Genomic DNA, 121,896 nt, shown 5'->3' on the forward strand with positions numbered 1-121,896 from the left:
ACTAAAAGGGTGAAAAAGACCCCATAAAAATGTGAGTTAACCAAATCAGAGGAGACCCCAAATCATGGGGGGGGGAAGAAAGGGGGTAAAAAGAAGTTCAAAAAAATTAAAAAAAAAAAGAAAATATAGATATTAGACTAGTGAATAGAACAGAGACACCCACTTAATTTTGGGAGTACTTTGGTCTCTTAGAAGAAACTACCTTTCAAAGTTTTAAAGAAAGAAAAACATATATACACATATATATACAAAAATGAGGGTTAACATGATGAAGGGATGGAATATGACTGTAAAAGTGAAATTTTTTTAAAAAATCTTAAAAAGGAGTTGATATGATAAGTTGGTTGGGAAAAGAAAGAAAAAGAAAGTGGAGAAAATTTGCTCAGTCTGGAGACTAGAACAAAGCTCTGTGCTAGATTTAGGGTATATTTTGAAATACTAGAAGTTGTATCCCAAAATTTTTTAGAAGAAAACCCCTATCTGTATACAAAAAATAAAGTTAGATACAATGAGGGATAAAATATGACTATAATGAAGGTTCAAAAAGATTTTTTTAATGAAAGGTGTTGTTAAGATAAACTAGTTAAAAACGTCAAAAGAGGAAAGAGTAAAAGTTAAAAAAATTAGAATAAGAAAAAAGTAAAATTTAAAAAAATAATTACTTTGCGAGACTAAAGAATCATGGAGAGAAAGCCATGAATTCCATGCTTTGTTTTCTCCTCCTCCAGAATTCCACTGTTCTCCTTGATAAGTGAGCTTGGTCTGGGCACAATTTCTTGCTGGTCTTCTGGGAGAGGCACCTGTTGTAGTGATTCTCAAATGTCTTTGCATGAGATGGAATTGCATTGCCCTTGCCAGGGCCTGGGCTAAGTAATCTGCTCAAGTTTGCTCTTGGGAGCTTTTGTTCCCTGATTGCTTTCCATAGAGTTCTGGAGGATGGGAATGAAAATGGCAACCTCCCAATCTCCAGCCGGGAGGAGCAGACCCTTGGAGAAAAGCGCCCAATCACTCCTGTCTCCCTGGCCTCCGGCTGCACGCCAAGCTCACCTAGCCTGTGACCGAGTGTCTCTGTCACTGGCACACAGCCCTGCCTGGAGTTCCCAAACCCAGCAGATCACTGCTGCTCTTCCAGGGAGCTCTCCCTGGATCTGCCACTTGTGGGGTCTATGCTCAAAGAGCAGTGGTCTGACTGTGCCCCTAATCACAGTTTAAGGTAACCGCAAGCTGAGAGCTCACTTCTTGGCTCCGTCTCTGTAGCCGGTTTCCCTGATGTAATACCTGTGAGCTCTGCAATACTCAGACACCCCTGATCCTTCAGTGATCCCACGGACCTGAGACCATGCTGTCCCAGAGAGGTCTCCAACCCTGCTTATCCTCTGGAGCAATGTTCCTCAGTGGAGCAGACTTTTAAAAGTTCAGATTTGGTGCTCCATTGCTCCACTGCTTGCTGGGAGCTGGCCCCTGCCCCTGAGGTCTATCTTCCCATTGCTTTGGATTCAACTTTCTGCAGGTTCTACCTTTCAGAAAGTGGTTTATTTTCTGTTTCTAGAATTGCTGCTCTTCTTCTCTTCAATCTCCTGTTGGATTTGTAGGTGTTCAGAATGGTTTGATAAGCTATCTAGCTGATCTCCTGCTACCTGATGTCATCTCAGCCATCTTGACACCTTCCCTAGCAATTCTTTTTTAAAAACCTTTTTTAATTTTCATTTTTAAACTCATATTCTACCTCTTCATTGTATTTGACCTTATTTTTTTGTGTATATATATATATTTTTCTCTCTTTCTTTTAAATTTTGGGATACAGTTTCCCTAACAGACCAAAATATACCCTAAATCTAGTGTATGGATTTGTTCTAGTCTCCTGCCTGATCACATTCTTTCTTTTTTTCTATAATTTTTTTTCTTCCTTTTTTCAACCAACTTCTTATCAATTCATTTTTTAAAATCTTTTTAAATTTTCATCTTCACAGTCATATCCCATCCCTTCATTGTATTTACCCTTATTTTTGTATACATATAAGGGGGGGATTTTCTTTAAAACTTTGAGAGGACGTTTCTCCTAACAGACCAAAACACACCCAAAATCTAGTGTGTGGCTCTGTTCTACTCACCAACATAATCATTTTCTTTTTTTTCTTTTGTTTTCCTTTCTTTTCCCCCCAGTTTCTGGTCTTTCCTGATTTGTTTAGTGTATATTTTTCTGGGGTCATTTTTACCCTTTTAACATTTTGTCCTCTCATTCATCTATTCTTCCCTGGACAAAATGATAAAATGGAAAAACACCTCAAAAAAAAAAAAAAAGAAGACGCTGTATCAACTCTTCTTATCAATATGAACATTAGTAAGATGTCAGAACTAGAGTACAGAATGACGATTATAAAGATACTAGCTGGGCTTGAATAAAAGCAGAGGATAATAGAGAATCCCTTTCTGGAGAAATATAAGAACTAAAATCTAACCAAGTTGAAATAAAAAAAGGCTATTAATGAGATGCAATGAAAAATGGAGGCTTTCACTGCTAGAATAAATGAGCCAGAAGATAGAATTAGTGATACAGAAGACCAAATGGTGAGGAATAAAGAAGCTGAGAAAAAGAGAGATAAACAACTTCTGAATCGCAGGGGGAGAATGTGAGACATAAGTGATACCATAGGATGAAATAATATTAGGGTAATTGGGATCCCAGAAGAAGATTAAAGAGAGGGACAGAAGGTATACTGGAGCAAATTATAGCAGAGAACTTCCCTAATCTGGGGGAAAAAAGGCACCAAAATCCAGGAGGCACAGAGAGTCCCCCTCAAAATCAGTAAAATAGCTCAACACCCTGACAGCTAATAGTAAAACTTAACAAGGCTCAGAGACAAAGAGAAAATCCTGAAACCATCTTGGGAATAAGAGGTTGGTAACCCACAATGGTAGAAATATTAGATTGGTGGTAGACTTATCCACAGAGCTCTGGCAGGACAGAAAGAACTGGTATGATATATTCAGAGCACTAAATGAGAAAAATATGCAGCCAAGAATACTAGATCCAGCTAGCTTGTCATTGAAAAGAGAAGGAGAGATAAAAAGCTTCCAGGACAAACAAAAATTACAAGAATTTCCAAACACCAAACCAGCCCTCCAGGAAATATTGAAAGGGGTCCTCTAAGCAAAAAAAAAAGTAGTAGACCAGAAAGGAACAGACACAATAAACAGTAACAGTCACCTTACAAGCAATACAATGGCACTAAATTCATTTCTCTCAATAGTTACCCTGATTGTAAATGTGCTCAATACCTCAACCAAAATACACAGGGTATCAGAATGGATAAAAAAAACAAAACCCATCAATATGCTGTCTACAAGAAACTCATTTTAGACCCAAAGACACTTCCAGATTTAAAGTGAGGGGATGGAAAAAAATTTACAATGCTAATGGACATCAAAAGAAAGCTGGGGTGGCAATTCTTATATCAGATAAATCAGATTTTAAGCCAAAGACTATAATAAGAGATGAGGAAGGACACTATATCATACTCAAAGGGTCTGTCCAACAAGAAGACCTAACAATCTTAAATATCTATGCCCCTAACATGGGAGCAGCCAACTATATAAACGAATTAATAACAAAATCAAAGGAACACATTGACAATAATACTAGGGGACTTTAACAATCCCCCTCACTGAAATGGACAGATCATCCAAGCAAAAGATCAACAAGGAAATAAAGGCTTTAAATGACACACTGGACCAGGTGGACATCACAGATATATTCAGAGCATTCCATCACAAAGCAACAGAATATACATTCTTCTCTATGTGCACATGGAACATTCTCCAGAACAGATCACATCCCAGGTCACAAATCAGGTCTCAACCGGTACCAAAAGATTGGGATCATTCCCTGCATATTTTCAGACCAGATGCTTTGAAACTCGATCTCAATCACAAGAGGAAACTTGGAAAGAGCTCAAATACGTGGAGGCTAAACAGCATCCTACTAAAGAATGAATGGGTCAACCAGGAAATTAAAGAAGAATTTTTAAAAATTCATGGAAACAAATGAAAAGGAAAACACAACTGTTCAAAATCTTTGGAATGCAGCAAAGGTGGTCCTAAAAGGGATGCATATAGCAATACAAGCCTTTCTCAAGAAACAAGAAAGGTCTCAAATATACAACTTAACCCTACACCTTCAGCTCCTTCAGGAGCTGGAGAAAGGACAGCAAATAAAGCCCAAACCCAGGAGAAGAGAAATAATAAAAATCAGATTATTTCTCAAAAGAGATATAAGAAAGTTAATAAAGATAATAAAGAAATCAATGAAATAGAAACCAAAAGAACAATAGAACAGATCAATGAAACTGGGAGCTTGTTCTTTGAAAGTTAATAAGATTGATAATACCCTGGCCAGACTTAACAAAAGGAAAAGAGAAAGGACCCAAGTTAATAAAATCATGAGTGAAAGAGGAGAGATCACAACCAACACCAAAGAAATACAAACAATTATAAAAAATATATATTTTGGGTAAACTATATGCCAGCAAATTAGACAATATGGAGGAAATGGATACATTCCTAGAGATGTATAAACTACTAGAGATGTATAAACCAGGAAGAAATAGATAACCTGAACAGACTCATAACCAATAAGGAAACTGAAATAGTCATCAAAAAATCTCCCAACAAACAAGAGCCCAGGGACAGATGTCTTCCAGAGGAATTCTACCAAACATTTAAAGAAGAATTAATACCTATTCTCCTGAAACTGTTCCAAAAAATAGAAATGGAAGGAAAACTTCCAAACTCATTTTATGAGGCCAACATTACCTTGATCCCAAAACCAGACAAAGATCTCATTAAAAAAGAGAATTACAGACCAATATCCCTGATGAACACGGATGCAAAAATTTTCACCAAAATACTAGCCAATAGGATCCAATGGTACCTTAAAAGGATTATTCTCCACGACCAAGTGGGACTTATTCCTGGACTGCAATAATAGTTCAATATCTGCAAATCAATCAATGTAAAACACTACATTAATTAGAGAAAGGATAATAACTACATGATACTCTCAACAGATGCAGAAAAAGCATTTAAAAATGTACAGCATCCTTTCTTGATTAAAACTCTTCACAGTGTAGGGGTAGAGAGTACATAACTCAATATCATAAAAGCTGTCTATAAAAAACCCACAGCAAATATCATTCTCAATGGGGAAAAACTGAGAACTTTTTTCTAAGGTCAGGAATACTGCAGGGATGTTCACTATCATCACTGTTCTTCAACATAGTACTAGAAGTACTAGCTTCACCAACCAGACAACAAAAACACATAGAAGGAATCCAAATCAGCAAAGAAAAAGTCAAACTATCACTCTCTGCAGATGATATGATACTTTATGTGGAAAACCCAAAAGACCCCACCACGTAACTGCTAGAACTCATACAGAAATTCTGTAAAGTGTCAGGATATAAAATCAATGCATAGAAATCAGTCGCATTTCTATACAACAACAACAAGACAGAAAAAAGAGATATTAAGGAGTTGATCCCATTTATGATTGCAGCCAAAAGCAAATGATACCTAGGAATAAATCAAACCAAAGAGACAAAGAATCTGTACTCAGAAAACTATAGAATACTCATGAAAGAAATTGAGGAAGACACAAAGAAATGGAAAAACATTCCATATTCATGGATTGGAAGAATAGATATTGTTAAAATGTCTATGCTACTTAGAGAAATCTACACATTCAATGCAATCTCTGTCAAAATACCACCAACTTTTTTTTGAAGAAATGGAACAAATAGTCCTAAATTTTTTATGGAAACAGAAAAGATGCTGAATAGTCAAAGGAATGTTGAAAAAGAAAACCAAAGCTGGTGGCATCACAATTCCTGACTTCAAGCTCTACTATAAAGTTGTAATCATCAAGAAAGTATGGTACTAGCACAAAAACAGACACATAGATCAATGGAGCAAAATAGAAAGCCCAGAAATGGACCCTCATCTCTATGGTCAACTAATCTTTGACAAAGCAGTAAAGAATGTCCAATGGAAAAAAGACAATCTCTTCAACAAATGGTGTTGGGAGTATTGGACAGCCACATGCACAGAAAAATGAAACTGGACCATTTCCTTATACCACACACAAAAATAGACTCAAATGCATGAAAGACCTCAATATGAGGCAGGAATTCATCAAAATCCTTGAGAACACAGGCAGCAACCTCTTCGACCTCAGCTTCAGCAACTTCTTCTTAGAAACATCACCAAAGCCAAGGGAAGCAAGAGCAAAAATGAACTATTGGGACTTCATCAAGATGAAAAGCTTTTACACAACAAGGGAAACAGTCAACAAAACCAAAAGACAACTGATAGAATAGGAGAAGAAATTTGTAAATGACATATCAGATAAAGGGCTAGTATCCAAAATCTATAAAGAACTTAACAACTCAATACCCAAAGAACAAATAATCCAATCAAGAAGTAAGCAGAAGACTTGAACAGACATTTCTTCAAAGAAGACATCCAAATGGCCAACAGACACATGAAAAAGTGCTCAACATCACTCAGCATCAGGGAAATCCAAATCAAAACCAGAGTGAGATACCATCTCACACCCTTGCTGCCCACTCCAACTCCAGCCCTCAAGCCAGAAACAGCAAATCTATAGAAACACAAAGTAGATTAGTGGTTGCCTGGAGATAAGGGTAGATGCAGGTCTTTTTAAGATGGTGAATATTGGCTAAAGTTGGATTGTGGTTTACAACTCTGTAAATCAAAATTTACTCAAAATGATGAATTTCAAGGTATGTAATTTATACTCAATAAAGCTAATTTTTATTTTTTTAATATTTTATTTATTTGACAGAGACCAGCGAGAGAGGGAACACAAGCAGGGGAAGTGGGAGAAGGAGAAACAGGCTTCCCACCAAGCAGGGAGCCTGATGTGGGGCTCCATCTCTGGATGCTAAGACCATGACCTGAGCCGAAGGCAGACCCTTAATGACTGAGCCACCCAGGTGCCCAATAAAGCTAATTTATAATAATTAGCCCAATAAGCTAATTTAAAAAAAGATTTTTAAATTAATTAAACATACATCATACACTTCACTCCTAGGTATTTACTCAAAAGAAATAAAATCATATCTCCGTACAAAGACATGAATGCTCATATCTGTTTTGTTTACAATAGTCAAAAACTGGAACCGATATATCCATCCAGTGAAAGGATAAACAAACTACAGTATATCTATACAATAAAATTAGTCCTCATCAATAAAATGGAACAAACTGGTGAATGGATAAACAAACTACAGTGTGTATATATATATATATATATATAATAAAATTAGTCCTCACCCATAAAATGGAACAAACTACTGAGATTCCCTGCAACATGGATAACTCTCAAAATAATTAAGTTGAGCGAAACAGCTGGATTAAAAAGAAAAGAGTGCATAGTAAATGATTCTATTTATAAAAACTTTAGAATATGCAAGCTAATCTATAGTAATAGCACTTTCGTGGTTGTTTGAGGATGGGCATGCATGTGAGTGGAAAAGGAAGGAATAATAACAATAAGGTAAAAAGAAACTTCTGGACATGATTGATACTCTCATTACCTTGACTGTACTGTGATGGTTTCTCAGGAACACTCATATTTCAAAACTTATCAAATTGTCCATCTTAAATTATGTTAATAGGCTATTAAGCACCACTAAAATTGTCAGAATGTTTAAAGATATTTAAGAGTCCTATAGTATGAGTAATTAGTAACTGTGGTTTTGAAATATTTTCTCTTATTCAGTTTCTTATTGCATTGTCCTTTTATTTACCACTAACTACTTAAAATATATGATTAACTGAAGTAATAAAAATTGTAATAAAGAAGTAACCCACCAAATGATGTTGCATGCTGAAATGAAAAACAAAACAAAACAGTTTTTCAGTTGCCAGACCCAGGTTGGAAAATCATGGCCTTAGATTCACTAGTAAGTTACTTTTTAAATTTAAATTCAATTAGTTAACATATAATATATTATTGGTTTCTGAGGTAGAGGTCAATGATTCATCAGTCTTATATAATACCCAGTGCTCATTACATCACATAATGTACCCTTCTTAATATCTATCATACACTTACCCCATCCCTCCACCTCCCTTCCCTCTAGCAACCTTCAGTTTGTTTCTAATTATTAAGAGTTTCTTACAGTTTGTCTTGCTCTCTGATCTTATTTTATTACTTTCAAATCATTCAGCCTCTGTTTCAGTCCATGAAGTGGAATGACAATAAGACCTTCCTCATAGACCTGTTTTGAATATTAAAAAGGTAATACAACGAAGGTGTCTTAAAACCATGCCTGGTGTCTCAAAGAAGCTCAATAAATAGCTATTCCTTTTTTCAGTTCAAAAACATAAGCCGGATGGGAGAAGCATTTGACTAAATAAAACCATTTCTAAGCAATTATCTGAAGATTGTGCAAACAGAAGGTAAGGAAGGGGAAAATGTGGGTGATTTTCAAGAGTTGGACAGTATTTATCCAGAACCCTGACAAACAAAAACTTCTGTCCCTACATAGATATATTCAATAATGCAGGTATTGCAAGGCTGGCTGAAATAGCCCTTCAAACTATTGCCCTACTCCAAGAGCTAATAGTTGTTATCATTGGGTGGATGGAGTTATGGACCATTTTCATTTTTATCTTGGTAGCAATTTGTATTACCTGAATGCATTATAACAAGCAACGATAATGAGAAAAAATATTTCCATCTTGAAAATAAAATTGTTTGAAAAGAAAGTTAGTTTAAAAAAAACACTTTACACCTACCAAGGGGAAAAAGTTTTAAAAAAGGAAAATAAAAACTATTGGCAAGGATGTGAAAAAATTGAGACCTTCATACAACATTTGTGAAAATGTGCAATGGTACAACCAATATGGAAAACAACTCGTTGGTTCCTCAAAAAGTTATTATTTGACCCAAATTCTACTCCTAGGTGTACGCCAAAGAGAAATGAAAAAATTCACAAAAAAACTTCTACACAAATGTTCATAACATCATTGTTTATAATAGCCTGAAAGTAGAAGTAAACTAAATGTTTATCAACTGATAATAACCATACAATGGAATATTATTGAGTTTCAAAAAGGAATAAAGTACTGATAGTGTTACAACATAGATAAACATTGAAAGCATTATGCAAAGTTAAGTAAGTCAGACACAAAAGGTCACATATTTTGCGGTTTCATTTATATGAGATATAGAAAATAAACCACTAAAGGCAAATACATGGAGAGAAAGTAGATTATTGGCTTGCAGTGTTGGGGGGAGGAGGGCAAAGAGAATGAGAAGTGGTTGCTAACAGATATGAGGCTTCTTTCCCAGGTGAAAAAAATGATCTGGAGTGAGATAGTGATGGACACACAATCTTGTGAATATGATAAAAATATCTAAATCGTATAGTCTAAAATGGTGAATTTTATGGTGTATGAATTACCTCAGTTTTTAAAAACTGTCCTGCTTAGTATTTGTCTTTCTCTGACTGATTTATTGCACTTAGCTTAATAATTTTTAGCTCCATCCATGACATTGCAAATGGCAAGATTTCATTCTTTTCTTGTAGCTGAGTAATATTCCATTGTGTGTATGTGTATATAAATTTTTTTTCTGCATCTTCTTTACCCATTCACCAGTGAATGGATACTTAGGCTGTTTACATAATATCACTATTGTAGATAATGTTAAAAACATCAGAGTGCATGTATCATATTTTTGTATTCTTTAGGTAAGTACCTATTCTGTAATTGCTAGATCATAGTAATGTTTTACTTTCTCTCCACATCCACTTCAGCTCCTGTTGTTTCTTGTGTTGTTGACTTTAGCCATTCTGACAGGTGTAAGGTGATATCTCATTGTAGTTTTGATTTGCATTTTCCTGATGATAAGTGATGTTGAGCATCTTCTCATGTGTTTGTTTGCCATCTGGTTGTCTTCTTTGGAAACATGTCTATTCATGTCTTCTGCCCATTTTTAAATTGGATTATATTTATTTTGGGGGTGTTGAATTTGATAAGTTCTTTATATATTTTGGATACTAAACATTTATCAAATAGGGCATTTGCAAATATCTTTCCCCCATTCTGTTGGTTGCCTTTTAGTTTTGTTGATTGCTCCCTGCTACTCACTAGGATAAAGTTCCATTTCCATTTCCAGATTTATTTCTAGCCATCCTGTTCCCAAATACCTTAAACCATACACCATTCCCAACTGTGTTATATATTTTCATGCTCCTGTGACATTGAATATTTAGTCCTTCCCCTTGTCATATAATAATGAATCTTAACCATTCATTCATTCAACCAACAATTACCAAGAGCCTAGAATGTGACAAAAGTTGTGGTAAGCATTGAGGATGCAATGGTGAAGAAAATAGAATTAGTCCCAGCATTTGTCACAGCTTCAGAGAAGATTTTGTTATGGCAGAGGAATAGGAGAAAAAATAGCACTATTCTAATTGTCTTTACATTTGCTTTGAGTTTTTATTTGTAAACTGGGTTAACCATGCTGAAGTCCCCTCTCTTATCTTCACTTCTTATTTTAGTCAGGGTTGTCCAAAGAAAACAAGAGAAGCATAAATGTATTTATGTGTGTGCATGTATGTGTATACACACATATATGTATGTATGCATCAACATATATATACAATAAGGATGAACATGTATATATATACACACATATTCACAATGCACATATACATAGATGTGTATGTATGTATTCAGAGGGAAAGAAAGAGAAAGAGGGAAATTTATTTGAAGGAACTGTACATGACTGTGAAGGCTTGGTAAGTCCAAAATATGTTGGGTAGGCCAGTATGCTAGAGACTCAGGGAAGAGTTACAGATTGAGTTTAAAGACAGCCTACTGACAAAATTCCGTCTTACTTGGGGAAGGGTTGGGAAGAGAGGTCAGTCTTTGTTCTGTTAAAGCTTTCAACTAATTAGATGATGTATGCCTAGTCATATTATAGAGGACAATCTGCTTTACTCAAAATCTACTACTTTTGCATCAACATCAACATGGATGGGACTGGAGGAGATTATGCTGAGGGAAATAAATCAAGCAGAGAAATTCAATTATCATATGGTTTCACTTACCTGTGGAACATAAGGAATAGCATGGAGAACATTAGAAGAAGGAAGGGAAAAATGAAGGGGGGGGGGATCTGAGAGGGAGATGAACCATGAGAGACTGTGGACTCCCAGAAACAAACTCCCAAAAACAAACTTTTAGAGGGGTGCAGGGTGGGGAGATGGGTTGGCCCAGTGATGGATATTAAGGAGGACATGTATTGCATGAAGCACTGATTGTTATATATAAACATGATGTACTGTATGGTGACTAACATAACATAGTAAAAAATAATAATAAAGAATCTACCAATTTAAATGTTAATCTCATTCAGGATTTATAAATGTTAATCTCAAAAAAATCCAGAATAAGGTTTGACCAAATATCTGTGCACCATGACCCAACCAAATTGACATAGAAAATCAACTTCACATTTCTTATCTTTTCTTTTCTTTCTTACACCCTTGAATTCATTTATTTAAAGAGAACTGAGTAGGAGGAGGAAAAGCGGGATAAAAGAAATAAGTATCCACAGGCAGAGTTAAGATAGCAGAGTAGTAGGATGACTCTGAGCTTGTCTTGTCCCTTGAACACAGCTAGATCAACATCCAACTATTTTTGAACACCTAGGAAATTGATCTGAGGATTAAGAGAACAATCTGCACAATCAGAGAGAGAGAATATGGCAGATGCAAGGTTCAGAGCAATGAGCTGGGGGAGGGGACTGCGGGGCCATGAAGCAGGTGGGGGGGACCCTTTTTGCAGGGCAAAGTCAAGGAGAGGGAGAGAGTGGGAGATAGCACAGTGGATAGGGATCACACAATAACTGGCATTTGGGAGATCCCTGGGTTACAATGAGAGAGATTGTTCACCTTCCCAGAGTACATTAGGAAGAGTGTATTTTGCCTCCCAAAGGACAAAAGGTCAACTGGGAGCCATTGAGCTAATGCTCAACAGCAGGGACAGCTGTGTGAGCCGTAATAGGCTTAAACCTCTGTGTTTGCCCTGAGTGGCTGCTTTTCTGGGAAGAAACAGGCCCAAAAAACAGAGATTCAGACAGACTGAAGAGAATCTGAACACTGCTTGTTTTGCTGTCTGCCACAATAGATTTAAGCCTCCGAACAACTGCTTTTCTGGGACAGAACAGAATAGGGGACTGAGTCATACATAGACAGCCAATAAATTGGTTCCAGCTTTTTGCTGAGCCTTACAATAAACTACAGCCTCCGAGAAAAACTATGCAACTGCTTCTCTGAGACAGTATGGTGCTGAGTGTGTTGCAAGGCTCTCCTCCAGGGGAGGGGAGTGGGTCTTTACTTTGCCAGGCCCTTTAAAACTTGAAGTTTTGAATCCGGCCACCAGCCAGAGATAAATTACAGATCTGTGCAAAAAAAAAAAAAAATTACAGATCTGTGGCACCGGGTGCGTGGATGGCCCAGGAACAGACAGGTTAAGGGCAGGAAACTGAAGAAAGCCTGGGGACACAAGAAATTGTTTACTTTTCTGGGAGGACCTCCTGAGTATCTGTGGCCAAGTGTTCCCCTCCCAGAGACAAGAGGGCAGAGTGATGTCAAATTCTTCCTCCTCCATCATCTGTCCTTTCCCCACCCTCCCCCACAGCCCACCAGCATGGTTGGACTTCAGATAGAAAGGCAGTGTGTCCAGTGGAGGCTGCAGTCCCATACACTAAACCCCACTCCCTGCACCTGGCAGGGGCATCCATGAAAGGGGAAGTCAAGTTGTGAGGCAGCCCAGTAAGCTTTCCCTCAGAAGTCCAACACAGTCCCCCAACATGTATCAAGTCTACTGATCAAAAAATGCTCCAAAACATCAGCTTCTGTTGGATATTGGACCAGGCTTCCTTCTTTTTTTTTTTCCTTTGTTAATTTTTTTAACTTTTTCACTTTTATTTTTCTATTTCTTATTTTTAGTTTTTGTCATTTATATATTTTTTTCTTTCTTTTCTTGTTATCAGGCTTGTAATTTTTTGTTCATTTGTTGGTTTATTTCCTGTTATTTTTCAGGTTAGGCTCCCTCCTTTTTTCTCTTTTCTTCCTTCCTTACTCTTTTCCCCTTCCTTTTCCTTATTCTTTGAAAGGACACTTAAAGTTATTTGTTTGTCTTTTGGTGTTTTTATTCATTTTCCTTTTCTCTTGTCTTGGATCAGGCTTTTTTTTTAAATTTTATTTTTCTTTTCCAAGCTTATCTGAACAAACAAATCAAAGGACACCTAGTTAAAGTTCCAAACACCACCTACTACAAACAAGAAGGAACTCTGTAGAGGACGAACCAGTGAGAAAAGCAGCCAAAAAACAATAGCAGAGTGTATAAAGCATACAAGAGAAACGTTTCCTGAAGTTTTTGTTGGTGGTAGTGATGGTGGTGGTGGTGGGTTTTCCTTTTTCTTTATTCCTTACTTCTTTGGTCAAAATGTCTTGATGGAGAAATTCACCACAAAATAAAGAACAGGAGGTAGTACCCACTGCCAGGGACTTCATCAATATATATATAAGTAAGATAAGTAAGATGTCTGAGCCAGAATTAAAACAACGATAACAAAGATGCTAGCTGGGCTTTTAAAAAGCATAAAAGACATTAAAGAATCCCTTACTGTAGAAATAAAAGAACTAAAATCTAGTCAGGCCAAAATTTAAAATGGTATTACTGAGACGCACTCCCAAGTAGAAGCCACTAAAATGAAAATGAATGAAGCAGAAGAGCAAATAAGTAATGTAGAAGTATTATAAGGAAGCTGAAAGAAGAGGAAAAGAAAACTTTTTTATCACAAAGAGAGACTTAGAGAACTCAGATTCCATAAAGTAAAATAATATCCATATAATAGGAGTCCCAGAAGATGAGGAGCAGGAAACAAGGCAGAAAGCTTAACTGAACAAACTATACCTGAGAACTTCCCTAATCTGGGGAAGGAAACAGACATTCAAGTCCAGGAGGCACTGAGAACTCCTCCTCAAAATAAACAAAAATAGATCAACACCTCAACATATTATAGTGAAGCTTGTAATTTACAAAGATAATGAGAAAATCCTGAAAACAGCTCGGGACAAGAGGCCCTTAACCCAAAAGGGTAGACACATAAGGCTAGCAGCAGATCTGTCCAAAGAGATTGGAAGGCCAGAGAGGGCTGACATGATATATTCAACTTGCTGAGTGGAAAAAATATGCATCCAAGAATACTTTATCCATCAAGGCTGTCATTCAGAATGAAGGGAAAGATAGTTTCCAGGACAAACAAATACTAAAGGAATTTGTGGGCACTATACCAAAACCTGCAAGAAATATTAAAGGGATCTTTTGAGCAAAGAAAGAGCCCAAAAGTAACAAAGAACAGAAAGGAACAAAGACAATCTACACTGCCAGTGACTTTACAGGTAATACAATGCACTAAACTCATATCTTTCAATAATTACTCTGAATGTAAGTGCACTAAATGCTCCAATCAAAAGACATAGGGTATCAGAATGGATTAAAAAAACAAGACCCATCTATACGGTGCTTACAGGAGACTCATTTTAGACTCAAAGACATCTTTAGATTGAGAGTGTGGGCACCTGGGTGGCTCAGCAGGTTTAGCATCTGCCTTCAGCTCAGCTCATGATCCTGGAGTCCCAGGATCAAGTCTGGAATAGGGATCCCTTCTCAGCGGGGAGTCTGCTTCTCTCTCTCCCTCTGCTCCTCCCCCACTCATGCTCTCTCTCTCTGTCTCAAATGAATAAATAAAATCTTTAAATAAAAGAAAATGAGGGCATGGAAAACTGCTTATTATTCTAATGGACATCAAAAGAAAGCTGGAGAAGTCATCCTTATATCAGACTAATTAGATTTAAACCAAAGGCTATAATAAGAGATGAAGAAGGACACTATATCACAATGAAAGGGTCTATCCAATAAGATCTAACAATTGTAAATGTATGTATGCCCCTAATTTGGGAGGAGCTAAATATATAAACCAATTAATAAAAATTAAATAAATTCATTAATAGTAATACAATAATGGTAAAGGACGTTAACACCCCACTCACAGCAAAGAACAGGTCATTTAAGCAGAAGATCAACAAGGAAACAGGTCTTTGAATGGACCTGATGAACTGGACCAGATGAACTTCACAGATATATGCAGAACATTTCATCCTAAAGTAGCAGAATACATATTCTTTTTGAGTGCACATAGAACATTCTCCAAAATAGATCACATCCTGCTTGGGTCACAAATCAGGTCTCAACCAATACAAAAAGATTGAGATCATACATACATATTTTCAGACCACAATGCTATGAAGTTTGAAGTCAATCCCAAGAAGATATTTGGAAGGACCACAAAACATAGAGGTTAGGGAAATTAAAGATGAATTTAAAAAAATACATGGAAACAAATGAAAATTAAAACATGACAATTCAAAACCTTTAGGATACAGCAAACATGGTCCTAAGAGGGATGTATATAGCAATACAGGCCTTCCTCAAATATACAACCTAAACTAATATCTCAAGGAGCTGGAGAAAGAACAGCTTATAAAACCAAAATCCAGCAGGAGAAGAGAAATAATAAAGATTAGAGCAGAAAACATAAAATGTAAATTAATGATATAGAAATTAAAAAAAATTAGAACAGAGCAACAACACTAGGAGCTGGTTCTTTGAAAAAATTAGTAAGATTGATAAAACCCTAGCTAAATTTATCAGAAAGAAAATAGAAAGACCCAAATTAATATAATCATCAGTGAAAGAAGAGAGATCACAACTAAGATCAATGAAATACAAACAATTATAAGAACATATTATGAGCAACTGTATGCCAAAAAATTAAGCAATCTGGAGGAAATGGGAGCATTCCTAGAAACATATAAACTACCAAAACTGAAACAGGAAGAAACAGAAAACCTGAACAGACTCATACCCAGCAAGGAAATGGAAGGAATAATAAAAAAAAAATCCCCCAGCAAACAAGAGTCCAGGGCCAGATGGTCTTCAACAGAATTCTACTACACATTTAAAGAATTAATACCTATTTGGGAAGGGAGGCAAGATAGAAGATTCATCTGGTCCCTTGAATTTAGCTAGATAACTCAAATCATTCTGAACCCCAATCTGAAATATAAGAAAAGAATTGCTGGAATTCTACAAATAGTAAAGTGAACACTTTTTGCAATGTAGGAGATGCAGAGAAGGGGAAATATCAGGAAATAAATCATGGGAGGGAGGGAATTTCTGTAAGCTAGCTACTGGAAAGGGATATAGCTCCAGAGTACAAAATTGGAATTTTTAGAAGTCTGTTCCAATGAAAGACATTGCTGCCTGAAAGGTGCTCAGATGGTGAAGCAGGGCAGAATCCTCAGTGTGAAAGTGTGACCTCAGTATCCCTGGGGTCATAAAAATAATGAGGGTGCCTGAGCTACAGAGTTACCAAGGATTGGAGCAGAAAAACTGGCTACAGTCAGGGAGCTCACGTTGGAATTCTTAGCTCAATTTGCCATAAACAGCGAACCTTGGCACAATTGGATGACTGCTCTCCATGCAGAGCCCTGCAAAGGGCAAACTGTGGTGACCTCCTGCTTTCCCCCAGGAGAATTGGTGTGGGCACATATGGCAGGGGTCTGCAGATTTTCACCACACAAAAGTGAATACTGCTTTTACCTGAGAGTTTTTTTGAAAAGACAGGGCTGTGATCTTTCACCTCTGGGGCTGGAGATCAGAACATGGCCATTTTTATTTTCACTCTCTAAAGCAGCTTGGAAAAGCTTCAGGGAATAAAAGCCACATAGAGCAACCAGAAGGAGATTACACTGAACCCAGCCCCCTGGCAACAGATGGTACAATTCTACCCAGGCAAAGACACCTGGCCCTATGTGCACCAGGCCCTATGCCCAGAAGACCAGTTGGAACAGCAGGCAAATACCAAGTTTATGGAGCAAACAGAAATGCAAAACTCCAGGACTACAGGAAAATTGTAAATAGAATTCAAGGGTTTTTTCTCATGATTCTTTTATATATCAGTTTAAAATTGTTCTTTCCTTTTATTATTTTATTTTAACTTAATTTAATTTAATTTTTCCATTGTTTATGTACCACACCCAGTGCTCCATGCAATATGTGCCCTCCTTAATACCCAACACCAAGCTCACCCAATCTCCCATCCCCCTCCCTTCCAGGACCCTCAGTTTGTTTCTGGGAGTCCACAATCTGATGGTTTGTCTCCCCCTCCAATTTCCCCCAATTCACTTTTCCTTTCCTTCTTCTAATGTCCCCCATGATATTCCTTATGTTCCACAGGTAACTGAAACCATATGATAATTTACTTTCTCTGCTTGACTTATTTCACTCAGCATAATCTCCTCCAGTCCCGTTCACGCTGATAAAAACGTTAGGTATTCATCCTTTCTGATGGAGGCATAATACTCCATTGTATACATGGACCTTATCTTCTTTATTCATTCGTCTTTTGAAGGGCATCTTGCCTCTTTCCACGGTTTGGTGATTGTGGCCATTGCTGCTATAAACATTGGGGGTACATATGGGCCCTTCTTTTCACTGCATCTGTATCTTTGGGGTAAATACCCAGTAGTGCAATTGCAGGGTCATAGGGTAGCTCTGTTTTTAATTTCTTAAGGAATCTCCACAGTTTTCCAAAGTGGCTGCACCAACTTGCATTCCCACCAACAGTGGAAGAGGGTTCCCCTTTCTCCACATCCTCTCCAAAATTTGTTCTTTTTTGTTATGTTAATTTTGGCCATTCTAACTAGTGTAAGGTGGTATCTCAATGTGGTTTTGATTTGAATCTCCCTGATGGCTAGTGATGATGAACATTTTTTCATATGTCTGTTAGCCATTTGTACGTCTTCATTGAAGTAGTGTCTGTTCATGTCTTCTGCCCATTTTTTGACATGATTATCTGTTTAGTGTGGGTTGAGTTTGAGGAGTTCTTTATAGATCTTGAATATCAGCCCTTTGTCTGTATTGTCATTTGTGAATATCTTCTCCCATTTCGTGGGTTGCCTCTGTGTTTTGTTGACTGCTTCCTTTGCTGTGCAGAAGCTTTTGATCTTGATGAAGTCCCAAAAGTTCATTTTTGCTTTTGTTTCCTTTGCCTTTGGAGACATATCTTGAAAGAAGTTGTATGGCCGATGTCAAAGAGGTTACTGCCTATGTTCTCTTTGAGGATTTTGATAGATTCCACCTTCATGTTGAGGCCTTTTATCCATTTCGAGTTTATCTTTATGTATGGTGTAAGAGAATGGTCAAGTTTCATTCTTCTATATATAGCCGTTCAATTTTCCTAGCACCATTTATTGAAGGGACTGTATTTTTTCCACTGTATATTTTTTCCTGCTTTGTTGAAGATCATTTGACCATAGAGTTGTGGGTCCATGTCTGGACTCTCTACTCTGTTTCACTGGTGTATGTGTCTGTTTTTGTGCCAGTACCATGCTGTCGTGGTGATCAGAGCTTTGTAGTAAAGCTTGAAATTAGGCAATGTGATGCCACTAGCTTTGTTTTGTTTTTCAACTTTTCCTTAACAATTCAGGGTTGTTTTTTTTTCTGGTTCCATACCAATTTTAGGATTGTTTGTTCCAGCTCTTTGAAAAATGCCCATGGAATTTTAATCAGGATGACATTGAAACTGTAGATTGCTCTGAGCAGTATAGACATTTTAACTATGTTTATTCTTCTGATCCATGAGCATGGAATGCTTTTCCATCTTTTTGTGTCTTCTTCAGTTTCTTTCATGAGTGTTCTGTAGTTCCCTGAGTATACATCCTTTATCTCTTTGGTTAGGTTTATTCCAAGGTATCTTATGGGTTTTGGTGCTACTGTAAATGGAATTGATTCCTTATTTCTCTTTCTACAGTTATATTGTTAGTGTATAGAAAAGTAACTGATTTCTGAGGATTGATTTTGTATCCTGCCACATTACTGAATTGCTGTATGAGTTCTAGTAATTTGGGGTTGGAGTCTGTTGGGTTTTCCACATGAAGTGTCATCTTATCTTTGAAGAGAGAGAGTTTGACTTCTTCTTTACCAATTTGAATACTTTTTATTTCTTTTTTTTGTCTTATTTCTGAGGCTAGGAGTTCTAGTACTATGTTGAATAATAGTGAGAATGGGCATCCTTGTTGTGTTCCTGATCTAAGGGAAAGCCTGTCAGATTTTGCCCATCGAGAATGTTATTTGCTGTGGGCTTTTTATAGATGGTTTTTATGAAACTGAGGAATGTTCCCACTATCCCTAGTCTCTGAAGAGTTTTAATCAGGAAAGGATGCTGTATTTAGGTGTAAGGTTAGCTTGTGGTTTTGGGATTTTTCTACTTTTTTGGTAAGGATTGGATAGATATGTATTTCCCCCTTAGGACCACCTGTGTTTTTGTGCTCATTGGTTTCCATGAATTGTTTAAGTTTTTCTTTGATTACCTGGTTGACCCCAACATTCTTTAGCAGGGTCGTCTATAACTTCTATGTATTTGAATTCCTTCCAAATATTTTCTTGTGGTTGAGTGGCAGTTTCAAAGCATTGTGGACTGAAAATACACAGGGAATAATCTCAGTCTTTTGGCATCAGTTGGGACCTGATTTGTGACCCCGTATGTGGTCTATTCTGGAGAAAGTTCTGTGAGTGTTCAAGAAAAATGAGTATCGTTTTGGGTGGAATGTTCTATATATATCTATGAAGTCCATCTCGTCCAATGTGTCATTCAAAGCTCTTGTTTCTTTGTTGATCTTCTGCTTAGACGATCTGTCTATTCCTGAGAGTGTTGAGATCTCCTACTATTAAAGTATTATTATCAGTACGTACGTTTTGGTTAAAAGTTGCCTTATGTAGTTGACTGCTCCCATTTGGGGAGCATAGATATTTACAATTGTTATATCTTGTTGGATAGAACCTTTATGAATGATACAGTGTTCCTCTGTATCTCTAACTATAGTCTTTAGGTTAAAATCTAATTTGTCTGATATGAAAACTGCCACCCTAGGTTTCTTTTGAGGTCTGTTGGCATGACATGGCTCTCCATCTCCTCAATTTCAGTCCGGATGTATCTTTAGGTTAAAAATTAGTCTCTTGCAGACAGTATATTGGTGGGGCATGTCTTTTTATCCAATCTGCAACCCTGTGCCTTTTCATGGGAATATTTAGGCCATTCACACTGAGAGTTAGCATTGAAAGATATGATTGGGGGGGCAAGATGGCAGAGAAGTAGGAGATGCTGTTTCAACCAGTCCCCTAACTTGAGCTGATTATCTACCAGAACACTCTGAACACACATGAAATCAGCCAGAGATGTAGGATTATACACTTCTGGATCTCTATGGGGGCAGAAGACACCAGTGGACAAGTAAAGTGGAGTGGGAATGTCAGACTGATATGGGAAGATAAACATAAGGGGGAGGGAGCCACCGGAAGCAACCCTTTGGAAAGTAATACCCCAATATGAAAGTGCCCTGTGATTGGGAACCAGCATTAACTTGGAGTCTGGTTAAAAGCACTCACAGAGAGCAAAAGATCATAAGGGGCAACTGGTTGAATCAGGCAGTCAGGGGAACAGGTTTAAGCCCATGGACCCAGAATGGCCAACACCGGTGACAACCCCTGCAAGAGAGTGCAGCAAATCCTCCAGGCTGTGGTCCCTAAGCCACTGGTGTGCCCGTGACAGAGTCTGGGTGGATGCCTGCTGGTGCTCTCTAGAACCACAGCCTTTTGCACTCTACACATGCACTGCACTACCAGGGCCCAAGCTGCGCTCCACGCCCTCCCTTGAGAGAGGTTCATGTGGGTGCTAGCCACTGGTCTCTAAGACCAGCCGAGGGTCTGAACACTCCCAGCCTGTGTGGGGGTGAAAATCTCAGCGTGCTGTCCCAGGTTGGGATCTCTCCAGTGGTCTGGACCTGCCCAGACAGCTGCGGCAAAGGCAGCCAATGAAAGCGGGCTCTCTGGACTAATATTGCTCATGGCTTTAGTAGCACTGGGGTACAGAGACAAGAAGGAGCTCCTGCAACCCCTGAGGCTGTGGCTGGGGACATGCTCTGCCAGTAGGAGTAGACTCCAGGAGGAGTCTATGTGCTCTGGACCACCCAGAGGGGGAACAGACTGAGGCTTCTCTCTGAGACCAAGGTCTGGGTGAAGTATGCTTTCCTCTAAACCTCTGAAGAACCGCCAAAAGCCACCAAGGGAAAAAAACAAAAAACAAAAAACCTCCAGAAAACAAAAGCCTGAAAAACAGATTTTCTTAGAGCCCAGCCTCTTGATAGGGGGCAGAAGGACTCAATTCTAGCAGGACTGCCTGAAAAACCAAGCAGCAGACCCTTCGCCCAGAAAACCAGCCAAAAAAAAACAAGAGGACAACCACCACATGTCCCCATAAAACTGTAAAACTCCAATATGAGGGGTAAAGAAGATATTAAGCTCCCAGTATTGCCCTATAACCTGTTTACTTCATAGATACAACTTTAATTTTTAATTCTTTCCCACTATTCTCATTCTTTTTAATTTTTTATAATTTTTAACCTATTTACCATCATAACGAAAGGTTCAGTACAACAAATTCCATAATAACATTTTAACTTGAACTTTTTGGATACATATACCTGTGTTTTTCTTTTGTTCTTCTATTTTTTTTAAATATTCATATAGAGATAAGCTTCAAGGTAATCCTCTTTCCCCAATCAATACTGCCCCTATATATAAACCGGTTTTAATCCCCCTTTATCTCAGGAAAGTTGAGTCCTTTAACAAAGATATCAAGATACACCCAGGAAGAATGAAAATAACCTTCCTCGCCCACACTGATGATTTATGACCACCCTCCCGTCTTTTTCTTCTGCCAGTGTTTCTGTGTATTTGTTTTTATTCTGGTAGAATATAAATCTTATAGTTGGGGTTCATTTTGGCTGGGTTCTTTTTTTTCTTCTTGCTTACTTTTTGGTTTATTCATTTTTGTCTGTATACTTTATAAATCTTACCTTTGGGGCCCATTCTGGCTGGGTCTTCTCTCTTTTTCTTTTTTTTCTGTGTTTTTTTTTCCTGTCTCTCTCTTTCTCTCCTTTTTTCTTTTCTCTTTCTTTTTGGTGGGGATTCCCTATTGCTCAGAAGCATTCCAGGGTGCACCTCGCTTGGGTCATAGTTGATACATTCAGCTAAACATCCCCTCAGCCATCTCTCACCAAAATGACTAGGAGGAGGTGTCCACAACAGAGGAAACATTCAGAGACTGTGCCTTCACCGTCAGAGCTATTGGATATGGACATAAAAAGTATGTCAGAAAGGGAACTCCGGCTAATAATTATCCAGGCAATGGCTAGGTTGGAGAAAACCATTAATGACAACATGGAATTGATTAGGGCAGAAGTGAAAGCCACCAGGGAAGAAGTTTAAAATGCTATCAATGAGTTGCAATCTAATATAAATTCCCTAATAGCTAGGGTAACTGAGGCAGAAGATAAAATCAGTGATCTAGAGGACAAACTGATAGAGAAATAGGATCAGGAGTAGGACTGGAACAAAAAGCTTAGAAGCCATGAAAACAGAATTAGGGAAATAAATGATGCCATGAAATGTTCCAACATCAGAATTATTGGAATCCCTGGGGGCAAGAGAAAGAAAGAAGACTACAGGATATAGTAGAATAAATTCTCCATGAAAATTTTCCCAATCTGGGGAATGGAACCAGCATTTGTGTCCTAGAGGCAGAAAGGTCTCCCCCGCAAGATCACAGAATCTAGAAAGACCTCAAGACACCTGGTTGTGAAACTGATGAATCATAATTTTAGGCAGAAGCTCTTGATAGCAGCTAGGGGGAAGAGATTCCTTATGTACAGAGGAAGGCCCATCAGAATAACATCAGACCTGTCCACAGAAACCTAGCAAGCCAGAAAGGCCTGGCAAGATGTATTCAGGGCACTAAATGAAAATAACATGCAGCCAAGAATACTTTATCCAGCAAGACTGACATTCAAAATGGATGGAGAGATAAAGATCTTCCAAGACCGGCAAGGTTTAAAACAGTATGTGACCACCAAGTCAGCACTACAAGAAATATTAAGGGGGTTCTATAAAAGAAGAAAGAACCCAAGAATGTCACAGAACATGGGGTGCCTGGATGGCTCAGTGGGTTAAAGCCTCTGCCTTCAGTTCTGGTCATGATCCCAGGGTCCTGGGATTGAGCCCCACATTGGTCTCTCTGCTCAGCAGGGAGCCTGCTTCCTCCTCTCTCTCTCTGCCTGCCTCTCTGCCTACTTGTGATTTCTGTCTGTCAAATAAATAAATAAAATCTTTTAAAAAAAGAATGTCACAGAACAGAAATTTATGGAGACAATCTATAGAAACAAGGACTTCACAGGCAACAAGATGTCAAAAAAAAATGAATCTCACAACGTGAACTGCCTGAATGCTCCCATAAAAAGGATAGAATGACAGGAGCCATCCATATGTTGTCTATAAGAGACCCATTTTGAACCTAAGGATACATCCAGACTGAAAGTGAAGGGATGGAGAAGCATCTTTCATGCCAATGAGCTTCCAAAAAAAGGCTGGGTTTGTGATTCTCATAACAGATAAATTAGATTTTAAACTAAAGGCTGTAGTCAGAGATAAGAAAGACACTACATCATTCTTAAAGTGTCTATCCACCAAGAAGATCTAACAATCATAAACATTTACACCCCCAATACAGGAGCAGCCAACTACATAAGACAACTGTTAATCAAAATAAAGAGTCATATTGATAAGAATACATTGATTGTAGGGGATCTTAACATGCCACTCTCAGTAATAGACAGATCACCCAAGCAGAAAATCAATAAAGAAACAAGAGCATTGAATGACACATTGGACCAGAGGGCCTCAAGATATATACAGAATATTCCACCTTAAAACAACAGAATACTCGTTCATCTTGAGTGCACATGGAACTTTCACCAAATAGACCACATACTGGGTCACAAATCAGGACTCAACCAATACCAAAAGATTGAGATTATTCCCTGAGTATTTTGAGACAGCCATGCTTTGAAACTGGAACTGAACCACAAGAAAAAGTTTGGAAGGAATTCAAACACCTGGAAGCTAAAGACCACCTTGCTTAAGAATGCTTGGATCAACCAGGAAATCAAAGAAGAACTTAAACAATTCATGGAAACCAATGAGAATGGAGACACTTCGGTCCAAAACCTATGCGATACAGCAAAGGTGGTCCTAAGGGGGAAATACATAGCCATCCAAGCCTCACTCAAAAAAACTGAAAAATCCAGAATACATCAGCTATCTTTACACCTTAAAAAACTGGGGAATCAACAACAAATTAAGCCAACTTCACACACAGGAAGGGAAATGGTCAAGATTAGAGCAGAGATCAATGAGATAGAAACTAGAGATACAGTAGAATGCATCATTGAAACTAGAAGCGGGTTTTTTGAAAGAATCAATAAGATCAATAAACCATTGGCCAAAGTAATCCAAAAGAAAAGAGAAAGGACCCAAATTAATAAAATAATGAATGAAAAGGGAGCGATCACGACTAACACCAAGGAAATAGAAACAATCTTCAGAAATTATTATCAACAGTTATATGCCAATAAACTAAGCAACCTAGATGAAATGGACGTATTCCTGGAAACCTATAAACTTCCAAACCTGAATCCGGGACCTGATGGATTCCCTGGGGAATTCTACTACACTTTCAAAGAAGAAATAACACCTGTTCTCCTGAAGCTGTTTCAAAAAATTGAAGCAGAAGGAAAATTCCAGACTCTTTTTATGAAGCCAGCATTACCATCTTCCCCAAACCAGGCAAAGACCCCACCAAAAAGGAGAATTTCAGACCAATATCCCTGATGAATATGGATGCTAAGATTCTCAACAAGATTCCAATAGGATGCAACAGTACATTAAAAAGATTATCCACCATGACCAGGTGGGATTTATCCATGGGATGGAAGTGTGGTTCAACACTCACAAATCAATCAATGTGATAGAACAAATCAATAAGAGAAGAAAGAAGAACCACATGGTCCTCTCAATTGATGCAGAAAAAGCATTTGACAAGATACAGCATCCGTTCCTGATTAAAAGCTTCAAACTATAGGGATAGAGGGAACATTCCTCAACTTCATAAAATCTATCTATAAAAAACCCATAGCAAACATCATCCTAAATGGGGAAAAGCTTACAGCCTTCCCGTTGAGATCAAGAACACGACAAGGATGCCCACTCTCGCCATTCTTGTTCAACATAGTATTAGAAGTCCTAGCAAAAGCAATCAGTCAACAAAGAGAAATAAAAGTATCCAAATTGGCAACGAAGAAGTCAAACTCTCTCTCTTCGCTGATGACATGATACTTTATACGGAAAACCCAAAGGACTCAACCCCCAAACTACTAGAACTCATTCAGCAATTCAGCAATGTGGCAGGATACAAAATCAATGTACAGAAATCAGTTGTTTTCTTATACACTAAGAATGAAAATACAGAAAGGCAAATTAGAGAATCGATTCCATTTGCTATAGCACCAAGAACCATAAGATACCTGGGAATAAAGCTAACCAAAGAGGTAAAGGATCTGTACTCAAGGAACTACAGAACACTCATGAAAGAAATTGAAGAAGACACAAAAAGATGGAAGACCATTCCATGCTCATGGATCAGAAGAATAAACATTGTTAAAATGTCTATACTGCCTAGAGCAATCTATGCTTTCAATGCCATTCTGATCAAAATTCCACCAGCATTTTTCAAAGATCTGGAGCAAACAATCCTAAAATTTGTATGGAATCAGAAGAGACCCCAAATTGCTAAGGAAATGTTGAAAAAGAAAAACAAAACTGGGGGCATCACATTGCCTGATTTCAAGCTTTACTACAAAGCTGTGATCACCAAGACAGCATGGTACTGGCACAAAAACAGACACATAGACCAGTGGAACAGAGTAGAGAGCCCAGATATGGACCCTCAACTGTATGGTCAAATAATCTTCAACAAAGCAGGAAAAATATACAGTGGAAAAAAGACTGTCTCTTCAATTAATGGTGCTGGGAAAATTGGACAGCTATGTATAGAATGAAACTCGACCATTCTCTTACACCATACACAAAGATAAACTTGAAATGGGTAAAAGACCTCAAAATGAGGCAGGAATCCATCAGAATCCTAGAGGAGAACATAGGCAGTAACCTCTTCAACATCAGCCATAACAACTTCTTTCAAGATACGTCTCCAAAGGCAAAGGAAACAAAAGCAAAAATGAATTTTTGGGACTCCATCATGATCAAAAGCTTCTGCACAGCAAAGGAAGCAGTCAGCCAAACAAAGAGGCAACCCACGGAATGGGAGAAGATATTTGCAAATGACACTACAGACAAAGTCCTGATATCCAGGATCTATAAAGAACTCCTCAAACTCAACACACACTAAACAGATAATCATGTCAAGAAATGGGCAGAAGACATGAACAGACACTTCTTCAATGAAGACATACAAATGGCTAACAGACACATGAAAAAATGTTCACCATCACTAGCCATCAGGGAGATTCAAATCAAAACCACATTGAGATACCACCTTACACCAGTTAGAATGGCCAAAATTAACAAGACAGTAAACAATATGTGTTGGGGAGGATGTGGAAAAATGGAACCCTCTTCCACTGTTGGTGGGAATGCAAGTTGGTGCAGCCACTTTGGAAAACAGTGTGGAGATTCCTTAAGAAATTAAATGTAGAGCTACCTTATGACCATGCAATACACTACTGGGAATTTACCCCAAAAATATAGATGTAGTGTAAACAAGGGCGCTCTGTACCTCAGTGTTCAGCAATGGCCACAGTCGCCAAACTCTGGAAAGAACCAAGATGCCCTTCAATGGATGAATGGATAAAGAAGATATGGTCCATATATACTATGGAGTATTATGCCTCCATCAGAAGGTCTGAATACCCAAGTTTTGTATCAACATGGACAGGACTAGAAGAGATTATGCTGAGTGAAATAAGTCAAGCAGGGAGAGTCAATTATCATATGGTTTCACTTATTTGTGGAGCATAAGGAATAACATGGAGGACATGGGGCAATAGAAGGCAGTTGGGGGAAATTGGAGGAGGAGATGAACCATGAGAGTCTGTGGACTCTGAAAAACAAACTGAGGGTTTTGGAGGGGAGGGGAGTGGGAGGTTGTGTGAGCCTGGTGGTGTGTATTATGGAGGGCAAGTATTATATGGAGCACTCAGTGTGGTGCATAAACAATGAATTTTGGAACACTGAAATGAAATTTAAAAAAAAATAAAAATTAAAAAAAAGAAATTTGCCCAATGTTAAAATAAAATAAAATAAAATAAAATAAAATGGAAAAAAAGATATGATTTTAATGGCATCATGTTGACTGTAAAGTCCTTATTTCTATAGATTGTCTCTGCAATTTTTTAGTCTATACTACTCTTGGGTTCTTTCTTTTATAGAAACCCCTCTTAATATTTCTTGCAGGGCCGACTTGTTGGTCCCATATTCTTTTAGTTTCTGCCAGTCCTGGAAGCTCCTTGTCTCTCTATCCATTCTGAATGACAACCTTGCTGGATAAAGTATCTTTGGGTGCATGTTCTTCTCATTTAGTACCCTGAATATGTCTTGCCAGACCTTTCTGCCTTGCCAGGTCTCTGTGAACAGGTCTATTATTCTGAAGTTCCTCCCTCTGTAGGTAAGAAATCTCTTCTCACTAGCTGCTCAGGATTGTTTCCTTGGATCTCAGATTTGCTAGCTTTATTATTATATGTTGAGGCATTGATCTTTTCTCCTTGATCTAGGGAGAGGTCCTCTCTGCCGTGACGTGAATGTTTTCTTCCTTCCCAGATTAAGGAAGTTCTCAACTATGATTTGCCCAAATATATCTTCTAGACCTATCTCTCTCTCTCTCTCAACTCCCTCAGGGATGCCAATAAATCTGACACTGGCATGTCTCATGGTACCATTAATCTCTCTCAGTCTGATCTCTTGGGCTTTAAGCTGTTATTTCCCAGGCCTCCTCAGTTTCCTTCTTTTCTACCATCTTATCTTCTAGCTCACTAATCTATTCTTCTGCCTCATTGACCCTGGCAGTCAGAGTAACCAGTTTAGACTACATTTCATTCACACTATTTTTAAGTTTGGCCTAATTAGATCTCATTTCTGCCCTTAGAGATTCTATATTTCCACTAATATTTTTCTCAAGCATAGATATCAACTTCATAATTGTTACTCTGAAGTTAATCTCTGACATCTTGCTTATATCCATACTCATTAGGTCTGTGGCAGAGGCCATAGTCTCTGATTCTTTTCTTTGTTGGGGGTTCCCCCTCTTAGTCATTCTGTTAGGGGGTGGTTGAGGGAATGTACAGCGTCCAAAGTATTAACCACGACCCAAGCAAGATGGACCTGCTTTATAGGGACCCTAGGGTTGTCATCCTCTTGTTCTTCCAGCCTGGCTCTCGAGGAGGAGCCTGCAGAGCTGTTACTCAGGGCCCCTGTCAGGGGGCGGGGGGTAGGCTCAGTGAAACCTCGTTGTTTTGAGCTTTTGTTCTCTGGTGGCTTTCCACATCTCTTCTGAGAGTCATAGCAGAAGTGACCACAGAAAAACCTCTCTCCCAGAACAAAGACATTGCAATCTGCTCTTCTCTGAGCTCTCCAGCACTGCAGCCTCCCCAGTTGTGCACCCCACAGCAACTCTCCCAGAGGTTGATCACAAGGTTGGGCCCATCTCTGCCCTTTGTGCTTCTAGAACAGCAAGCCAAAATAATAAAAATAAAAATAAAAATAAAACAGCAAGCCACCTCCAGTTCAAACATGCACATGCCCCTCCTGAATCATGTCTGGGGGCTGGACTAAAATCCTTTCCTCACCGTTACCAGTCCACAAGTCTGTGCCTGGTCCCCAGTGTGGGATGCTTTGGTGCTCTGGTGTTAATATCACCTTCCTGGTGCCAGTTCATGGGGGCTCTCTCCCCCTTCTGTTTACCTTCCAATATCTGTCTGCAGAATCACCACTCCACTCTTCATACCTCACGACTACCAGAGACTTTCTGCTTATAGAGATCCAGATATATATACTTTACATCTCAGACTGATTTCATGGGTGTTCAGAATGTTTTGGTAGATATCCACCTAAATTCAGGGGACTGGTTGAAATAGGGGTCCCTACTCCTCCACCACCTTCCCTCCTCTCACTGCCCTTCTTTTTCTTTTCTTTTTTGGTTTCTGACCTCTTCATATTGTCTAGTATGTATTTTGCTTTGTTCATGGTTGATATTTTTAATTTTGTTCTCTTTTCCATCCATTTTTATCTGGGCAAAATGCCTGAAAGGAGGAATTCACAACAAAAGAAAGAACCAGAAATAATACTTTCTCCCACAAATCTAATTAATATGGATATAAGTAAAATGTCAGAGGTTGATTTTAGTTAAAGTTATTACTTGGGCTCAGAACAGGCAAAAAGACACTATAGAATTTTTAGTGCAGAAATAAAATTTATTCAGGATGAAATTTAAAATTCTTTAACTGAGATGCAGTCTAAAATAGATACTCTAACATTTAGACTAAATGAGACAGAAGAGTCAGTGACAAAGATGACAATATGGTGGAAAGGAAGGAACCTGAGGAAAAGAGAGAAAAACAAATAATGCACCATGAGGCTTCAAGAAATCAGTGATACCATAAAGCAAATCAATATTTTGAATTATTTATTTTGAATTATTATATTTAGAATTATTGAGGTCCCAGAGGAGGAAGAAAGAGAGAGAGGGATAGATGATATATTTGAAAAGATCCTAGATGAGAACTTCCTTAATCTGGTGGTGGAAACAGGCATTCAAGTCCAGGAGACATAGAGAACCCACCTCAAAATCAATAAGAATATATCAACAGCCCAACATATAATAGTGAAGCTTACAAAGTCCTGAAAGCAGGTCAAGACAAAAGGTTCTTAAATGTACAGCGGTAGGAACATTAGACTGGCAGCAAACCGATCCACAGAAACCTGGCAGGTCAGAAAGACCTGGCATAATATATTCAAGCTACTAAATGAGAAAAACATGCAGCCAAGAATACTTTTTATCTAGTAAGGCTGTCATTCAGAATGGAAGGAGAGAGAAAAGGCTTCCAGGACAAACAGAATTTGTGATAAATTCTGTTTATCACAAATAATTCTGATCACAAATAAAGGAATTTGTGATCATTAAGCCAGCCCTGCAAGAAATATTAAAGGGGATCCTGTACGTGAAAAGAGAGCCCAAAGGTGACACAGAACAGAAAGAAACAGACAATATACAGAAATAGGGACTTTACAGGAAACAAATTTGAACTAAATTCATAACTTTCAATAGTTACTCTGAATGTAAATGGGCTAAATGCTCCAATCAAAAAACACAGGATATCAAATTAAATAAAAAAGTAAGACCTATCTATACACTGTCTACAAGAGACCCATTTTAGACCTAAAGACACATTCCGATTGAAAGCAAGGGGGTGAGGGACACCGGCGTGATTCAGTCAGTTAAGCACCTGTCTTTATCTCAGGTCATGTTTCCCAGGGTCCTAAGATCAAGTCCCAGCGTCCCTGCTCAGCAGGGAGTCTGCTTCTCCCTCCACCTGCTGCTCCCCCTGCTTGTGCTCTGTATTTCTTTCTCTCTCTCTCTCTGACAAATAAATCTTTAAAAAAAGAAAAGAAAGAAAGAAAGAAGGAAGGAAAAAGAAATTTAGGGGATCCATGCTAATGGATATCAAAAGAAATATGGGGTAGGAATTCTCATATCAGACAAATTAGATTTTAAGCCAATGACTCTAGTAAGGAGTGAAGTGGGACACTATATCATACATAAAAGGGCCTATTCAAAGGGCGTATCCACATAAGATCTAACAACTATAAGTATTTATGCTCCTAACTTGGGAGCAGCCAATTATATAAACCAATTAATAGCAAAATTAAAAAAAAAAACACAATGATACTAATACAATAATAGTAAAAGACTTTAACACCCCACTCACAGCAATGGACAGATCATTTAAACAGAAGCTCGACGAGGACACAGGGACTTTGAATGACACACTGGATCAGATGGACTTCACAAATATGTTCAGAACATTCCAACCTAAAGCAACAGAATACACATTCTTCTTGAGTGCACATGGAACATTCTCCAGAAGAGATCACATACTGGGTCACAAATCACATCTCAACTAGTACCAAAAGACTTGGATCATTCCCTGACTATTTTAGACCACAGTGCTTTGAAAATTGAATTCAATCACAAGGCAAAAGTTGGAAGGAACTCAAACACTTAGAGCTTAAAGAGCATCCCACTAAAGAATGGATGGGTCAACCAGGAAATTAAAAAAGAATTTGAAAAATTCATGGAAACAATTGGAAATGAAAACACAACTGTTCAAAACTTCAGGATATATCAAAGGAGGTCCCAAGAGGAAGTACAAAGCCTTTTTCAAGAAACGAGAAAAGTCTCAAATACACAAGCTACCCTTACACTTCAAGGAGCTGGAGAAAGAACAGCAAATAAAGCCTAAGCCAAGCAGAAGAAGAGAAATAATAAAGATTAGAGTAGAGATAAATGAAATAGAAACCAAAAGGGCAGTAGAACAGATCAATGAAACTAGAAGCTGGTTCTATGAAAGAATAAATAAGATCAATAAACCCTAACCAGACTTATCAAAAGAAAAGAGAAAGGACCCAGATTAATAAAATCATGAATGAAAGAAGAGAGATCACAACCAGCATTAAGGAAATATAAACAATTTAAAGAACATATTATCAGCAACTATAATGCCAAAATATTAGGCAATCTGAAAGAAATGGATGCATTCCTGGAAATTAATAAACTACCAAGACTGTTGGCTAACTGAATTTAAATAAAAATGTCCATTTTGCAACCTTAAAAAAAATAACTACCAAAACTGAAACAGGAAGAAATAGAAAACCTGAATAGGCCCAAAAGAGACAGGAAATTGAAGCACTAATGAAAAATCTCCCAACAAACAAGAGTCAAGGGCTGGATAGCTTCCTAGTAGAATTCCACTAAACATTTAAGAAGAACTAATAACTGAGAGACAAGATGGCAGGGAAGTAGGAGGAGGCGCCTTTTCAACCTGTACCCTAAAGTGAGCTGATTACCTACCAAAGAACTCCGATCACCCATGAAATCAGCCTGAGATCAGAATTATACACGTCTGGATCTCTACAGGGGGCAGAAGACACCAGTGGGCAGGTAAAGTGGAGTGGGAACATCGGACTGATATCGGAAGATAAACAAAAGGGGGAGGGAGCCACCAGAGGCGACTGACTGGAAAATAATACCCCAATACGAGAGTGCCCTGCATCTGGGGACCAGCATTAACTTGGAGTCTGGTTGAAAGCACTCAGAAGAGCAAAGGATCGCGGGGGGAAATTGTGGGAATCGGGGCGGCTAGGGACAGGGGCTTAAGTCCCCAGACCCAGGACAGCCTCCCCTGGTGCTGAGCCAGAGAGAGTGCAGGCAGAGAAACCTGGTCTTTGTCCCTGAGCCACCAGCGCGCCCGAGAACGAGTGGAGTCCAGCTCCTGTGAGGGGCTGGGAGCCACACCAGATGGCAGAACACGCACCTTGCTGGAGATGCGTGCGTGCCTCACCCTCCCCTGAGAGAGGTGCACGAACGCCCAGCCTGGTGTTCTGGGACCCACGCCGTGATAGAGCCGATAGAGCCGATAGAGCCAGAGACGCCCGCGCCCCAAACCCTCCCCTGGGAGAGGTGTGCGCAAGCCCGGCGCTCTTAGCCCCGGCCAGCGGGAAAATCTCAGTGTGCGATCACTGCTTGGAAACTCTCTGGCGGTCTGGAGCTGCCTTGGTTTTGCGTACAAGCAGGAGATCCTGCGTCCCCAGGGACCGCGACTCAGAACCTGCTCTGCCAGCAGCCCAGCGGCTGCAGCACCCCCAGGGGAGCAGACTGAGGCTTCTCTCTGAGAGGGAGGTCGGGGTGCAGTTTTATTTCCTCTAAACCTCCAAAAACCATCAAAAGCTGTCAAGGCGAGAAAAAAGAAGTGGACAAACATAAAAACCTCCAGAGAACAAAAGCCTGAAAAAACTGTTTTTCTCAGAGCCCACCCCCTTGAGGGGGGCGGGAGGACTTAACTCAGGGAACATCATTGACTGAAAACCCACGTGGCAGCCCCCTCCCCCAGAAAACAAATCAGGAAAGAAAAAAAAAAAAAGACTACAAGAGAACAACCACCACTACTTCATAGATACACTATTCTTGTTCATTTTTTTTCTTTTTTTATATAGATAATTTTTTAACCTATTTACCATCACAGTGAGATGTCCAGTACATCAAATTCCATAATAAACATCTAACCTGAATTTTTTGATACATACACATGTGTTTTTCTTTTGCTTTTCTATTTTTTTAATTTTTTAAAAAATTTTAGTTTAGTTTAGTCCAGTTTATTCCTTTTTCATTTTTATTTTCTAATATTCATATAGAGTTAAACTTCAAGGTAACCCCCCTTCTCCAATCAATGCTACCCCTATAGGTAAGCCAATTTTTAATCCCCCTTTTCCTTAGGAAAGTTGAGTCCTTTAACAAAAGATATCAAGATACATCCAGGAAGAATCAAAATAAACTTCCTTGCCCACACTGAGAATCTATAACCATGCTCCCATCTTTTTCTTCTGCCAGTGTCTCTGTGTATTTATGTTTGTCCTGATAATATATAAATCTTATACTTGGGGTTCTTCTTGACAAGGCTCCTCCTTTTTTTACATATATATATATATTTTTTTCTCTCGTCATATACTTTTGTCAGTCTTTTTGTTTGTCTGTTTTTGTTTGTGTACGTCATAAATCTTACCCTGGGGCCCATTTGGGCTGAACCTTCTCTTTTATCTTCCCTTTTTTTCCTGTCTCTCTCTCTCTTTTTTCTTTTTCTTTTCTTTTTTCTCTCATTTGGGTGGGGAGTGCTCAGAAGCGTTCCAGGGTGCACCTTGACGGCACCATGGTCGATACATCCAGCTACATCTGTCCAGTCATCTCTCACCAAAATGACTAGGAGGAGGAATCCCCAACAGAAGAAAAATACAGAGGATGGGCCTTTTGCAACAGAGCTAACGGCTATCAACATAGACAATATGTCAGAAAGAGAATTCAGGCTAACAATTATCCAGGCAATAGCTAGGTTGGAGAAAGCCATGGATGGCCAAACGGAATTGATTAGGGCAGAATTGAAAGCGACCAGGGATGATGTTCATAATGTTAGGGCAGAGCTGAAGGCCACCAGGGATGAGGTTCACAACGCTCTCAATGAGTTCCAATCTAATCTAAATTCTCTAAAAGCTAGGGTAACTGAGAAGATAGAATTAGTGATCTGGAGGAGAAACAGATAGAGAGAAAGGATCAGGAGGAAGCCTGGAACAAACAGCTTAGAAGCCACAAAAACAGAATCAGGGAAATAAATGATGCCATGAAACGTTCCAACGTCAGAATTATTGGAATCCCTGAAGGGGAGGAGAAAGAAAGAAGTCTAGAAGATATAGTGGAACAAGTTCTTCATGAAAATTTTCCCAATCTTGCGAATGGAACAAGTGTTCATGTACTAGAGGCAGAACGGTCTCCCCCCAAGATTATAAATTCCAAAAAAACATCCAGGCACCTCAGAGTAAAATTGAGGAATCATAATTGTAGATACAATCTCTTGAAAGCCACTAGGACAAAGAAGCTCCTTACGGACAGAGGAAAGCCCATCAGAATAACGTCAGACCCGTCCACAGAGACCTGGCAAGCCAGAAAGGGCTGGCAAGATATATTCAGGGCACTAAATGAGAAGAACATGAAGCCAAGAATACTTTATCCCGCAAGACTGACATTCAAAATGGATGGAGAGATAAAGAGTTTCCAAGACCGGCAAGGCTTAAAAGACTATGCAACCACCAAGCCGACACTGCAGGAAATATTAAGGGGGTTCTATAAAAGAGGAAAAATCCTAAGAATAGCATTGAACAGAAATATAGAGACAATCGACAGAAAGAAAGACTTCAAAGATAACACAATGTCAATAAAAACGTATCTCTTAATAATCACTCTCAATGTGAATGGCCTAAATGCGCCCATAAAACGACACAGGGTTGCAGATTGAATAAAACGACAGGACCCATCCATATGTTGTCTACAAGAGACCCATTTTGAACCTAAAGATACACCCAGACTGAAAGTGAAGGGATGGAGAAGCATCTTTCATGCCAATGGGCCTCAAAAGAAGGCCGGGGTAGCGATTCTCATATCAGATAAATTAGATTTTAAACTAAAGACGGTAGTCAGAGATACAGAAGGACACTACATCATTCTTAAAGGGACTCTCCACCAAGATGATCTAACAATTGTAAATATCTATGCCCCCAATATGGGAGCAGCCAATTACATAAGAAAACTATTAATCAAGATAAAGAGTCATATTGATATGAATACATTAATAGTAGGAGATCTTAATACGCCTCTCTCAGAAATAGACAGATCATCGAAGCAGAAAATCCATAAAGAAATAAGAACATTGAATGACACATTGGACCAGATGGACCTCATAGATATATACAGAACATTCCACCCTAAAACAACAGAATACTCATTCTTCTCAAGTGCACATGGAACCTTCTCCAGAATAGACCACATACTGGGTCACAAATCAGGGCTCAACCGATACCAAAAGACTGAGATTATTCCCTGCATATTCTCAGATCACAATGCTTTGAAACTGGAGCTCAATCACAAGGAAAAGTTCAGAAGGCACTCAAACACCTGGAAGCTAAAGACCACCTTGCTTAAGAATGCTTGGATGAACCAGGAGATCAAAGAAGAACTTAAACAATTTATGGAAACCAATGAGAATGAAGACACTTCACTCCAAAACCTATGGAATACAGCAAAGGCGGTCCTAAGGGGGAATACATAGCCATCCAAGCCTCCCTCAAAAAAATTGAAAAATCCAGAATACACCAGCTGTCTCTACACCTTAAAGAACTAGAGAATCAACAACAAGTCAAACCAACTCCACACGTAAGAAGGGAAATAATCAAGATTAGAGCAGAGATCAATGAGGTAGAAACCAGAGATACGTCTCAATGAAACGTATCAATGAAACTAGAAGCTGGTTTTTTGAAAGAATCAATAAGATCGATAAACCATTGGCCACACTAATCCAAAAGAAAAGAGAGAAAGCCCAAATTAATAAAATTATGAATGAAAAGGGAGAGATCACAACTAACACCAAGGAAGTAGAAACAATCATCAGAAGCTATTATCAACAGTTATATGCCAATAAGCTAAGCAACCTAGATGAAATGGATGCATTCCTGGAAAACTATAAACTCCCAAAATTGAACCAGGAAGAAATTGACAACCTGAATAGACCGATATCTAGTAACGAGATTGAAGCAGTGATCAAAAACCTCCCAAAAAACAAGAGCCCAGGACCCAACGGATTCCCTGGGGAATTCTACCAAACTTTCAAAGAAGAAATAATACCTATTCTCCTGAAGCTGTTTCAAAAAATTGAAGCAGAAGGAAAACTTCCAGACTCTTTTTATGAAGCCAGCATTACCCTGATCCCTAAACCAGGCAAAGACCCTACCAAAAAGGAGAATTTCAGACCAATATCACTGATGAATATGGATGCTAAGATTCTCAACAAGATCCTAGCAAACAGGATCCAACAGCACATTAAAAAGATTATCCACCATGACCAGGTGGGATTCATCCCTGGTTTACAAGGATGGTTCAACATTCGCAAATCAATCAATGTGATAGAACAAATCAATAAGAGAAGAGAGAAGAACCACACGATCCTCTCAATTGATGCAGAAAAAGCTTTTGACAAAATCTAGCATCCGTTCCTGATTAAAACGCTTCAAAGTATAGGGATAGAGGGAACATTCCTGAACTTCATCAAATCTATCTATGAAAGACCCACAGCAAATATCATCCTCAATGGGAAAAAGCTTGCAGCCTTCCCGTTGAGATCAGGAACACGACAAGGATGCCCACTCTCACCACTCTTGCTCAACATTGTATTAGAAGTCCTAGCAACAGCAATCAGACAACAAAGAGAAATAAAAGGTATCCAAATTGGCGAGGAAGAAGTCAAACTCTCTCTCTTCACAGATGACATGATTCTTTATATGGAAAACCCGAAAGACTCCACCCCCAAACTACTAGAACTCATACAGCAATTCAGTAATGTAGCAGGATACAAAGTCAATGTCCAGAAATCAGTGGCTTTCTTATACAATAACAATGAAAATACAGAAAGGCAAATTAGAGAATCGATTCCATTTACTATAGCACCAAGAACCAAGATACCTCGGAATAAACCTAACCAAAGAGGTTAAAGATCTGTACTCGAGGAACTACAGAACACTCCTAAAAGAAATTGAAGAAGACACAAAAAGATGGAAGACCATTCCATGCTCTTGGATGGGAAGAATAAACATCGTTAAAATGTCTATACTGCCCAGAGCAATCTATACTTTTAATGCCATTCTGATCAAAATTCCACCAGTATTTTTCAAAGAGCTGGAGCAAATAATACTAAAATTTGTATGGAATCAGAAGAGACCCTGAATTGCTAAGGAAATGTTGAAAAACAAAAATAAAACTGGTGGCATCACGTTACCTGATTTCAAGCTTTACTACAAAGCTGTGATCACCAAGACAGCATGGTACTGGCATAAAAACAGACACATGGACCAGTGGAACAGAGTAGAGAGCCCAGATATGGACCCTTAACTCTATGGTCAAATAATCTTCGACAAAACAGGAAAAAATATCCAGTGGAAAAAAGACAGTCTCTTCAATAAATGGGGCTGGGAAAACCGGACAGCTATATGTAGAAGAATGAAACTTGACCATTCTCTTACACCGTACACAAAGATAAACTCGAAATGGATAAAAGACCTCAACATGAGACAGGAATCCATCAGAATCCTCGAGGAGAACATAAGCAGTAACCTCTTTGATATCAGCCACAGCAACTTCTTTCAAGATATGTCTCCAAAAGCGAAGGAAACAAAGGCAAAGATGACCTTTTGGGACTTCATCAAGATCAAAAGCTTCTGCACAGCAAAAGAAACGGTCAACAAAACAAAGAGGCAACCCACAGAATGGGAGAAGATATTTGCAAATGACAGTACAGACAAAAGGTTGATATCCAGGATCTATAAAGAACTCCTCAAACTCAACACACACTAAACAGATAATCATGTCAAGAAATGGGCAGAAGATATGAACAGACACTTCTCCAATGAAGACATACAAATGGCTATCAGACACATGAAAAAATGTTCATCATCACTAGCTATCAGGGAGATTCAAATCAAAACCACATTGAGATACCACCTTACACCAGTTAGAATGGCCAAAATTAGCAAGACAGGAAACAACGTGTGTTGGAGAGGATGTGGAGAAAGGGGAACCCTCTTCCACTGTTGGTGGGAATGCAAACTGGTGCAGCCACTTTGGAGAACAGTGTGGGGATTCCTCAGGAAATTAAAAATAGAGCTTCCCTATGTTCCCTATGACCCTGCAATTGCACTGCTGGGTATTTACCCCAAAGATACAGATGTAGTGAAAAGAGGGGCCATCTGTACCCCAATGTTTATAGCAGCAATGGTCACGGTCACCAAACTGTGGAAAGAACCAAGATGCCCTTCAACGGATGAATGGATAAGGAAGATGTGGTCCATATACACTATGGAGTATTTATGCCTCCATCAGAAAGGACGAATACCCAACTTTTGTAGCAACATGGACAGGACTGGAAGAGATTATGCTGAGTGAAATAAGTCAAACAGAGAGAGTCAAGTATCATATGGTTTCACTTATTTGTGGAGCATAACAAATAATATAGAGGACAAGGGTAGATGGAGAGGAGAAGGGAGTTGAGGGAAATGGGAAGGGGAGGTGAACCATGAGAGACTACGGACTCTGAAAAACAACCTGAGGGTTTTGAAGGGGCGGGGGGTGGGAGGTTGGGGGAACCAGGTGGTGGGTATTGGGGAGGGCACAGATTGCATGGAGCACTGGGTGTGGTGAAAAAACAATGAATACTGTTATGCTGAAAATAAATAAAAAATTTAATTAAAAAAAAAAAGAACTAGTAACTATTCTTCTGAAACCACTTCAAAAAATAGAAAAGGAAGGAAAACTTCCAAACTCATTTATGAGCCCAGCATTACCTTGATCCCAAAACCAGACCAAGACTCCACCAAAAAGGAGAATTATAGACAAACATCCCTGTTGAATATGAATGCAAAAATTCTCACCAAGATACTAGCCCATAGGATCCAACAGTACCTTAAAATGATAATTCGCCACAACCAAGTGGGATTTATTCCTGGGCTGCAAGCGTGGTTCAACATTTGCAAATCAATCAGTGTGATAGGTGACATTAATAAAAGAAAGGACAAGAACCATATGATCTTCTCAACTAATGCAGAAAAAGCATTTGACAAAGTGTGGCATCCTTTATTGATTAAAACTTGATTAAAACTCTCCACAGTGTAGGGATCGAGGGAACACACCTTAATATCATAAAAGTTATCTTTGAAAAGTCCACAGTGAATATCATTCTCAATGGGTAAAAACTGATAACTTTTCCCCTAAGGTCAGGAACATGACAGGGATGCCCACTCTCAGCACTGTTTTTCAACATATTACTGTAAGTCCTAGCCTCAGAAATCAGGCAACAAGAAGAAATAAAAGGCAGCCAAATTGACAAAGAAGACGTCAAAGTCACACTCTTCCCAGATGACATGATACTCTATGCGGAAAACCCAAAAGGCCCACCCCAAAATTGCTAGAACTGATACAAGAAATCAGCAAAGTGGCAGGATATAAAAATGCACAGAAGTCACTTGCATTTCTTTTTTTTTAATTTTTTTATTTCTTTTTGGTGTTCCAGAATTTATTGTTTGTGCACCCAGTGCTCCATGCAATACATCACTTGCATTTCTATACACAAACAATGAAGCAGAAGAGAAATTAAGGAATCAATCCCATTTACAACTCCACCAAAAACCATAAGATACCTAGGAATAAACCTAACCAAAGAAGCAAAGTATGCATACTCTGGAAACTATAGAACACTCATGAAAGAAACTGAGGAAGACACAATGAAATGGAAAAATGTTCCATGATCATGGACTGGAAGAACAGATATTGTTAAAATGTCTATGCAACAGTTAGAATGCAAGAATTGGCAAGGCAGGAAACAACAAATGTTGGATAGGACGTGGAGAATGGGGAACTCTCTTACACTGTTGGTGGAAATGTAAGTTGGTGCAGCCACTTTAGAAAACAGTGTGGAGATTCCTCAAAAAATTAAAAACAGAGCTACCCTCTGATGAGCAATTGCACTACTGGGTATTTACCCCAAAGATACAGATGTAGTGAAAAGAAGGGCCATATATACCCCAGTGTCCACAGTCGCCAAACTGTGGAAAGAGCCGAGATGCCCTTCAAGATGTGGTCCATATATACAATGGAATATTACTCAGCCATCAGAAAGGATGAATACCCAACTTTTGCATCAACATGGATGGGAGTGGAGGAGATTGTGCTGAGTGAAATAAGTCAAGCAGAGAAAGTAAATTATCATATGGTTTCGCTTACTTGTGGAACATAAGGAGTAACATGAAGGACATTAGGAAAAGGAAAGGAAAAGTGAAGGAGGAGAAATTAGAATAGGAGATGAACCAAAAGAGACTGTGGACTCCCAGAAACAAACTGAGGGTTTTAGAGGGAATGGGGAGGGGGGATGGGTGAGCCTGGTGGGGGGTATTAAGGAGGGCATGTATTGCATGAAGCACTGGATCTTATAAGTAAACAATGTATCTTGGACTACTACATCAAAACCTAATAATGTATTGTATGGTGACTAACATAATACAATAAAAGCTTAAAAAAAGAAAACCTAGAAAAAAATCTAGAACTAACCCAAATGTATGGCATGTATTCACAATGCCTGGCACTTAAACTTGATCGCCTGGTTTCCTTGGAAATAACAGGAAACATGTTTTAAGTTCAAATTTCTTTTTTACTTCCTTCATATGTCAATACCACAAAAATCTAGTCAATAAAAGTGGTTAAATTTTAAAAAAGGCTATGCTACCCAAAGCAATATACACATTCAATGCAATCCCTATCAAAATACCATCAACATTTTTCATTGAGCTAGAACAAATAATCCTAAAATTTATTGGGAACAAGGAAAGACCCCGAATAACCAAAGGAATGTTGAAAATGAAAACCAAAGCTGGAGACATCACAATCCAGAACTTCAAGCTCTATTACAAAGTTGTAATCATCCATGCAGTGTGGTACTGGCACAAAAACAGCCACACAGATCAATGGAACAGAATAAAGAACTCAGAAATGATCCTCAACTTTATGGTCAACTAATCTTTGACAAAGCAGGAAAGAACATCCAATGGGAAAAAAAGACAGGTTCTTCAATAAATGGTGCTGGGAAAATTGGTCAGCCACATGTGAAAGAATGAAACTGGACCATTTTCTTACACCTTACACAAAGACAAACTCAAAATGGATGAAAGACAGAAACGTGAAACAAGAATCCATCAAAATCCTAGATCAGAACACAGGAAGCAACATTTATGACCTTGGCTACAGCAACTTCTTGCAAAGTGTGTCTTGAAAAGCAAAAATGAACTACTGGTACTTCACCAGACACAAAGCTTCTGCACAGCAAAGGAAACAGTCAACAAAATTAAAATGCAACCTGTGGAATGGGAGAACATATTTGTAAATGACATATCGGGTAAAAGGCTAGCATCCAAGATTGATAAAGAACATAACAAGCTCAACACCAAAAAACAAATAATCCAGTCAAGAAATGGGCAGTAGACATGAACAGACATTTCTCCAAAGAAGACATTTAATGGTAAATAGACACATGAAGAAATGCCCTCCCACTCCTCTCCACTCCAGCAACCCTCAGTTTGTTTCTTGAGATTAAGAGTCTCATGGTTTGTCTCCCTCTCTGGTTTCATCTTGTTTCATTTTTCCCTCCCCTCCACTATGATCCTCTGTCATGTTTCTCAAATTCCTCATATCAGTGAGATCATACAGCACATCATTAGTTTTTTATGTAATATTCCATAATTCATTGTTTGCATATAACACCCAGTGCTCCATGCAATCCATGCCCTCCTTAATACCCATCACCAAGCTCACACTGTATGGTGAGTAACATAACATAATAAATACATACATACATAAATACATAAACAAACAAGCAGATTTAAATAAACCAGTGAGGTCATATAATTGTCTTTCTCTGACTGACTTATTTCACTCAACATAATACCCTCCAGTTCTCTCCATGTCATTGCAAATGGCAAGATTTCTCTTTTTGATGGCTGCATATTATATGATATCTTCTTTATACCAGAATGGGTAAAATTAACAAGACAGGAAAAAAACAGATGTTGGTGTGGATGCAGAGAAAGGGGAACCCTCTTACATTCCTGGTGAGAATGCAAGGTGGTGTAGCCACTCTGGAAAACAGAACAGAGATTCCTCAAAAAGTTACAAATAGAGCTACCCCACAACCTAGAACCCACTACTAAGTATTTATCTACAGAATATAAACATAGTATTCCAAGGGGCACGTGTACCCCAATGTTTATAGCATCAATGTTCACCATAGCCAAATTATGGAAAGAGCCCATATGTCCATTGACAGATGAATGAAGAAAGATGTGGTGTATATATGCAAGGGAGTATTACTTGGCCATCAAAAAGAATGAAATCTTGCCACTGGCAATGACGTGCACAGAACTATAGGGAATAAGTCTATGCAAAGTAAGTCAGTCAGAGGAATAAAAATACCAAAGGACTTTAGTTGTATATGGAATTTAAGAAACAAAACAGAGGATCATAGGGGAAGGGAGGGAAAAATAATATAAGACAAAATCAGAGAGGGTGCAAAACCATAAGAGGCTCTTAACTATAAGAAATAAACTGAGGGTTACTGGAGGGTTGGTGGGTAGGGGGAATGGAGTAACTGGGTGATGGGAATTAAGGAGGGCACTTGATGGAATCAGCACTGGGCATTATATGCAATTGATGAATCACTAAATTCTACTGCTGAAACTAATACTGCAGTATATGTTGACTAAATTGAATGTAAATAAAATAAATTAAAATTTAAGGAAAAAAAAAGAAGGAATAAGTGTCAAGGATAGCCATTTCATTCTCTTTTTCTTCTAGTCTTAACCTCTGAGGAAGGTGTAGTTAAGGAAGGGCTCAACTGTATAGTCTGTTTAACCCTGAAACCCCAACACACAGCAATGTCTTTGTGATCTCCTTCCTCAGAGGCTCCTGGTATATGCATAGATCATTCTGCCAACCTTGCTGCAGCCAAGCAAAAAATCTTATAAAGCATGGATCTTGAAGATGGCGGGGAAGTAGGAGGAGGCGCCTTTTCAACCTGCACCCTAAAGTGAGCTGATTACCTAACAAAGAACTCCGATCACCCATGAAATCAGCCTGAGATCAGAATTATACACGTCTGGATCTCTACGGGGGCCAGAAGACGCCAGTGGGCAGGTAAAGTGGAGTGGGAACGTCGGACTGATATCGGAAGATAAACAAAAGGGGGAGGGAGCCACCAGAGGCGACCGACTGGAAAATAATACCCCAATACGAGAGTGCCCGGCATCTGGGGACCAGCATTAACTTGGAGTCTTGTTGAAAGCACTCAAAAGAGCAAAGACTCGAGTGGGGAAATTGTGGGAATCGGGGCGGATAGGGATAGGGGCTTAAGTCCCCAGACCCAGGGCAGCATCCCCTGGCGCTGAGCCGGAGAGTGCGGCGGAGAAACCTGGTCTTTGTCCCGGAGCCGCCAGTGCGCCTGAGAACGGGTGGAGTCCGGCTCCCGTGAGGGGCTGGGAGCCACACCAGACGGCAGAACGCGCACCTTACTGGAGATGCGCGCGTGCCTCAATCTCCCCTGAGAGAGGTGCACGCCCAGCCTGGTGTTCTGGGACCCACGCGGCGATAGACCCACGCGGCGATAGAGCCGATAGAGCTGGAGGCGCCTTGCCCCAAACCATCCCCTGGGAGAGGTGCGCGCAAGCCCTGAGCTCTCAGCCCCAGCCAGCGGGAAAATCTCAGTGCGCGATTGCTGCTTGGAACCTCTCTGGCGGTCTGGAGCTGCCCAGACAGCCACAGCTGCCTTGGTTTTGCGTACAAGCAGGAGATCCTGCGTCCCCAGGGACCGTGACTCAGAACCTGCTCTGCCAGCGGCCCAGCGGCTGCAGCACCTGCAGGGGAGCAGACTGAGGCTTCTCTCTGAGAGGGAGGTTGGGGTGCAGTTTTCTTTCCTCTAAACCTCCAAAAACCATCAAAAGCTGTCAAGGCGAGAGAAAAGAAGTGAACAAGCATAAAAACCTCCAGAGAACAAAAACCTGAAAAAAAAACGTTTTTCTCAGAGCCCACCCCCTTGAGGGGGTCGGGAGGACTTAACTCAGGGAACATCATTGACTGAAAACCCACGTGGCAGCCCCCTCCCCCAGAAAACAAATCAGGAAAAAAAAAAAAAAAAAAAAAGACTACAAGAGAACAACCACCACTACTTCATAGATACAACTTTTATTTTTAATTCTTTCCCACTATTCTGGTTCATTTTTTTTCTTTTTTTATATAGATAATTTTTTAACCTATTTACCATCACAGTGAGATGTCCAGTACATCAAATTCCATGATAAACTTCTAACCTGAATTTTTTGATACATACACATGTGTTTTTCTTTTGCTTTTCTATTTTCTTAATTTTTAAAAAAATTTTTAATTTAGTTTAGTCCAGTTTATTCCTTTTTTATTTTTATTTTCTAATATTCATATAGAGTTAAACTTCAAGGTAATCCCCTTTCTCCAAGCAATGCTACCCCTATAGGTGAACCAATTTTTAATCCCCCTTTTTCTTAGGAAAGTTGAGTCCTTTAACAAAGATATCAAGATACATCCAGGAAGAACCAAAATAACCTTCCTCGCCCACACCGAGAATCTATAACCATGCTCCCATCTTTTTCTTCTGCCAGTGTCTCTGTGTATTTATGTTTGTCCGGATAGTATATAAATCTTATACTTGGGGTTCTTCTTGACGAGGCTCCTCCTTTTTTTTTGCTAATATATATATATATTTTCTCTCGTCATATACTTTCATCAGTCTTTTTGTTTGTCTGTTTTTGTTTGTATACGTCATAAACCTTACCCTGGGGCCCATTTGGGCTGAACCTTCACTTTTATCTTCCCTTTTTTTCCTGTCTCTCTCTCTCCCTCTTTTTTCTTTTTCTTTTCTTTTTTCTCTCATTTGGGTGGGGAATCCTGAGTGCTCAGAAGCGTTCCAGGGTGCACCTTGACTGCACCACGGTCGATACATCCAGCTACATCTGTCCAGTCATCTCTCACCAAAATGACTAGGAGGAGGAATCCCCAACAGAAGAAAAATACAGAGGATGGGCCTTCTGCAACAGAGCTAACGGCTATCAACATAGACAATATGTCAGAAAGAGAATTCAGGCTAACAATTATCCAGGAAATAGCTAGGCTGGAGAAAGCCATGGATGACCAAACAGAATTGATTAGGGCAGAATTGAAAGCGACCAGAGAGGAGGTTCATAATGTTAGGGCAGAGCTGAAGGCCACCAGGGATGAGGTTCACAACGCTCTCAATGAGTTCCAATCTAATCTAAATTCTCTAAAAGCTAGGGTAACTGAGACAGAAGATAGAATTAGTGATCTGGAGGACAAACAAATAGAGAGAAAGGATCAGGAGGAAGCCTGGAACAAACAGCTTAGAAGCCACGAAAACAGAATCAGGGAAATAAATGATGCCATGAAACGTTCCAACGTCAGAATTATTGGAATCTCTGAAGGGGAGGAGAAAGAAAGAAGTCTAGAAGATATAGTGGATCAAGTTTTTCATGAAAATTTTCCCAATCTTGCGAATGGAACAAGTGTTCATGTACTAGAAGTAGAAAGGTCCCCCCCCCAAGATTATAAATTCAAAAAAAACATCCAGGCACCTCATAGTAAAATTGAGGAATCATAATTGTAGATACAATCTCTTGAAAGCCGCTAGGCCAAAGAAGCTCCTTACATACAGAGGAAAGCCCATCAGAATAACGTCAGACCTGTCCACAGAGACCTGGCAAGCCAGAAAGGGCTGGCAAGATATATTCAGGGCACTAAATGAGAAGAACATGCAGCCAAGAATACTTTATCCAGCAAGACTGACATTCAAAATGGATGGAGAGATAAAGAGTTTCCAAGACCGGCAAGGCTTGAAAGACTATGCAACCACCAAGCCGACACTGCAGGAAATATTAAGGGGGGTTCTATAAAAGAGGAAAAATCCTAAGAATAGCATTGAACAGAAATATAGAGACAATCGACAGAAAGAAAGACTTCAAAGATTACACAATGTCAATAAAAACGTATCTCTCAATAATCACTCTCAATGTGAATGGCCTAAATGCACCCATAAAACGACACAGGGTTGCAGATTGGATAAAACGACAGGACCCATCCATATGTTGTCTACAAGAGACCCATTTTGAACCTAAAGATACACCCAGACTGAAAGTGAAGGGATGGAGAAGCATCTTTCACGCCAATGGGCCTCAAAAGAAGGCCGGGGTAGCGATTCTCATATCAGATAAATTAGATTTTAAACTAAAGACGGTAGTCAGAGATACAGAAGGACACTACATCATTCTTAAAGGGACTCTCCACCAAGATGATCTAACAATTGTAAATATCTATGCCCCCAATATGGGAGCAGCCAATTACATAAGAAAACTATTAATCAAGATAAAGAGTCATGTTGATATGAATACATTAATAGTAGGAGACCTTAACACGCCTCTCTCAGAAATAGACAGATCATTGAAGCAGAAAATCAATAAAGAAATAAGAGCATTGAATGACACATTGGACCAGATGGACCTCATAGATATATACAGAACATTCCACCCTAAAACAACAGAATACTCATTCTTCTCAAGTGCACATGGAACCTTCTCCAGAATAGACCACATACTGGGTCACAAATCAGGGCTCAACCGATACCAAAAGACTGAGATTATCCCCTGCATATTCTCAGATCACAATGCTTTGAAACTGGAGCTCAATCACAAGGAAAAGTTCAGAAGGAACTCAAATACCTGGAAGCTAAAGACCACCTTGCTTAAGAATGCTTGGATCAACCAGGAGATCAAAGAAGAACTTAAACAATTTATGGAAACCAATGAGAACGAAGACACTTCACTCCAAAACCTATGGGATACAGCAAAGGCGGTCCTAAGGGGGAAATTCATAGCCATCCAAGCCTCCCTCAAAAAAATTGAAAAATCCAGAATACACCAGCTGTCTCTACACCTTAAAGAACTGGAGAATCAACAACAAATCAAACCAACTCCACACGTAAGAAGGGAAATAATCAAGATTAGAGCAGAGATCAACGAGGTAGAAACCAGAGATACAGTAGAACGTATCAACGAAACTAGAAGCTGGTTTTTTGAAAGAATCAATAAGATCGATAAACCATTGGCCACACTAATCCAAAAGAAAAGAGAGAAAGCCCAAATTAATAAAATTAAGAATGAAAAGGGAGAGATCACAACTAACACCAAGGAAGTAGAAACAATCATCAGAAGCTATTATCAACAGTTATATGCCAATAAGCTAAGCAACCTAGATGAAATGGATGCATTCCTGGAAAACTATAAACTCCCAAAATTGAACCAGGAAGAAATTGACAACCTGAATAGACCGATATCTAGTAACGAGATTGAAGCAGTGATCAAAAACCTCCCAAAAAACAAGAGCCCAGGACCTGACGGATTCCCTGGGGAATTCTATCAAACTTTCAAAGAAGAAATAATACCTATTCTCCTGAAGCTGTTTCAAAAAATTGAAGCAGAAGGAAAACTTCCAGACTCTTTTTATGAAGCCAGCATTACCCTGATCCCCAAACCAGGCAAAGACCCTACCAAAAAGGAGAATTTCAGACCGATATCACTGATGAATATGGATGCTAAGATTCTCAACAAGATCCTAGCAAACAGGATCCAACAGCACATTAAAAAGATTATCCACCATGACCAGGTAGGATTCATCCCTGGGTTACAAGGATGGTTCAACATTCGCAAATCAATCAATGTGATAGAACAAATCAATAAGAGAAGAGAGAAGAACCACATGATCCTCTCCATTGATGCAGAAAAAGCTTTTGACAAAATCCAGCATCCGTTCCTGATTAAAACGCTTCAAAGTATAGGGATAGAGGGAACATTCCTGAACTTCATCAAATCTATCTATGAAAAACCCACAGCAAATATCATCCTCAATGGGAAAAAGCTTGCAGCCTTCCCGTTGAGATCAGGAACACGACAAGGATGCCCACTCTCACCACTCTTGTTCAACATAGTATTAGAAGTCCTAGCAACAGCAATCAGACAACAAAGAGAAATAAAAGGTATCCAGATTGGCAAGGAAGAAGTCAAACTCTCTCTCTTCGCAGATGACATGATTCTTTATATGGAAAACCCGAAAGACTCCACCTCCAAACTACTAGAACTCATACAGCAATTCAGTAATGTAGCAGGATACAAAGTCAATGTCCAGAAATCAGTGGCTTTCTTATACAATAACAATGAAAATACAGAAAGGCAAATTAGAGAATCGATTCCATTTACTATAGCACCAAAAACCATAAGATACCTCGGAATAAACCTAACCAAAGAGGTTAAAGATCTGTACTCGAGGAACTACAGAACACTCCTAAAAGAAATTGAAGAAGACACAAAAAGATGGAAGACCATTCCATGCTCTTGGATGGGAAGAATAAACATCGTTAAAATGTCTATACTGCCCAGAGCAATCTATACTTTTAATGCCATTCCAATCAAAATTCCACCAGTATTTTTCAAAGAGCTGGAGCAAATAATACTAAAATTTGTATGGAATCAGAAGAGACCCCGAATTGCTAAGGAAATGTTGAAAAACAAAAATAAAACTGGTGGCATCACGTTACCTGATTTCAAGCTTTACTACAAAGCTGTGATCACCAAGACAGCATGGTACTGGCATAAAAACAGACACATGGACCAGTGGAACAGAGTAGAGAGCCCAGATATGGACCCTCAACTCTATGGTCAAATAATCTTTGACAAAACAGGAAAAAATATCCAGTGGAAAAAAGACAGTCTCTTCAATAAATGGTGCTGGGAAAACTGGACAGTTATATGTAGAAGAATGAAACTTGACCATTCTCTTACACCGTACACAAAGACAAACTCGAAATGGATAAAAGACCTCAACGTGAGACAGGAATCCATCAGAATCCTCGAGGAGAACATAGGGAGTAACCTCTTTGATATCAGCCACAGCAACTTCTTTCAAGATATGTCTCCAAAGGCGAAGGAAACAAAGGCAAAGATGAACTTCTGGGACTTCATCAAGATCAAAAGCTTCTGCACAGCAAAAGAAACAGTCATCAAAACAAAGAGGCAACCCACGGAATGGGAGAAGATATTTGCAAATGACAGTACAGATAAAAGGTTGATATCCAGGATCTATAAAGAACTCCTCAAACTCAACACACACAAAACAGATAATCATATTAAAAAATGGGCAGAAGATATGAACAGACACTTCTCCAATGAAGACATACAAATGGCTACCAGACACATGAAAAAATGTTCATCATCACTAGCCATCAGGGAGATTCAAATCAAAACCACATTGAGATACCACCTTACACCAGTTAGAATGGCCAAAATTAGCAAGACAGGAAACAACGTGTGTTGGAGAGGATGTGGAGAAAGGGGAACCCTCTTCCACTGTTGGTGGGAATGCAAACTGGTGCAGCCACTTTGGAGAACAGTGTGGGGATTCCTCAGGAAATTAAAAATAGATCTTCCCTATGACCCTGCAATTGCACTGCTGGGTATTTACCCCAAAGATACAGATGTAGTGAAAAGAAGGGCCATCTGTACCCCAATGTTTATAGCAGCAATGGCCACGGTCGCCAAACTGTGGAAAGAACCAAGATGCCCTTCAACGGATGAATGGATAAGGAAGATGTGGTCCATATACACTATGGAGTATTATGCCTCCATCAGAAAGGACGAATACCCAACTTTTGTAGCAACATGGACAGGACTGGAAGAGATTATGCTGAGTGAAATAAGTCAAACAGAGAAAGTCAAGTATCATATGGTTTCACTTATTGGTGGAGCATATCAAATAATATAGAGGACAAGGGTAGATGGAGAGGAGAAGGGAGTTGAGGGAAATTGGAAGGGGAGGTGAACCATGAGAGACTAAGGACTCTGAAAAACAACCTGAGGGTTTTGAAGGGGCGGGGTGGGAGGGTGGGGGAACCAGGTGGTGGGTATTAGGGAGGGCACAGATTGCATGGAGCACTGGGTGTGGTGAAAAAACAATGAATACTGTTATGCTGAAAATAAATAAAAAATTTAAAAAAAAATCTTATAAAGCAGAATATTAATTTTCTTAATTAAGAGATAATAAATATAAAATTGTTGGGAGTTTTTATTCTTTTATGGTAGACCCAAAAGGGTTTGATTTCCCACATTAAAAGAAATTAAGTCTTGGGGTGCCTGGGTGGCTCAGGGGGTTAAGCTTCTCCCTTCAGCTCAGGTCATGGTCTCAGGGTCCTGGGATTGAGCCCTACATCAGGCTCTCTGCTCAGCAGGGAGCTTACTTGCCCCACTCTTTCTGCCTGCCTCTGTGCCTACTTGTAATCTCTCCCTCTCTCTGTCAAATAAATAAAATCTTTAAAAGAAATTAAGTCTCAACCTGGAATATCAGAAATAACAGAAAATAATTACTTAAAGTCCTATAAAGTAAGAGCATGGAGCAGATAAAATATATTAAGTACAAAACAAGAGGGCCTTTGGGGAAGTACATATGTGTTTGTTTTTCTAAATCTCTCTTCCACACAAAAAAGAAAGAAAGAAGAAAGAGACCAAGAAACAAAATTGTAATCCACTTGTGAAGTCATAAAATAGTTTCTTCAGGATGGGCATAAAGCTCAGCTTATCCACGAATACCAACCTATAAAGTATTTTAAAATAAGGATGCAGGGAGCCTGGGTGGCTCAGTTGGTTAAGCCTCTACCTTTGGCTCAGGTCACAATCTCAGGGTCCTGGGATTGAGGCCTGCATCGGGCTCTCTGCTCAGCAGGGAACCTGCTTCTTCTCTCTCTCTCTCTCTCTCTGCCTACTTGTGATCTCTCTCTCTCTCTCTGTCAAATAAATAAATAAAATCTTAAAAAATGAAATAAGGATGCAAATATACAAATCTGAATTCACCTTAGTTCAATTGAATAGTCCACCATCAGAAGAGTTTATACCACCATCTAGTGGTTCCTTCAGGAAAAAGGCGTTTGTACCCCTCAAAATGTTTCAACTAGATAAGCAATCTAATAGATAAAAATAGATCTTTTTTCCTGAGAGAAAATAGGCTAAAAGCAATAAAATAAACATTGAAATATACAGTAGGCCATGACAGACATGTTATTTAGTTAACAGTCTGAGACCTATTATGCTGAGCAAAATAATTCAACCAGAGAAAGACAATTATCATATGGTTTCACTCATACATGGAATATAAGAAACAGGGCAGAGGACCATAGGGGAGGGGAGGGAAAACAGAATGGGAAGTCAACAGAGAGGGAGAAAAACCATGAGAAACTATTAACTCTAGGAAACCAATTGAGGGTTGCTGGAGGGGACGTGGGTTGGGGAGGGAATAATTGGGTGATGGGCATTAAGAAAGGTATGTAATGTAATGAGCACTGGGTGTTACACAAAACCGGTAAATTATTGAACACTGCATCTGAAACTAATGATATACAACATGTTGGCTAATTGAATTTAAATTTTTAAAAATCCTGAGAACTGAGTTCTAGCTCTGAGCTCTACTATTCACAGCTGTGTGATTTTGGACAAGTTTTACAACTCCAAGCTTCTTTCTCATCCATAAAATAAAGTTATCACACTAAATTGGTATTTCTCGAATGACATGGTGATCTTACAATCAATTTAGTGACTCATGACCTTGATTATTTTATTTAAATGTAACACTCCCCCAAAAAATAAACAAACAAACAAAAACTATGAGAGTACACCACAGATCATAAGAGTATTGCTTGATGAAGTGAATAAATGTACACATTATATGTTGTGTCAGTGTGTCTGTGCATGTGTATCTTTCCTGGAACACAATATAAAGTGTATCTGTTACTATGGGTCACAAACAAAAAAGGTGGAAAGCCTCTAAGATTCCTAAGAGATATAAATTCCATGTTCCTATGAATTGTGACCAAGAGTCCTCATCAGAGTACTGACACAGAGTTTGAGCCTGTATAATTTACAGTTAGATGTCTGACAGACCTGTCTGCTGACAGTGGGATGTCTTTTTTTCTCTCCTACAGTAACTCAAAAAGACTCCAACTAAGATAGAAATACTTTCCTGGTTTTGTTTAGGTGTTTTGCTTTATTTTATTTTCCTAAAGACTACTATGCATCTTTCTAACACAATGATTTTCAAAATAATTGTCCAGGGACAAACTGCCTTGAATTTATGTCAGGTGCTTATTTAAAATACACTTTTTGCCTCCCCTGTCCCACTCACTGCCAGACCTAGTGCAACAGAACCTCAGGGCATAGAACTCAGTAATCTGCACTACCTTCAAATACCCCAAGTGATTCTTATATGTCTTGAAGTTTGAGAAATATTAGTTTAATTTTCAATGACATTTTCAAGGAGAGCTCTTAGCAAGTAATTTTGTTGTTACTTGTCTATCCTAGCATCCTCTGTGCTGTCTCTGTCATTCCTTCCATTTATCCCTCCCAAAAGGAGGTAATCCTTTCTCATTCCTATCTCAAGAGGACAGATCTCTAATATCTACAGAGAATTAGGCCAATGGAAGCACTGATAATTTCCAGGTATAAGATCTATAGTATCTAACATACTACCTGAGACCAAATATGATTTAATATATACTAGACATATATTATATATAATATTATATATAATCTGTACTGAACACATATTAGACAGCAATTGTTTGCATGTACTCATGTTTGATACTTTTTAAGAAAAACCCTAATCCTTTCTTTCCCACTTTTCCAAATAAATACTTCTGAGTATGTGTGGTTACATATATTCTTACCATTCAAAGTGTTGTCCCTATTCCAGCAATATCAGCACTGCCTGAGAGATTGTTAGAAATAGATAAGCTCTACCCCAGAATCTGAATTATCTGCATTTTGACAAGATTCCCCAATATTAACTGAAGTTTAACAAGTGCATAAATAGTGGTCATGAAATAGTCAATCAGTACATGCACAAGTAACTACAGCCAGAATTTCTGATGACACTCATAGGAAGAAAAAAAAGTAATGGCTTCTATGTATTGTTATGGACTGAATGTTTGTGTCTGCCCCAAATTCATACATTAAAGACTTAAGCCCCCAGTATGATGGTATTTGGAGGTGGGGGTCTTTGGGAAGTAATTAGGTTTGAATGAGGTCATGCATGTGGGTTTCTTTAATAGGATTAGCATCCTTAAGAAGAGACACCAGAGTTTCTGTCCATCATGTGAGGATACAATGAGAAAGCAGTTATCTGCATAGCAGGAAGACAGGTTTCACCAAGAATCAAATCTCCTGGAACTTTGATCTGGACTTCTCACTCTCCAGAACTGCAGCTTTAAGCCACCTAGTCTAAAGTATTTTGTTATAGTGGCCTGAGCTGTCTAAGACTATGCACTAAACTTTTTTTTTTTAAGATTTTATCCATTTATTTGCCGGAGAGAGAGTACACACAAGCAGGCAGAGAGGCAGGCAGAGGCAGCGAGAGAAGCAGGCTCCCCGCTGAGCAAGGAGCCCGATGTGGGACTCGATCCCAGGACCCTGGGATCACGACCCGAGCCGAAGGCAGCGGCTCAACCAACTGAGCCACCCAGGCATCCCTAAACTTTCTTTTTAAACCTGAAATCTGTTCTTTTTTTCAGAAAGTAAGGACCCAAACACCCTCCTGTCTGTGTAGGAAAGCTCAGATTAAAGCATAAGATAGAGACAGAGACTGAGAATTTTTTAGAGAGAACCACAAATATCCATGTAACTATTGAAGGTTCTGCACTAAATGAAGTGGTTGCAGATGGAGAGATGGAGAAATAGCTAATATCAATATGAAATCCTTGATATAAGGATATGAGCAAATCAATCCAGGAAAAATAGACACAGAAAAAGATCAAGGCCAACATAAACCAGTAAGATGCCATAACAAGACTATAGTAATATTGCTTTAATTGCCAATTGCAGTCGAGATTCCATTTAAAGTTGAGTCTGTTTGGGGGAACTATCTAGACAGAACAGACACAATTTTAAGACTTAAGGTTTAAGGGCTCAATGTTTTTGGTCCAAACGGATAGTGATAATAAAACCATAAGGATAATATCCTTGATATCAAAGGCCATTTGTTCTTAAGAAGTGAGGTAGAGATGGAGTGGAGAAGGGAGTTGAGGGAAATTGGAAGGGGAGGTGAACCATGAGAGACTATGGACTCTGAAAAACAACCTGAGGGTTTTGAAGGGGGCAGGGGGTGGGAGGTTGGGGGAACCAGGTGGTGGGTATTAGGGAGGGCACAGATTGCATGGAGCACTGGGTGTGGTGCAAAAACAATGAATACTGTTACGCTGAAAAGAAATAAAAAATTTAAAAAAAATTAAAAAAAAAAAGAAGTGAGGTAGAAAGGACCTGTATAGGAATCAAATATCAATAAATACCCCTTCTACCCTGCTCAAACTATCTTTCAAGTCTGAATCCAATTTTTACTTTCTTTCTGGTTTTATTTTCTTTCCCTAGTTTGAATTAACCTCCAATTCTTTACCACTAGCATGAATCAGGACTTGAAACATTCATAAGTATCAGGTAATCTATCATTTACATCTTATTAAGTCTTTTCTAGAGCCATTTGAAATGCTCCATTCTGGGTTTGTTGCCTTCAACGCCTTGGTGCATAACTCTCATCCTGGGATATTTCTTCATCATCAATCTCAGGAATTCCCTTGACCTCATCTGTATCACCTATTTCATGTGCCCTATGTCTTCCTTCTCTTTGTTTTGGTGGTGCATATCTTCCAGCAACTTCTGGGGAAGGATGCATTGTAGATTAAATATATTAAAGTGTTTTTATTCTACTTTCACAGTTGATTAAGTTTGACTGGGACAGAACTCTACACTAAATCTTGAAGGCATTGCTCCATTTCCTTCTAGATTCCCCTATTGCTTTTGAAAAACCTGATGCCTTTCTGATGGAGGCAAAATACTCCATACTGTATATGGACCACATCTTCCTTATCCATTCATCCGTTGAAGGGCATTTTGGTTCTTTCCACAGTTTGGCCACTGTGGCCATTGCTGCTATGAACATCAGGGTACAGGTGCCCTTCTTTTCACTACATCTGTATCTTTGGGGTAAATACCCAGTAGTGCAATTGCAGGGTCATAGGTAAACTCTACTTTTAATTTCTTAAGGAATCTCCACACTGTTTTCCAAAGTGGCTGCACCAGCTTGCATTCCCACCAACAGTGGAAGAGGGTTCCCTTTCTCCACATCCTCTCCAGTACTTGTTGTCTACTGTCTTTTTAATTTTGGCCATTCTAACTGGTGTAAGGTGGTATCTCAATGCGGTTTTGATTTGAATCTCCCTGATGGCTAGCGATGATGAACATTTTTTCATGTGTCTGTTAGCCATTTGTATGTCTTCATTGGAGAAATGTCTGTTCATGTCTTCTGCCCATTTTTTGACATGATTCTGTTTAGTGTGTGTTGAGTTTGAGGAGTTCTTTATAGATCCTGGATATCAGGACTTTGTCCGTAGTGTCATTTGCAAATATCTTTTCCCATTCCGTGGGTTGCCTCTTTGTTTGGCTGACTGCTTCCTTTGCTGTGCAGAAGCTTTTGATCATGATGGAGTCCCAAAAATTCATTTTTGCTTTTGTTTCCTTTGCCTTTGGAGACGTATCTTGAAAGAAGTTGTTATGGCTGATGTTGAAGAGGTTACTGCCTATGTTCTCCTCTAGGATTCTGATGGATTCCTGCCTCATTTTGAGGTCTTTTACCCATTTCAAGTTTATCTTTGTGTATGGTGTAAGAGAATGGTCGAGTTTCATTCTATACATAGCTGTCCAATTTTCCCAGCACCATTAATTGAAGAGACAGTCTTTTTTCCACTGTATATTTTTCCTGCTTTGTTGAAGATTATTTGACCATACAGTTGAGGGTCCATATCTGGGCTCTCTACTCTGTTCCACTGGTCTATGTGTCTGTTTTTGTGCCAGTACCATGCTGTCTTGGTGATCACAGCTTTAATGAATACCCAACTTTTGTATCAACATGGACTGGACTGGAAAAGATTGTGCTGAGTAAAATAAGTCAAGCAGAGAGAGTCAATTATCATATGGTTTCACTTACTTGTGGAGCATAAGAAATAACATGGAGGACATGGGGAGATGGAGAGGAGAAGTGAGTTGGGGAAATTGGAGGGGAAGATGAACCATGAGAGACTATGGACTCTGAAAAACAATCTGAGGGTTTGGAGGGGTGAGGAGTGGGAGGTTGGGTGAGCTTGGTGGTGGGTATTATAGAGGACATGTATTGCATGGAGCACTGGGTGTGGTACATAAACAATGAATTCTGGAACACTGAAAAGAAATTTTAAAAATAAATAAAAATAAGGGGCGCCTGGGTGGCTCAGTGGGTTAAAGCCTCTGCCTTTGGCCCACTCAGGTCATGATCCCAGGATCCTGGGATCGAGCCCCGCATTGGGCTTTCTGCTCTGCAGAGAGCCTGCTTCCTCCTCTCTCTCTGCCTGCCTCTCTGCCTACTTGTGATCTCTATCTGTCAAATGAATAAATAAAATCTTAAAAAATAAATAAATAAAATAACAGTAGAGTGAAGTATATACTTTTAAGACATAATCTATAAGGACAAAAAGATCAGGAGATGAGATAACCACCACAAAAATTAGGAAGATGGTGTTGGGTCCCCCAATGTTGGGTCCATGGTCAAAGGAGCGAAACTGATACAAAGTGAAGGCCAAGCAAAGCTTTATTTCATGCCAAGCATTGAGAATCAAACCGACCATCAAACCAACTGGTTGGTGTCGCACCTTGCAGAGAGGGCGACCCCTCCCTGCCTCACAGACTAACTTTTATAGAGCAAAGGCCATGTGGTTGAGCCTGGCCACACACAGGTAGCCAATGAGATTGCAACACACAGAGAAAGCTGCACAGTCATGCTAGGTCACACACGGGTGGCCAATTGAACTACAATTCACCCCATAGTAGCTATTTGAACTAGCCTATCACCTTGGTCACAATTGGTGCCCAAAAGGCGGGGCCCACACTCCTTGGTAGCTAGGGAGACAATATGCATACTCCACTGATTGGATGTCTCCACGTGACTGGACTCATCCCTGCTTTCGGGCTGTTATCTCCACCTGAACTGACCCACCCTTGTATTTGGGCTTTGTTACCTGGGACTGGTTTCCCGGACTTGCTTTTAAGTAAGTTCCTGGGGGTTGGGGGGGGGGCAGCCAGGGTCAGTTTAAGTTTTACTGCATAAACAACAAAATGGCTATTCAACCGAGGTGGGGCCGCTCTGGCTAAATAGACCCTTACAACAGGCAACACAAGGGAGAACAGTAACTTACTAGGAAGACCTGAGAAATTTGAATCTTAAGCTGGCAGTGAAGAAAGTCAAAAAACAAAGCAAATTGCATTGCATAACCACCAAAAAGCTTGGGAAATGGAAGAACCAGGTATCTCTGGAGGTAGGAAGAGGAGGGTGGTGGTGTGAAATGGGGTGAAAAACATTAAGATTGGTTGAAAATTCAGTTGAGGAGTTAAATATCTTTATAGCTCTCCCAAAAATCTAGTCAAGCAACTGTGGCAAAGATCATCACAAAATATCAAAAGTTTACTCTCTGGCAAGGGTAAAATGGAGAATCTATGGATTGAAGGACACTAGGTACAAATGAAACCATAGAATTTAACAAAACAAAACATCATGGCCACAGATGTTGAATGAATATCTTTTTTAAGTTCAACTAGTAATCAAGAAATATAAATCAAAATAGTAAGATGTAATTTTTTTCTGTTAAATTGACAGAGACTAATGATAATACCTCACGTTAATGAGAATGCAGGGAAACAACCTCTCTCATATTCTCCTGGTGGAGGGTAAATTAAAATTTTTATGAAGGGGTTCCAGTCCAAGATGTCAATGTAGGAAGATTCTGAACTCATGTCCTCCAAGGACACACCAAATCTCCCCTATTTACAAGAGAAATTCCTCCTGAAGAACCGAGGGCTGTCTGAATACCTTCTGCACAACAAAAGAAAACATCAAGAAAGAGACAGGGTAACAAAAGGAACCTCCACCTCTGATCCTGCAAACTGCAGTGGATAGGAATAGTACTGAGAGATAGGACAGCAGATTCCTATGCCCTGAGGCACAGGGAAAGAAAAAAAACACCTTGGTTTAAGAGAAAAACTAGAATATAAAGGAACTAGAGTGCTGAACTAGATAGAGCCCTAGAGTCCTGCCAAACAGTGAAGGAACTACTGAAATGCTCTCCAAGTCAGAAAGGCTGGCAATTGTCACAGTTTATGTTCCCCTTCTCCCCTTGACAGCATGAATGAGAGCAAGGTCTGGGGACCCTCACTGACCTACTGCCTCAGTGAACCCTGGGCCCCTATCCCACACCAGTCCAAGCCATCCTAAGGCAGTTGCACGGCAGTGCACACTGGAACACCCCAGTCAGCACTCACTACTTCTCCAGCCATCCCCTCAAGATAATACAGGCATAAAGCACCTTGGATACTCCAGCCCCCACTTCAGCTTCAGATATCCAGGTTCCTAGGATACCCCTGAAGAAGAGCACTCTGGGGCCTTCCAGCTGACACCTGCTTCAGTTCCAGCTGCCCCACATCAGGACACCCCAGCTTGCATCCACTTCAGCTATTGTTGTCTTGCCAAGGCACCCTCTACACATCCACTTTAGCTATAGCTGTCCTGCAAGGCACTCCTCATGCAGAGCACCCTGAGACCCCCTGGCCTGTGCCCTATTTTAACTCTAGCTACCCCACTAGGGCACTCTCTATGCACAGAGTCATGGAACGCCCAGCTTAAACACACCTCAGCTTCAGCTATCTTCCCTTCTGTACATAATGCCTTAGGATATCCCAGCTTGTACCTACTTCAGCTTAAGCTGTCTTGCCCTCTGCAACAGAGAGCCTCCAAACTGCCCCTGGTCCATAACCACTTCATCTCTGGCCATCCCACCAGGGCAGACCCATCACAAAGTGCCTTGCAACATGCATTGCATACCAGCAACAATTCCAGCCATGAAAGTCAACAGGCAAACACAGTCTACACAGGGGGTGACCATACACAAGACCATTCCTTCATGTTTAGGAGACATAGATGTTCCACCTAATTCATAGAAACAACACAGAAAATCAAGCTAAATGGGAACAGAAAAATATGCTCCAAATGAAAGAACAAGACAAGATTTCAGAAAGACAACTAAATGAAATGGAGATAAGTAATATACCTGATAGAATTTAAAGCATGCGTCATAAAGATGCTCACCAGATTAGAGAGAAGAGTAGTAGAACTCAGGGAGAACTTCAATAAAAAGATAGAAAATATAAAGAAAACTAATCAGAGTTGAAGAATACAATAACTGGAATTATAAAATACACTAGAAGGAATCAGCAGTAGGTTAGCAGATGCAGAAGAACAGATCAGTGATCAGGAAGACAGGGTAGTAAAAAACACCCAAGCTGCACAACGAAAAGAAAAAAGAATTTTTTAAAAATAAAGATAAGTTAAAGAATCTCTTGGGTAGCATTAAGCAAACAAACATTCATATTACTGGGATTGTAGTAGGAAAAGAGAGAAAAAGTGGCAGAAATTTTTTTAGGATTTATATATTTACTTTATAGAGGGCATGAGTAGAATGAGGGGCAGAGGGAAAAGGGAGAGAATCTCAAGCTGCCTCCCCACTGAGCATGAAGTCTAATGCAGGGCTTGATCCCACAACCCTGAGATCATGACCTGAGCCAAAATCAAGAGTCAGATGCTTAACTGAATGAGCCACCCTGGTGCCCCCAGAACTTATTTGAAGAAATAATACCTGAAAACTTCTCTAACCTAGGGAAAGAAATAGTCATCCAGGTTCAGGAAGTACAGAGAGTTCCAAACCTGATGAACCCAAGAAGGTCCACAACATGATACAAAATAATTAAAATATCAACATTTAAAGATAAAGAAAGAATTTTAAAAGTAGCAAGAGAGAAGCAAAAAGTTATGTACAAGGGAAACCCCATAAAGCTATCAGCTGATTTTTTAGCAGAAACTTATTCAAAGGAAAAAAAAAAATAAAAACAAACAAACAAACAAACAAAAAACTTATGAACAAGAATACTGTATTCAATAAGACTACCATTCAAAATTGAAGGAGAGACAAAGGGTTTTCCAGACAAACAAAAGCTTTACAAGAAATATTAAAGGGACTTCTTTAAGTGGAAAAAAGGCCAAAATTAGACATAAAAAATGAATAAAATATGTAAAATGTGAAACGTATACATAAAATGTGGAGAGGAAAAGTAAAAAGTTTTTTTTTTTAGAATTTGTTCAAACTTAAATGACCATCAACCTAATATGGACTGGTATACAGTTAGGATGTTATATATGAACTTCATGGTAACCACAAATCAAAACCTATAATAAAAACACAAAATAAAGAGTAAGAAAGGAAAACACAACACTACAGAAGGTCATCAATCACTAAGAAAGAGAGCAAGAAAAGAAATAGAGTGTGAGAAGAGTTAAGAGGGTGGAGGAATAAAAACCCCTGGAATTCAACTAGATAGTTATCAAATCATTCTGAACACCTATGAAATTAATTGGACATCTGAGAAAAGAATTGCTGCAATTCTACATAGAAAAGTGACCACTTTTTGCAAGGTAGGAATTGCAGATATGTGAATCAGAGGTAATACATCAGAAGATAAACCAAGGAGGGAAGGATCTTCCATAAGTCAGGTACTGGAAAGTGTTTAAGCAGTGGAGCACAAAATCAGAACTTTTAGAAGTCTGCCTGAAAGGTGCTCAAGTGATGAAACAACATAATCCGAAGTGGGACATCGTGGTCTCCGGATGCCCAGGATCACAAAAAGAATGGGGAGGGGGAGGCGTAGGAGGAGTGCCTGAGTGCAGCAGAGTTTGTAAGCATTGGAGTGGAGAAAACAGTGAGTCCAGGTGGCATCTTTGTCCTCAGTGTTGTCGTAAACCACAAACTACTGCACAGCTAGGCAACGGCTCTCTGAGCAGGGGTCCAGCAGGAGGCAGAAATGCAATGAGACTTCCCCTCTTCCCCTGGGAGAAATGGTACAGATGCTCACTGCAGGAGTCTATAAAGTTTAGAGGAGGAGGGGCAAGATGATGGAGAAGTAGAAGTAGGACCTGTTTCAACTGGTCCCCTAAAGTGAGCTAAATATTTAGAGAACACTCTGAACAGCCATTAAATCAGCCTGAGATGTAGGATTATATACTTCTGGATCTCTAAGGGGGCAGAAGACACCAGTGGAGAGGTAAAGTGGAGTGGGAATGCTTGGACTGATATCAGAGGATAAGCAGAAGGGCGAAGGAGCCACCAGAAGTGACCCATTGGAAAGTAATACCCCAATATGAAAGTGCCCTGTGGTTGGGGACAGCATTAACTAGGAGTCTGGTTAAAAACACTCAAAAAGAACAAAAGATCTTAAGGAGCAACTGGTGGAATCAGGAGCTCATGGGCATGGGCCTAAGCCCAGAGACCCAGAACAGCCACTGCCAGCAACACCCCATGCCAGAGGGAGTGAGGTGGGGCCTCCAGTTCCTGGTCCCTGAGCCCACAGCTGTGCGCTGCTTGCACCACCGCTGGGTTGGGTGCACTCCTGCCCACATGTGAGAGTCTGGTGGGTGCTCTCTAAAACCATACCCTTTTGTGCTCTGCGTGCACTGTGCAACTGGGGTCGGACCACGCTCCCCGACCATGCCTGAGAGAGCTTGGTGTGGGCACTAGCCAGTGGTCTCTAGGACTGACTGAAGGTCTGGATGGTCCCAGTCTGCTCCTGAAGGAACTCAGCATGATCTCTAGTCAGGATCCCTCAGTGGCGGCAGCCTTCTGTGACCTGGGTGACTGAGCACACCCACTGGCATGGGCCTGGTCCCCAGACAGCAGTTCCGGCAAAGGCAGCCATGGGAAGCAGGCTCCCTGAACCAATTTCACTCCCAGTTTTAGTGACATGGGGATGCAGAATAAAGTGGGTGCTTTGGGTGACCCCTGAGACAGTGCCTGGGGGCACGCACCACCTGTGGGAGGTTGTGCTGTTCCGTGGATTTTGCAGAGGGGGAGTCTGTGTGTTCTGGACCACCCAGAGGGGAGCAGACTAAGGTTTCTCTCTGAGGCTGAGGTCTGGGTGCAGTTTGCTTTCCACTGAACCTCCAAAGAGCTGCAAAAGGCCTCCAAAAAGACAAAAACCTCCAGAGAACAAAATCCTGAAAAACTGGTTTCCACAGACCCCAGCCCCTTGATAGGGGGCAGGACTACTCAACCCAAGCAAGACAGACTAAAAAACAACATGGCAGGCTCCTCCCCCAGAAGGCAAGCCAAAAGAAGGAGAGGATAACCAACACAGGGTCCCCATAAAACTGTAAAGCCCCAACATCGGGGAAAACAATAAACTGAGCTCCTGGTATTGCCATAAACCTGTATATTTCATAGATACAACTTTTTAAAAAATTCATATCATGATTCTTGTTCTTTTATTTTTTTAACATGCTTACCATTACAACTAGAGGTTTAACACAACATATCCCATAACTTTTTAACTTCAACTTTTTGCATACATATACCTGTGTTTTTCTTTTTCTTTCCTTTTTCTTCTTTTTTAATACATTTAAATTTAAGCTTCAAGATAATCCTTTTTCCCTATTCAATACTACCCCTATATATAAACCAGTTTTAATCTCCCCTTATCTCTGGAAAGTTGATTCTTTTAACAAAGATATAAAGATACACCCAGAAAGAATGAAAATAACCTTCCTCACTCACATTGAGGGTTTATAACTACCCTCCCATCTTTTTTTTCTGTCAGTGTTTCTGTGTATTTGTTTTTGTTCTAAGTATTATATAAATCTTATTCTTGGGGTTCATATTGGCTGGGTTCTTTTATTTTTTTCTTGTCATTTACTTATTGGTCTTTTTGTTTGTCTGATTTCATTTATATACCTTATAAATCTTACTTTGGGGGCTCATTATGGCTGAGTTTTCTCTTTTTTTTCCTTCCTCTCTCTCTCTCTCTTTCTTTTTTTTTCTTTCTTTTTTCTTTCTTTTTTTGTGATGAATTTTGATTGCTTGAAAGCATTCCAGGGAGCACCATGCCAGGATTGTGGTTGATATATTCAGCAATACATCCCCTCAACCAACTCTCACCAAAATGACTAAGAGAAGGAACACCCAACACAGGAAAAATTCGGAGACTGTGACTTCCCCATCAGAACTATTAGATATGGACATAAACAGTATGTCAGGAAGGGAATTCAGGATAACAATTATCCAGGCAATATAGAAGATCATCAGTGCCAACATAGAATCTCTAAGGGCAAAAGTGAGAGCTGACCTGACAGAACTTAAAAATGCTCTCAATGAGTTCCAATCTAATCTAAATAGTCTAACAGCTAGGGAGGCAGAAGATAGAATTAGTGATCTAGAGGACAAACTGATAGAGAAAAAGGATCAGGAGGAGGCATGGAACAAACAGCTTAGAAGCCATGAAAACAAAATTAGGGAAATAAATGATGCCATAAAACATTCCAACGTCTGAATTATTGGGATCTCTGAGGGGGTGGAGAAAGAAAGAAGACTGGAAAACATAGTTGCACAAATTCTGGATGAAAATTTTCCCAGTCTGGGGAATGTGTCCTAGAGGCAGAAAGAACACCCCCCAAGATTAACAAATCTAGAAAGACCTCAGACACTTGATAGTGAAACTGACAAATCATAATTTTAGACAAGAGCCTCTGACAGGAACTGGGGGAAGAGATCCCCTGTGTACAGAGGAAGGTCCATCAGAATAACACCAGACCTGTCCACAGACACCTGGCAAGCCAGAAAGGGCTGGCAAAACATATTCAGGGCACTAAATGAGAAGAATATGCAGCCAAAAATATTTTATCCAGCAAGGTTGACATTCAAAATGGTCAGAGAGAAGAGCTTCCAAGACCAGCAAGGTTTAAAAGAGTACGTGACCACCAAGCCAGCACTACAAGAAATACTAAGGGGAGTTATGTAAAAGAAGAAAGAACCTAAGAGTGGCAGAGACCAGAAATTTACAGAGACAATCTATAGAAACGAGTGACATAAACCAGAAATTTACAGAGACAATCTATAGAAACGAGTGACATAAACCAGAAATTTACAGAGACAATCTATAGAAACAAATGTTTGCAGGCAACATGACATCAATAAAAATGTATCTTTCAATAACCACTCTCAACATAAATGGCCTAAATACTCCTATAAGATGACACAAGGTTGCAGATTGAATAAAACGACAGGACCCATCTATATGCTGTCTACAAGAGACCCATTTGGAACCTAAAGATACATCCAAACTGAAAGTGAAAGGATGGAGAAGAATCTCTCATGACAGCCTCAAAAGAAATCTGGGGTAGTGATTCTCATATCAGATAAATTAGATTTTAAAAAGACCATAGTCAGAGATACAGAAGGACACTACATCATTCTTAAAGGGCCTATCCACCAAGAAGATCTAACAACTATAAATATTTATGTCCCCAATATGGGCACAACCAACTACATAAGCCAACTGTTAATCAAAATAAAGAGTTGTGTTGATAAGAATACATTAATTGTAGGGGATCTTAATACGCCACTCTCAGCAATAGATCATTCAAGCAGAAAATCAACAAAGAAACAAGAGCTTTGAATGACACACTGGACCAGAGGGACCTCAAGATATATACAGTACATTCCACCCTAAAACAACAGAATACTCATTCTTCTCAAGCATACATGGAACTTTCTCCAAAATAGACCACATACTGGGTCACAAATCAGGGATCAAATGATACCAAAAGATTGAGATTATTCCCTGCATATTCTCAGACAATGATGATTTGAAACTGGAATCTCAAACACAAGAAAAAGTTTGGAAGGAATTCAAACACTTGGAAGGTAAAGCCACTCTGCTTAAGAACATTTGAATCAACTAGGAAATCAAAGAAGAACATGGAGGACATTGGGAGATGGAGAGGAGAAGTGAGTTGGGGAAAATCGGAGGGGGAGATTGGAGGGGGAGACTGTGGACTCTGAGAAACAAACTGAGGGTTTTGGAGAAGGGGGTGGGAGGTTGGGTGAGCCTGGTCGTGGGTATTTTGGAAGGCACATATTGCATGGAGCACTGGATGTGGTACATAAACAATGAATTCTGGAACACTGAAAAGAAATGTTAAAAACAAATAAACATTTTTTTTAAAAAGGACTTAAACAATTCATGGAAACCAATGAGAATGAAGACACATTGGTCCAAAACCTATGGGATACGGCAAAGGCAGTCTTAAGGGGAAAATACATAGCCATCCAAGCCTCCCTCAAATAAATTGAAAAATCCAGAATACACCAGCTCTCTTTATACCTTAAAGAAATGGAAAATCAACAACAAATTAAGCCAACCCCATGCATAAGGAGGGAAATAATCAAGATTAGAGCAGAGATCAATGAGATAGAAACTAGAGATAAAGTAGAACACATCAACAAAACTAGAAGCTGGTTATTGGAAAGAATCAATAAGATCAATAAATCACTGGCCAAACTAACCCAAAAGAAAAGAAAGAGGATACAAATTAATAAAATTATGAATGAAAAGGGAGAGATCATGACTAACACCAAGGAAATAGAAACAACCTTCAGAAATTATTATGAACAGTTATATGCCAATAAATTAAGCAACCTAGGAGAAATGGATGCATTCCTGGATACATATAAACTTCCAAGCCTGAATCAGGAAGAAATTGACAACATGGATAAACCAACATCTAGTAATGAGATTGAAGCAGTGATCAAAAACCTCCCAAAAAACAAGAGACCAGGACCTGATAGAATCCCTGGGGAATTCTACCAAACATTCAAAGAAGAAATAATACCTATTCTTCTGAAGCTGTTTGAAAAAACATAAACAGAAGGAAAACTCTCAGATTCTTTCTATGAAGCCAGCATTACACTGACCCTTAAATCAGGCAAAGAACCCCATCAAAAAGATTTTCAGACAAATATCCCTGATGATATGGATGCCAACATTCTCAACAATCTACTAGATAACAGGATACAACAGTGCATTAAAAGGATTATCCACCTCGACCAGATGGGATTTATCCCTGGGATGTAAGTGTGGTTCAATGTTTGCAAATCAACCAATGTGATAAAACACATAAATAAGAGAAGAAGCAAGAAACACATGGTTCTGTCAGTTGATGCAGAAAAGGCACTTGACAAAATACAGCATCCTTTCCTGATTAATATTCTTCAGAGAATAGGGATAGAGGGGATATTCCTCAATTTCATAAAAACCATCAATGAAAACCCCACAGCAAATGTCATTCTCAATGGGGAAAGGCTGAGAGCCTTTTCCTTGATATCAGGAACATGACAAGGATGCCCAGTTTCACCACTGTTCTTCAACATAGTACTAGAAGTCCTAGAAACAGCAATCAGACAGTAAAAAGAAATAAAAGGTATTCAAACTGGCAAAGAAGAAGTCAAACTCTCTCTTTGCAGATGACATGATACTTTATATGGAAAACCCAAAAGACTCCACCCCCAAACTACTAGATATCATACAGCAATTCAATAATGTGGCAGCATACAAAATCAGTGCTCAGAAATCAGTTGCTTTCTTATACACTAACAATGAAAATATAGAAAGGGAAATCAGAGCATTGATTCCATTTACAATAGCACCAAGAACCGTAAGATACCTGGGAATAAACCTAACCAAAGAGGTGAAGGATCTGTACTCAAGGAACTGCAGAACATTCATGAAAGAAACTGAAAAAGACACAAAAAGATGGAAAAGCATTCCATTCTCATGGATTGGAAGAAAAAACATTCTTAAAATGTCTATATTGCCTGGAGCAATCTATACTTTCAATGCCATCCTGATCAAAATTTCACGGGCCTTTCTCAAACAGATGGAACAAACAATCCTAAAGTTTGTATGGAACCAGAAGAGACCTCAAATTGCTAAGGAAATGTTAAAAAAGAAAAACAAAACTGGGAACATCATGTTGCCTGATTTCAAGCTTTACTACAAAGCTGTGATCACCAAGAAAGCATGGTACTGGCACAAAAACAGACACATAGACTAGTGGAATAGAGTAGAGAGTCCAGACATGGACCCAAAACTCTATGGCCAAATAATCTTCGACAAAGCAGGAAAAAATATACAGTCAAAAAAAGACAGTCTCTTCAATAAATGGTGCTGGGACAATTGGACAGCTATGTGTACAAGAATGAAACACGACCATTCTCTTACACCATACACAAAGATAAACTTGAAATGGATAAAAGACCTCAACGTGAGGCAAGAATCCATCAGAATCCAGAGGATTCATCAGGATTCAGCTATTTTCTTACTTTAGCCATTCTTTTCTCAGTCATTTTAAATTTTCATTTATGTATTACATGGACATAAACAACTACTGGATCACAAGGGGAGGATTTGAGAGATCAGTGATACCAGAAAGTGAAACGATATTCGAACAATTGGGGGTCCCAGAGGAAGAAGAAGGGAGGTGAAGGTTTATCTGAATAAATTATAGCTGATAACTTCCCTGATCTGGGGAAGGAAACAGGTATTCAACTCCAGGAGGCACAGAGAACCCCTCAAAATCAATAAAAATAGGTCAACACCTTCAAAGATAAAGAGAAAATCCTGAAAGCAGCTCAGGACAAGAGATCCTTCGCCTGTAAGGGAAGAAACATAATACTGGCAGCAGACCTGTCCAGAGAGACCTTGTAGGCCAGAAAGGACTGCCATGATATAGTCAAGGTGATAAATGATAAAAATAAGGAGTCAAGAATACTTTACCCAACAAAGCTGTCTTTCATAATAGAAGGAGAGATAGAGCTTCCAGGACAAACAGAAACTAAAAAAATTTGGGATTACTTAAACAGCACTGCAAGAAATATTGAAGGGGATCCTTTGAGCCAAAAAGAGCCCAAAAGTAGCAAAGAACAGAAAGAAACAGTGACAATCCACAGAAACAGTGACTCTACAGGTAATAAATTCATATCTTTCAATAATTACTCTGAAGGAAAATGAACTAAATGCCCTAATCAAAAGACACAGGGTATCAGATTAGATTAAAAAAAAAAAGACCCATTGATATACTCTTTACGAGAAACTTCTTTTTTTTAATTATTTTAATTTTTTAAATTTCTTTTCAGTGTAACAGAATTCATTGTTTATGTACCACACCCAGTGCTCCATGCAATACATGCCCTCCATAAAACCCACCACCTGGCTCCCCTAACCTCCCACCCCCTGCCCCTTCAAAGCCCTCAGATTGTTTTTCAGAGTCCATAGTCTCTCATGGTTCATCTCCCCTTCCAATTTCCCTTAACTCCCTTCTCCTCTCCATCTCCCCTTGTCCTCCATGTTATTTGTTATGCTCCACAAATAAGTGAAACCAAATGATAATTGACTCTCTCTGCTTGACTTCTTTCACTCAGCATAATCTCTTCCAGTCCCATCCATGTTGATACAAAAGTTAGGTATTCATCCTTTCTTATGGAGGCATAATACTCCATAGTATATATGGACCACATCCTCCTTATCCATTCGTCCATTGAGGGGCATCTTGGTTCCTTCCAGTTTGGCGACCGTGGCCATTGCTGCTATAAACACTGGAGTACAGATGGCCCTTCTTTTCACCACATCTGTATCTTTGGGGTAAATACCCAGTAGTGCAATTACTAAGAGAGACTTCTTTTAGACCTAAAGTCACATTCAGATAGAAAGTGAGGGGTGGAGAACCACTTATCATGCTAATGAACATCAAAAGAAAACTGAGGTAGCAATCCTTATATCAGATAAACTAAGTTTTAAGACTCTAATAAGAGATGAAGAGGGACATTATATCTTTTTTTATAACATCTTAATTTAATTTTATTTTTTTTAGTGTTCCAAGATTCATTGTTTATGCACCACACCCAGTGCTCCATACAACATGGAGACAATATATCTTAATTAAAGAATCTATCCAACAATGGTAAAAATTTATTCTCTTAAATTGGGAGAGGCCAGTTATGTAAACCAATTAAAAACAAAATTAAAGAAACACATTGATAATAACACAATCATAGTAGGGGACTTCAACACCCCATTCACAGCAATGGACAGATCATCTAAGCAGAAAATCAACAATGACTTTGAATGACACACTGGACCAGATGGACTTCACAGATACATACAGAGCATTTCATCCTAGAAAAACAGAATACATATTCTTTTCAAGTGCAGATGGAACATTCTCCAGAATAGATCACATACTGCATTACAAATCAGGTCTTAACTGGTACCAAAAGATTAGGGTCATTCTCTGCATATTTTCAGACCATAATGCTTTAAAACTTGAACTCAATTACAAGAAGAAATTTATTTATTTATTTATTTTTATTTTTTAATATTTTATTTATTTATTGGACAGAGAGAGAGACAGCAAGAGAGGGAACACAAGCAGGGGGAGTGGGAGAGTGCTCAGCAGGAAGCCTGATGTGTGGCTTGATCCCAGGACCCCGGGTTCATGACCTGAGCTGAAGGCAGATGCCTAATGACTGAGCCACCCAGGCACCCCTATTTGTTTTTTTTTTTAAGATTTTATTTATTCATTTCTTAGGGAGAGCATGCACAAGCAGAGAATGTCAGGCAGAGGGAAAAGCAGGTTCCCTGCTGAGCAAGGAGCCTGATGAGGGACTCGATCCCAGGACCCTGGGATCAAAACCTGAGCCAAAGGCAGCCACTTAATGGACTGAGCCACCGAGGTGTCCCACAAGAAGAAATTTAGAAGCAACACAAATGTGTGGAGGTTAAAGAATATCCTACTACAAAATGAATGGGTCAAGTAGGAAATTAAAGAAAAAAATTTTTAAAGTACATGTAAACAAATGAAAATGAAAACACAACCGTTCAAAGTCTCTGGGATGCAACAAAGATGGTCCTAAGAAAAAAGCATATATCAATACAAACCTCCCTCAAGAAACAAAAATAGTTTCAAATACACAAGCTAACCTTACACCTCAAGGAGCTGGAGAAGGATCAGCAAATAAAGCCAAATCCAGCAGGAGAAGAGAAATAATAAAGAGTAGACCAGAAATCAATGAAACAGAAACCAAAAATGAAACTAGGAACTAGTTTTTTGAAAGAATTAGTATGATTGATAACCCTCTTGCCAAACTTATCAAAAAGAAAGGAGGATGAATAAAATAAATAAAATCATTAATGAAAGAGGAGGGATCACAACCAACACCAAAGAAATGCAGACAATTATAACATATTATGAGCAATTATAATGCCAAAATATTAGGCAATCTGTAAGAAATGGATGCATTCCTAGAAACACATAAGCTACAAAAACTGAAACAGGAAGAAACAGAAAACCTGAGCAGACCCATAACCAGCAAAGAAACTGAAGGAGTAACCAAAAATCCCCCACAGGATACAGGGTAGCCCAGTAATGGGTACTAACTAGGGCACGTGCTGTAATGAGCACTGGGTGTTATATGCAAATAATGAATCACTGAACACCATATCAAAACCTAATGAGGTACAGTACTAACATAACACCATAAAAAATGAATATAAAAAACAAATAAATAAAATAAAATAGTAAATCCCCCAACAAACAAGAGTCCAGGACCAGATGGCCTCCCAGTGGGATTTTACCAGTTATTTAAAGAACAATACCAATTCTTCTGAAGCTGTTCAAAAAATAGGAATGGAAGGAAAACTTCCAAACCCACTCAGTGAGGCCAACTTTACCTTGATCTCAAAACCAAAGACCCCACCAAAAAGGAGAATTATAGACAAATATCTTTGATGATCCAGATGCAAAAATTCTCACCAAGATACTAGTCAATAAGATCCAACAGTACATTAGAGGATTACTTACCAGGACCAAATAGGATTTATTCCTGAGCTGCAAGGGTGGTTCAACATCTGCAAATCAACCAGATAGATCACATTAATAAAAGGAAGGACAAGAGTCATATGATTCTCTCAATAGATGCAGAAAAAGCATTTGACAGAACAGCATCATTTTGGGGGGGAGGAGTGACTTCCCTGTCTTCAATTCTTTTTCTTATTTTAATTCAATTAGCCAACATATAGTACATCATTAGTTTCAGATATAGAGTTCAGTAATTCCTCAGTTGCAAATAACACTCTGTGCACATCACATCACATTGCTCTCCTTAATCCCCATCACCCAATTACTCCCTTCCCTCCATCCTCCCCTACAGCAACCCTCACTTTTTTCCTATAATTAAGATTCTCTCATGGTTTTTCTCCCTCTCTGATGACTTCCCATTCAGTTTTCCCTCTTCCCCTATGATCTTCTGTGCTGTTTTTTGTATTCCACGTATGAGTAAAACCACATAATTGTCTTTCTCTGATTGACTTATTTTGCTCAGCATAATATCCTTCAGTTCCATACACATCAATGTAAATGGTAAGTATTCATCCTATCTGATGACTGAGTAATATTCCATTGTATACATGCTACATATTCTTTATCCATTCATCTGTCAATGGACATCTCTGCTCTTTCCACAGTTTGGCTTTGTGGACATTTAGAGCATCCTTTCTTGATTAAAATTCTCTACAGTGTAGGAATAGAGGGAACATACCTCAAGTTCATAAAAGCCATCTTTGAAAAGTTCACAGCAAATATCATTTTCAATGAGGAAAAATTGATAACTTTTCCCCTAAGGTCAGGAACATGACAGGGATGCCCACTTTCACGGTTGTTCAACATAGTACTATAAGTCCTAGCCTCAGCAATCAGGCAACAAGAAGAAATAAAAGACATCCAAATCAACAAAGAAGACGTCAAAGTCACACTCTTCCCAGATGACATGATACTCTATGAGAAAACACAAAAGACCCCACCCCCAAATTGCGAGAACTAATACAGGAAATCAGCAAAGTGGCAGAATATAAAATCAATGCACAGAAGTCACTTGCATTTCTATATACAAACAACAAGCAGAAGAAAGAGAAATTAGGGAATCAATCCCATTTACGATTCCACCAAAAACCATAAGATACCTAGGAATAAATCTAACAAAGAGGCAAAGTGTGTGTACTCTGAAAATTGCTGAACATTCAAGAAAGAAACTGAGGAAGACCCAACAAAATGGAAAAATGTTCCATGCTCATTGATTGGAAGAATGGATATTGTTAAAATGGCTATGCTACCCAAAGCAATCTACACATTCAATGCAATCCCTATCAAAATACCATCAACATTTTTCATTAAGCTAGAACAAATAATCCTAAAATTTATTGGGAACCGGGAAAGACGTTGAATAACCAAAGGAATGTTGAAAATGAAAACCAAAGCTGGAGACATCACAATCCAGGACTTCAAGCTCTATTACAAAGTTGTAATCATCCATGCAGTGTGGTACTGGCACAAAAACAGACACACAGATCAATGGAACAGAATAGAGAACTCAGAAATGATCCTCAACTTTATGGTCAACTAATCTTTGACAAAGCAGGAAAGAACATCCAATGGGAAAAAAAAGACAGGTTCTTTAATAAATGGTGCTGGGAAAATTGGTCAGCCACATGTAAAAGAATGAAACTGGACCATTTTCTTACACCTTACACAAAGACAAACTCAAAATGGATGAAAGACAGAAACGTGAAACAGGAATCCATCAAAATCCTAGATCAGAACACAGGAAGCAACATTTATGACCTTGGCTACAGCAACTTCTTGCAAAGTGTGTCTTGAAAAGCAAAAATGAACTACTGGTACTTCACCAGACACAAAGCTTCTGCACAGCAAAGGAAACAGTCAACAAAATTAAAATGCAACCTATGGAATGGGAGAACATATTTGTAAATGACATATCAGGTAAAAGGTTAGCATCCAAGATCGGTAAAGAACATAACAAACTCAACACCAAAAAACAAATAATCCAGTCAAGAAATGGGCAGTAGACATGAACAGACATTTCTCCAAAGAAGACATACAAATGGCCCATAGACACATGAAGAAATGCTCCACATCATTTGTCATCAGGGAAATACAAATCAAAACTACAATGAGATACCACCTTACACCATTCAGAATGAGTAAAATTTACAATACAGGAAAAAAACAGATGTTCGCAAGGATGCAGAGAAAGGGGAACCCTCTTACACTCCTGGTGAGAATGCAAGCTGGTGTATGGAAAACAGTATGGAGATTCCTCAAAAAGTTACAAATAGAGCTACCCTACAACCCAGAGCCCACTACTAGTATTTATCTACAGGATACAAACATAGTATTCAAAGGGGCACATGCACCCCAATGTTTATAGCAGCAATGTCCACAATAGCCAAAATATGGAAAGAGCCCAGATGTCCATTGACAGATAAATGGACGAAGATGTGGTGTGTGTGTGTATAGTAATGGAATTACTCAGCCACCAGAAAAATGAAATCTTGCCATTTTCCATGAGGTAGATGGATCTAGTGGGTATTATGCTAAGCAAAATAAGGCAATCAGAGAAGGACAATTATCATATAATCTCACTCATATGTGGAATTTAAGAAACAAAACAGAGGATTATAGGGGAAGGGAGGGAAAAAATAATATAAGACAAAATCAGAGAGGGAGACAAACCTAGAGACACTCTTAACTATAGGAAATAAACTGAGGGTTACTGGAGGGGAGGTAGGTAGGGAAATGCAGTAACAGGGTGATGGTCATTAAGGAGGGCACTTGATGTAATGAGCATTGGGATGTTATATGCAACGGATAGTCACTAAACTCTATGTATGAAACTAAAAAAGGAAAGAGAAAGAGAAAAAGAAAGGAAGAAAGAAAGAGAAAGAGAGAGAGAGAAAGGGAGGAGGAAAGAGGGAGGGAGGGAGGGAAGGAGGAAGGAAAAAGAAAGAAAGAGAGAGAGGAAGGAAGGAAAAAAAGAAAGAAAGAAGAAAGAAAGAGAAAGAGAGAAGAAAGAAAGAAAGAAAGAAAGAAAGAAAGAAAGAAAGAAAGAAAGAAAGAAAGAAAAGGAAGGAAGAGAAGAAACAGACTCATAAATACTGAGAACAAACTGATGATTGAGCAGGGGTGAGGAGGAATGTGATGAGCAAAATGAGTAAAGGGGAGTGGGAGATTCAGGCTTCCTATTATGGAATGAGTAAGTCACAGGAATGAAAGGTACAGATAGAAAACATAGTTAATGGTTTTGTAATAGTGTTATATAGTAACAGATGGTAGCTATATTTGTGGTGAACATTCTTTATAAACTTGTCAAATCATTATATTACATTTGAAACTAATGTGACATTGTGTGTCAACTATACCTCAAAAGAAGTTTAAATTTTATTTCTGAAGGTTATATATATCAAAAATCTTAAAAGTGGGGCCTAGTCACTCTACTTCTAAGAATTTATCTTAAGAAAATAAGAATAGGCATGCAGAGATTTAAATAAAATAATGTTTATAATAAACAAAATCTGAAAGCAACCTAAATATGACAGATGATAGATTTTAAAATTGTGTATTCATAGAATAAAGTATCATTGAGTTAGATACTTCGTTTGTCTCTGTAGCTCATATCTCCATCCTTCTCCACTTTCTCTACTCTTTTCCTTCCTACTCTATGCTCTGGAAAGTTAACCTTTGGAGACTGCATTGAACAGGTTTCCTTTTCCCCTGGATTCAGGTTAGGTTTGTCAGAGGGAAAGCATCAGCAGGAGATGGATGCTCTGATCAAAGGGTAGCAGGAAAGAGGTCAGGGTATTTATTTCTTTTGCTCCCTCCTTGCTGGACAGTTTAGCATGGCTATGTGCCTCTACCAAAGGCCACATCTCTCAAAGGGTTTCTATAATCATTCCCTCCTTCAACCACTCAGGCCTAGGAATAGTAGTGGCTTCCCTATTGCTAGCCCAGGCTGCTGCACTATTTCTCGATCCTTTGTAAACTCTCTTCAATTATTTATTTCAAGCAAATCATCTATTTCCAGATAGGATCATGACTCTGCTACCACTGAAAATAATTTTTCTTTTTCTTTTTTTTTTTAAGATTTTATTTATTTATTTGACAGACAGAGATCACAAGTAGGCAGAGAGGCAGGCAGAGAGAGAGAGAGGAGAAGCAAGCCCCCCACTGAGCAGAGAGCCTGATGTGGGGCTCGATCCCAGGACCCTGAGATCATGACCTGAGGTGAAGGCAGAGGCTTTAACCCACTGAGCCACCCAGGTGCCCCTGAAAATCATTTTTCAATGATATGCTGAAAGACACTGTATGGGTGTGCCAAAATTTGTTCAAAGCAATACTTATTGAGTCGCATTTAAATTGTGGCTAATATTCATGATAAATCTGACTCCTGGCCAAGAACCTATGTGTAATTTCTCAGGACCCAACACAGACAATTACAAAGGCTTTATCTAGCAAATCTCTTGGGAAAAACTGCCCTCCCACCAGATTTGGTGTACAGCCAATGCACTAGAGTCTCAGAAGGAAGTTGGAATCAAAGAATCGGGTTCCCCCAGCCAACCATGCTCTTATACACATCTGCACTCCTAGCTCAGGACCTCCCTTTGAAGGCCTTTTTATCAGGGACCTTTCCCAGACACCTCAACTAAGACAGCCTTATGGTAGGGGGGAGGACTTGAAGACATTTTTCTACACTCTGACTCAGTACTCAGTAAGTATTATCGTTCCCTATCCCTTTCTCCTTTACCTCCTACCAGCACCTGGGTCCATAAAATAGTAGGAGCCTTTTGGTCAGGGTTCTCTTGGCAGTAAGAAGACCCTCACGTCTGCACTGATCCACCTGACCCTCACTGGGTACTGTTCCATTGGGAAGAATGGAATACTTGGGGAACCCACACTTTCTCTCGGTTAGTCTCTTGCTTATATTAACTACAGCAGTAAATAATGAAAGTCTTGACTTTTACTTTCATTTCAACAGCTTAGCTCTTGACACTTTCCTACTATAAATACTATTACAAAAAAAAAACCTTTACATATGTATAATTTCTCACATGTTGGAACATATGATAAATTCCTAGAAGTGTAATTTCAATCAAAGAGGAAATACATGATTTTCTTAGCTGTTGCCTGATTTCTCTTCATAGAGATTGTATCAGTTAATTCTCCCTCAGCATATATAATAGCACCCTGGGTAGGGTATATAAATGCCATGCATCAGTCTCTTCCTCTATAAAATGGGCATAAAAACAGAACCTATTTCATTGGGTTGCTGTGAGGATTAAACGAATTATCACAAGTTAACCATTTAGAATAGTGCTTGACTATTATAATAATAATAATAATAATTATTATTATTATTATAGTGCTTGACTATTATTATTATATTAAAATTGTTTCCTCTTACCCCTGACAACACAGAATGCCATTTTATTTTTGCCAATAAGATAAAAAATGGTTTCTCAATGTAGCTGTAATTTGTATTTCACTTAATATAAATAAAGTAAGCATTTTATCATATGTTAAAAGATGAGAAAGTTCCTGATACTGTTATGGAAATGCTGATATGGAATCATCTCCAAGCAACCTTATTAATAAAGAAAGCAAGGGGCAAAATAGTACAGTATGCTAACATTTGTCCATAAGAAGGGGTGGAAATAACATATATATGTATTTGCATACATGTGCACAAAATAGCTCCAGAAGAATACACTAGGAAGTGCAATACTGGATCCTGGGGCTGGGGGTAGATTAGGGTAAGATAGGAGAGAGGATTTTTGTTGCATACTATTTGTACCTTTTGAATTTTGTGTTTTGTGAATGCTTTACATATACCCTCATCAACACACACACACACACACACACACACAAATTCTAATAAAAATGTTTTTTAAGTATTTTTGAATTATTGTAAAAGAATGTATGTTCAATGACATGGAAAATGTTCATGATAAACTGTTAAGAGAAAATAACAGGTTATAAGACAGAAATGTGTATATAATCCAAATGTAGTAATCATATATACATTGGGGGGGGGAAGCCTGGCAAGGTATAATCAAAAGCTTTAACAATGATTATCTCTGGATAATGGGGTTACCAGTCATTTTTATTTTCCTTCCTGTGCATTTTTCTATTTTCCAAATTCTCTACTTTGAAAATACGTTATTTTTGCAGCTAAGAAGGAAATGTCAGCTTTGAAAGGACATTATACATAGCAAGAAAAAGATGTAGCAAAATAAACATATAACAACATAAATAAACCTCAGATATAATTTTTTAAATTAGTAACCATTTATTATTAATGTAGTAACATTAATACTCAAAATTCAATTTAAAGAGTATCTCATAAAAACATTAAAAAAATTTTTTAGAAAGAGTATCTCATGAGTGTCATAACTCTATTGTGGTTACATAGAAAAATCTTTTTTTAATTAACATATAATGTATTATTTGTTTCAGGGGTACAGGTCTGTGATTCATCAGTCTTACACAATTCACAGTGCTCACCATAGCACATACCCTCCCCAGTGCCCATCACCCAGCCACCTTATCCCTCCCACTCCTCTCTACTCCCACAATCCTCAGTTTGTTTCCTGAGATTAAGAGTCTCTTGTGGTTTGTCTCCCTCTCTAGTTTCATCTTGTTTCATTTTTCCCTCCCTTCTCCTATGATACTTTGTCTTGTTTCTCAAATTCCTCATATCAGTGAGATCATATGATAATTATCTTTCTCTGATTGACTTACTTTGCTTAGCATAATACCCTCTAGTTCCATCCACATCAGACACAATTTTAATTAAAGAAGCCACACACACACAAAAAGTGCCTATTATATGATCTCATTTAGTGTCTGTTTATGAACAGGTAGAATCTGTTTATGAACAGGTAGAACAGCCAGATTAGCTACAACCTGTGGAGGAAATGGCTATGACTGGAAAGGGACATTAGCTAGTCTTCTGGAGTGTTAGAAATACTCCATGTCTTCTTCTGGGGATGGTTAAATATGTGTGTACATACATACAAGTACCCTGAATACTCAAGATCTGGCCACTTTATGTATGTTATATCTCAATTTAAAAAAATTAAGTCTAGAATGATATATTCCTACATACTATGAGAGTTATATATGCCATATCTTGAAAGTAAAATGGTATAATGGGTATGCTCCAGAGAACATGCAATAGTAGAACAAATAAAGAGGATAGATTTTGAAGTCAGAAACAACTAGATTTAAATTCCATCTCTATCACTTGTTAGCTCTGTGAATTTGGGCAATTTATTTAACTTTTCTCTCAGTGTCCTTATCTGTGAAAATGGGAACAAAAATAGTACCAACTTCATAAGATTGTTGTAAGAATCAAATAAAAAGTGCTTTAAAAAGTGTGTGAGTCATGGTTAAGTATTCAGTAAATATTCTTACTGCTGCTAAAGGTAAATGTAGAAGGTCCCTTTGTTGATCCAACACATGAGCATGCCTATGTGTGGGTACCCATTTGCACAAACATGTACACACACAGACATATACACTCAGACTCTCAATGAATGAGTCTATTCTACTTGCCAAAATTACCAAGAAAGAAAACAAGAAAAAAAGAGACTAACAGACAGGGTGATACCACTTCCATGGGGAAAAAAAATCATGAGACAAAAATATTTTAAATATGCATATTTGCATTTGCATAAAACATTTTGCAAAGTCTCAAATAAAAATTTCACAGAAAAACAATATATGTTAATATTAAAAATCAGTATTCAAAACTATCACTTAGAATTACAAACAGAAAATTGAAAATGCATCAGAAAATTAACATACAGATTTGTAAATGCAATTGTCTTTCCTTTCTGGTAGCATTAAGATCAACCATTAACTATGCAGTGAACAATATTAAATCTCATTTGTCATACTAATAAATGTCGAAACACACCCTGAGATTCCTCTACTTGGGCAAAAGTTAAGAAAACAGTAATAACACTTTCTTATAGATTATTAATCAGAATTGGATTTGTGGCCTACAGAACCAGAAATAAATATCAGGGGACCAATGGCTAAAAGACAGCCAGCACTCTGAAGAGAATTTTCAAATTGCAAATGAATGTAGCACAAGCTTAATAACTGAATTATAAAAATAAAATGATCACAAAAATACTAAAAGGAGTCTCCCAAAAAAGATTCTCATTAGCAGACAATGCAAACTTTAAGGGAAACTACAATATCTTAGGGATAATTCAGAACTCCAAAAAACAGTAAGACAAAGCTCTTCCCATGTTCAAAATTTATCATGCAGGTTGTCTGTGATTTTTTTTTTATCACCAAATACCAACTTTTTTCCCACATTTTTTATCACTAAATACCAGCAGTGTAATTTTCCAAGGTAAAGAGAGACAGGAAGACATACATGAAAGAAATACATTTAATAATATTAATAATAGTCAAAGTTATATCCTATTTCCTCTGTGCCAAACATTGCTCTAAGTGCTTTTCATGTCTTTATTAATTCAATGAGGTAGATTCTATCATTATTCTCACTTCACAGATGAGAAAACTAAGGAATAGACAAATTAAGTAACTTTCCAACGTCACACACTAATAAATAAAAGAGCTATGATCATCTGAATTCAATTCGTAGACCCCAACATCTATGCTTTCACCACCCACCCATTTAAACTAAAGATATTAAAATTATGTAAACCTAGTGATAAGCATGTACTCTTGATGTAATGTGATGAGAGCGGCACTTTTTTATGGTGATCCTCTCCCAACCCCAAAACCCATCTAACCATGAGAAAAATATCAGACAACCTGAAATTGACAGACATTCTACAAAATACTTGACCAAAACTATTCAAAACTGTCAAGGTCATCAAAAACAAAGTAGGTTCAAAAAACTATCACAGGGATGAGTTAAGATGATGGATGAGGAGGATAACTCTAAGTTGCCTCATCCCTTGAACACAGCTAGATAAATATCAAATCATTCTGAACATGAAAGAAATTGATCTGAGAACTAAGAGAACAAAATGCATATCTAGAGGTAGAAAAATGGCCACATTGTTTTAAGTAAGAGCTGCGGAGAGTTGATTTAGGTGGAGGAAAGAATTGTAAGACTGAAGATGGGTGGTAGCCCTGATCAGGGAGAGAGGAGCAGGAGAGAAAGAGAGAGAGAGCAAGAGAGTGACAGAGAGAGAGTGCAAGCTGCACACAGGGGATTGCACAAGAAAAACTCTTCCCCAAAACCACTGACTGGGAAAATGAAAAGAGCTGACTACAGCAGGTTTTTATAACCAGTGGAGGCCAAATCTGAAGTTTTAGAAGTCCATACCATTGCCAGAATCATGCTGGCAGACTTAGTGGTGCTCTGGTGAGGAAGGAGGGTGGAGGCCCAGAAGAAGGCAGTGTGGTCTTGAGGATCCCCTGGGTTGCACAGAGAGAAACAGCTCTTCTTGGAGTGCATTTGGGAGTGGTGACATGGCCTCTCCAGGGACAAAAGAGCTGGAGGGTGCCAGTGTGCTACCCTGTTCACTAGAATAGGAAGAGACACACCTATGAGGCAGCAAACCTGGGTGCTGGCTTTTTGCTGCACTTTACCATAAACTCTGAACCACTGCACAATCACAGAACTGCTTTACTAGGACAAACCAGCACCAGCCACAGCATAGTGAGACCCTCCCCTACAGGATCAACATGGGTCCCTAAAGTTTGGAGTTTTGAAACCTAACTTCACACCTGATATTAAACACAGAAATACTGTGCTGTCTGGCAGGCAGACAGCTTAAACACAGACATGGTGAAGGTAAGGATCTGACAGAAGCCAGAGACACAGAAGGGAGAAGGTTCGCTCTTCTGGGAGGTCTTTCTAAAGAGTGACAGGTGTGAACTCCCCACTATGGGGATGAGAGAGAAGATGATCCCATTTTCCCCCTCCCAATCAATACTGACCAACTTCAGTGAGCAACACAGCACCTTACCCTGCATTGGAGTTTGGAGCCACTTACATCAAGCCCTCCACCCTGCAGGTGCATTTCCACTAGGGCAAGTCAGCCCAAGAATCAGTGCAGCAGGCCTCTCCCCCAGGAAGCCAGCACAAATCCTTCACACACACCAAGTCTACTGATCATAGAGTGCTGCAAATCTTCAGCTATAGGAGAAATAGGATCTACCTTTTTTTTAACAAGCAGACCAAAACACACCTAACTAAAACTTGTCAAATAGTGGAAAGGGTCTAAACACCCCCCAACTTTAGGCAAGGAGAAACTCTGCAGAGACTGTCCTGACAGAAGGAGCAGCCAAAACACAAGAGCAGAGTGTGCACTTTGAAACATCTCCTGAAGCACCAGCCCCAAGACAATACAGGACCTCTTCTTAATGTAGCCATTACTCTAAAGAGCAGGAATATAACAGGCTTTTCTAACAATCACACACAAAAACAGTGACCTTAACAAAAAGACAAGACAGAGAAATTCACCCCAAAAGAAAGAACAGGAAGAAGTAACATTAAGGGATTTAATCAAAACAAGCATAAGATGCCTGAACCAGGATTAAAACAACAATCATAAGGATTCTAGCTTGAGAAAAGCATGGAAGACACTAGAGAATACCTTACTTCAGAGATAACTAAAAAACTAGTCAGGCTAAAATAAAAAAAAATATTATAACTGAGATGCAAGACCAAATGGATACAATGACAATGAGGATGGACAAAGCAGATGAATGAATCAATGATTCAGAAGATAATGTTATGGAAAATAATGAAGCTGAAAGGAGGAGGGGAAAGAAAAGTATTAGATTATGAATGTAGACTTAGGGAACTCAGAAACTCCTTAGAGTATAATAACATTCACATTATAGGAGTCCCAGAAGAAGAGAGGGAAAAGGGGGCACAAGGTGTATTTGAGCACATTATAGCCAAAAACTTCCCTAATCTGGGGAAGGAAATACAATCAAAAGGCAAGAGGTACCAAGAACTCCCATCAAATTCAACAAAAGCTGGCCCACACCAAGACATATTTGTAGACAAATTTACAAAGTACACAAACTAGGAAAGAATCATGAAAGCACCAAGGGAAAAAAGTCTTTAACCTATAAAGGAAGACAAATCATGTTCATAGCACATCTGTCCACAGAAACTTGGCAGGCCAGAAAAGAGTGGCACAATGTATTCAATATGTTGAAGGGGAAATATGCAGCCAAGAATGCTCTATCCAGCAAGGCTGTCATTCAGAATAGGAGAGATAGTTTCCCTAACAAAAACTAAAGGAATTTGTGACCATGAAACCAGCCCTGCAAGAAATATTAAAAGGGACTTTTTCAGCAGGAAAGAAAGACCAAAAGCAACACAGACTAAAAAGGAACAGAGAACATCACCAGACACACTAATTTTATAGGTAACACAATGGCACTAAATTCATATCCATCAATAATCACTCTGAATGTAAATGGACCAAATGCTCTAATCAAAAGACAAAGGATATCAGAATGGATTAAAAAAAAAAAAAAAAGACAGGTGCACCTGGGTAGCTCAGTTGGTTAAGTGTCTGCCTTCAGCTCAGGTCACGATCCCAAGGTCATGGGATCAAGTCCAGCATTAGACTCCCTGCTAAGCTGGGAGTCTGTTTCTCCCCTCTCCCTGTTGAGTGCTCTCTTTCTCTCTCTCTGTCCATTAAATAAATAAAATCTTGAAAAAAAAAAAAAAGACAGGGCACTTGGGTGACTCAGTCATTAAGCGGCTGCCTTCGGCTCAGGTCATGATCCCAGGGTCCTAGACTCAAGACCCACATTGAGCTCCCAGCTCAGCGGGAAGTCCACTTCTCCCTGTCCCACTTCCCCTGCTTCCCCTCTCTCTCTGTGTCGCTCTCTGTCAAATAAATAAAATCTTAAAAAAAAAAAAAAGGACATGTCTATGTGCTGTTTACGAGACTCATTTTAACCTTAAAGGCACCTACAGATTGAAGGTGAAGGTGAGGGGATGAAGAACCAACCATCATGGTAATAGATGTCAAAAGAAAGCTAGAGTAGCCATACCTACATCAGGGAAAAAAAAAAACAACACTAGATTTTAATGCAAAACTATCACAAAACATGAAGAAGGGCATTATATCATAATTAAGGGGTCTATACAGGAAGAAGACCAAACAATTGTAAATATTTATGCCCCCAACTTGGAAGCACCCAAATGTTTAAATCAATTAAGAACAGACATAAAGAAACTCGTTGATAATAATACAATAATAAGTAAGGAATTTTAATATCCCTCTCACAACAATGGACTGATCACCTAAGCAGAAAATCAACAAGGAAACAATGACTTTGAATGACACGCTGGACCAGATGGACTTAACAGATATACTCAGAACATTTCATTCTAAAGCAGCAGGACACACATTCTTTCTGAGTGGAGAATGGAACATTCTCCAGAATAGATCACATACTGGGTCACAAATCGCCCTCAACAAGTACAGAAAGACTGAGATCTTACCATGCATATTTTCAGACCACAATATGAGGAAACTTGAAGTCAATCATGAAAAGGAAATTTGGAAAGACCACAAATATATGGAGGTAAAAGAACATCCTGCTAAAGAATGAAGGTTTTAATCAGGAAATTAAGAAATAAAAATACATGTAAACAAAAGAAAATAAAAACAACAGTTCAAAATCTTTTGGATGCAGCAAAGGCAGTCCTAAGCAGGAAGTATATTACAATACAGGCCTCATCGTGATGTGTGCAATTGTTGAATCTCTATATTGTACACCCAAAACTAATATGACACTATATGTTAACGACACTAGAATTTTTTTAAATTAAGATTTATTTTTTATTTATTTTAGAGAGAAAGAGAGCACATGGGGAGGGGGAAGAGAGAGGGAGAAACTTTAGTAGGCTTCTCACTGAGCTCAGAGCCTGATGCAGGACTTGATCTTAGCCTTGAGATCATGACCTTAGCTGAAACCAAGTGTCAGACACCCAAGTGACTGCACCACTCACAGACCCCTGGAATTTAAAAAAAAAAAAAAAAAAAAAAGGTAAAAAAAAAAAAAAAAAGTTAGATAGGAGAGACAACCCTCACCCAAAATAAAAGAGAGTCTACTCTGAATTCCAGTAGAAGAGTCAAGAAGAGCCATTAATGGTTGTATCTTGCTGCATTACTACTATATTTCTTTAATTCTAAGATGCACATTTTGATGTATTTTAATGTTTCTAAAATTGGGATTGCACCCTAAAATCAATGTATGATTTAACATAGTAGGTTTTCCCTCCTAGAAACATACTAAAATAAAAATGTGTCTTACAATTGATTGTATCTCACAATCGAGGAAATAAACTAATTATGCTATTGCCATAGCAGGAGTGACAATTTTAAGACAAGAATAGCTAAGCAACCACGGAGTAGAGTCTAGGCTTTAGGTTTTTCATTTTATAGCAAATCCACCACAATAGTCAGAACCTTTAAAAGATCATGAGTTGCCTATTAATAACCTGATTGTTCTCAGGCCTCTGCACTCTGCAGTCTGTGGATATGTCAGTCAAACTGCTGTGGCCCCCACATTTTGCTGGTTCAAAACCCTCAGTGCCAAGCTTCAGGACCTCAGCACCCCCACCACAAGTCTTCCCAGTTAGTTGTTGGAGTCCTCCATGCTCAGAGCTAGCCTTTCCTTTCTATCCTGTCTGTAGATGTCCACTCTGTGCCCAGTCACATTAGGAAAGATGTTATCTCCTGGTACCCCAAATTTAAATATCATTGAGATAAATTTCCCTGCTTAGTTAAGGGTCAAGTAATCTGTATCCATTGCAGACATTTTAGCAGCAGTCTGCACATGTTGGAATTGCATGTAATTCAGAAAAATGTGTTGGTTGGAGAAGAGGGTGACAGTGAGAAGCAAGTCCCAATCTTGTCATTTTACAATCTCCCACTCCTTTTTAAGGCATCCTCCAAATCCTAGATCATGACTAGAAAAACATGCCAAGCCCTCAGTTTCTTGGCAGAACACAAGCAATCTCTATTTATGAGCCCATTGCTGACAAATTCTTTCTTGCTCACAGGTCACCTTTGTCCACTTTCTTCCCTAGATGACTCCGCACTGTTGCCACAGAACATATCTTCCAACATGCTATCTTCCAACATGCAAAAAGAAAACAAAAGTCAAATTCTGGAAAGGGAGACTCTGTAGCCCCACACTTTCCTCATCCAAATGAAAATAAGGGAATGAGAACACCTTACATTGGTTCCTTCCCATTCTGCCTTTTATTTAGATTAGTTCATAGGCTTCTTTTCTTTTATCTTAAGCCAAGAGAGGAATTTCTGGTTCAAAGTCAGGGGAAAATCCTAGAATATCAGCATTTCTGCAAGCTTCAAAGGAAAAGTCTATTCTCCAAAACTAAATTGTCTTTAAGGAGAGCTTGCTACATTTTGTAGGCCCTTATGTATACACGCTTCATGATTCCAACAAGAAGAATCTTTGGGGTTTTTTGTTTGTTTGTTTGTTTGTTTTGTCTGTCTCTTTTTTATTATTAATTATTTTTATTAATATATAATGTATTATTTGCCACAGGGATACAGGTTTGCAAATTGTCAGGCTTATGCACTTCACAACACTAACCACATCACATACCCTTCCCAATGTCCATAACCGAACCACCCTCTCCACACACACCCACCCCGCAGCAAACCTCACTTTGTATTCAAACGTCCAGTCTGCCATGTACAAGCTGCAGAGACTTGGGCAAGTTTCTTAATCTTCCTGCCTTAATTTTTCTCACTTATGAAATTTCTTCCTTAAGGGTCTTTGGTGAGTATTAAAGAAGATAATAGATGTAAAGTCCTTAGAACAGCATTCAAATAAATGCATAATATGAAGGTTTCCAGGACTGTGCTCAGGCTTATGAAAGCTCCTTAAATATTTGTAGGATATTTTTTACTTTTTTCTTTTTTTAAAAAGATGTGCCAAGATTTTATTTTTTCAAAAGGAATAAATAATATTCTATAATTCAAAACGATTATGTACAATATCAAATTGACTGCCACCAAGAAGAGCATTGCCCCTTCAAGAGGAGGAGGTACTTAAGCCTATTCATTATATTTCTAAGTTCTTTTTTAAAAAATTATTTATTTATTTAATTATTTTTATTAGCATATAATGCATTATTTGTCCCAGGGGTACAGGTCTGTGAATCATCAGGCTTACACATTTCACAGCACTCACCGTAGCACATACCCTCCCCAATGTCCATAACCCAACCACCCTCTCCCTACCCCCGCACCCCCCACCAACCCTCAGTTTGTTTTGTGAGATTAAGAGTGCCTTATGGTTTGTCTCCCTCCCGATCCCATCTTGTTTCATTTTCCTTCCTAGCCCCCAACCCCCCCACCATGCCTCTCAAATTCCTCATATCAGAGATATTATATGATAATTGTCCTTCTCTGATTGACTTATTTTGCTCAGCATCCATGTCATTGCAAATGGCAAGATTTCATTTCTTTTGATGGCTGCATAGTATTCCATTGTGTGTGTGTGTGTGTGTGTGTGTGTGTGTGTGTGTGTGTGCAACATCTTCTTTATCCATTTGTCTGTTGATGGACATGTAGGTTCTTTCCATAGTTTGGCTATTGTGGACATTGCTGCTATAAACATTCAGGTGCACGTGCCCCTTCTGATCACTGCATTTGTATCTTTAGGGTAAATACCCAGTAGTGCGATTGCTGGGTCATAGGGTAGCTCTATTTTCAACTTTCTGAGGAACCTCCGTGCTGTTTTCTGGAGTGGCTGCACCAGTTTGCATTCCCACCTACAGTGTAGGAGGGTTCCCCTTTCTCCACATCCTCGCCGACATCTGTCATTTCCTGACTTGTTAATTTTAGTCATTCTGACTGGTGTGAGGTGGTAACTCATTGTGGTTTTGATTTGTATTTCCCTGATGCCGAGTGATGTGGAGCACTTTTTTGCATATCTGTTGGCCATCTGGATGTCTTCTTTGCAGAAATGTCTGTTCATGTCTTCTGCCCATTTCTTGATTGGATTACTTGTTCTTTGGGTGTTGAGTTTGATAAGTTCTTTATAGATTTTGGATATTAGCCCTTTATCTGATACGTCATTTGCGAATATCTTCTCCCATTCTGTCAGTTGTCTTTTGGTTTTGTTGATTGTTTCCTTTGCTGTGCAAAAGCTTTTGATCTTGATGAAGTCCCAATAGTTCATTTTTTGCCCTTGTTTCCCTTGTCTTTGGCGATGTTGCTGGGAAGCAGTTGTTGTGGCTGAGGTTGAAGAGGTTGCTGCCTGTGTTTTCCTCAAAGATTTTGATGGAGGGGCGCCTGGGTGGCTCAGTGGGTTAAAGCCTCTGCCTTCGGCTCAGGTCATGATCCCAGGGTCCTGGGATCGAGTCCCACATCGGGCTCTCTGCTCAGCGGTGAGCTTGCTTCCCTTCCTCTCTCTCTGCCTGCCTCTCTGCCTACCTGTGATCTCTGTCTGTCAAATTAAATAAAATCTTAAAAAAAAAAAAAAAGATTTTGATGGAGAGGCGCCTGCGTGGCTCAGTGGGTTAAGCCTCTGCTTTTGGCTCAGGTCATGATCTCAGGGTCCTGGGATTGAGCCCCACATGGGGCTCTCTGCTCGGTGGGGAGCCTGCTTCCCCCTCTCTGCCTGCCTCCCTGCCTACTTGTGATTTCTCTCTCTGTCAAATAAATAAATAAAATCTTTTTTTAAAAAATGGATTTTGATGGATTCCTGTCTCACATTGAGGTCTTCCATCCATTTTGAGTCTATTTTTGTGTGTGGTGTAAGGAAATGGTCCAGTTTCATTCTTCTGCATGTGGCTGTCCAGTTTTCCCAACAGCATTTGTTGAAGAGACTGTCTTTTTTCCATTGGACATTCTTTCCTGCTTTGTCAAAGATTAGTTGACCATAGAGTTGAGGCTCTATATCTGGGCTCTCTATTCTGTTTCATTGATCTATGTGTCTGTTTTTGTGCCAGTACCATACTGTCTTGATGATTACAGCTTTGTAATAGAGCTTGAAATCTGGAACTGTGATACCACCAGCTTTGGCTTTCTTTTTCAACATTCCTCTGGCTATTCGGGGTCTTTTCTGGTTCCACATAAGTTTTAGGATTATTTGTTCCATTTCTTTGAAAAAAAATTGATGATATTTTGATAGGGATTGCATTAAATGTGTAGATTGCTTTAGGTAGCATAGACATTTTCACGATATTTGTTCTCCCAATCCATGAGCATGGAACGTCTTCCCATTTCTTTGTGTCTTCCTCCATTTCTTTCATGAGTACTTTATAGTTTTCTGAGTACAGATTCTTTGCCTCTTTGGTTAGGTTTATTCCTAGGATTCTTATGGTTTTGGGTGCAACTGTAAATGGGATTGACTCCTTAATTTCTCTTCCTTCTGTCTTGCTGTTGGTGTATAGAAATGCAACTGATTTCTGTGCATTGATTTTATATCCTGACACCTTACTGAATTCCTGTATGTGTTCTAATGGTTTTGGAGTGGAGTCTTTTGGATTTTCCACATAAAGTATCATATCATCTGCAAAGAGTGAGAGTTTGACTTCTTCTTTGCCAATTCGGATGCCTGTTATTTCTTTTTGTTGTCTGATTGTTGAGGCTAGGACTTCTAGTACTATGTTGAATAACAGTGGTGATAGTGGACATCCCTGCTGTGTTCCTGACCTTAGGGGAAAAGCTCTAAGTTTTTCCCCATTGAGAATGATTTCACTGTGAGTTTTTCATAGATGGCTTTGATGATATTGAGGTATGTGCCCTCCATCCCTACACCTTGAGGAGTTTTGATCATGAAAGGATGCTGTCCTTTGCCAAATGCTTCTTCAGCATCTATTGAGAGTATCATATGATTTTTGTTCTTTCTTTTATTAATGTATTGTATCACATTGATTGATTTGTGGATGATGAACCAGCCTTGCAGCCCAGGAATAAATCCCACTTGGTTGTGGTGAATAATCCTTTTAATGTACTCTTGGATCCTATCGGCTAGTAGTTTGGTGAAAATTTTCGCATCTGTGTTCATCAAGGATATTAGTTGGTCTGTAATTCTCCTTTTTGATGGAGTCTTTGTCTGATTTGGGGATCAAGGTAATGCTGGCCTCATAAAATGAGTTTGGAAGTTTTCCTTCAAATTCTACTTTTAGGAACAGTTTCAGGAGAATAGGTATTAATTCTTCTTTAAATGTTTGGTAGAATTCCCCTGGGAAGCCATCTGGCCCTGGGCTCTTGTTTGTTGGGAGATTTTTTGATGACTACTTCAATCTCCTTACTGGTTATGGTCTGTTCAGGTTTTCTATTTCTTCCTGGTTCAGTTTCAGTAGTTTATATGTCTCTAGGAATGCATCCATTTCTTCCGGACTGTCAACTTTGACGGCACATAGTGGCTCATAATATGTTCTTATAATTGTTTGTATTTCTTTGGTGTTGGTTGTGATCTCTCCTCTTTCATTCATGATTTTATTTATTTGGGTCCTTTCTCTTTTCTTTTTGAGAAGTCTGGCCAAGGGTTTATCAATCTTATTAATTCTTTCAAAGAACCAGCTCCTAGTTTCTTTGATCTGTTCTACTGTTCTTTTGGTTTCTATTTCATTGATTTCTGCTCTGATCTTTATTATTTCTCTTCTCCTGCTAGGTTTAGGCTTTCTTTGCTGTTCTTCCTCCAGCTCCTTTAGGTGTAGGGTTAGGTTGTGTACTTGAGACCTTTCTTGTTTCTTGAGAAAGGCTTGTATCGCTATATACTTTCCTCTCAGGACCACCTTTGCTGTGTCCCAAAGATTTTGAACGGTTGTGTTTTCATTTTCACTTGTTTCCATGAATTTTTTCAATTCTTCTTTAATATCCTGGTTGACCCATTCATTCTTTAGTAGGATGCTCTTTAGCCTCCGTGTATTTGAGTTCTTTCCAACTTTCCTCTTGTGATTGAGTTCTAGCTTCAGAGCATTGTGGTCTGAAAATATGCAGGGAATGATCCCGATCTCTTGGTACCGGTTGAGACCTGATTTGTGACCCAGGATGTGATCTATTCTGGAGAATGTTCCATGTGCACTATAGAAGAATGTGTATTCTGTTGCTTTGGGATGGAATGTTCTGAATATATCTGTCATGTCCATCTGGTCCGTGCATCATTTAAAGCCTTTATTTCCTTGTTGATCTTTTGCTTGGATGATCTGTCCATTTCAGGGAGGGGGGAGTTAAGGTCCCCTAGTATTATTGTATTATTGTTGATCTGTTCCTTTGATTTTGTTATTAATTGGTTTATATAGTTGGTTGATCCCATGTTAGGGGCATAGATATTTAAAACTGCTTGATCTTCTTGTTGGACAGACCCTTAAAGTATGACACAGTGTCCTTCCTCATTTCTTATTATAGTCTTTGGCTTTAAATCCGATTTATCTGATACAAGGATTGCCACCCCCAGCTTTCTTTTGATGTCCATTAGCATGGTAAATTTTTTCCCACCCCCTCACTTTAAATCTGGAGGTATCTTTGGGTCTAAAATGAGTTTCTTGTAGACAGCATATTGATGGGTCTTGTTTCTTTTAATCCATTCTGATACCCTGTGTCTTTTGATTGGGGCATTGAGCCCATTTACATTCAGGGTAACTATTGAGAGAAATGAATTTAGTGCCATTGTATTGCCTGTAAGGTGACTGTTACTGTATATTGTCCCTGTTCCTTTCTGGTCTACTACTTTTAGGCTCTCTCTTTGCTTAGAGAGCCCCTTCCAATATTTCCTGGAGGTCTGGTTTGGTGTTTGCAAATTCTTGTAATTTTTGTCTGTCCTGGAAGCTTTTCAGTCTCTCCTTCTATTTTTAATGACAGGCTAGCTGGATATAGTATTCTTGGCTGTATATTTTTCTCATTTGGTGCTCTGAATATACCATGCCAGTTCTTTCTGGCCTGCCAGGTCTCTGTGGATAAGTCTGCTGCCAGTCTAATATTTCTACCATTGTATGTTACAGACTTCTTGTCCCGGGCTTCTTTCAAGGTTTTCTCTTTGTCACTAAGACTTGTAAGTTTTACAACTTAGAAGGGGTGTGGACCTATTTTTGTTGATTTTGAGGGTGGTTCTCTGTGCCTCTTGGATTTTGATGCTTGTTCCCTTTGCCATATTAGGGAAATTCTCTACTATAACTCACTCCAATATACCTTCTCTCCCTTGCTCTCTTTCTTCTTTTTCTGGGATCCCAATTATTCTAATATTGTTTCTTCTTATGATATCACTTATCTCTGGAATTCTCCCTTCGTGGTCCAGTAGTTGTTTTACTCTCTTTTGCTCAGCTTCTTTTTCTCCATCATTTGGTCTTCTACATCACTCATTCTCTCTTCTGCCTCATTTATCCTAGCAGTAAGAGCCTCCACTTTTGATTGTACCTCCTTAATAGCTTTTTTAAATTTCAACTTGGCTAGATTTTAGTTCTTTTATTTCTCCAGAAATGGTTCCTCTAATATCTTCCATGCCTTTTTCAAGCTCAGCTAGCACCTTGAGAATCATCGTTCTGAACTCTAGTTCTGACATATTACCAATGTCTGTATTGATTAGGTCCCAGCTATTGGTACTGCCTCTTGTTCTTTTTCTGTGGTGAGGTTTTCTGCCTCGTCATTTTATCCAGATAAGAATATATGAATGAGAGAAAAAAATACTAAAAAGGTGGCAAAGACCCCAGAAAAATATACACTAACCAAATCAGAAGAGATCCAAAACCAGGCAGAGAAGATTGGGGGAAAAAATTAAAATAAAAAAAGAAGTGTGTGTGTATATATATATGTATATATATATATACACACATACATATATATAATCAGACTGGTGAATAGAACAGAGCCACCCAGTTGATTTTGGGTGTATTCTGGTCTCTTAGAAGAAACTACCTCCCAAAATTTTAAAGAAAGAAAAACATATATATATACAAAAATGAGGGTAAACACAATGAAGGGATAGAATATGGTTGTAAAGATGAAAATTCAAAAAAATTCTAAAAAAGGAAGTGTTAAGATAAGTTGGTTGGAAAAAGAAAAACAAAAGAGGAGGGAGTGTGCTCAGGCTGGAGACTAGAACAAAGCCGTGTGTTAGATTAGGGTATATTTTGATCTATTAGAAGAAATTGTATCCCGAAACTTTTTAGGGAAAAAAAACCCTATATGTATACAAAAGATAAGTCTAAATACAATGAAGGGATAAATATGACTATAACAATGAAGGTTTAAAAAGATTTTTTTTAAGAAAGGTATCATTAAGCTAAACTAATTCAAAAACATTAAAAGAGGAAAGAGGAAAAGTTTTAAAAATAAAATAAAATAATAAAATTTAAGAAAAAATTAACTTTGCAAGACTAAAGGATCATGGGGGGAAAAGCCATGAATTCTATGCATTGCTTTCCTCTAGATCTGGAGTTCTGCTGTTTTCCTAGATCGGTGAGCTTGGTCTTGGCTTGATGTTCTTGCTGATCTTCTGGGGGAGGGGCCTGTTACAGTGATTCTCAATTGTCTTTGCCCAAGGCAGAATTGCACCACCCTTGCCAGGGACCAGGCTAAGTAATCTGCTCAGGTTCACTCTTGGAGCTTTTGTTCCCTGAACGCTTTCCGTAGAGCTTTGGAGGATGGGAATGAAAATGGCGGCCTCCCAATCTCTGGCCCAGAGGAGCCGAGGGCTCGGGGCCCCACTCCTCAGTGTGCCCTCCTCAGTGACATTCCTCAGTGTCAATCCCTCCCATCTCCCTGGTCCCTGGCCACGCTCTAAGCTCACCCAGCCTGTGACTGAGCATTTCTATCTCTGGCACACATCCCTGTTTGAAGTCTCCAAACCCAGCAGATTCCTGCTGCACTGCTCCTCCTGGAGGAGGAAGATGAGTGTCCCTGGATCTGCCACGTGGGTCCCTGCTCAAAGAGCAGTGGCCCAACCGTGCCTTGCATCATGGTTTAAGGTAACCCTGATCTGAAAGCTCACTCTTCGGCTCTGTCTCTGTAGTCTGCTTTCGCACTCCAATACCTGGCAGCTCTGCCACACTCAGACACCCCTGATCTTTCTGTGATCCGTGGTACCTGAGACCACACTGTCCCTGTGAGGGCTCCACTCCCACTTAGCCTCTGGAGCAATGTCCCTCAGTGGAGCAGACTTCTAAAAGTTCTGATTTTGTGCTCCATTGCTCCACCACTTGCTGGGTGCTGGCCCCTCCCCGCATGGTCTATCTTCCCATTGCTTTGGATACACTTCTCTGCACATCCTACCTTTCATAAAGTGGTCATTTTTCTGTTCCTAGAGTTGATGCTCTTCTTCTCTTCTGTCTCCTGTTGAGTTTGTAGGTATTCAGAATGGTTTGATACCTATCTAGCTGAACTCCTGGGACTAGTGATATTTCAGTTTGCTACTCCTCCACTGTCTTGCTTCCTCTCCTATATACTTAAATTCTTTACAATTCCATCTCTCCACCATTCTATTTGCTTCTTTGCCAACTGGTTAATTATGTAGAGAGTGGGATGTCAATATTAAATAGCACTCTAAGTTAAAAAACATTTCTTCATTGATGCCTGGGTGGCTCAGTTGTTACATGTCTGTCTTTGGCTCAAGTTGTGATCCCAGAGTCCTGGGATCGAGTCCCATTTGGGCTCCCTGCTCCATGGGGAGTCTATTTTTCCCTCTATTATTCCATCTGCTTGTGTTCCCTCTCTCACTATCTTTCTCTCTATATAAAATAAAAAAATAAAATATTTTTAAAAAAGTTTCTTAATGTTCTACCTACTCCAACACCCCAATATAGTAATCAGGTTGTTTTGTTTTGTTTTTTTGTTAGTATAACAACTGTAAAAGAACTGTTTTTCCAAATGATTTGCTCACTGAAGATTAAGTGGATTGTTACTATTTTATCACACAGCAAACAACAATTTTTCATTGTTATTGATTTTATTTATTTCAAGGATTTTTAAAATTTATTCACTTGACAAAGAAAGAGAGCATGCACAAGCAAGGGCAACAGCAAACAAAGGGAGAGGGAGAAGCAGGCTCTCTGCTGAGCAAGGAGCTCAATGTGGGGCTCAATCTCAGGACCTGGGATCATGACCTGAGCCAAAGGCAGAAGCTCAACTGACTGAGACACCAGGTGCCCCACTTTATTATTGATTTTAATGGAAACAATGTTCTTAACATCTGTGCCTACAAACCATGAACTTTAAAAATACACATTTTGCAAATGTTTTTTCTTTCCATATGGGGTGACCGTGTCACTCAGTCATTAAGCATCTGCCTTTGGCTCAGGTGATGATCCCTGAGTCCTGGGATCAAACCCACATTGGGGTCCCTACTGGGTGGGAAGCCTGCTTCACCCTCTCCCACTCCCCCTGCTTGCGTTCCTTCTCTCACTGTGTCTCTGTCAAATAAATAAAGTCTTAAAAAATGTTTTTTCTTTCCATAAGATCATTTCAGAACAACTACAGTTATTACACCACTATAAAAATCTTTTGAATAATTGTGATAATTATGAATGAACTATATACAACAAAATAAACCAACCTTCCAAATTGTAAATGTGCTGTGGTCCTTTTAGGAAGCACATCATCAATTTGGCCTTACTCATCACCACTGTTTCAAACATAATGTTACTTTTGAAAAATATGGATAGCTAGATTTGATAGGCAGATTAGATAGGTCATAGATACAAACAATTATATGTATACGGGTGATCACTTGATAAAATACACAGACATGCAACCTGCTGAAATGTTCATTTTTATGTAAGGTAATAAAAATCTAAGGAACATAAAACTCATTAGGTTACCTTATGTTTATGGATGTAGGGCAGGGATGATTAAATCTAGCTTTTCAGTCTGAAATGCAAGATTGAGATGTCATATCCACTAAATGAACTGATCAGTAATATTTGATTTGCATGCCAACAATCCAGCACAAACACCTTTAAACTCCAGTTAAACATCTTAACTAGGGATAAAGAAAAGATGGTCTCCCCAGATGGAAACTGACACTGTAAGGAATCTATACTGCAATTTAAGAAAAAAAATTTAAACAATTAAAAAAGGGATCTGAATTAAAAATAACACACAAGATTTCATTTGTTTACATCTCTGTAGAAGGAGGCTGTTACAGGCAAGAGAAAGGAGTCAGTGATTCAAAAACTGTAAATTGTGTTCTTTCAAAACAATAAAATTTAATGCTAAAGCAGTTATAATCAATGGCTGTAAAGCATTTGTTGGAAAATATTTTTCCATTAATATTGTTTAGTTCCTGGCACATGTAGCAATAAATAAATTACAAACAATAAATATGGCATCAGTGGATATGCATTCACAAAAAATAAAGTTGTTGTTGTTACAAAAGGCAATTGTATACTAAATGTCACAATCTGTTTAGAGATAACATCACGTCCTCAGCCTGAAAAAATACTGAAGAACAGTTTTGACCCCATTAGATAAAAATACAATTACAAGTGTAATGCTTTCAGGAAAAGTTCAAGACATAACAGGACTTTGGCAAGGTTTAAGACTGTGTGAATTTAAACAATCACCACAAAGGCAGAGAATTTCCATTAGTTTAACATCAGCACCACCAACAAGACATCTAAAACTTTCTCTCAAGAAATAGGACAGGTGTTAAAAATGAACTGAAGGAGTTTAGGAACGGGGTGTGCAGAGAGCAAGAAAAAAAGGGAGGAAAAGCAATGAAGAGATTTTAAAAAAATCCTTCAAATGCCAAAACACATGTTCTAATCCTTACAAAAGGGTATGGCTGCTTTTGGATCTTGCCCCAAAATTTTTCTGGACAATTGCAACTAACAAGATACGTGTGTGTGTGTGTGTGTGTGTGTGTGTGTGTGTGTGTGTGTGTGTTTGCGTGCGTGTGTGTATGTATATATAAAACCTCTTGCCTTAAAACTCCATTTCCATCTGATTGGTCTCAGTTTTCTTTTTAAAATGCATTTGATCCATTCTGTGGTTAACAGGGTTTGTGTTAGTGTTTGTCCTCATGGGTACCATTAAAATTAGCCAGGGTTGTGGCTGTTGCTAATTTGAACTGCTGAAGGAGTTTTAGTGGTATTTTACCATTATTTTACAAGTTATAGCTTGTAGATTCATAGCCTGAACTTCCAGCAGGGGAGGAATCTGACCCTTGAGATTCAGGAAACTTGATGTGCTTTCACAGAGGGCTTGGCTGCATGTAGGACTTGTTGCACAGTTTGCAGACTTATCTGAAGTGTGCAAATGCATGTGCTTCTTGTGGTCACTGCTCTTGACAAATCATCTGTCACAGCCTTCAAATTCACATTTGAAAGATTTCTCACCTATGTGAGAGGTTCTATTGTGGATCTTGAGGTTCTTGGAGTGGGCAAAGATATTCCTGCAGCCTGGGTTAGGGACATAGGAAGTGCTTCTGGCCCATATGAACTCAAATGTTGTTGCCTAGTTTGTACTTTGCCTCGAAGGACTTGTCCTTGGGAGGGCACTCTTCCCAGTAGCAGATATGGTTGCTCTGCTCCAGGACCCCCACATGCTCCATGGTGACATGTCTCATCAGCTCCAGCATGTTGCTGAAGGTCATGTCACAACTCTTCTTGGGTCAGCTCAGCTGAGCCTCCTGGATCCACTTGCATGACACCATAGGACATTTCATATATGTAAAAATGTTACCAAATCATCACATGGAAAAACCTGTTTCATCTCCTGCTATTTTCAAATGATGTTTCCCCCATGCCCCAGCAGGAAAAAAAAAAAAACTTGCAAGCAGGAATATTTCCATGTACTAGAAGTTGATTGCTTTGTTTTGCTAAGGGCCCCCCAAAAGGATAAATATGATTTGGTGGCTAGCTTGATATAAACAATGAGCTATAGCTAATATAGTAATGGCATCTGTTCAGAGCTAGCTAAACTTCCAATTTTACTAAGAAGATTGCATGAGTCATTTCTCCCTGCCCTCCTTCTCTTACATGCACACACACACACACACACACATACACACACACATGCATATATACTCACAATTGTACTAAAGCAACTAAAATAAAATGTAGCTTAGAAACCTGAATTTAGATGAACTTAATTCTCTGAGCTTCAGTGAAGAACTGTGCTTTATTTTTAAATTATTATACATTATTATTAATTATTACTATTATTATTAATATATAATGTATTATTTGTTTCAGGGGTACAGGCTTGTGATTCATCAGTCTTACACAATATACAGTTCTTACACATGCCCTCCCCAATGTCCATCACCTAACTTTGCCATCCCTCCCACTCCCCCTCCATTCCAGCAACCCTCAGTCTGATGAAATTAAGAGTCTTTTATGGTTTGTCTCCCTCTCTGGTTTCTTCTTGTTTCATTTTTTCCTCTCTTCCCCTATGACCCTCTGCCTTGTTTTTCAAACTCCACATATCAGTGAGATCATATGATAATTGTCTTTCTCTGACTTATTTCACTTAGCATAATACTCTCTAGTTCCATGCACCTTGCAAATGGCAAGATTCCATTTTTGATGGTTGCATAATATTCCATTATATATATATGTGATTATATATACCACATCTCCTTTATCCATTCATCTGTCAATAGGCATCTGGGGCTCTTTCCATAGTTTGGCTATTGTAGACTCTGTTGCTACAAACATTGGGGTCAAGTGACCCTTCAGATTACTATATTTGTACATTTGGGGTAAATACCCAGTAGTGCAATTGCTGGGTGGTAGGGTAGCTCTATTTTCAACTTTTTCAGGAACATCTATACTGTTTTTCGGAGTGGCTGCACCAACTTGTATTCCCACCAACAATGTAGGAGGGTTTCCCTTTCTCTGCATCCTCACCAACATCTGTCATTTCCTGACTTGTTAATTTTGGCCATTCTGACTGGTGTGATGTGGGATCTCATTGAGGTTTTGATTTGCATTTTCCTGATGCCGAGCGATGTTGAGCACTTTTTCATTCATCTGGTGGTCATTTGGATGTCTTCTTTGAAATGTAGCAAGAACTGTGTATTGTGTAAGACTGATGAATCACAGACCTGTACCCCTGAAACAAAAAATACAATAACAAATAGTACTAAAATTTTAAAAAAGAAAAAAAGTGAAGTAAGTTATGTGGTATTCAGAATGTATTCTCTATAGAAAGTGCATGATGTATCGTGCTTAGTTATGTTTAACCCATAATCTCTGAAATAGAGTTCCAATGAAATTAATAGGATTTGGCCACATGATGAATGGAATTTTTACAGGGAAGTATGTTTAGGCAGGTGTCCAGCTAAGGATGCCAGGAATGAGAGACTCTTCCCTCTCTCATTATCCCCCCCCTTCTGAGTCTCTGTCACTTAGGGTAGGGAATCTCCCTAGGAGATGATTGGGAGGAGGGTAATGAGGTATGGAGCTGGAGACTCAGTTTGGAGACTAGAAAACAATATGTTGTAAGAAGCTGAGAATTTTTCCTGGCTCAGCTTCAGAGAAGTTCCTGGCGCACTTCCTTTCTTCCCCCTTGTTTTCATCAACTTATTCTAATAATTGATCCTCTTCTTTTCCCTCCATTGCCACAAATAATCTTGTCCTTCAGAGAAAGATTTCTCACTACTGGTTTTGGATCAGAACAAGGAGTTCCCTCTACTTCCCTGGTCCTGAACCAAATACTCTAAGGAGTTAACAACAAAAAATTTCCTTTGACCCTTTTCAGTCTTGCAAATAGGTTCTATAAGTTAAGGTAAAAACCCTAGTTAATGATAAGTGTTTCCACTTAAGGACCTGGTGTGAGGTTTATCCATATTTCAGGGGGAATAATAGATTTAGGCTCTAATGATAAACATTCCATCAAGACACATGGCTGATGGAGGTTTAGAGATGAAGAGCATGATTTGTGTGGCACAATATAGAATAAAATGGCAGTGTGAGTAGTGTCCCCTAATGTCAAAGAGAAACTGTAAGGTAAGGAGGTGGCTAGAAGAAGTGGTGTGTTAGAGTTTCTATTCTGATGGCCTAAATCCACTCCTGCAGAGCCCTCTATGCTTGGTTCAGCTGCTCAGAGACTCTTTAAAGGTAATTCAAGAGACAACATCCAGAAATGAAATCATAACTAAGATGCCATTCAAAAGGGACTAGGGAGAGAGGTGAAACTCAAGTGGCAGGTGATGAGATAGGACAGAGGGAGAAACAAAACCAAAGCAAGAGGTTCCCGATGGGGCCTGGGGAGATTCCCAGGGTGGAGTGATACAAGCACTTGGTTTTCTAGGCCTCTTAAGCTCTAGGAGGGAAAGAAACTTCTGAAGGCACAGAGTAGACTTGTACATCATTCCCCAGATCATCACCAATCTTACTTGAGCAAAAGTGCCAACACAGAAGTGAGAAACCCTGTAAAGCATTCTGGAAGCCAACATCTGAGCAGATGAAGCAAGCAGAAGTAAAAGAGGTAAAAGGTTTAACAGCCAGGTATATGGCAGAGTTAGTTGCTGGCTACCTACATACCTGTAAGTTTTTAGTGGCTTCAGATGCCTCCTTGGTTTGGACCTAGTTTGTCTTTCTGACTCTGACTACTTTGATCTTTTGTTGAGGTTGATATTTGTCACCGTGCTGACCCCATTCTATGTACAGACCAGATTTCACTTATTGGTCCAGCCCTGTTTCCTTCCTGTCCTATGGAATTTGATGAGACATGAGGAGGACCCATTCAGCTCCTATCATTTATTTATCAAGCACTTACTGTGTCCCAGACACTACATTTGATGTTGGGGATATAATAGTGAACAAAATGGACAAAAATATCTTCCCTTATGGAGTTTATATTATAGAAGAAGAGATGGACTGTAAACAACAAGAATATATGATATATATGTTAAAGACAGAAATGGAGATATGGTGGTTAAAATTGTACATAGGGTGGCCAAAAGGGGTGACTTCTGAGTAAAAATGAAAGATATTGTGTTAATCTGGTAGGGCTATCAAAAAGATACCACAGACTGGGCTGTTCAAATAGCAGATATTATTTGCTCACAGTTCTGGAGGTTAGAAATCCAAGGTAAGATGCTGGTAAAGTTGGTTTCTGGTAAGACATTTCTGGATTGCAGATGGCTCTGCCACTTAATAAGTGTAGACTTTAGAGCAAATTACTTTACCTCTTTGAGTCTTGGTTTCCATCTGTAAAGCTGGAATAACAAAAGCGTACATGAAAGAGCTACAGTGAAGGTTAAATGAGTTAAAGCATGGAATGAATTAGCATATTTCCTTGTCCATAGTAGGTGGCATATAGATGTTAGCTCTTATTATTATAGATATTTGCCTTCTCAATATTTGCAAATGACGTATCTGATAAAGGGTTAGTATCCAAAATCTATAAAGAACTTATCAAACTCAAGACCTGAAAAAACAAATAATCCAGTTAAAAAAATGGGCAGAACATATAAACAGACACTTTTCCAAAGAAGACATGGCTAACAGACACATGAATAGATGCTCAACATTACTCATCAATAACATGATGAGCTGCCATTTCCACACCAGTCAGAATAGCTAAAGTTAACAGGTCAGGAAATGACAGATGTTGGCAAGGATGTGGAGAAAACGGAACACTCTCACACTGTTGGTTGGAATGCAAACTGGTACAGCCACTCTGGGGAGTATGGGATTTCCTCAAAAAGTTAAAAATAAAACTACCCTAGGATCCAGCATTTGCACTACTAGGTATTTACCCAAAGGATACAAAAATACAGATTCAAAGTGGTGCATGCATCCTGATGTTTATAGCAGCATTATCAATAATAACCAAACTATGTCTCCATAGCCTAAATGTCCATCGACTGATGAAGAGATAAAGATGTGGTATATATATACAATAGGCTATTACTCAGCCATCCAAAACTGGTATCTTGCCACTTTTGGGTATCTTGCCATTTGTAATAACATGGATGGTGCTAGAGTGTATTATGCTAAGTGAAATATGCCAGTCAGAGAAAGACAAATACCATATCATCTCACTCATATGTGGAATTTAAGGAAGAGAACAGATGAACGCATGGGGGGGGGAGGAGAAAAAAAGAGAGGGAAAAAACCATAAGAGATTCTTAATAATGGAGAACAAACTGAGGGTTGATAGAAGGAGGTGGATGCGAATGGGTGATGTGTATTAAAGAGGACCAAATTACTGATCTCCCTAGTTTTCCCAATGGTTCCAAAGACTGTTTATTTGACCCACAACTTTCTTAGTGGTAATAACTGATTTCTGTTACCTTAAAAATTTAGGTGACTCTTCTCTTTTCTGGCATGGATACACACTTGAGGAGTATCAGGGAGGATTTCTGTGTTGGTTAAGTTTTGACATCACAGCCTAGCTTGTGTCTTGTCTTGGTTAAGTTTTGACATCACAGCCTAGCTTGTGTCTTGCCATCAGCCCTAGCTAGGGGGGTGAGTCTAGGTAGTCACATGGCAATCCTTGGCACATCTCCTTTGGTCTTTCAGTTGATTACCTCTGTGCTTGGATATGTCCTAAAAACAAAAACAGAAATAAAGCCTACATTTGTATGACTGTACAAACCAGTTCCCATCTGACTGAGTCTTTTTTTTTTTTTTTTTTTTTTTAAAAAGATTTTATTTATTTATTTGACAGAGAGAGATCACAAGTAGGCAGAGAGGCAGGCAGAGGGGGAGGGGGAAGTAGACTCCCTGCGGAGCAGAGAGCCCGATGTGGGGCTCGATCCCAGGACCCTGAGATCATGACCTGAGCTGAAGGCAGAGGCTTAACCCACTGAGCCACCCAGGTGCCCCCATCTGACTGAGTCTTATCTCTTAGTTCTAATATTCTAAAAAGAAAGTTTATCTCAGACAAGTCTATGAATTTTTCCTCTAAGTTAGGTAACTATTTCTTCTCCAATTGGCTTCAAGTTATTGGGAGTAGGAGAGAGAAAAAAGGAGAGTATCCTTGGAGAGGTAGCACTATGTTGGATGCATTGCTTTCAAAGCCATGGGTCTGAGGCTGGGTAGCCAGGACTGGGGTGGAGGTAATCAAAACCTTCAACTTCCAGAAGAACCCACTTCTCTTCTTGAGATGGTCAATTATTTAAATGGTAGTAGAAATAAACAGGGAATGAACCTTTTAACTACCTGGTGAACTCTCAGGAATTGCCAGGCATTTTTTACTGGGACCTGCTTAGTAATTTCTGAGAGGTTATCAAGTTGTAGGATAATGTGGTTATACTAGGTGGCCATTATTTGTAAGGCATTCTTCCACTCATCTCTTGGCTTATGTGAATGAGGCTCTGGACACTGGAAGTTGTGGCATCACTGAGTTTCCCACCAAGCCTCTAGTTAGCTGGAATGGGGCATGATCTCAGATCTGATGACTGCATTAAGATTCCAATAGGTATTTTTTTTTCAAGATTTATTTATTTGAGACAGGGTGGGGGAGAGCAGAGGGAGAGAATCCTCAAGCTGATTCCCCACTGAGCATGGAGCCCAACCCAGCACTCGACATCACAACCCATGAGATCACCAGCTGAGCCAAAACCAAGAGCTGGATGCTTAACCGACTGAACCACCCAGGAGCCCCAGCTCCAGTAGTTTTGATAGAGTGGCACTCATTCTTTTTACATTGGAGTTCATGGGCAAGAACTATACTTTCATAGTCCAGATAAAACTGACCTCATACCCTGGCAGAATCAACACATGGCACCCTCTCGTTGATGGGTAAACCATCAAGAACATTGACTATCATTATCAGAAGACCTACAAAGTTATGGACCAGAGGTCACTGCTCACTTCTCTGCAGTCCATGTGAACCATGAGAATAGGTATGTGATATAGTTTCTGTCAAATATGGAGCTGAGAAGTAAAGTATCCTCCAGAAGTTGCTGGTCAATTTCTCTAGGAGTGATGTTAGCAGTTTTCTGTGGGTGTGTATGATGCTAATGTACGAGGGCTTTGTATTCTACTCCCATCCTTCCATTTGCATGTGGAGTGTCATCTGTGAGAATTAGAACTTTCGACCCTTGTCTCCTCCTTCTACCCCAATCCCTACTCTCATATGGGCAATGGAAGACCAAGAAAACAGAGCTTCAGGGAATTTTGTTCCAATATCCCTCCCAACCAGTGGTTCTTAGGAGTTGAGCCAGACCTAAGAATGGGCATCTTTGAAGGTTCACATATTCCAGGAAGTAGAGGAAATTGCATCCTGAAATGGTCAGGTTAAAGTTAAATAGACTGAAGCTTGGCTACAAGATCCAGATAGGGCTAGATGAACAGAAGGGATCAAATTATGAAGATAGATTACAGAATGAGAAGAAGCAACACATGAGAAGAGTAGAACCAAGTAGAAGAAAGGAAGTCTGGAGGAAACCTTTAATCCAGTATCCACGTGTTCATAGAGATAATTTATCTAATGTCCATGACTATTGATGCAGGTATGCTGAAATCCAATAAAAGGACCAAAACAAATGACCAGAGTGATCTATCTAAAACTCATTTGACTTAAGTAACTTCGATGCCTTTCTATTTCCTACAGAATTACTGAGAGCATATAAAACTATTTATGATCTTGCCCCATGCTATTTCTCTACTCTCATCTCTCTCTTGACCCAATGACTTATTGGTATTTCCTGGAACATGCCATTCTATTACATTCCTACATGACTTAGTTTTTTCCGGATATTATCTGGAGTGTTCTACACTTGTCAGTCTGGCAAATTCCTGCTAGTATTCTATGACTTTCTCCCTCTCTGAAATCTTCTCTGAGTCTCTGAAATCTTTCTATCGAGGCAGAGTTGAAACCACTTTCTTCACAGATTTCCCCTATTGAAGCACCTACTGCAGGGAATCATAATGATTTGAGAATCTATTTCTAAAAAGCATGGACCATGCATAATTTCAGTGCTTTCAGAGCTTGGCACCAGGCCTGACACATGGTAGGGTCTTAAATTATCACTTTTTAAAAATGATTTTATTTATTTGAGACAGAGAGTGAGAGAGCACAAGAGCAGGGGGGAAGGAGAGGGACAAATAGAATCCCTTGGGGAGAGGGAGCCCAGTGTGGAGCTCAATCCCAGTACCCTAGGAGCATGACCATGCTAAGGGCAGATACTTAACGTCAGAAATCTGTGGAGGGTTGAGATACACAGGTGATTTTATAGTTTACCAAGTGCTTTTGCGTTTACTGTGGTTTTTGGTTTTGCTTAAAGGAAAACCAAAGGAATAGGGAGGCATTCAAAAATCAACAAAACAGGATCACCTTCTTAGATTGGAGGGACAACCTTTAGGTGGTGGTGACATGTTATAATATATACCGAAGCAAATAAAGGTCCTATCCCCCTGCTGAAAATTAAAAAGACACAGATTTCTATTTCAGGCAATGTGACTGGAGGAGTGAAAGTAGCTGCTTGGTCTGGCATTTTGAAATTGGAAAAGGAATCCCTTCCTTATGCACCCCTCCTCAAATCCCCTGAGGGCTCAAGTTGTATTTCCTTCTCAGTTGGGGTCAGTTTTAAAAGAGGACAGACTTGGGAGTCAAAGACACCAGAGATGTATAAAATCAGTTAGGTACCCTCAGAGGCATAAGGGCCAGCATTACAGGAAATGAGCATTCTGTTTTAAATGTTGTATTGTTGCTTAAGACAGGGGTTTATCTTTCTTGAATTTGGCTATGCTGTTTTGCTTCTAGCCCCTCAGCTGGAGGTAGTAACAAACTAGGAATTGCTGCAGAACAGAGAAGCATTTTTTTTCCTTTTAGGAGGCATGCTGTTGTGGTAGACGCATACTGCTTCAACAGTTAAACTTCCATATATTAAAAGATTAAGAAACACAAGGCAAAGTAAAGTTGCAATTTCAGCTTGAGTCCAAAGTAACAATTCCCTAAATTGAAGCTAAAGTACTTTGCTTAATTAAGAGCTTAAAAAAATCAAGTTTTAAAAGTTATAGTATTATGTAAAAACTAATCTACTAATACTTTTCCTTTCTGAGGGTCTCAGAGGAAAGGCGTGGCCACTCTCCAGACGAGGCCACTCTGGACGAGGCCACTCCCCAGACGAGGCCACTCCAGACGAGGCTGCTCCCCGGACAGGCCGCTCCCCGGACGAGGCTGCTCCCGAAGATGAAGAGGCAATGATGACTATGAGGACAACAGCCCCGATGACGCAGACTCTGCTCCCCATGATGCTGCTCCCGGCGAGGCCGCTCTCCAATGATGCCACTCTGAACAAGGCCACTCTGGACGAGACTGCTCCAGACAAGGCTGCTGCTGACGAGGCTGCTTCCCAGACGAGGCCACTCCCCGGAAGGAGGCTGCTCTGGCAAGCACTCCCGACGACTCTGACAGCTCTTACTGACAGCTCCTACTGACTGCTCTTACAGCTCTCGATGACTCCTACAGCTGACAGCTCTCGACGACTCCAGCGAGACCGCTCTGAGGAGGCTGCTGCTGATGAGGCCACCTCCCAGGCGAGGCCACTCCCCGGAGGGAGGCTGCTCTGGCAAGGCCTCCAGACAGCTCTTACTGCTCCAGTGAGACTGCCTCTACTAGCCTCGCAAACCAACTTTTATAGAGGCACTTTTAGCCGGGCTATACACAGGTAGCCAATGAGATTGCAATACACAAAGAAAACTGCACAGTCATGCTAGATCTGCCAAACACAAAAAAACCTGCTAGGTTACACATGGGTGGCCAATTGAATTTCAATTTACCCTAGTAGATATATGCATGCCCCTCTGATTGGATGTCTTCACCTGGCCTGACCCACCCCTCCATCTAGGCTTTGCAAGGAAGTTCCTCTGGGAGGGGCAGGGTCAATCTAAGTTCACTGCAACAATATGGCTCCCTCTGATTAAGTAAGCCCTTACATTCTCTACTCCTCGGAACCGGATCAACTCCACTCCACTGAACTGGATCATTCCCACTCCTGGAAAGTGGAAGTGGATTGTCCCTACTCCCTGAAGCTAGGAGCGAATCATCTCCACTCCCAGCTGAAGAAGGAAGGCAGTCACTGCTAAGCTCTCTGTCACCCGCAACTCTGGACTTGATTACCCCCATCAGACCTTCAAAAGATATGAATGTGGCTGATTTCTTCATGTCTCCAAGCTTCCTGCAAATGGCAGAACCCATGGTGGACAGGGCAGCTGATGTCTTTTGTTTCATATAAACACTGGAGACTTGAACATCATGCCAGCCTTTGGACAGATTCTGCCTTAGCCCCACCAAGACTATGAGGCCCAGCTTCCCATTGAGCTCCATGCAACATCTTTCTTTGGCTGCCAGAGCGTGGCATAGTGTTATAATTTCCTCTTCCAATTTAGTGAGCTCAGATTTGAGCTCCTTTCGTTCAGCCTCTGTGAGATCTTCTGGTTCAGCAGTCAGGTGGGATTCATGTGTGTTTGCTGAGGTTACTGTCATGGTGCTCGGCATGGAATGGGAAAGATCTTCATGAAGAGAATCCAGGCCCAGTTCTTGGTACAGAGAGTCATACGCGTAGCCAGCAGAGAAATAATCTTGGCCAACAAGGTTGAAATCTAAACCTGTGGGTCCAACTCTTGGCTGGTGGTGTGGGGCTCTGGGAGTGATGGATCCATATCTTAGGGGTTGGAACAGCCTCCTTGGCGGGTAGTTGGCTGTTCTGACGTTGCTCTGACATGAGAAATGGATGCCTCCACTCAACGGGTCCACTTCCGGGTGGAGGGTAGGGAGTAGGTGGGCAGGGGCAGGGCCTGTCCCTGCTGGCTTGGTGGTGAGGAGGTGGGATTTCCAGACCAAAGGCAGCTGGAGAAGGAACCCTGGGCTCAGCTGTAACGACTGCCACACTCTTGGTGGTGTTTCAACGTCACAATGAACATGTGAGGTGGGCAGGGTGCTGCTCATTATGAGAGAGATTATTTTTCCTTCTGCCGCATTAGGGGGTAGGTCTCAGCCTCCAAACAAGTCTGGCTTCTCTAACGGACTTCTTTGCACCTCACCAAGCATTGCCAAACTCTTGAAAATCAGTTTAACCCTTTGTGCTAATTTATAAATTTATTAAAAAGCAGACTACTGTTTTTTTAAAAAATTTAAAAATTTTAAAAATTCAATTAACACAATGTATTATTAGTTTCAGAGGTAGAGGTCAGTGATTTATCAGTCTTATATAATACCCAGTGCTTATTACATCAATGCCTTCCTTAATGTCCTTCACCCTCTTACCCCATCCCCTTATCCCTCTTCCCTCCAGCCACTCTCAGTTTGTTTCCTATGATTAAGAGACTCTTATGGTTTGTCTTCTCCTTTAATTTTGTCTTATTTTATTTTTCTTCTCTTGCCCTATGATCCTCCCTTTTGTTTCTCAAATTCCACATATCAGTTTCTCTGATTGACTTATTTCACTTAGCATAATCTCCTCTAGTTCCATCACCTTGTTGCAGATGGCAAGATTTCATTTTTTTTTGGTGGTACTACTCAGCCACCAAAAAAACGAAATCTTGTCATTTGCAGTGGGTTGGAGAATGAGCCCAGATGTCCATCGACAGATAAATGGATAAAGAAGATGCACTATCTGTTGATGGGACATCTGGACTCTTTCCATAGTTTGGCTATTGTGGGCATTGCTCATATAAACAATGGGATGCAGGTGCCCATTCAGATCACTACATTTGTATCTTTGGGGTAAATCCCTAGTAATGCAGTTGCTTTGTCATAGGATAGCTCTATTTGTAACTTTTTATTTTTAAGATTTTATTTATCAGATAGAGATCACAAGTAGGCAGAGAGGCAGGCAGAGAGAGAGAGAGGAAGGGAAGCAGGCTCCCCGCTGAGCAGAGAGCCTGACGCAGGGCTTGATCCCAGGACCCTGAGATCATGACCCGACCCAAAGGCAGAGGCTTTAACCCACTGAGCCACCCAGGCGCCCCAATTTGTAACTTTTTTTTATTGTGTTATGTTAGTCACCGTAAAATACATCATTAGCTTTTGATGCAGTGTTCCAAGATATTTGTAACTTTTTGAGGAATCTCCATACTGTTTTCCAGAGTCGCTGAATCAGCTTGCATTCCCACCAGCAGTGTAAGTGGGTTCCCCTTTCTCTACCTTCTCGCCAACATCTGTTTTTTTCCTGTCTTATTAATTTTAACCATTCTGACTTGTGTGAGGTGGTATCTCATTATGGTTTTCATTTGTATTTCCCTGATGACAAGTGATGTGGAGCATTTTTTCATATGCCTGTCAGCCATTTGCACATCGTCTTTGAAGAAATATCTGTTCATTTCTTTTGCCCATTTCTTGATTGGATAATTTGTTTTTTGGTGTTGAGTTTGATAAGTTCTTTATAGATTTTGGATACTAGTCCTTTACCTGATAAGACATTTGCAAATATCTTCCATTCTGTTGGTTGTCTTTTGGTTCTGTTGACTGTTTTCTTCACTGTGTAAAAGCTTTTTATTTTGATGATGTCCCTATAGTTCATTTTTGCTCTTGTTTCCCTTGTCTTTGGAGATGTGACAAGAAGTTACTGCAGCTGAGGTCATAGAGGTTGCTGCCTGTGTTCTCCTCTAGGGTGCTGATGGATTCTTGTCTCACATTTCTGTCTTTCATCCATTTTGAATATATTTGTGTGTGTGGTATAAGAAATGGTCTGGTTTCATTCTTCTGCATGTGGCTGTTCAGTTTTCCAACACCGTTTTTTGAAGATACTCTTTTTTTTTTTCCCATTGGATATTCTTTTCTGCTTTGTCAAAGATTAATTGACCATAGAGTTGAGGATTCATTGATCTATGTGTATCTGTTTTTGAGCCAGTAGCATACTGTCTTGATGATTACAGCTTTGTAATAGAGCTTGAAGTCCGAGATTAGGATGCCACTACTTTGGTTTTCTTTTTCAACATTCTTTTGGATATTCAGGGTCTTTTCTTGTTCCATACAAATTTTAGGATTGTTTGTTCCAGCTTGGTGAAAAATGTTGATGGTGTTTTGATAGAGATTGCACTAAATGTGTACCCAGATTGCTCTGGGTAGTATAGATATTTTAACAATATTTGTTCTCCCAATCCATGAGCATGGAATGTTTTTCCATCTTTTTGTGTTTTCCTCAATTTCTTAAATGTTCTATAGTTTTTAGAGTGCAGAGTCTTTGCCTCTTTGGTTAGGTTTATTGCTAGGTATCTCATGGCTTTTGGTACAGTTGTAAATGGGATCAACTCCTTAATTTCTCTTTCTTTTATCTCATTGTTAGTGTGAAGAAATGCAAATGACTTCTGTGCGTTGATTTTATATCCCACCTCTTTGCTGAATTCCTGTATCAGTTCTAGCAATTTTTTGGTAGAGTCTTTTGGGTTTTCAACACAGGGTATTGTGTCATCTGTGAAGAGTGAGAGTTTGACTTCTTCTTTACCACTTCAAGCAAAGACTATTGTACCATGAGAAATTAGGAGAGAAGGAATAAGTCATATGCAAATTGACCATATATGGGTTTTCAATATTGTTGTTGCATTTTTTTTTCCCCAAGCAGCCACTTATGTTTCTGAATGTATGTCTGCCCACATACATGGTTATTAGATATGGAAGATGGTCTGCAAAGTAAAATACTAGTTGGATAGTGTCTGTCAGGATATAAAACCACCATATCCCTTATTTCTATTCAGAGCTTGTAATGCATACAATGGAAAATCAGGACTTCGGTCCAGTGAGGGGAGGTGGTCACATATCACTTAGACCATTGTTAGGCTGCTCATTCCCAGGGAATAGCCTTGAGCAAGTTTTAGATTCTAGTGATTTTGTCGGAGATTCTGGTAGTTATTGCAAGCATGATCTCGTGGAACATGATGTGATCCTTAGCAAATTTGCCATATGCATGCCCTACGTAGTTACAACGAAACATCTAACTAGGCATTCAAACTAACTTTAAGCCTCCCTTCAGGTTTATATTAAATAACCCTTTCACATAACTCAATAGTGTTTATTATGTCTTGCTCTGAAGTGTGTGCTTCCTTAGATTAAAAAACGAGGATTATTCTTGTTGGAAACATGAAAGCTGTTGAGGGTTTTGCTATGGGTATAAAGGCCTGAAAAGGGCAGCAAGGACTGCCTAAAAAGTATTTTGTTCCACAGGGTGGAATTTTCCTCTATTGCCTGCAGAAACACTGCTGGTTTCAGGAATGGTCTCTCTGAACCAGAACTCTTTCAAAACTGAGGATGAAAGTTAAAGAACACCTTGAATTAAGCTAAATAACAGGGAGCACACATTGTCCATTCAAAGTCAATTATCATATGGTTTCACTTACTTGTGGAGCAAAGGAATAACATGGAGGACATGAGAAGAAGGAAAGGAAAAGTGAATTGGGGTAAATCGGAGGGGGAGATGAAGCATGAGAAACTGTGGACTCTGAGAAACAAACTGAGGGATTTGGAGGGGAGTAAGGTGGGGGGATGGGTAAGCCTGGTGGTGGGTATTAAGGAGGGCATGTATTTCATGGAGCACTGGGTGTGGTGCATAAACAAAGAATCTTGGAACACTGAAAAAAATAAAGTAAAATTAAGATGTTAAAAAAAAAAAAGATTCCAAATGACCAGATTTGAATTTGCATTTGATTATTCTTCTCTGAAATATTTCAGCCACCAGTCTCACTTCCTATTTTGTTTCTATGCTTCCATACCCTTCAATTCAAAGAATGAAATCCCTTGTTAAACTTTGATTCTTGTAAGTAGTGTAAAGATCCAAATCAAAACATGGCTTCTGGAAGAGTGCCTCCTAACTAGCAGTGTTCTGACCTCCTGAGCAGACCTACCTGTACAAATAAGTCACACAATAGAACAATCCATTTTATTAGGCTTATGCATAGTCATGTATAAAACAACACTTATATTTTGAAAACATAGATCTTTCAAATGAAATTTTATTTAATTTATAGTGATCCTAGCCAATTGTTTGAATAAACCATCCTATTAAGTTGCAAAATACCAAACTATTGGTTCATGGTTTTACAATCTTACATCTCTAGATTAGACAGTGAAATAATTTCTATCACATAGAAAGGCCCACAAACTTGTTAATCTGAAACTGAAACCTTTGGTGCTACTTAGGTACCAAACAGCCAAAATATTTGATTCAGTAACCTATGAAGAAAGAACTTGAGGATTGTTTTTAATCCTACAACAGTGTGCTATCTTTCATTTCCAAGGAAGACATTATTTACCCATTTTAGTAAACAATGAATGTTATTTCACTAGTAAGAGTGATGAATTTATATACTAATCCTTCATAAACATGAAGGTAAATGGTACAACAAAAATGATGGGTTTTTTTTTTCTCCTCCTAATGTTTAGAAGCTTGTATGTTATGTTTTATAAATAAATTATTGAAACTCGTATGTAAAAGCAAAGTTGTAACCTTCACCAGGTCTGGACTGTTTAGGATAAAAGAAGTGAGGCTGTAGGATTTGATACTTGAGTTGAAAAATGATTAGGGACTAGTACCAATGCCAGCAGGTTTAACCATTTGACTTCTTTTGTTATAAAAGATCAATATAGAGCTTCCCTTTTTTGCCTCTTTTCTTTTCTTTTTTCCTTCCTTCCTTCTTACCTTCCTTCCTTCCTTCCTTATTTAAATTCAATTGGCCAACATATGGTACATCATTAGTTTCAGATGTAGAGTTCAGTAATTCATCAGTTTCATATAACATCCAGGGGTTCACCACATGTACCCTCCTTAATGCCCATCACCCAGTTACCTCCTCTGCCTCCCCAGCAATCCTCAGTTTGTTTCCTATGATTAAGAGTGTCTCATGGTGTGTGTCCCTCTCCGATTTCTTCCCATTCAGTTTTCCCTCCCTTCCCTTATGGTCCTCAGCACTATTTGTTATAGTCCACATATGAGTGAAACCATATGATAATTGTCTTTCTCTGATAATGGACAGTCAATGGATATCTTGGCTCTTTCCATGGTTTGGCTATTGTGGACATTGCTGCTATAAACATTGGGACATTGACGACCCTTCATTGCACTACATCTGTATCTTTGGGGAAAATACCCAGTAGTGCAATTGCTGGGTAGTAGGATAGCTCTATTTTTAACTTCTTGAGGGACCTCCATCCTGTTTTCTAGAGTGGCTGAACCAGCTTGCATTCCCACCGACAGTTTAGAGGGTTCCCCTTTTTCTACAACCTCACCATTTGTTAACTTAGCCATTCTAACTGGTATAATTGTGGTTTTGATTTGTATTTCCCTGATGAAAAGTGAGGTGGAGCATTTTTTCATGTGTCTCGTAGCCATTTGTGTGTCTTCTTTGGAGAGGTGTCTCTTCATGTCTTCTGCACATTTTTTGACTGGATTATTTGTTTTTTGTTTTTGTTTTCATTTTTGTTTTTGTTTTTGTTTTTTGTCATTGAGTTTGAGAAGTTCTTTATAGATCTTGGGTAGTAGCCCTTTATTTGATATGTCATTTGCAAATATCATCTCCTATTCTATAGATTGTGTTTTAGTTTGGTTGACTCTTTCCTTCGATGTGCAGAGCTTTTCATGTTGATCAAGTCCCAGTAGTTCATTTTTGCTTTTGTTTCCTTTGCCTTCAGAGATGCATCCTATAAGAAGTTGCTGCAGCTAAGGTAAAAGAGGTTGCTGCCTGTGTTCTCCTCTAAGATTTTGATTGACTCTTGTTTCACATTTAGGTCTTTCATCCATTTTGAATTTATCTTTGTGTATAGTTTAAGAGAATGGTCCAGTTTTATTCTTCCGCATGTGGCTGCTTCCTGATTACATCAGCTTATAAAATAATCCATGTTGGTGGTTCAGATTGCTTCTGAAGAACTGGCAATTCACCCTGCAGTCCAGTCAGCTGCACTCCAGATTTAACCATTGTGAGTTCTCTAGGGCTTTATTTCTAATACTATAGAACTACTACCATGAACATTTTATTTATTGTAACTACCAAGAAAAATGTTTAAATATTTAATTAAGCCTGAAAATAAGGAAAGTAGTTGAAACCCTAAGCCAGCCAGAATGTTTCGAGAGTAGGGGGAGAAAATTGGTACTTGGGCCTTTCCTGGGGAAAACCAGAATATTAGGCTTGATTTCAGCTTGGAAGTTGTTTTCACTACTATCTCATATCATCACCCAGCTTCAACAATAATATATTCAGTGTGTCACTCACCCCAGATTATTCTCCAGTATGCACTGGAATATTTGCTGCATTTTCAGCTGCAAATGTTATTGCTAGCAATACCCATATTTCAGTAGTTAACTTGATCTTCATTTTGGATGACATTTCTTTTCAGGAGCCCTTCTACATGGACTAATTAGCCTTAAAAATACTTAGCTATATTAAAAAAAATAAGATTTTCCTTTATAAAGCTCAAACATACAGTCAGGATATTAAGTTGGAGCTTATTACTGTTATTCACTGTCTTTAGTGGTGTATATAGTTGTGGCAGGAGTCCCCAGAAGAATGAAATTAAAATTTAGTATCTGTTCTCCTTCCCCCAACAGTCTATTTTCGTAAGTTGATATGTATGGGTGAACAGACTTATTATGAGTTTTGTTATACAGATCCTTAGGGTTAGAAGAAGAGAAAAGACAGGGAGATGGAGAGATGGAGACAAAGGAAAGGAAACCAATCGAAAGATGTAGAGGTTTCCCTAGATTAAAAACAAAGATTCTGGAGTGAGAGGCAAGATGGCACAGGAGTAGCAAAGTGAAATGACATCAGATCCCAGGAGTTCAGCTAGATAGGTATCAAACCATTCTGAATACCTACAAACTCAACAGGAGACAGAAGAGAAGAAGAGCATCAACTCTAGGAACAGAAAAATGACCACTTTATGAAAGGTAGGATGTGCAGAGAAGTGTATCCAAAGCAATGGGAAGATAGACCATGCGGGGAGGGGCCAGCACCCAGCAAGTGGTGGAGCAATGGAGCACAAAATCAGAACTTTTAGAAGTCTGCTCCACTGAGGGACATTGCTCCAGAGGCTAAGTGGGAGTGGAGCCCTCACAGGGACAGTGTGGTCTCAGGTACCACGGATCACAGAAAGATCAGGGGTGTCTGAGTGTGGCAGAGCTGCCAGGTATTGGAGTGCGAAAGCAGACTACAGAGACAGAGCCGAAGAGTGAGCTTTCAGATCAGGGTTACCTTAAACCATGATGCAAGGCACGGTTGGGCCACTGCTCTTTGAGCAGGGACCCACGTGGCAGATCCAGGGACACTCATCTTCCTCCTCCAGGAGGAGCAGTGCAGCAGGAATCTGCTGGGTTTGGAGACTTCAAACAGGGATGTGTGCCAGAGATAGAAATGCTCAGTCACAGGCTGGGTGAGCTTAGAGCGTGGCCAGGGACCAGGGAGATGGGAGGGATTGACACTGAGGAATGTCACTGAGGAGGGCACACTGAGGAGTGGGGCCCCGAGCCCTCGGCTCCTCTGGGCCAGAGATTGGGAGGCCGCCATTTTCATTCCCATCCTCCAAAGCTCTACGGAAAGCGTTCAGGGAACAAAAGCTCCAAGAGTGAACCTGAGCAGATTACTTAGCCTGGTCCCTGGCAAGGGTGGTGCAATTCTGCCTTGGGCAAAGACAATTGAGAATCACTGTAACAGGCCCCTCCCCCAGAAGATCAGCAAGAACATCAAGCCAAGACCAAGCTCACCGATCTAGGAAAACAGCAGAACTCCAGATCTAGAGGAAAGCAATGCATAGAATTCATGGCTTTTCCCCCCATGATCCTTTAGTCTTGCAAAGTTAATTTTTTCTTAAATTTTATTATTTTATTTTATTTTTAAAACTTTTCCTCTTTCCTCTTTTAATGTTTTTGAATTAGTTTAGCTTAATGATACCTTTCTTAAAAAAAATCTTTTTAAACCTTCATTGTTATAGTCATATTTATCCCTTCATTGTATTTAGACTTATCTTTTGTATACATATAGGGTTTTTTTTCCCTAAAAAGTTTCGGGATACAATTTCTTCTAATAGATCAAAATATACCCTAATCTAACACACGGCTTTGTTCTAGTCTCCAGCCTGAGCACACTCCCTCCTCTTTTGTTTTTCTTTTTCCAACCAACTTATCTTAACACTTCCTTTTTTAGAATTTTTTTGAATTTTCATCTTTACAACCATATTCTATCCCTTCATTGTGTTTACCCTCATTTTTGTATATATATATGTTTTTCTTTCTTTAAAATTTTGGGAGGTAGTTTCTTCTAAGAGACCAGAATACACCCAAAATCAACTGGGTGGCTCTGTTCTATTCACCAGTCTGATTATATATATGTATGTGTGTATATATATATATACATATATATATACACACACACTTCTTTTTTTATTTTAATTTTTTCCCCCAATCTTCTCTGCCTGGTTTTGGATCTCTTCTGATTTGGTTAGTGTATATTTTTCTGGGGTCTTTGCCACCTTTTTAGTATTTTTTTCTCTCATTCATATATTCTTATCTGGATAAAATGACGAGGCAGAAAACCTCACCACAGAAAAAGAACAAGAGGCAGTACCAATAGCTGGGACCTAATCAATACAGACATTGGTAATATGTCAGAACTAGAGTTCAGAACGATGATTCTCAAGGTGCTAGCTGAGCTTGAAAAAGGCATGGAAGATATTAGAGGAACCATTTCTGGAGAAATAAAAGAACTAAAATCTAGCCAAGTTGAAATTTAAAAAAGCTATTAAGGAGGTACAATCAAAAGTGGAGGCTCTTACTGCTAGGATAAATGAGGCAGAAGAGAGAATGAGTGATGTAGAAGACCAAATGATGGAGAAAAAGAAGCTGAGCAAAAGAGAGTAAAACAACTACTGGACCACGAAGGGAGAATTCCAGAGATAAGTGATATCATAAGAAGAAACAATATTAGAATAATTGGGATCCCAGAAAAAGAAGAAAGAGAGCAAGGGAGAGAAGGTATATTGGAGTGAGTTATAGTAGAGAATTTCCCTAATATGGCAAAGGGAACAAGCATCAAAATCCAAGAGGCACAGAGAACCACCCTCAAAATCAACAAAAATAGGTCCACACCCCTTCTAAGTTGTAAAACTTACAAGTCTTAGTGACAAAGAGAAAACCTTGAAAGAAGCCCGGGACAAGAAGTCTGTAACATACAATGGTAGAAATATTAGACTGGCAGCAGACTTATCCACAGAGACCTGGCAGGCCAGAAAGAACTGGCATGGTATATTCAGAGCACCAAATGAGAAAAATATACAGCCAAGAATACTATATCCAGCTAGCCTGTCATTAAAAATAGAAGGAGAGACTGAAAAGCTTCCAGGACAGACAAAAATTACAAGAATTTGCAAACACCAAACCAGACCTCCAGGAAATATTGGAAGGGGCTCTCTAAGCAAAGAGAGAGCCTAAAAGTAGTAGACCAGAAAGGAACAGGGACAATATACAGTAACAGTCACCTTACAGGCAATACAATGGCACTAAATTCATTTCTCTCAATAGTTACCCTGAATGTAAATGGGCTCAATGCCCCAATCAAAAGACACAGGGTATCAGAATGGATTAAAAGAAACAAGACCCATCAATATGCTGTCTACAAGAAACTCATTTTAGACCCAAAGACACCTCCAGATTTAAAGTGAGGGGGTGGGAAAAAATTTACCATGCTAATGGACATCAAAAGAAAGCTGGGGGTGGCAATCCTTGTATCAGATAAATCGGATTTAAAGCCAAAGACTATAATAAGAAATGAGGAAGGACACTGTGTCATACTTTAAGGGTCTGTCCAACAAGAAGATCAAGCAGTTTTAAATATCTATGCCCCTAACATGGGATCAACCAACTATATAAACCAATTAATAACAAAATCAAAGGAACAGATCAACAATAATACAATAATACTAGGGGACCTTAACTCCCCCCTCCCTGAAATGGACAGATCATCCAAGCAAAAGATCAACAAGGAAATAAAGGCTTTAAATGATGCACGGACCAGATGGACATGACAGATATATTCAGAACATTCCATCCCAAAGCAACAGAATACACATTCTTCTATAGTGCACATGGAACATTCTCCAGAATAGATCACATCCTGGGTCACAAATCAGGTCTCAACCGGTACCAAGAGATCGGGATCATTCCCTGCATATTTTCAGACCACAATGCTCTGAAGCTAGAACTCAATCACAAGAGGAAAGTTGGAAAGAACTCAAATACACGGAGGCTAAAGAGCATCCTACTAAAGAATGAATGGGTCAACCAGGATATTAAAGAAGAATTGAAAAAATTCATGGAAACAAGTGAAAATGAAAACACAACCGTTCAAAATCTTTGGGACACAGCAAAGGTGGTCCTGAGAGGAAAGTATATAGCGATACAAGCCTTTCTCAAGAAACAAGAAAGGTCTCAAGTACACAACCTAACCCTACACCTAAAGGAGCTGGAGGAAGAACAGCAAAGAAAGCCTAAACCTAGCAGGAGAAGAGAAATAATAAAGATCAGAGCAGAAATCAATGAAATAGAAACCAAAAGAACAGTAGAACAGATCAAAGAAACTAGGAGCTGGTTCTTTGAAAGAATTAATAAGATTGATAAACCCTTGGCCAGACTTCTCAAAAAGAAAAGAGAAAGGACCCAAATAAATAAAATCATGAATGAAAGAGGAGAGATCACAACCAACACCAAAGAAATACAAACAATTATAAGAACATATTATGAGCCACTATGTGCCGTCAAAGTTGACAGTCCGGAAGAAATGGATGCATTCCTAGAGACATATAAACTACTGAAACTGAACCAGGAAGAAATAGAAAACCTGAACAGACCATAACCAGTAAGGAGATTGAAGTAGTCATCAAAAAATCTCCCAACAAACAAGAGCCCAGGGCCAGATGGCTTCCCAGGGGAATTCTACCAAACATTTAAAGAAGAATTAATACCTATTCTCCTGAAACTGTTCCTAAAAGTAGAATTTGAAGGAAAACTTCCAAACTCATTTTATGAGGCCAGCATTACCTTGATCCCCAAATCAGACAAAGACTCCATCAAAAAGGAGAATTACAGACCAACTAATATCCTTGATGAACACAGATGCGAAAATTTTCACCAAACTACTAGCCGATAGGATCCAAGAGTACATTAAAAGGATTATTCACCACAACCAAGTGGGATTTATTCCTGGGCTGCAAGGCTGGTTCATCATCCACAAATCAATCAATGTGATACAATACATTAATAAAAGAAAGAACAAAAATCATATGATACTCTCAATAGATGCTGAAGAAGCATTTGGCAAAGGACAGCATCCTTTCATGATCAAAACTCCTCAAGGTGTAGGGATGGAGGGCACATACCTCAATATCATCAAAGCCATCTATGAAAAACTCACAGTGAAATCATTCTCAATGGGGAAAAACTTAGAGCTTTTCCCCTAAGGTCAGGAACACAGCAGGGATGTCCACTATCACCACTGTTATTCAACATAGTACTAGAAGTCCTAGCCTCAACAATCAGACAACAAAAAGAAATAACAGGCATCCGAATTGGCAAAGAAGAAGTCAAACTCTCACTCTTTGCAGATGATATGATACTTTATGTGGAAAATCCAAAAGACTCCACTCCAAAACCATTAGAACACATACAGGAATTCAGTAAGGTGTCAGGATATAAAATCAATGCACAGAAATCAGTTGCATTTCTATACACCAACAGCAAGACAGAAGGAAGAGAAATTAAGGAGTCAATCCCATTTACAGTTGCACCCAAAACCATAAGAATCCTAGGAATAAACCTAACCAAAGAGGCAAAGAATCTGTACTCAGAAAACTATAAAGTACTCATGAAAGAAATGGAGGAAGACACAAAGAAATGGGAAGACGTTCCATGCTCATGGATTGGGAGAACAAATATCGTGAAAATGTCTATGCTACCTAAAGCAATCTACACATTTAATGCAATCCCTATCAAAATATCATCAATTTTTTTTTCAAAGAAATGGAACAAATAATCCTAAAACTTATGTGGAACCAGAAAAGACCCCGAATAGCCAGAGGAATGTTGAAAAAGAAAGCCAAAGCTGGTGGTATCACAGTTCCAGATTTCAAGCTCTATTACAAAGCTGTAATCATCAAGACAGTATGGTACTGGCACAAAAACAGACACATAGATCAATGAAACAGAATAGAGAGCCCAGATATAGAGCCTCAACTCTATGGTCAACTAATCTTTGACAAAGCAGGAAAGAATGTCCAATGGAAAAAAGACAGTCTCTTCAACAAATGCTGTTGGGAAAACTGGACAGCCACATGCAGAAGAATGAAACTGGACCATTTCCTTACACCACACACAAAAATAGACTCAAAATGGATGGAAGACCTCAATGTGAGACAGGAATCCATCAAAATCCATTTTTTAAAAAAAGATTTTATTTATTTATTTGACAGAGAGAGAAATCACAAGTAGGCAGGGAGGCAGGCAGAGAGGGGGAAGCAGGCTCCCCACCGAGCAGAGAGCCCCATGTGGGGCTCAATCCCAGGACCCTGAGATCATGACCTGAGCCAAAAGCAGAGGCTTAACCCACTGAGCCACGCAGGCGCCTCTCCATCAAAATCTTTTTTTTTTTTTTTAAGATTTTATTTAATTTGACAGACAGAGATCACAGGTAGGCAGAGAGGCAGGCAGAGAGAGAGGAAGGGAAGCAAGCTCACCGCTGAGCAGAGAGCCCGATGTGGGACTCGATCCCAGGACCCTGGGATCATGACCTGAGCCGAAGGCAGAGGCTTTAACCCACTGAGCCACCCAGGCGCCCCTCCATCAAAATCTTTGAGGAAAACACAGGCAGCAACCTCTTCAACCTCAGCCACAACAACTGCTTCCCAGCAACATCGCCAAAGACAAGGGAAACAAGGGCAAAAAATGAACTATTGGGACTTCATCAAGATCAAAAGCTTTTGCACAGCAAAGGAAACAATCAACAAAACCAAAAGACAACTGACAGAATGGGAGAAGATATTCGCAAATGACGTATCAGATAAAGGGCTAATATCCAAAATCTATAAAGAACTTATCAAACTCAACACCCAAAGAACAAGTAATCCAATCAAGAAATGGGCAGAAGACATGAACAGACATTTCTGCAAAGAAGACATCCAGATGGCCAACAGATATGCAAAAAAGTGCTCCACATCACTCGGCATCAGGGAAATACAAATCAAAACCACAATGAGTTACCACCTCACACCAGTCAGAATGACTAAAATTAACAAGTCAGGAAATGACAGATGTCGGCGAGGATGTGGAGAAAGGGGAACCCTCCTACACTGTAGGTGGGAATGCAAACTGGTGCAGCCACTCCAGAAAACAGCACGGAGGTTCCTCAGAAAGTTGAAAATAGAGCTACCCTATGACCCAGCAATCGCACTACTGGGTATTTACCCTAAAGATACAAATGCAGTGATCAGAAGGGGCACGTGCACCTGAATGTTTATAGCAGCAATGTCCACAATAGCCAAACTATGGAAAGAACCTACATGTCCATCAACAGACAAATGGATAAAGAAGATGTTGCACACACACACACACACACACACACACACACACAATGGAATACTATGCAGCCATCAAAAGAAATGAAATCTTGCCATTTGCAATGACATGGATGCTGAGCAAAATAAGTCAATCAGAGAAGGACAATTATCATATAATATCTCTGATATGAGGAATTTGAGAGGCATGGTGGGGGGGTTGGGGGCTAGGAAGGAAAATGAAACAAGATGGGATCGGGAGGGAGACAAACCATAAGGCACTCTTAATCTCACAAAACAAACTGAGGGTTGGTGGGGGGTGCGGGGGTAGGGAGAGGGTGGTTGGGTTATGGACATTGGGGAGGGTATGTGCTACGGTGAGTGCTGTGAAATGTGTAAGCCTGATGATTCACAGACCTGTACCCCTGGGACAAATAATGCATTATATGCTAATAAAAATAATTAAATAAATAAATAATTTTTTAAAAAAGAACTTAGAAATATAATGAATAGGCTTAAGTACCTCCTCCTCTTGAAGGGGCAATGCTCTTCTTGGTGGCAGTCAATTTGATATTGTACATAATCGTTTTGAATTATAGAATATTATTTATTCCTTTTGAAAAAATAAAATCTTGGCACATCTTTTTAAAAAAAGAAAAAAGTAAAAAATATCCTACAAATATTTAAGGAGCTTTCATAAGCCTGAGCACAGTCCTGGAAACCTTCATATTATGCATTTATTTGAATGCTGTTCTAAGGACTTTACATCTATTATCTTCTTTAATACTCACCAAAGACCCTTAAGGAAGAAATTTCATAAGTGAGAAAAATTAAGGCAGGAAGATTAAGAAACTTGCCCAAGTCTCTGCAGCTTGTACATGGCAGACTGGACGTTTGAATCCAAGTGTATCTGACTCAGATCCAGGCTCTCAG

General features: G+C 39.3%; 1 protein-coding gene across 1 annotated transcript; it reads right to left on the minus strand.

Annotated features, from left to right (window-relative positions):
• Positions 1-55,234: 55,234 nt before the first annotated feature.
• TPD52L3 (TPD52 like 3) lies at positions 55,235-106,992 on the minus strand (the record flags this gene model as incomplete). Its single annotated transcript, XM_080820191.1, has 3 exons — positions 106,380-106,992; positions 59,627-59,731; positions 55,235-55,380 (listed from the first exon to the last, which is right to left on the minus strand). Exons 1-3 carry the CDS (start codon positions 106,939-106,941, stop codon positions 55,235-55,237), a joined length of 813 nt encoding a protein of 270 aa, XP_080676317.1. The 5' UTR covers positions 106,942-106,992.
• Between the last annotated feature and the right edge of the window lie 14,904 nt (positions 106,993-121,896).

This window comes from Martes martes (genome assembly GCF_963455335.1).
Source record: "Martes martes genome assembly, chromosome: 12".
Lineage (NCBI taxonomy): Eukaryota > Metazoa > Chordata > Mammalia > Carnivora > Mustelidae > Martes > Martes martes.